Below are 144,179 nucleotides of genomic sequence, written 5' to 3' on the forward strand. Positions count from 1 at the left end.
GGAGCAGCAGAAGCCCCCTGTGACGGCTGCCACGGTTATTCTCCGCTGCTTGTCTTTTGAGGGGTGCTTCTTTTCCTCAGGTGTTCTTGCCATAGCTGTTTGTGCCTTCTCTCCAGGTGCCTTCGTAAAGCACTTGTCCCTACGTGACAGTTGGCCTTTCCACGGCTCAATTTTTGCTGGCAGAGACAACAGATGGCTTTGCTCCGATCTGAGACACACATGTGAAAAAATTGCCAAACCGCTGAGCCCCCCTGGGCTGATGGCGCTACGGTGGCATCAGCAGCTGACGTTGAAGGGCATGTTGGCTGTCTGGCCATAGCTGGCGATACATGGCGCCGGACACTGCCCCCAGCTGATTCTGAGGACGAGCTCCCTCTTGTATTGCGTTCCGGAGTTGGAGCCTGAGAAACGGCTACCACTACACATCCAAAGAGGGCAGCAGGTAGGCATGCACGCCCGCCCCGAGGTAGTGACCAAAAATAACAATACAGGACTCAGGAGGACCTTTTGCGGCCCTAATTGAAATGAATTAACTTTAAATCCTTTAACGGGAATCCGTTATGGAGGGCAAGTCTGCCATTGTGACCGCGGGGAATGCAGGTTGGATTGCGGCCCGAAGTGGGAGCCTGCTGAGACCCATGCTGTAGCTGCCCTGACCGTGCTTTGCAGACCAGGCATCTGTGGTCAGATGGACCCTTGAGCCAGCGGAAGACAAACCAAGTCGAAAGCATTTGCCAAGAATGTTTTACGGAGGGCAAGTTTTTTTGCCCTTTTTTTAAATTTTTTGAAAATGATAGATGGTTATATTTTTAAATTGTTTGAATGTTTAGATGGTTGTATTTTTAAATTGTTTGAAAGTGTATCCATTCAAGTGCAAGTTATGCACTGACTGCCAGGTATAATGTGCAGTCACAGATGCAGTGAAAGGTATGCAGTGACTGCAAACAGCCGTTTGTGTAGTGACGGCCGTGCTGGACTGGTGCGCACCGTGACGAGAGTGCAGGTGATGGTGGCTTTTCAGCCCATATGCTTGCCCGGCTGATGTAGCTGAATGACAGAACAGTGACTTTCCAGCTGATCAAATTTGGTCTGACCACAATGGAGCAACGACCTTAATATCTTTTGTGTGCCACCCCCACCCGAGACACTCAAATAGCCGGCGGTCATTGCTTCATTGTGATGCGCAAGCCCCTTCACCGCGGCAAGGTAATGATCACGAAGGGGGATGGGTACATGTACACGCACCAGAAAAATTAGTGTAGCGGCCGCTGCTAGCAGCGGCCTTAAAAATTCAGGAATCCGCCTAGAGTCCTGGACCCTGTTGGTAGTGGCGGAGAAGGCAGTCAAGCGGCCTGCAGGCAGAGATGCTGTGTGTGGGGAGTGGACTGACTTAGTCTTCGGTCGTGCAGTAGCCCTCCGTGATCCATTCCTCATTCATTTTGATAAAGGTCAGGTACTGAACACTGTCGTGACTTAGGCGACTTCTCTTCTCAGTAATTATGCCTCCAGCTGCACTGAAGGTCCTTTCTGACAGGACGCTTGCGGCAGGGCAAGAGAGAAGTTGTATGGCAAATTGGGACAGCTCTGGCCACAGGTCAAGCCTGCGCAACCAGTAGTCCAAGGGTTCATCGTCGCTTTTCGCAGAGTCTACATCCACACTCAAGGCCAGGTAGTTGGCTACCTGCCGGTCCAGGCGTTGGTGGAGGGTGGATCCGGAAGGACTATGCCGAGGAGTTGGACTAAAGAACGTCCGCATGTCCGACATCACCCTGAGATCGCTGGAGCGTCCTGTTCTTGCCTGCGTGGACTTGGGAGGAGGAGGGTTACTGCCAGTGGTACCTTGATTGCGTTGTGCAGCCACATCACCCTTAAACGCATTGTAAAGCATCATCGACAGCTTGTTCTGCAAGTGCTGCATCCTTTCCGCCTTTTGTTGAGTTGGTAAGAGGTCCGCCACTTTGTGCCTGTACCGAGGGTCTAGTAGCGTGGCCACCCAGTACAGGTCATTCCCCTTGAGTTTTTTGATACGGGGGTCCCTCAACAGGCTGGACAACATGAAAGAGGACATCTGCACAAAGCTGGATGCAGAGGTACTCTCCATCTCCTCTTGCTCTTCCTCAGTGACGGGACGCAACTCCTCTTCCTCCCCCCAGCCACGAACAATACCACGGGAACGTGGAGCAGCACAAGCCCCCTGTGATGGCTGCCGCGGTTGTTCTCCTTCCGCCGCCTCTTCCTCCTCCACAGAAACACCTTCCTCATCATCACCATCATCAGAGTCTGACTCCTCTCCTTCCCCACACGACTCCTCTACTTCCTCCTCCTCCCCCCTCTGTGCTGCCGCCGGTGTTGTGGAAACATCGGGTTCGTGTGTAAATGGCTCCAATGAATCCTGCTGCCCTAACTCTTCTTGTTCACGCTCCTCCACAGCTGTATCCACCACTCTACGCACTGCACGCTCCAGGAAGTAGGCGTAGGGGATCAAGTCGCTGATGGTGCCCTCATCGCGACTCACCAGTTTGGTCACCTCCTCAAAGGGCTCCATGACCCTGCATGCATTTCGCATCAGTGTCCAGTTGTTGGGCCACAACATCCCCATCCTCCCAGATTGTGTCCTTGTACTGTAATGATACAGGTACTGGGTGACGGCTTTCTCCTGGTCTAGCAGGCGAGAGAACATCAGCAGGGTGGAATTCCAGCGAGTCGGGCTATCGCAAATCAGGCGTCTCACCGGCAAGTTGTTTCTACGCTGAATCTCTGCAAAGCGTGCCATGGCCTTGTAAGAGCGCCTGAAATGCCCACACAACTTCCTGGCCTGCTTCAGGACGTCCTCTAAGCCTGGGTACTTGGACACAAATCTTTGCACGACCAGATTAAGCACATGTGCCATGCAGGGTATGTGTGTCAGCTTTCCCAAATTCAACGCAGCAATGAGATTGCTGCCGTTGTCACACACCACGTTGCCGATCTCAAGCTTGTGCGGGGTCAGCCATTGCTCCACCTGTTTGTTAAGAGCAGCCAGGAGAGCTGCTCCAGTGTGACTCTCCGCTTTCAGAGAAGACATGTCTAACACTGCATGACACCGTCGCACCTGGCATGCAGCATAGGCCCTGGGGTGCTGGGGCTGTGTAGCTGGGGAGGAGATGGCGGCACCAGCCAAGGAGGAGGAGGAGGATGACGACAGCGAAGCGGTGATAGCAGGTGGAGAGGAGGTGGCTGGCGGCCTGCCTGCAAGCCGTGGAGGTGTGACAAGTCGGTCCTGTGCGCAGCCACGTACTCCCTGCTTGCTGCCATCGGTCACCAGGTTGACCCAATGGGCTGTGTATGTAATGTAGTGGCCCTGCCCGTGCTTGGCAGACCAGGCATCCGTGGTCAGGTGGACCCTTGACCCAACGCTGTGTGCCAGAGATGACACCACTTGCCTCTCAACTGCACGGTACAGTTTGGGTATGGCCTTTTGAGAAAAATAATTGCGGCCTGGTATCTTCCACTGCGGTGTACCAATGGCCACAAACTTACGGAAAGCTTCCGACTCCACCAGCTTGTATGGTAATAGCTGGCGAGCTAATAGTTCCGCCACGCCAGCTGTCAGACGCCGGGCAAGAGGGTGACTGGCAGACATTTGCTTCTTCCGCTCAAATACTTCCTTCACGGACAGCTGGGTACTGCTGTGGGCAGAGGAGAAGGAACCGCTGAAGGGAAGAGGCGGTGTGGAGGAGGGTGGCTGTGAAGGTGCAAGGGAGAAAGTGGATGAAGACGATGCACCTGAAGGAGGAAGAGGAGAAGGAGTTTGGCTTGTCTTTTGAGGAGTGCTGCTTTTACTCAGGTGTTCTTGCCATAGCTGTTTGTGCCTTCTCTCCAGGTGCCTTCGTAAGGCACTTGTCCCTACGTGAGAGTTGGCCTTTCCACGGCTCAATTTTTGCTGGCAGAGACAACAGATGGCTTTGCTCCGATCTGAGACACACACGTTAAAAAATTTCCAAACCGCTGAGCCCCCCTGGGGTGATGGCGCTACGGTGGCATCAGCAGCAGCTGACATTGAAGGGCATGTGTGCTCCCTGGCCATAGCTGGCGATACATGGCACCGGACACTGCCCCCAGCTGTTTCTGAGGACGAGCTACCTCTGCTTCTATCATGGAGTCGTCTCCTCCTACTCCTCTCTGACTCCTCCTCTGAACTGTCCCCCTGGTCATCTCCTCTACCGGGAACATATGTGGTATCCGTATAATCGTCATCATAATCCTCCTGGCTAGCTGCGCTTTCCTCAGACACCTCCTCAAGTGCACCAACTTCAGGTGGTCCACCATCATCCCCATCCACACACGTTACGTCCATACTATCGCCACCTAACTCAGACGTATGAGGTGGTGTACCTGCGCCTTCTTGTTGTTGTTGCAGTAGTGGCTGGGAATCAGTGATTTCACCACCACCACCAAATAACTCCTGCGAAGTGTCAAATGCAGCGGATGTGGTGCTTGTTGTAGCGCTGGTGGCTGCGGGAGATGAGGTGTTCTGTGTTAAATACTCAATCACCTCCTCACGATTTTGGGAAGTGATGGCACGTGCCTTCTTCTGAGCACTGTATTTTGGGGCAGGTCCGCATGAAATCACAGCAACACCACCTCGCACAGCCACAGACCTGCCGGTGCCTGGTGGCCTTCCTCTGGGTCTGCCTCTACCTCTTCCTCTACCTGGTTTGTCCATTTTGTCCATCTCGGGGGTATGCTAGCTATATGCAGTGAGGTGGGTTCTCACTCAACACAACAGGTAGTTAGATGCAGTGAGGTGGCCAGGTGGGTTCACACTCAACACAACAGGTAGTTAGATGCAGTGAGCTGGGTTCACTCAACAGTAAAGGTACTTAAGATGCAGTGAGGTGGGTTCTCACTCAACACAACAGGTAGTTAGATGCAGTGAGGTGGCCAGGTGGGTTCACACTCAACACAACAGGTAGTTAGATGCAGTGAGCTGGGTTCACTCAACAGTAAAGGTACTTAAGATGCAGTGAGGTGGGTTCTCACTCAACACAACAGGTAGTTAGATGCAGTGAGGTGGCCAGGTGGGTTCACACTCAACACAACAGGTAGTTAGATGCAGTGAGCTGGGTTCACTCAACAGTAAAGGTACTTAAGATGCAGTGAGGTGGGTTCTCACTCAACACAACAGGTAGTTAGATGCAGTGAGGTGGCCAGGTGGGTTCACACTCAACACAACAGGTAATTAGATGCAGTGAGCTGGGTTCACTCAACACAAGGCTAGGTATATGCAGTGATGAGGTGGGTTAAGTAAACACAACAGGTACTGGGTAGTTAGATGCAGTGAGCTGGGTTCACTCAACAGTAAAGGTACTTAAGATGCAGTGAGGTGGGTTCTCACTCAACACAACAGGTAGTTAGATGCAGTGAGGTGGCCAGGTGGGTTCACACTCAACACAACAGGTAATTAGATGCAGTGAGCTGGGTTCACTCAACACAGGCTAGGTATATGCAGTGATGAGGTGGGTTAAGTAAACACAACAGGTACTGGGTAGTTAGATGCAGTGAGCTGGGTTCACTCAACAGTAAAGGTACTTAAGATGCAGTGAGGTGGGTTCTCACTCAACACAACAGGTAGTTAGATGCAGTGAGGTGGCCAGGTGGGTTCACACTCAACACAACAGGTAATTAGATGCAGTGAGCTGGGTTCACTCAACACAGGCTAGGTATATGCAGTGATGAGGTGGGTTAAGTAAACACAACAGGTACTGGGTAGTTAGATGCAGTGAGCTGGGTTCACTCAACAGTAAAGGTACTTAAGATGCAGTGAGGTGGGTTCTCACTCAACACAACAGGTAGTTAGATGCAGTGAGGTGGCCAGGTGGGTTCACACTCAACACAACAGGTAATTAGATGCAGTGAGCTGGGTTCACTCAACACAGGCTAGGTATATGCAGTGATGAGGTGGGTTAAGTAAACACAACAGGTACTGGGTAGTTAGATGCAGTGAGCTGGGTTCACTCAACAGTAAAGGTACTTAAGATGCAGTGAGGTGGGTTCTCACTCAACACAACAGGTAGTTAGATGCAGTGAGGTGGCCAGGTGGGTTCACACTCAACACAACAGGTAATTAGATGCAGTGAGCTGGGTTCACTCAACACAGGCTAGGTATATGCAGTGATGAGGTGGGTTAAGTAAACACAACAGGTACTGGGTAGTTAGATGCAGTGAGCTGGGTTCACTCAACAGTAAAGGTACTTAAGATGCAGTGAGGTGGGTTCTCACTCAACACAACAGGTAGTTAGATGCAGTGAGGTGGCCAGGTGGGTTCACACTCAACACAACAGGTAATTAGATGCAGTGAGCTGGGTTCACTCAACACAAGGCTAGCTATATGCAGTGATGAGGTGGGTTAAGTAAACACAACAGGTACTGGGTAGTTAGATGCAGTGAGCTGGGTTCACTCAACAGTAAAGGTACTTAAGATGCAGTGAGGTGGGTTCTCACTCAACACAACAGGTAGTTAGATGCAGTGAGGTGGCCAGGTGGGTTCACACTCAACACAACAGGTAATTAGATGCAGTGAGCTGGGTTCACTCAACACAAGGCTAGCTATATGCAGTGATGAGGTGGGTTAAGTAAACACAACAGGTACTGGGTAGTTAGATGCAGTGAGCTGGGTTCACTCAACAGTAAAGGTACTTAAGATGCAGTGAGGTGGGTTCTCACTCAACACAACAGGTAGTTAGATGCAGTGAGCTGGGTTCACTCAACAGTAAAGGTACTTAAGATGCAGTGAGGTGGGTTCTCACTCAACACAACAGGTAGTTAGATGCAGTGAGGTGGCCAGGTGGGTTCACACTCAACACAACAGGTAATTAGATGCAGTGAGCTGGGTTCACTCAACACAGGCTAGGTATATGCAGTGATGAGGTGGGTTAAGTAAACACAACAGGTACTGGGTAGTTAGATGCAGTGAGCTGGGTTCACTCAACAGTAAAGGTACTTAAGATGCAGTGAGGTGGGTTCTCACTCAACACAACAGGTAGTTAGATGCAGTGAGGTGGCCAGGTGGGTTCACACTCAACACAACAGGTAATTAGATGCAGTGAGCTGGGTTCACTCAACACAGGCTAGGTATATGCAGTGATGAGGTGGGTTAAGTAAACACAACAGGTACTGGGTAGTTAGATACAGTGAGCTGGGTTCACTCAACAGTAAAGGTACTTAATATGCAGTGAGGTGGGTTCTCACTCAACACAACAGGTAGTTAGATGCAGTGAGGTGGCCAGGTGGGTTCACACTCAACACAACAGGTAGTTAGATGCAGTGAGCTGGGTTCACTCAACACAACGCTAGGTATATGCAGTGATGAGGTGGGTTAAGTAAACACAACAGGTACTGGGTAGTTAGATGCAGTGAGCTGGGTTCACTGAACAGTATACAGTAAAGGTACTTAAGATGCAGTGAGGTGGGTTCTCACTCAACACAACAGGTAGTTAGACTTAGATGCAGTGAGCTGGGTTCACTCAACACAACGCTAGGTATATGCAGTGATGAGGTGGGTTAAGTAAACACAACAGGTACTGGGTAGTTAGATGCAGTGAGCTGGGTTCACTCAACACAAAGCTAGGTATATGCAGTGATGAGGTGGGTTAAGTAAACACAACAGGTACTGGGGTATATGCAGTACTGGGTAGTACAATGTGCAGCTCCCTGTCACACACACAGGCAGTCAGTCACTGAATGTGCTGGGCTGCTGGCAGTGGCACACACACTATCAATTAGCAAGGCTGTGCATGCAACAAAAGTGTCAGAAAAAAAAATGTACAGGTTGAGCTCTGAAAAGAGCTGTTGCTGGGTGCTTTAAAAGCAATATTAATCAGTCAGGAACAAGCAAAGCAGCCTAGAACCTAACTAATCTGTCCCTAAGAGAAAAAGTCTGCAGCAGCTGTCCCTTTCCTCTCTCTAGCAGGCACACGAGTGACTGTAATGGCCGCCGGAGGCTGCCTTATATAAGGGGGGGTGGGGCTCCAGGGCTTACTGTAGCCTGAATGGCTACAATGTGCCTGCTGACTGTGATGCAGAGGGTCAAAGTTGACCCTCATAGTGCATTATGGGGCGAATCGAACTTCCGGAAAAGTTCGCCTGGCGCAGGCGAACGCGAACCCCCAATGTTCGCCTGGAACCGTTCGCCGGCGAACCGTTCGGTACACCTCTAACGCCAACACCGACTCAGCGATGACTGGGCGCTCACGTTGTTGAAACACTACAACTGAAGGACTTCCCTGAGCTGCGCACTCCAGGCCTCGGCGTTAGTCTTTGTGCAGCCTAATTCATTCAACAACTAAAAATGCTATTCTATTTGGAAAGAAAACACCACACCTGTGCAACCTACTACATTAAATAAGCTCCAGTTTTATTTTTATTTTTTTGACAGATGTTTATTCCAGCTGAAAATGGTACAACATTCATTCTCATATATCTGTAATGCGACACACTAAGGAGGAGGAAGGTAAATTAGTCTGCGCTAAGGACAATATATAACAATTCAAACAACGTGGTGCGCTTTAACTAATGTCCAAAAGAAAGGTTAATAAGCGCTCATAGGCTAGGATAAGGTTCAGTCTTAATATCACCAATCCAGTAATCTTCAATCCACTGTTTAGTAGACCCTCAAAAGTCCAGGAAACGAGACCAATTCCTCAATATCCAGCCAACACGTCATAAAAATAAGAGAAAAAATAAAGGACATAGCGTAATCCAATATTTCAATAGGTGCCCATCACCTCTAAAGTGCAGCTAGTCCAGCACCTAGTGCAGTAACACACTCCCCCTGAGTGTCCGCACTCACCCAGATAGCCTCCAAACAATCCGGAGGTATGGATATGAAGGCAATTCAGGGATCAATAGACCAGTCATGTCGCACAATCTAAAACTCAAAAGAGGCTCCAATAGTGTAAAATCATTTAATACCAAAAGATTAAAATTCAAGGATAAACTCACAAGAGTCGATAGGTCATGCGCATGTAACAAATGGCTTTTAGCGGTCCCGGATAGCCGCTGCTGCGTATGCCGCCTCGTCTCCTCGCATCTCCTCACAACTGCCGGTCACGTGATGCGTAGCTCCGCCCTACGCGTTTCATCATAAGTATGACTCATCAGGGGCTGACACATCACTCCTATGCCGGCCTCTATAAGGCACTACCTCCGGATTGTTTGGAGGCTATCTGGGTGAGTGCGGACACTCAGGGGGAGTGTGTTACTGCACTAGGTGCTGGACTAGTTGCACTTTAGAGGTGATGGGCACCTATTGAAATATTGGATTACGCTATGTCCTTTATTTTTTCTCTTTTTATATGACGTGTTGGCTGGATATTGTGGAATTGGTCTCGTTTCCTGGACTTTTGAGGGTCTACTAAACAGTGGATTGAAGACTACTGGATTGGTGATATTAAGACTGAACCTTATCCTAGCCTATATGAGTGCTTATTAACCTTTCTTTTGGACACTAAGGAGGAGGTGGGTGGGGGCAGGTGATAGCTCTATGTTCGCAGGGAAAGACTAGTCCACTTTGGACTGTCCATAGGCTGCATTTAGGTAAGCAGCATCCCTCTTTGGCACAGGACCGTCTTCCTGGCAAAGCTGGCCAGCCAAGTGATAAATTATGAATAATAGAAATAAAAGAGTACTTTCTGTGCAGTGCATTGTAACTTGTGTAATCTTCCATACAGCATGCATAACAAAAGGTCTAAACTTGGGCGTTGCGTGTCTTGAATATCAGCTTTAACATAATGTGTGATCACAGAAGCTCCTCGCCTTTTATTGTTAGTTTCCGTTCCCGTAAAATGAAAACACATAAGGAGGTGATGCTTATTCACAAGTGTGAAGCAGAAGCTATCGGACGTCCTGAAATACGAAGATTGCAGAGCTCACAATCTCGTCTGCCATTCAGTCAAGAAGGAGGACGAGATGGAGATGGAGACAGGTAACCTGTACATGTGGCTGTTTATCCATATTGCTGGAGGCGGGAACCTGTCACTGTAATATGAACCATAACTCCCAGCATTACCTGGGCTCATACTAGAGATTATCGGGCTTTCTGTAGCTATTACTCTGAGCACATTGAGCAGCAGAGCGATGTATCACCATGTCAGCCATGGAGGAGAGGTGAGTGTGGTAATTATGCCAGTTATGCCATCTCATCTCAGCAGATAGGAGGGCTGAGGTTAGAGCACAGCTGCTGGCTGGGAGGGTATATAACTTGGGCAGGCTGCAGTGGGAGTGGAGGATGTCAGGCTTGAATTTTACTAAGTTCATCAGAACACACGGGCTATCCTTCATAAAAGTGTGTTCGGTAAAAAAATCTGGTGCGGGAAAATACCGCATTCGGTACTTTAGACTTCTGTGCGCTCATTCATAAAAAACACAGCCTGGGGTATTCTGGAAAGCCTTGTTTGTTCTGCTCTCACCGCTGCTTCCTGGGAGGTCTGTCTCCATTAACTTTGCTCTTATCCGCACCCTTATCACCTCTTCAAAGCAAGCGGTATTCTCCATCCCAATACCACCTGCTCTAATCTTTATGAATGGACATTTAGTGACATGTGTTGAGATAATCAGCGCATTAGGCAGTAATTTACCTCACTGCTCGGTAATGTTAGCTTTTCATGCAACATCTTTTATGAAATGACATTTTGCTAAGTGGTCGGTAAAGTCAGCTGTTTTCAGCATTACCGCATGTGGGAATGCTTTAAGAATGATAGCCATTGTAGCCAATAAGGAATGTGGAATTAGTAAGTGTTACAAAAAATAAAAATAACAAAATATTTTTTAAACCATTAGAGGGATTATAAAGCTTTTTGAATCTGCAGTGAAACACGCAGCTACAGTTTGGGATGACTTTCAGGAAAGGGACCTTAATGATTCTTTCATAGGGCAGCACGGTGGTGTAGTGGTTAGCAATCTCGCCTTGCAGCACTGCGTACCTGGTTCAAATCCCAGGGCACTATCTGCATGGAGTGTGTATGTTCTCCCCATGTCTGGATGGGTTTCCTCCCACATCCCAAAAACATACAGGTAAGTTAAAGGGACTCTGAGCAGTGCAGAAACTATGGAAAGCTGCATATCATTTTAAAGCTCTCTTTCTCCTCTTTCCAATGATATATAAACCACCACCCTAGAAAGAAAAAGAGCTTCAAAATGATATCCATCTTTCCATAGTTACATTGTATTACACAGGACGACTTTTTCTCAAAGTCAGCAGCTCCATTCAGCAGAAAAAGTCACCCTGTGAAATACAATATAACTATGGAAAGATGGATATCATTTTAAAGCTCTCTTTCTCCTCTTTCTGGCGACACCTAAACCGCCGCCTTACGCCTTTTAGTTTTCTCTATTTTCACGATCGAAATCGCGGCCGCTGCAATTTCAATCGCGAAAATAGTGAAAACTAAAAGGCGTAGGGCGGCGTTTTATATATCATTGGAAAGAGGAGAAAGAGAGCTTTAAAATGATATGCATCTTTCCATAGTTTCTGCACTGCTCGGTGTCCCTTTAATTGGCTTCCCCCTAAGAAATTGGTCCTAACCAACGATACTTACACTACGCGATACATACATAGACATGTGACTATTGCAGGGACTAGACTGCAGTTGTCTTCTTCCAGTTAAGTTTTGTTGTTATTTTGCAAGTTAAGACTAGCATTGATCATAATTTCAGTTTCCCGAAATGTTCTTAGTTTTCACAGTAACAATTCTGATCATCATTTCAATATTGTGGATAATCTCGATTCCATGTAATCCTGCGTAATTCTAGCCCAAATACATTTACGTTTCTGAGGCATAAGAAAACAAACGTTCACATATGACAAAACACCTTTTTGCATAAATGTATTGAAGTCTTGGGGGCCTGAGGACGTCTTATTTTCATAAAAAAAATGTGTGAATGCAAAATTCCAGATCATAATTATGTTTATATGTAAAATTAATTTCCAATAATCTGAACATTTGCATTAGGATTTCACATTTTAATTCTGAATTTTGCTACTATGTGAAACTTAAAGTCATCACTAGTCAAAGCATTTCTTAAACATATAAATAACAAGCAAAGGGCAGATATACAGCAGATAACTCAGCTAATACTTCAAGTATCAAAACAGAAGAAAACTAAAGATGGTAATAATAACCTAAAATACAATACAAACCTCAGCAAAGCTTTAACATAGCATGTGATCTCCCATCAACGGGTATAAGATATAGAACAAAATATACAGTATATCACTGCTTAACGCTTTTAACCACTTGAGGACCCACCCTTTACCCCCCCTTAAGGACCAGCGCTGTTTTAGGTGATCTGTGCTGGGTGGGCTCTGCAGCCCCCAGCACAGATCAGCGTGCAGGCAGAGCGATCAGATCGCCCCCCTTTTTTCCCCACTAGGGGGATGATGTGCTGGGGGGGTCTGATCTCTCCTCCTGGCTGGCATTTTGCGGGGGGGGGGGCACCTCAAAGCCCCCCTCCGCTGCGAAATTCCCCCCCTCCCTCTCCTACCTGCCACCCCCGGGAGATCTGGGCTGCACAGGACGCTATCCGTCCTGTGCAGCCAGTGACAGGACGTCCCCTGTCACATGGCGGCGATCCCCGGCCGCTGATTGGCCGGGGATCGCCGATCTGCCTTACGGCGCTGCTGCGCAGCAGCGCCGTACAAATGTAAACAAAGCGGATTATTTCCGCTTGTGTTTACATTTAGCCTGCGAGCCGCCATCGGTGGCCCGCAGGCTATTCACGGAGCCCCCCGCCGTGAATTGACAGGAAGCAGCCGCTCGTACGAGCGGCTGCTTCCTGATTAATTAGGCTGCAGCTGGCGACGCAATACTGCGTCGCTGGTCCTGCAGCTGCCACTTTGCCGACGCACGGTATAAGCGTGCGGTCGGCAAGTGGTTAAAATCTTATTATTTCATCCAGTTTCCTGAAAATGACTGTATTTTGGGTCCTCAGTCATGTTATTAGGATATATACCATGACGCCACCATGGACCCCTTCAGGGTGTTGGCGGCCCCCACCTCCTCCTGGGGCACCGGAGGTGAGGAAGAGTCCCTTGTCCATGGATTGGACAAGGGCTCTAGGGGAGAGGGGAAGGCTTTACCAACCCTCTCCCCAGAGGCCCCCCCCCCCCCCCCCATACCATGGACCATGCGGGCTGGTAGAACTCAGGGTGTGATGCCCCACACATCCAGGGCTCCACATTATGGCTATCCCAGTCTGCATAGGTGACAAGGGGATAAAGAGGGTCAGTAGTTGGGACCCCATGTCATTTTTTTTTGGGGGGGGGGGATTTCCCATACTCTGAACATATTAAAAAAATTACATTTACGTGCATCTTCATACATTATCTGTCATTTTGTCACATTTAAATATAGACTTTTATGCTCTTACTTTAAAATACATTTTCTCAGAAACTAAAAACTTGTTTTGTTTTTTCCACTTGTTCCCACTGTCTTTCTTAACATACCCTGCACGTTTGATGTTTCTATCGTGTACAGGGGCACAGCTTTGCTATAAACTGCAACATCGGCAGCTGATGACGATAATGTTGAGTGCAAACACAAACTTTTGACAAAAAAGTTTGCATTAAATGCGAATGGGCGTGCGGCAGAAGTTTTCCGGGAACTGTTTTCCTGGTTCGGCCATTACTACCTCTGACTTGTATCTGACTTGTCTCCCGGGCACTGTGTATGGCTGGAGGTTCATTGTGAGCTGTTTGTGTCTCTTTAGGTAATTTCGGGCAGAGCAGCGCTTATTCCAGTCAGGCCAATCTCCACCACACAGACAAGAAGAAGGGTGACTCAACAGACGCAGGTAAAATAACATAACCTCTTGCTTAATATTCTTAAAGTGAACTCAGCATCTGGAATTATGTGTTTTTTAAATGAACCTCTCCATATAGGAGGTTTGCAATAGCGTGCCACTGGGGGAAGGGGGGGGGGGGTATTAATAACCTACAGGGGGCCGTTTCTGTGGCTGCTTGTTCACATGGAAGTTGCCATCCCCTCCATGGAGAGCTGGGAACAATGCCACATATTATTTTCTCAGCATAGATGTGCATGCGTGCCACCCTCCATATGCATGCCTGGAGATGTGAGTACAGAGATGTATCGCTTAGGGGGAGATTCCGGGGTAAACTCAGGATTTTCAGCCATGTACAATACAATAATATGGTAGGACATTAGATTATGACTATGGTAGGATTAGAGTGTGAGCTCCTCTGAGGACAGTCAGTGACATGACTATGTACTCTGTAATGTGCTGCAGAAGATGTCAGTGCTATATAAATACATAATAATAATATGGTAGGACATTAGACTATGATTATGGTAGGATTAGAGTGTGAGCTCCGCTGAGGACAGTCAGTGACATGATTATGTACTCTGTAATGTGCTGCAGGAGATGTCAGTGCTATATAAATACATAATAATAATATGGTAGGACATTAGACTATGACTATGGTAGGATTAGAGTGTGAGCTCCTCTAGGGACAGTCAGTGACATGACTATGTACTCTGTAATGTGCTACAGGAGATGTCAGTGCTATATAAATACATAATAATAATATGGTAGGACATTATACTATGACTATGGTAGGATTAGAGTGTGAGCTCCTCTGAGGACAGTCACTGACATGACTGTGTACTCTGTAATGTGCTGCAGAAGATGTCAGTGCTATATAAATACATAATAATAATAATATGGTAGGACATTATACTATGACTATGGTAGGATTAGAGTGTGAGCTCCTCTGAGGACAGTCAGTGACATGACTATGTACTCTGTAATGTGCTGCAGGAGATGTCAGTGCTATATAAATACATAATAATAATATGGTAGGACATTAGACTATGACTATGGTAGGATTAGAGTGTGAGCTCCTCTGAGGACAGTCAGTGACATGACTATGTACTCTGTAAAGTGCTGCAGACGATGTCAGTGCTATATAAATACATAATAATAATATGGTAGAACATTATACTATGACTATGGTAGGATTAGAGTGTCAGCTCCTCTGAGGACAAGTTGTTTAGGCTCATTAAGTGTAACAGATTCTCATAGAACTGTCATGTATGAAATAGAAAACATGTGAAAACAGAAAACATAAGGCTTTGTTATATGACAGTTATCAGGAAGGGGAGAATGGGAGCACTGAAGTCAGGCAGTAAAATAGGTAACTTCTGTTGGGCCCCCCATCCAGCCCAGAGGAATAATGTTTAGAACAAAGAGAATAGAGAAGTAACAGGACAAGCAGCAGTTACATGCAGTACAATGTTACTGATAGTTTTAGAATGGAAGATCATCTCATTACAAATGCTGCTTCTCCTGATCTGTGTAAAGCATTTCTGTAAACTTGAAATTCTGTGTCTCCATGTCTGTCGTTATTCCAGCTAACAAGACACGAGATCGAGTCATGCCGATCCTGATGGTTGTCCTGATCGGGATGTTCCTTGCTTTGGTTATCTTCACAAGTTTCCTGTTTGTTTTCTGTGAGTATCCGTCCTACAATCTCTCATCTTCATTCTCTTAGGCAAAAGACAAGAGAGAGAAGTGATTATGGTGTCTGGATTCTGGGGAGCTGTGAAATCTGACGTGAAGGGGGATATGGTGGCTGCCATGTTTATTTCCTGTTAAATAATACCACTTGCCTGGCTGTCCTGCTGATCACTATCACACACCTGAAACAAACATGCAGCAAACCCAGTTACACTTCAGTCAGAAACACCTGATCTGCTGCATGCTTGTTCAGGGTTTGGGGTTACACATATATAGAGACAGAGGATCAGCAGGACTGCCAGGCAACAGCATTTGTAAGCATTTTGCTTTAACAACTTCGCCGCCTGTGCACAGTATATCTACGCCCCTTTTAACTTCATTTCCCCGCCCGGGGCATATATATACGAACCCCCGACGCTACCGCCGTTGTCCGCGCTCCTGCCCACACGTGCGCTCGCTCCCGCACTCGTGCACGCTGCCGCCCATTCGCTGGTAGATCAATGAACGGGAACACAGTACCCGTTCTTGATCTAAGTCTTCAGCAGTGATTGGCTGCTTCCAGGAGAAGCTGCGCGATCATTGTGAAAAAAAAAAACCCTACACTTCCTGTAAGCGTACTTACTATGCTTACAGGACCATTCACAAAAAAATAGGAAAACTACAGTCAAAAACGTTTTAATATACAAATACATATATTATTACATTTTAAATTAACTTATTACCTCCCACACTCCCCAATTGTTACCAATGGTTTTTTTTTTGTAAAAAAAATAAAATAAAAAATTTACAATAAAAAAAAGTTAGCTTAGGGACTGAACACATTAAATATTTATGTCAAGAGGGTATAACACTGTTACTTTATAAATTATGGGCCTGAAATTAGTGATGGACGCAAAACTGAAAAATGCACCTTTATTTGCAAATAAAATATTGGCGCCAAATATCGTGATAGGGACATAATTTAAATGGTGTAATAACCAGGACAAATGGGCAAATAAATTACATGGATTTTAATTATGGTAGCAGGCATTATTTATAAACTATAATGGCCGAAAACTGAAAAATAATGTTTTTTTTTTCCAAATGTTGTCCTATTTTCCCATTAAAACACATTTAGAATAAATACATTTTTTGCTAATGTCCCACCTAAAGAAGGCCTAATTGGTGGTGAAAAAAACAAGATACAGTTCATTTCATTGTGATAAGTAATGATAAAGTTATAGGCGAATGAATGGAAGGAGAGCTGAAAGGTAAATTGCTCGGATGCTGAAGGGGTAAAACCCCTCAGTTGTGAAGTGGTTAAATATTATTTTATTTTTTTGCCAAACATGTTTGATTTTCTCAGCAAGAAGCTAATGAGCCTGGCTTGGGTGAAAATATAATGCAAATTGTATGCAGCTTGGAAGAGAACCAATAAACATTGACAGGCTGTGCAATGATTGGCCCAGTTCCAATCTGCATATAGTTTGCATTAAATGTGCACACAGGATGGAATTATAACTATTTCATGGACAATTTCTGTGACTCATGTGCCCTAGTTTGTAGAGCAGTCATTGTGGAAGAGGATGTGTCACCAATGTCTCTCCCCCCAGATAAGAACCTTCGGGAGGAAGTGTCACACATGAAGATCAGCGGTAAGTGGCTGCATTTCCTGCTTGTCACAGGAAGAGGCGGAGAATGAAAACCTCTCTGTTGCTCTGCACGTGTCAAATATCACAAGTACATGTACAAAGCAGGGGCGATCGTACCACAGAGCGCAGAGGGGCGTGGTGCACTGGGTTACTGATAGTGAGGAGGGTGTTGCCACGACCCCCCACAGTGAAAGCAGGAGGGGAAGCAGCACTAGAAGGAGGGGCAGCGGGGACAGCAGTGAAGAGGGGGGTTCCTTCACCTGGGTCCCCTCCTTCTGCCTAGTGTTGGGCGAACAGTGTTCGCCACTGTTCGGGTTCTGCAGAACATCACCCTGTTCGGGTGATGTTCGAGTTCGGCCGAACACCTGACGGTGCTCGGCCAAACCGTTCGGCCACATGGCCGAACTAAGAGCGCATGGCCGAACGTTCCCCGAACGTTCGGCTAGCGCTGTGATTGGCCGAACGGGTCACGTGGTTCGGACCCCGAACGCGCTCTGATTGGCCGAACGGGTCACGTGGTTCGGCCCGAACGCTCTCTGATTGGCCGAACGGTCACGTGGTTCGGGTAAATAAATACCAGAACCACGTCATATCTCCGCCATTTGTCTGTGGGTTTAGCTTTGGGTAGGGAGGCAGGGTAGTTCGCTCTCCAGCCACGCTAGGCAGGGTCCCCCCCAGTCATTGTGTGTCGCTTCTGGGAACAGTAGTACACCGCTCGCTCAGCCACACTATATATATAGCATTGTTTACTGCCACTGTGTACCTCGCTCAGCCACGCTATATATAGCATTGTGTTTTCTGACACTCTGTGTACACGGCTTAGCCAGACTATATAGCATTGTGTGTACTGCCACTGTGTACCTCGCTCAGCCACGCGATATATAGCATTGTTTACTGACACTCTGTGTACACCGCTCAGCCAGACTATATAGCATTGTGTGTACTGCCACTGTGCACCTCGCTCAGCCACGCTATATATAGCATTGTGTTTACTGCCACTCTGTGTACACCGCTCAGCCAGACTATATACCATTGTGTGTACTGCCACTCTGTGTACACGGCTCAGCCAGACTATATATCATTGTGTGTACTGCCACTCTGTGTACACCGCTCAGCCAGACTATATATCATTGTGTGTACTGCCACTCTGTGTACACCGCTCAGCCAGACTATATATCATTGTGTGTACTGCCACTCTGTGTACACCGCTCAGCCAGACTATATAGCATTGTGTGTACTGCCACTGTGTACCTCGCTCAGCCACGCGATATATAGCATTGTTTACTGACACTCTGTGTACACCGCTCAGCCAGACTATATAGCATTGTGTGTACTGCCACTGTGCACCTCGCTCAGCCACGCTATATATAGCATTGTGTTTACTGCCACTCTGTGTACACCGCTCAGCCAGACTATATACCATTTTGTGTACTGCCACTCTGTGTACACGGCTCAGCCAGACTATATATCATTGTGTGTACTGCCACTCTGTGTACACCGCTCAGCCAGACTATATATCATTGTGTGTACTGCCACTCTGTGTACACCGCTCAGCCAGACTATATATTATTGTGTGTATTGCCACTCTGTGTACACCGCTCAGCCAGACTATATAGCATTGTGTGTACTGCCACTGTGTACCTCGCTCAGCCACGCTATATATAGCATTGTTTACTGACACTCTGTGTACACGGCTCAGCCAGACTATATAGCATTGTGTGTACTGCCACTGTGCACCTCGCTCAGCCACGCTATATATAGCATTGTGTTTACTGCCACTCTGTGTACACCGCTCAGCCAGACTATATACCATTGTGTGTACTGCCACTCTGTGTACACGGCTCAGCCAGACTATATATCATTGTGTGTACTGCCACTCTGTGTACACCGCTCAGCCAGACTATATATCATTTTGTGTACTGCCACTCTGTGTACACCGCTCAGCCAGACTATATATCATTGTGTGTACTGCCACTCTGTGTACACCGTTCAGCCAGACTATATAGCATTGTGTGTACTGCCACTGTGTACCTCGCTCAGCCACGCTATATATAGCATTGTTTACTGACACTCTGTGTACACGGCTCAGCCAGACTATATAGCATTGTGTGTACTGCCACTGTGCACCTCGCTCAGCCACGCTATATATAGCATTGTGTTTACTGACACTCTGTGTACACCGCTCAGCCAGACTATATACCATTGTTTACTGACACTCTGTGTACACCGCTCAGCCAGACTATATATCATTGTGTGTACTGCCACTCTGTGTACACCGCTCAGCCAGACTATATAGCATTGTGTATATTGCCACTCTGTGTACACCGCTCAGCCAGACTATATAGCATTGTGTGTACTGCCACTCTGTGTACACGGCTCAGCCAGACTATATATCATTGTGTGTACTGCCACTCTGTGTACACCGCTCAGCCAGACTATATATCATTGTGTGTACTGCCACTCTGTGTACACCGCTCAGCCAGACTATATATCATTGTGTGTACTGCCACTCTGTGTACACCGCTCAGCCAGACTATATAGCATTGTGTGTACTGCCACTGTGTACCTCGCTCAGCCACGCTATATATAGCATTGTTTACTGACACTCTGTGTACACGGCTCAGCCAGACTATATAGCATTGTGTGTACTGCCACTGTGCACCTCGCTCAGCCACGCTATATATAGCATTGTGTTTACTGCCACTCTGTGTACACCGCTCAGCCAGACTATATACCATTGTTTACTGACACTCTGTGTACACCGCTCAGCCAGACTATATATCATTGTGTGTACTGCCACTCTGTGTACACCGCTCAGCCAGACTATATAGCATTGTGTGTACTGCCACTCTGTGTACACCGCTCAGCCAGACTATATAGCATTGTGTGTACTGCCACTCTGTGTACACCGCTCAGCCAGACTATATAGCATTGTGTGTACTGCCACTCTGTGTACACCGCTCAGCCAGACTATATAGCATTGTGTGTACTGCCACTCTGTGTACACCGCTCAGCCAGACTATATAGCATTGTGTGTACTGCCACTCTGTGTACACCGCTCAGCCAGACTATATAGCATTGTGTGTACTGCCACTCTGTGTACACCGCTCAGCCAGACTATATAGCATTGTGTGTACTGCCACTCTGTGTACACCGCTCAGCCAGACTATATAGCATTGTGTGTACTGCCACTCTGTGTACACCGCTCAGCCAGACTATATACCATTGTTTACTGACACTCTGTGTACACCGCTCAGCCAGACTATATACCATTGTTTACTGAAACTGTGTGTACACCGCTCAGCCAGACTATATAGCATTGTGTGTACTGCCACTGTGTACCTCGCTCAGCCACGCTATATATAGCATTGTTTACTGACACTCTGTGTACACGGCTCAGCCAGACTATATAGCATTGTGTTTACTTCCACTCTGTGTCTGCTGGGCCTGAGAACAGTAGTACACCGCTCACCTGCCACTGTATAGCATTGTGCTCTGTGTCACTGCTGGGAATAGTGGTACACCGCTCACCCGCCACTGTATAGCATTGTGCTCTGTGTTGCTGCTGGGAATAGTGGTACTGTATAGCATTTCTGTACTGCCACTGTACTGCTGCCAGTCAGCGTGTACTGTAAGGATAAGTGAAATGAGGAAGAAATCCGGTGAAAGAGGAAGGGGCAAGGGAAGAGGTGTTTCCCCTGACGGTTCACGTACAGGCCACAGGGGAGCACCCAAGAAAACCCACTCAATACCGCCCATGTTGTCCAGGACAACAACCCTCACAGATCCAAAAGAACAGGACCAGATAATTACTTGGATGACCTCTCAAGCGTCCAGCAGTGGGTTAAGCAGCACCAGCACATCACGCACGAGGTCCGAGTCCTCAGCCAGTTACAAGGAGCCAGTGGGCACAAAGCTGACACAACCGGCAGCGACACCACGCACACAACTGCCAGATAACCAGTCCGATGAATTACCTCAGGACACAATGGGGTATTCGCAGGAGCTATTCCCAGGCCAACAAACTTCCACCTTTCAAAGGTCAATGGAGGAACAGCCAGAAATGTTGTGCCCGGATTCACAACCATTAACTGTGGGAAATGCACCGCGCACTGAAATACAAGGCGAGTCCGAGGAGGACTCGGAAACCCAAATCCCAGAGCAAGTTGGGCAGGAGGGGTTGCAATTGCAGGAGGTCGGCCGACAAGATCTGGAAGACGACGTTGGAGTGAGCTGCGCAGAGGTTGTTCTGGGGAGCTCTACTCCACGGCGGCGGCCCCCCACAATGACATATGACGAGTTTGAGGAGATGGAAGAGGAGGGTATGGACAATGTGGACATAGACCCAGATTTTGTTTGTGAACGAGAACATCGCCGTCGTAGCAGCAGCACAGATAAGTCTGTTGAAGAACCCACTGCTGCACGAGTTCGCCTTGTGCCACAAGGTAGGCGGCACGCAATTTCAGGCACCACAAGCGTGGAAGTTCAAGTGAGAGGCAAAAGAGGAGCAAACAGAAATCGCCAGCAAGGAGGCAGGTGCTCCAAAGTCTGGGCTTTCTTTGAAGACTGCACTGAGGATGTTACCATGGCGATTTGCAAGGTGTGCAAGACCCGCCTGAGCAGGGGGAAAAGTATTAACAACCTCTCCACCACCAGCATGAGCCGCCACATGCTATCCAAACATCCCACTCTGTGGGCAAATGCGGCAGGACAGGGTACCAGCAACACTGCCTCCCTTGGGTTCACCAGACTCACCACCAGACCCGCCTCAGCAGCAGCAGTAGCCCAGCCATTGCGTGGTTCACAACATTCACAAACATCAGACGACGCTGACACTGTCACTTTCCGGAGTAGTGCTCTTGAGGTCTCCCAGTGTTCATCAAACACAACAACCAACAGCCCTTCCGTGTGCAGCGCTACGGTTCAGTTGTCTGTGTCGGAGATGTTTGAGCGCAAGAGGAAATTGCCAGCAAATGACCCCCGGGCCGTAGCAGTAACAGCCAGCATAGCCAAGCTTCTGGCCTGCGAAATGCTGCCATATCGAGTGGTGGAGACAAACAGCTTCAAGGGCATGATGTCAGTGGCCATCCCACGTTACGTGGGTCCCAGCCGCTACCACTTTGCGCGCTCTGCAGTGCCTGAGTTGCATGAGCACGTGGTCAGCAAAATAACCCGAAGCTTGAAGAATGCCGTTGCCTGCAAGGTTCACCTCACCACTGACACTTGGACGAGTGCGTTCGGACAGGGTCGATACATCTCCCTTACCGCGCACTGGGTGAACCTTGTGGAGCCTGGCAGCGATTCCTCACCTGCTACGGCGCGGGTGTTGCCCACGCCGCAAACAGCTGCACCGCCGTCCCTCCCACTGGATAACAACAGCAGCACCTACCTCTCTGACTCCTTCTCCTCCAACGCATCTCAAAGCTGTACCTCATCCGGAAACGCTAACCCAGTAGCAGTAGGATCGTGGAAGCAGTGCAGCACAGCTGTTGGCATGCGTCAGCAAGCGTTGCTGAAGCTGATCTGCCTTGGGGATAAGCAGCACACAGGGGAGGAAATTTGGAAGGGAATAAAGGAACAGACGGATTTGTGGCTGGCACCGCTGGACCTGAAACCGGGCATGGTTGTGTGTGATAATGGGAGTAATCTCATTCGCGCTTTAAGGTTGGCTAAGCTGACACACATCCCTTGCCTGGCGCACGTGATGAACCTAGTAGTTCAGCGGTTCCTGAGGACATACCCAGGCGTGGCCGATCTTCTGTTGAAGGTGCGTCGAGTGGCCAAACATTGTAGAAATTCCAGTACTGCTTCGGGGGCACTCGCCAAGATGCAGGAGCGCTTCAATCTCCCCCACCATCGCTTGCTGTGTGATGTCCCTACGCGCTGGAATTCTACGCTGCACATGCTAGCACGCTTTTGTGAGCAGAAGAGTGCAGTGGTCCAGTACATGACGGCGCAGTACCGAGGCGCATCCGGACAGCTGCCAAGCTTCTGTGGATCCGATTGGGCCAACATGTTGGACCTCTGCCAAGTCCTCCAAAATTTTGAGCAATCCACGTTGCTTGTGAGCAGTGACAACTCTTCAGTCAGCATTACCATACCACTGCTGTGTTTACTGAAGAGGTCAATGTTGAAAATCAAGGAAACAGCTGTCATGATGCAACTGGGGGAATCTGAAGGAGAAAACGATCAGCGTGATGGTACCAACATCAGGCCATCCGCCTCAGGGAACGCTGGCCCCAGCAGCTATGACGAAGAAGAGGAGGAGGAACAGCTGGAGTTGGAGCAGGAATTTCCTGCCACCACTGACGAGGGCCAGAGCGGTGCACGTTGGACTTCCACAATTCAGCGCGAATGGTCAGCAGAAGCAGACCAGGAGGAAGGTGACGACTATGATGCATCACAACAACTATCACAACGCTCACAAGAGGATGATGAGGATTCTGGTAGGACTCTGGCACACATGGCTCAATTCATGCTAGACTGCATTGAACGCGACCCACGCATTGTGCGCATTCTGGACAACACCAATTACTGGGTTTATACCCTTCTGGATCCACGGTACAAACACAATGTTCCAAAACTGCTTGAAGAAAGAGTCAGACAGGTCAAAATGGAAGAATACCAGCAGGCCCTTGTGGAGACTTTAGAGAGGAGATTGACATCCTCCCCCTCCTCTAGCCAGTTGTACGCCGACAGACTGACTTCCGCAAACCCAGGACGACCAGGAGAGCAGCAAACAACGCAAGCCGCAGCTAGTGCCCAAAAGGGAATGGTATCGGCAGTGTCCTTGGAGTGGGAAAATTTTCTGACACCCATGCAGCAGCAGCCCACTGAACAGCAAGCGTGCAGATCCACCTCCAACACCGATCGCCTGGAGAAGATGGTCAAGGACTACATGTCAGATGACGTAGCTGTGTCGAACAATCCATCCGCACCCTTCAACTATTGGGTATCGAAGCTAGACACCTGGCACGAACTGGCAATGTACGCAATAGAGGTGCTGGCTTGCCCGGCAGCCAGCGTTATGTCGGAACGCTGTTTCAGTGCTGCCGGAGGCATCGTCACAGATCGGCGTATCCGCCTCTCCACAGAAAATGCAGACCGTCTGACTCAAATTAAAATGAATCAATCCTGGATTGGAAATGACTACGCAACACTCCAGGACCCCAACCAAGTAACATGACCAATGAACATCTGGGATGGTGTAGCGTTTCCGGTCCCTGTTTATTGAACCTCTCATCTGTATTACATTTATGACTGCATGGCGGCAAAAAGCATTGCTGCTATATCCGCACGCTTTTTGTCCTCATGCAAGGCCTGGGTTGTTGTGTCTCAAAAAGCATGGCCTTCTCCTCCTGCGCCTGCTCCTGTTCCATCACGTGTGCTGCTGCTGCTGCTGGGTTAGCGTTGCCGGTCCCTGTTTATGGAACCTCTTATCTTTATTACATTTATGACTGCATGGCGGTACAAAGCATGCTATCCGCGCGCTTCTTGTCCTCATGCAAGGCCTGGGTTGTTGTGTCTCACAAAGCGTGGCCTTCTCCTCCTGCGCCTCCTCCTGTTCCATCACGTCTGCTGCTGCTGGGTTAGCGTTGCCGCGTGGTCCCTGTTTATTGAACCACTTATCTTTATTACATTTATGACTGCATGGCGGTACAAAGCATGCTATCCGCACGCATCTTGTCCTCATGCAAGGCCTGGGTTGTTGTGTCTCACAAAGCGTGGCCTTCTCCTCCTGCGCCTCCTCCTGTTCCATCACGTCTGCTGCTGCTGGGTTAGCGTTGCCGCGTGGTCCCTGTTTATTGAACCACTTATCTTTATTACATTTATGACTGCATGGCGGTACAAAGCATGCTATCCGCACGCTTCTTGTCCTCATGCAAGGCCTGGGTTGTTGTGTCTCACAAAGCGTGGCCTTCTCCTCCTGCGCCACCCTCCTCCTGTTCCATCACGTGTGCTGCTGCTGGGTTAGCGTTACCGGTCCCTTTTCCTGGAACCTCTTATATGTATTACATTTATGACTGCATGCCGACAAAAAGCATGTTACCTGTGCAAAGAAAACAGACATTTCCCGCATTTAAAAGACAGTTTTCCCTTTGAAACTTTAAAATCGATTTTCTCAAAAACTATAAGCTCTTTTTGCTAATTTTTTTTTTCCTCTTGTACCCACTCCCAAGGTGCACATACCCTGTAAATTTGGGGTATGTAGCATGTAAGGAGGCTTTACAAAGCACAAAAGTTCGGGTCCCCATTGACTTACATTATGTTCGGAGTTCGGGTCGAACACCCGAACATCGCGGCCATGTTCGGCCTGTTCGGCCCGAACCCGAACATCTAGATGTTCGCCCAACACTACTTCTGCCTCTCTTCTTCTCCATATACAGTGGGTTGCAAAAGTATTCGGCCCCCTTGAAGTTTTCCACATTTTGTCATATTACTGCCACAAACATGAATCAATTTTATTGGAATTCCACATGAAAGACTAATACAAAGTGGTGTACACATGAGAAGTGGAACGAAAATCATACATGATTCCAAATATTTTTTACAAATTAATAACTGCAAAGTGGTGTGTGCATAATTATTTGGCTACTTTGATCTGAGTGCAGTCAGTTGCCTATAGACATTGCCTGATGAGTGCTAATGACTAAATAGAGTGCACCTGTGTGTAATCTAATGTCAGTACAAATACAGCTGCTCTGTGAGGGCCTCAGAGGTTGTCTAAGAGAATATAGGGAGCAACAACACCGTGAAGTCCAAAGAACACACAAGACAGGTCCAAGACAGGTCAGGGATCAAGTTATTGAGAAATTTAAAGCAGGCTTAGGTTACAAAAAGATTTCCAAAGCCTTGAACATCCCAAGGAGCACTGTTCAAGCGATCATTCAGAAATGGAAGGAGTATGGCACAACTGTAAACCTACAAAGACAAGACCATCCACCTAAACTCACAGGCCGAACAAGGAGAGCGCTGATCAGAAATGCAGTCAAGAGGCCAATAGTGACTCTGGACGAGCTGCTGAGATCTACAGCTCAGGTGGGGGAATCTGTCCATAGGACAACTATTAGTCATGCACTGTACAAAGTTGGCCTTTATGGAAGAATGGCAAGAAGAAAGGCATTGTTAACAGAAAGCATAAGAAGTCCCATTTTCAGTTTGCCACAAGCCATGTGGGGGACACAGCAACCATGTGGAAGAAGGTGCTCTGGTCAGATGAGACCAAAATGGAACTTTTTGGCCAAAATGTAAAACGCTATGTGTGGCAGAAAACTAACACTGCACATCACTCTGAACACACCATCCCCACTGTCAAATATGGTGGTGGCAGCATCATGCTCTGGGGGTGCTTCTCTTCAGCAGGGACAGGGAAGCTGGTCAGAGTTGATGGGAAGATGGATGGAGCCAAATACAGGGAAAACTTGGAAGAAAACCTCTTGGAGACTGCAAAAGACTTGAGACTGGGGCGGAGGTTCACCTTTCAGCAGGACAATGACCCTAAACATAAAGCCAGGGCAACAATGGAATGGTTTAAAACAAAACATATCTATGTGTTAGAATGGCCCAGTCAAAGTCCAGATCTAAATCCAATCGAGAATCTGTGGCAAGATCTGAAAACTGCTGTTCACAAACGCTGTCCATCTAATCTGACTGAGCTGGAGCTGTTTTGCAAAGAAGAATGGGCAAGGATTTCAGTCTCTAGATGTGCAAAGCTGGTAGAGACATACCCTAAAAGACTGGCAGCTGTAATTGCAGCAAAAGGTGGTTCTACAAAGTATTGACTCAGGGGGCCGAATAATTACGCACACCCCACTTTGCAGTTATACATTTGTAAAAAAATGTTTGGAATGATGTATGATTTTCGATCCACTTCTCACATGTACACCACTTTGTATTGGTCTTTCATGTGGAATTCCAATAAAATTGATGCATGTTTGTGGCAGTAATGTGACAAAATGGGGAAAACTTCAAGGGGGCCGAATACTTTTGCAACCCACTGTAGTAACAGCAAGCAGGCAGCGTGCGGATAATTACTCATCTGACTTGTGCAGCGTCAGTCGTCACAACTCTCTGCCTTCAATGCCGATAACTGTGCTTCCTGATTAGTGGAAGCACAGTGGGCGGTATTGAAGTTGGAGAGTTGTGACAATGTGACGCTGCACTCCAGTGCTTGAAACATGGCAGGAGTCAGGTGAGTAATTATCTGCCCGCCGCTTGCCCCGCCTGCTTGCCGTTACTATATGGATGGAGAGAGAGGCAGAAGGAGGGGACCCAGGTGAGGGAGGGGGTCCTGCCCCCCTCACCACTGCTGTCCCCACTGCACCTCCTTCGAGCGCTGCTTTCCCCTCGTTGGGCAAAGAAACTACCTACACTGGGGGCAACTATACTACCTACACTGGGGGCAACTGTACTACCTACACTGGGGGCAACTAAACTACCTACACTGGGGGCAACTAAACTACCTACACTGGGGGCAACTAAACTACCTACACTGGGGGCAACTGTACTACATACACTAGGGGGGCAACTGTACTACATACACTAGGGGGGCAACTATACTACCTACACTAGAGGGAACTAAACTACCTACACTGGGGGCAACTATACTACCTACACTGGGGGCAACTATACTACCTACACTGGGGGCAACTATACTACCTACACTGGGGGCAACTGTACTAGCTACACTGGGGTAACTATACTACCTAGACTGGGGGCAACTGTACTACCTTCACTGGGTGCAACTATACTACCTACACTGGGGGCAACTGTACTAGCTACACTGGGGCAACTATACTAGCTATACTGGGGGCAGCCATACTACCTACACTGAGGGCAACTATTGTAGCTATACTGGGGGCAACTACTATACTAGCTATACTGGGGGCAACTATACTAGCTATACTGGGGGCAACTATACTACCTACACTGGGGGCAACTATGCTACCTTTACTGGGGCAACTATATTACCTATACTGGTGGCACCCATACCTAGTATGCCGTATTCGCTCCTTTTTTTTGGGGGGGGGGGGGGGGGGGTCTTATAATTCGCAGCACCAGGTGTCAAATGCCCTGAACTGAAGAAAGAAATTTCCCTGTAAAAAGCACCACTGTCATATCATTATTCCTTGATTAGAAGAACAAAGAACCGATTCCATGCAATTATATTCAAAAAGTTACAAAAGTTTATTTGATAGCCAAAAAAAGGTGTCATTCAACTTTAAAAACAATTAAAATAATATCAAAGACTGAATGGCCCATGTCATTCAACCACAGGGGATAATACAGGTACAGCAAGGACAAGACCTCTCCAGCAGGGCCTGCAATAGTCCATGCAGGAGTATGACCCGGGTCATACAGGAAACATACAGCATGCAATAATTATAGTGTACACAAGAGTGCTAGATGAGAGCAACAACCATCAGTTATTAAATAATAAATAGTAGTAAAGTGCAATAATAGTCATATAATAGGAATACAAGTGAATGAGCCCCAATGCAATGGCAGTGCAATTACTAGGATAGGATATACCTGCTGGATGACCATACAAACCCATAAGAGAAAATGAGTGCTGGAGAGGAGTCCATGCAATGATAGTTCCTTAAAGGATACCCGAGGTGACATGTGACATGATGAGATAGACATGGGTATGTACAGTGCCTAGCATACAAATAGCTATGCTGTGTTCCTTTTTTTTCTTTCTCTGCCTGAAAGAGTTAAATATCAGGTATGTAAGTGGCTGACTCAGTCCTGACTCAGACAGGAAGTGACTGCAGTGTGACCCTCACTATAAGAAATTCCAACTAAAAAACACTTTCCTAGCAGAAAATGGCTTCCGAGAGCAAGAAAGAAATAAAAAGGGGATTTTCTTATCAGTGAGGGTCACACTGTAGTCACTTCCTGTCTGAGTCAGGACTGAGCCAGCCACTTACATACCTGATATTTAACTTTCAGACAGAGGAAGAAAAAAAGGAACACAGCATAGTTATTTGTGTGCTAGGCACTGTACATACCCATGGCTATCTCATCATGTCACATGTCAGTTCGGGTATCCTTTAATGCATAGCGTGTCTAGAACAGCCACTTCATCAGAAGGATCTGTGTGAATGACTTTTCACCGGGTGTCAAATGCCCTAGGTACTCCACTGGTGCAAAGCACTGACCTTCATTACATACACTTATCATCATTACTTCCTGAAGTGGCAAAAATACTTGTCATGGCAGAACTAGTGTTGGGCGAACACCTAGATGTTCGGGTTCGCGAACGTTCGCCGAACATCGCCGCAATGTTCGGGTGTTCGCGCCGAACTCCGAACATAATGGAAGTCAATGGGGACCCGAACTTTCGTGCTTTGTAAAGCTTCCTTACATGCTACATAGCCCAAATTAGCAGGGTATGTGCACCTTGGGAGTGGGTACAAGAGGAAAAAAAAATATTTGAAAAAGAGCTTATAGTTTTTGAGAAAATTGATTGTAAAGTTTCAAAGGAAAAACTGTCTTTTAAATGCGGAAAATGTCATGTTTCTTTGCACAGGTAACATGCTTTTTGTCGCCATGCAGTCATAAATGTAATACAGATGAGAGGTTAAATAAACAGGGACCGGCAACGCTAACCCAGCAGCAGCACACGTGATGGAACAGGAGGAGGCGCAGGAGGAGAAGGCCACGCTTTTTGAGACACAACAACCCAGGCCTTGCATGAGGACAAGAAGCGTGCGGATAGCATGCTTTGTACCGCCATGCAGTCATAAATGTAATAAAGATAAGAGGTTCAATAAACAGGGACCACGCGGCAACGCTAACCCAGCAGCAGCAGACGTGATGGAACAGGAGGAGGCGCAGGAGGAGAAGGCCACGCTTTTTGAGACACAACAACCCAGGCCTTGCATGAGGACAAGAAGCGTGCGGATAGCATGCTTTTTACCGCCATGCAATCATAAATGTAATAAAGATGAGAGGTTCCATAAACAGGGACCGGCAACGCTAACCAAGCAGCAGCAGCAGCACACGTGATGGAACAGGAGGAGGCGCAGGAGGAGAAGGCCACGCTTTTTGAGACACAGCAACCCAGGCCTTGCATGAGGACAAAAAGCGTGCGGATATAGCAATGCTTTTTGCCGCCATGCAGTCATAAGTGTAATACAGATGAGAGGTTCAATAAACAGGGACCGGCAACGCTAACCCAGCAGCAGCAGCAGCACACGTGATGGAACAGGAGGAGGCGCAGGAGGAGAAGGCCACGCTTTTTGAGACACAACAACCCAGGCCTTGCATGAGGACAAGAAGCGTGCGGATAGCATGCTTTTTACCGCCATGCAGTCATAAATGTAATAAAGATGAGGAGAGGTTCCATAAACAGGGACCGGCAACGCTAACCCAGCAGCAGCAGCAGCACACGTGATGGAACAGGAGGAGGCGCAGGAGGAGAAGGCCACGCTTTTTGAGACACAACAACCCAGGCTTTGCATGAGGACAAAAAGCGTGCGGATATAGCAATGCTTTTTGCCGCCATGCAGTCATAAGTGTAATACAGATGAGAGGTTCAATAAACAGGGACCGGCAACGCTAACCCAGCAGCAGCAGCAGCACACGTGATGGAACAGGAGGAGGCGCAGGAGGAGAAGGCCACGCTTTTTGAGACACAACAACCCAGGCCTTGCATGAGGACAAGAAGCGTGCGGATAGCATGCTTTTTACCGCCATGCAGTCATAAATGTAATAAAGATGAGGAGAGGTTCCATAAACAGGGACTGGCAACGCTAACCCAGCAGCAGCAGCAGCACACGTGATGGAACAGGAGGAGGCGCAGGAGGAGAAGGCCACGCTTTTTGAGACACAACAACCCAGGCCTTGCATGAGGACAAAAAGCGTGTGGATATAGCAATGCTTTTTGCCGCCATGCAGTCATAAGTGTAATACAGATGAGAGGTTCAATAAACAGGGACCGGCAACGCTAACCCAGCAGCAGCAGCAGCACACGTGATGGAACAGGAGGAGGCGCAGGAGGAGAAGGCCACGCTTTTTGAGACACAACAACCCAGGCCTTGCATGAGGACAAGAAGCGTGCGGATAGCATGCTTTTTACCGCCATGCAGTCATAAATGTAATAAAGATGAGGAGAGGTTTCATAAACAGGGACCGGCAACGCTAACCCAGCAGCAGCAGCACACGTGATGGAACAGGAGCAGGCGCAGGAGGAGAAGGCCATGCTTTTTGAGACACAACAACACAGGCCTTGCATGAGGACAAAAAGCGTGCGGATATAGCAGCAATGCTTTTTGCCGCCATGCAGTCATAAATGTAATACAGATGAGAGGTTCAATAAACAGGGACCGGAAACGCTAAACCATCCCAGATGTTCATTGGTCATGTTACTTGGTTGAGGTCCTGGAGTGTTGCGTAGTCGTTTCCAATCCAGGATTGATTCATTTTAATTCGAGTCAGACGGTCTGCATTTTCTGTGGAGAGGCGGATACGCCGATCTGTGACGATGCCTCCGGCAGCACTGAAACAGCGTTCCGACATAACGCTGGCTGCCGGGCAAGCCAGCACCTCTATTGCGTACATTGCCAGTTCGTGCCAGGTGTCTAGCTTCGATACCCAATACTTGAAGGGTGCAGATGGATTGTTAGACACAGCTACGCCATCTGACATGTAGTCCTTGACCATCTTCTCCAGGCGATCGGTGTTGGAGGTGGATCTGCACGCTTGCTGTTCAGTGGGCTGCTGCTGCATGGGTGTCAGAAAATGTTCCCACTCCAAGGACACTGCCGATACCATTCCCTTTTGGGCACTAGCTGCGGCTTGTGTTGTTTGCTGCCCTCCTGGTCGTCCTGGGTTTGCGGAAGTCAGTCTGTTGGCGTACAACTGGCTAGAGGAGGGGGAGGATGTCAATCTCCTCTCTAAAGTCTCCACAAGGGCCTGCTGGTATTCTTCCATTTTGACCTGTCTGACTCTTTCTTCAAGCAGTTTTGGAACATTGGGCTTGATTCACAAAGCGGTGCTAACCTACTTAGCACGTCTAAAGTCTTTAGACGCGCTAACCAGGGTGCTAAGTAGGTTAGCACCGGATTTCTCAATCAGATCATGCGCTAACTTTGCGCGCACAAAGTTTTACGCACGCAAAGTTTTACGCGCGCTAAGTCCCATAGGCTTTAATGGGCACTTCGCGCGGAGCGCCCTGCGCTCTGTGCAGTACGCGCGCAAAGTTTTACGCGCATAAAGTTTTGCGCGCGTAAAGTTTTATGCGCGAAAAGCTTGTTTAGACGTGCTAAGGGGGTTTTCACAGGCGTGCTAACAGTTAGCACCGCTTTGTGAATCTAGCCCATTGTGTTTGTACCGTGGATCCAGAAGGGTATAAACCCAGTAATTGGTGTTGTCCAGAATGCGCACAATGTGTGGGTCGCGTTCAATGCAGTCTAGCATGAATTGAGCCATGTGTGCCAGAGTCCTACCAGAATCCTCATCATCCTCTTGTGAGCGTTGTGATAGTTGTTGTGATGCATCATAGTCGTCACCTTCTTCCTGGTCTGCTTCTGCTGACCATTCGCGCTGAATTGTGGAAGTCCAACGTGCACCGCTCTGGCCCTCGTCAGTGGTGGCAGGAAATTCCTGCTCCAACTCCAGCTGTTCCTCCTCCTCTTCTTCGTCATAGCTGCTGGGGCCAGCGTTTCCTGATGCGGATGGCCTGATGTTGGTACCATCACGCTGATCGTTTTCTCCTTCAGATTCCCCCAGTTGCATCATGACAGCTGTTTCCTTGATTTTCAACATTGACCTCTTCGGTAAACACAGCAGTGGTATGGTAATGCTGACTGAAGAGTTGTCACTGCTCACAAGCAACGTGGATTGCTCAAAATTTTGGAGGACTTGGCAGAGGTCCAACATGTTGGCCCAATCGGATCCACAGAAGCTTGGCAGCTGTCCGGATGCGCCTCGGTACTGCGCCGTCATGTACTGGACCACTGCACTCTTCTGCTCGCAAAAGCGGGCTAGCATGTGCAGCGTAGAATTCCAGCGCGTAGGGACATCACACAGCAAGCGATGGTGGGGGAGATTGAAGCACTCCTGCATCTTGGCGAGTGCCCCCGAAGCAGTACTGGAATTTCTACAATGTTTGGCCACTCGACGCACCTTCAACAGAAGATCGGCCACGCCTGGGTATGTCCTCAGGAACCGCTGAACTACTAGGTTCATCACGTGCGCCAGGCAAGGGATGTGTGTCAGCTTAGCCAACCTTAAAGCGCGAATGAGATTACTCCCATTATCACACACAACCATGCCCGGTTTCAGGTCCAGCGGTGCCAGCCACAAATCCGTCTGTTCCTTTATTCCCCTCCAAATTTCCTCCCCTGTGTGCTGCTTATCCCCAAGGCAGATCAGCTTCAGCAACGCTTGCTGACGCATGCCAACAGCTGTGCTGCACTGCTTCCACGATCCTACTGCTGCTGGTGCTGGGTTAGCGTTTCCGGATGAGGTACAGCTTTGAGATGCGTTGGAGGAGAAGGAGTCAGAGAGGTAGGTGCTGCTGTTGTTATCCAGTGGGAGGGACGGCGGTGCAGCTGTTTGCGGCGTGGGCAACACCCGCGCCGTAGCAGGTGAGGAATCGCTGCCAGGCTCCACAAGGTTCACCCAGTGCGCGGTAAGGGAGATGTATCGACCCTGGCCGAACGCACTCGTCCAGGTGTCAGTGGTGAGGTGAACCTTGCAGGCAACGGCATTCTTCAAGCTTCGGGTTATTTTGCTGACCACGTGCTCATGCAACTCAGGCACTGCAGAGCGCACAAAGTGGTAGCGGCTGGGAACCACGTAACGTGGGATGGCCACTGACATCATGCCCTTGAAGCTGTTTGTCTCCACCACTCGATATGGCAGCATTTCGCAGGCCAGAAGCTTGGTTATGCTGGCTGTTACTGCCACGGCCCGGGGGTCATTTGCTGGCAATTTCCTCTTGCGCTCAAACATCTCTGAGACAGACAACTGAACCGTAGGGCTGCACACTGAAGGGCTGTTGGTTGTTGTGTTTGATGAACACTGGGAGACCTCAAGAGCACTAGTCCGGAAAGTGACAGTGTCAGCGTCGTCTGATGTTTGTGAATGTTGTGAACCACGCAATGGCTGGGCTGCTGCTGCTGCTGAGGCGGGTCTGGTGGTGAGTCTGGTGAACCCAAGGGAGGCAGTGTTGCTGGTACCCTGTCCTGCCGCGTTTGCCCACAGAGTGGGATGTTTGGATAGCATGTGGCGGCTCATGCTGGTGGTGGAGAGGTTGTTAATACTTTTCCCCCTGCTCAGGCGGGTCTTGCACACCTTGCAAATCGCCATGGTACCATCCTCAGTGCAGTCTTCAAAGAAAGCCCAGACTTTGGAGCACCTGCCTTGCTGGCAATTTCTGTTTGCGCCTCTTTTGCCTCTCACTTGAACTTCCACGCTTGTGGTGCCTGAAATTGCGCGCCGCCTACCTTGTGGCACAAGGCGAACTCATGCAGCAGTGGGTTCTTCAACAGACTCATCTGTGCTGCTGCTACGACGGCGATGTTCTCGTTCACAAACAAAATCTGGGTCTATGTCCACATTGTCCATACCCTCCTCTTCCATCTCCTCAAACTCGTCATATGTCATTGTGGGGTGCCGCCGCCGTGGAGTAGAGCTCCCCAGAACAACCTCTGCGCAGCTCACTCCAACGTCGTCTTCCAGAGCTTCTCGGCCGACCTCCTGCAATTGCAACCCCTCCTGCCCAACTTGCTCTGGAATTTGGGTTTCAAAGTCCTCGGACTCGCCTTGTATTTCAGTGCCCGGTGCATTTCCCACAGTTAATGGTTGTGAATCCGGGCACAACATTTCTGGCTGTTCCTCCATTGACCTTTCAAAGGTGGAAGTTTGTTGGCCTGGGAATAGCTCCTGCGAATACCCCATTGTGTCCCGAGGTGATTCATCGGACTGGTTATCTGGCAGTTGTGTGCGTTGTGTCGCTGCCGGTTGTGTCAGCTTTGTGCCCACTGGCTCCTTGTAACTGGCTGAGGACTCGGACCTCGTGCGTGATGTGCTGGTGCTGCTTAACCCACTGCTGGACGCTTGAGAGGTCGTCCAAGTAATTATCTGGTCCTGTTCTTTTGGATCTGTGAGGGTTGTTGTCCTGGACAACATGGGCGGTATTGAGTGGGTTTTCTTGGGTGCTCCCCTGTGGCCTGTACGTGAACCGTCAGGGGAAACACCTCTTCCCTTGCCCCTCCCTCTTTCACCGGATTTCTTCCTCATTTCACTTATCCTTAAAGTACACGCTGACTGGCAGAAGTACAGTGGCAGTACAGAAATGCTATACAGTGGTGGGTGAGCGGTGTACCACTATTGCCAGCAGCGACACAGAGCACAATGCTATACAGTGGCGGGTGAGCGGTGTACTACTGTTCCCAGCAGACACAGAGTGGCAGTAAACACAATGCTATATAGTGTGGCTGAGCGAGCGGTGTACTACTGTTCCCAGCAGACACAGAGTGGCAGTAAACACAATGCTATATAGTGTGGCTGAGCCGTGTACGCAGAGTGGCAGTAAACAATGCTATATAGTCTGGCTGAGCCGTGTACACAGAGTGGCAGTAAACACAATGCTATATAGTCTGGCTGAGCCGTGTACACAGAGTGGCAGTAAACACAATGCTATATAGTGTGGCTGAGCCGTGTACACAGAGTGGCAGTAAACAATGCTATATAGTGTGGCTGAGCCGTGTACACAGAGTGGCAGTAAACACAATGCTTTATAGTCTGGCTGAGCGGTGTACACAGAGTGGCAGTAAACACAATGCTATATAGTGTGGCTGAGCCGTGTACACAGAGTGGCAGTAAACACAATGCTATATAGTCTGGCTGAACGGTGTACACAGAGTGGCAGTAAACACAATGCTATATAGTGTGGCTGAGCCGTGTACACAGAGTGGCAGTAAACAATGCTATATAGTCTGGCTGAGCGGTGTACACAGAGTGGCAGTAAACACAATGCTATATAGTGTGGCTGAGCCGTGTACACAGAGTGGCAGTAAACACAATGCTATATAGTCTGGCTGAGCGGTGTACACAGAGTGGCAGTAAACACAATGCTATATAGTGTGGCTGAGCCGTGTACACAGAGTGGCAGTAAACAATGCTATATAGTCTGGCTGAGCCGTGTACACAGAGTGGCAGTAAACACAATACTATATAGTCTGGCTGAGCCGTGTACACAGAGTGGCAGTAAACACAATGCTATATAGTGTGGCTGAGCGAGCGGTGTACTACTGTTCCCAGCAGACACAGAGTGGCAGTAAACACAATGCTATATAGTGTGCTGGGTGAGCGGTGTACACAGAGTGGCAGTAAACACAATGCTATATAGTGTGGCTGAGCGAGCGGTGTACTACTGTTCCCAGCAGCGACACACAATGACTGGGGGGACCCTGGCTAGCCTGGCTGGAGAGAGAACTACCCTGCCTGCCTACCCAAAGCTAAACCCACAGACAAATGGCGGAGATATGACGTGGTTCGGGTATTTATTTACCCGAACCACGTGACCGTTCGGCCAATCAGAGCGCGTTCGGGCCCGAACCACGTGAACTGTTCGGCCAATCAGAGCGCGTTCGGGACCGAACCACGTGACCCGTTCGGCCAATCACAGCGCTAGCCGAACGTTCGGGGAACGTTTGGCCATGGGCTCTTAGTTCGGCCATGTGGCCGAACGGTTTGGCCGAACACCATCAGGTGTTCGGCCGAACTCGAACATCACCCGAACAGGGTGATGTTCTGCAGAACCCGAACAGTGGCGAACACTGTTCGCCCAACACTAGGCAGAACCAAGAGTCACTCGCATATCGACTCTTGATTTTAATCCAAAGTCGTATTCCTTATGTCATACATTAGGAATTCATCAGCAATTTATTGATCCATCTGAAACGTCTATCAATAAATTGCTAGCATTAAGCCAGATCTGTGCATTAGTGATGATCCTAATGAACTCATTACAATTTCGCCAAATTTCATGTACATTTCATAATTACAGTTACGATCGTAATGAAAAAAATCATAATCTCAAAAAATGACGTGAAATTTCAAATAATTCCAGCCATACATATTTTTTCCATAATTCCATTCATTTTGTGATGAAAGTCATGCAATTACTAAAGTTTTAATTTTATTACTTTTCGGGACGAATTTTCGTGTAAAACACAAAATTACAATGTCTTGTTTTCCATAATTTTGTGCAGTTTTCATGTTTTACAAGAACTTATACATAAAATTACAAGTAACACAAACAAAAACACAAAATTACAATTTAACGCAAAATTATGACATGAAAATTATGAATTACGAAGTTACAAATTTTCTGATAATTACGAATTATAATCTTGTGTCATAGTTGCAAATTTTATGTTGTAATTATGAAAACGTGAAATGTGATCTCATTACTACTGTGCATATCACTTCTGTCTAAGTACCTCCAGGAAAACCCTGGTTATGAAATGTTATGGTAATACTTCAAGCTAGGAAAATGCTGTTTGAACTCAGATTGACCAGAAAAGATTAAAGCATGAATTAATTGTCATATTACCTGTACCATGGACCATTGCATCATACACAAGGCCCCTCCCCCACTCACCATGCACTAGGCCCTTCCCCACTCACCATACACTAGACCTCTCCTTCACTCACCATACACTAGGTCCCTTCCCCACTCACCATACACAAGGTCCCTCCCCCATTCCCCATACACAAGGCTCCTCCCCACTCATCATACACAAGGTCCCTTCTCCACTCACCATACACAAGGCCCCTCCTCCACCCACCATACACAAGGCCCATTCCCACTCATCATACACAAGGTCCCACCCCTACTTATTATACACAAGGCTCCTCCCCACTCATCATACACAAGGTCCCTTCTCCACTCACCATACACAAGGCCCCTCCTCCACCCACCATACACACGGCCCCTCCCCACTCATCATACACAAGGTCCCACCCCTACTTACCATACACTAGGCCCCTCCCCACGCAACATACACAAGCCCCCCCCCCACACACACACACAATACACAAGGCTCCTTCCCTACTCACCATACACAAGGCCCCTCCCCCACACTCCATACACAAGTTCCCTCCCCCACACACCATACACAAAGCCACACTCATCATCCAAAAGGCTCCTCTTCCTTCACACCATATAAAAAACTTACACTTTTGTGCAGCAAAACAGTCACCAGATAAATGTGGTTATGTGAGTTTGATCCTGGCTACAGCCTGTACCTATTCAGTAAGGAGTCATTGGTCAAGACCCCCCTAACACAGCAGCAAGGCCTCATGAGCATACCTTTAGTGGGCACATTATGATTACATAAAGTAACACCTTCTTACATCATTTCCTGTTTTCTCCTCAGATAAAAACATCCCAGTGGTAGCATCACCTTTGAAGAGCAAAGGTATGTAAGCGTGCCAGCGCCCGTGTGCAATTCTGAATTTCTTTTCTAGATCATATTTTCACCTTATTAATAACATGCCTTTTAAAGCCACCAGCAAACGTGGAAACGCCAAGAATAATTTTGACAGGACTTTTTCACCAAGTTTTTTTCATATTTTTTTTTTATTGGAACGATCGTATGGGTGTTAGTAAGGAGAGATCTTGTGGGTAATAGTATAGATGGATCATGTAGATGATAGTGTGGTGGGATCTTATGGGTTAAAGTAAGGAAGGATCTGAAGGACCTTTTAATGTGGTGGCCAAGATGTCTGTCCCCATCCAGGCAAATCTGTAATTGGTAGCATGAATGGAGGGAGCGGGATGTGAACCACTCCTGGGCTACATGGCCCCTTCCCTGTGATTGTTTTTTTCCAAAAGAACTTATCTAGCTCCATCTTTAGAAGCTACCATTTTTGATTTGTAACTTGAATAGGGGTGGAGTTATAAAAAAGGTGTTCAAAGAAATAGTCTACTATAGCCTAGCATCCATTACTGGAACCCAGTGCTGTGGCCAAACAATGCTCATCCAAACCACTGCATCCAATGCCACAGCTTTCCATAGCCAAACTCCAGTGCCTCCAGGGCCCAAAGTACTCTGTAAGTGCCACTAATTGCACTAGGGACTATGGGGGCACCCGATTTATCAAATGCGCCTCATACCCAATTTGTTGTCTGATCTGGTTCTGGGGGGTTGCAGTAGTTCTGATGTGAACATATAGATTCATATATAAAGTAGCACCTTCTTTCATCATTTTCTGCTTTCTCCCTAAATAATAATACATACTGATTATGTCAAACTGGCATCCAGCCACAAATTATAAATTGAAAATATAGTTAATCTTTTATTGCTTACATAATTTGAAATTGAAATTCAACACGTTTCCTAATCACTATCAATCTAAAAATATGGTGCAAAAAAATGTTATTCACAACCTCATCAAATGGACCCCAAAATCGATGTCCATCGGCCTAATCTGCCTGATGAGGTCACACCTGACCTCACAATGGACCATGTCAGGCTTCTTACATGACAGAGGCGCTAAACACGTTTACTGACACATAGGGCCTGATTCACAAAGCGGTGATAACTCAGTTATCACACCTAAAAGACTTTAGGCGTGATAACCTTTGCACCACACTGGTGAAAAGCCAGTTTAGGCGTGATAAGTTAAGGTGTGATAAGTTTAGGTGTGATAAGTTTAGGCATGCTAAGTTTAGATAAGTGTAGATAGCGTGCAAAGTCCCGCACGCAAAGCAGCGCCATTAAACTCTATGCGAAGTGCACCAGACTTTGCTAGCGCAAAACTTTTGATCAGCTGTGCACTGCGGTGCTAACGCAGTTGGTGCTTAAACTTATCATGCCTAAACTTATCACACCTAAACTTATCATGCCTAAACTTATCACACCTAAACTTATCATGCCTAAACTGAGTTTAGGCGTGATAAAGGGCTTTTCACCAGGGTGCTAACTGTTAGCACCGCTTTCTGAATCAGGCCCCTTGTGTTATTGCAAGGTAATGTGCCTGGAGTTTCTGGTGTAGCTAATGCACTTCTGATACTTCTGTGTCCTTATTGGGGCGCTAAGTCATCCTACACCCCCCATTTTAGAAGTTTTAAAGTATTTTATTCTTTTTGGCCCCTCTGTTATCTTCTTGATTTTTATATCCACTTGTTGGATGGGTATGATCACCTTTTTCTAACTACGGAGAGCGACATCTTAGCCTGAGTGGGGACAGGTCTAATATCCCCGCGAGTGCTGTTAGTGGCTGCCTACATCTGGCAACCCATATTTGTGAGTATAACCTTATAAATTTTAAAATTAACGACTAATAATAATAAAAATAATAATAATAGTAATACACTATTGGGGCTCTCAATTTCTTCTTTTTTCTTCTTCTTACATGACACAATTATCTCGTATGTTGTTTTCTCTCCCCAGATAAGGACATTGCGGATGAAATGAAACTGTTGCAGAGCAGTGGTTAGTGTCTCTAAATGATCCTGCAAACTTCCTCTTATCAGCCCATAATCCTGTAGGCCAGGCCAACTAAAAAGCTGAGATTCACATAGTTTCAAAGTGGAGCTAACACTTCATATATTTTCTTCTCTCTGATTCTCTTGCAGTCCTCAACTTGACTTCACAGCTAGCGAAGCTCAAACAGGAAGCAGGAAGTAAGTCACAAATGTTTGGAGGAGTGAAGGAAATGGAATGAAGTGAAAACCCCAGGGGACTGATGTAGTACATTAGATAGTAGAATTTACTTACCACCAAAAGTATGACACCTTTTCACCTCGAAGAAGATGGCTGCAACCCACAAGATGCATTGCGAATAAATGTTTCCTTTGTTTTCCATTTCCCATCCATGGGTTATCCTCCAGGACATGAACAAATTCTACCTAATATCTTTGGTAACCTTTGCACGATTTTATGCCCCTGGAGTCCCTCCTGTATTTCTCCCTCTCCTATTAGTTACCCTGTCAAGGGTTTTAGCATGGCATCATCCACACATTCCTCCAGGAGCGTGTGTGGAGGTTTGGGGAACCTACCTGTGAATGCAACCATATGTTGTCCACACAGAGGAGGGGGTGAGCTTCTACATCTCTAGCCCCGGACACCATGTCAGTGGTTGCTGATACTAACCATTAACAGTACCCACTTTCTACTCAGTATTACTCTTATGTTTTCGGGGCAAGACACTCCTCCTCCCACCGCTGCATTAAAAAAAAATGATTGTAGAACAAATCCTGAAGTCTTGTTGGAAGGCAGCTGATGCTTTATGTTTAGCTATGTGCGGCCGGCAAACACAAACTGCAACCATATCACCAATAGTGATGATGAGCACACATTTTGCATAATCATAATTTTGCATCGTAAATTGCAATTTCGATGGAAAATCTTAATGTAACATTTCAGGGAAAATCATAATTAATTTTGTTTGTGAACATAATCAGGAACCATAGTTTCGCAATTGTGTGTCATTTTGTGCGGTTAATAGCAAAGCTCTCATACATGCCAAGGTCACCAAAATTGCTAGGTGTGAAGAGTGGGAACAAGTAAAAAAAAAAAAATATCAAAAAGACCTTAACGTTTTGAGAACACTGATTGTAAAAATACAAAGGAAAATGGATTTTAAACTCAGAGAAATTACATTTTAAAAAACATTTTCCTTTGCATTTTTAATATCATTTTTTTCTCAAAAACTTCCAAGTATTTTTGAACAATTCTTTGACTTGTTTCCACTCTTCTCCATAACATACTTAGCAGTTGTGGTGACAATAGCTTGTATGGGATATGCTTTTAACTGCTAAAGGCGGCACAGAATTATGCAAAAATTACGTGAAATTATGAATGGGTGGCCATAAATGTGAAATTTTGCAGAATTAGCAGATTTTGATCATCACTAATCGCCAACTACAACGCTAACTGCAACTTCCTCTCCCAGATATCCCCAAACGGAATGATCTATCTAGCCCTAACCTAAGCTTTACACTCCCCAAACTTATGTTTGCGGCACATCTAATCCAGGTCGTTGGAATTGCATTTGACTTGCAATGTATTTCTTGGATCCTTCATAGTTTTCATGATTATTTAAAATGAATAAAATATGTCATATAAGACCTCCTCAGACAGACAGCAAAACTGATGTCAGCCCCCCTAACGGCCTGATAACCTTACACCTGACCTCACACTGGACCACGTCAGGCTTTTTACATCATGACACAATCATCTCGTATGTTGTTTTCTCTCTCTCCCACCAGATAAGACTATTACAGATGAAATCAAACAACTGAAGGGCAGTGGTGAGTAAGTGAACCCGCACGTCTCCCGTTATCAATCCATACATCCCCAGCCAATTATTTTATGTAAAAGCTGTCTTTCACAGTGGAGCCAACGCATCATATATTTTCTTCTCTCCCATCGCTTCACATCTCATTCAAGTCACTGGGATCACATTTGACTTGCTTTGTGATTATTTTTAATCTATTTTTTTCTAATTTGTGCAGCAGTCTGCAATTTTTTTTGCGTGGGTCGTGAACAGATAATTTGCAGCGAGACCCGTTGACTTTAATGGCAGGGCAAATTTCTGAAATCTTCAGGGCATCTCTGCAGCAACAATTTCTTTGAAGCACATCCGAGATGAAAAACTAACTATAGCAAGTATCGTATTTTTCAGACTATAAGACTCAGACTATTTCGCCTCCAAAAGTGGGGGGGAAAGTAAGTGCGTCTTATAGTCCGAATACTACATATTCGGACCTGCGCCTCAATCCCTGTGTCTGCCAGTGAGTTAGCCCTGCATCTCATCCCTGTGTTACCCATGTCCTCTGTGTCCCCTATCTCTCCTTTCCCTATTATCCTCGATGTCCTCTTCCTCCATCCTGTGTCCGCCAGTGTGATACATACTTGTAGCTGGGCTGTGTTCCCATGTCCTCCATCATTTATTCCCCAATTGTGATGTCCTTCTCCTCTATCCCCGTGTCCTCCATCATTTATTCCCCCGATCACGATGTCCTTCTCCTCCTACATACCCATGTCCGCCACCGTTTTAGACACAAACTTTCAGCCACACAGCTCCCTCCATTAAGGAGTCGCCGCTCAGCTTTGCCAATCTATGAGCCAATCAGGCGGGGGGTCGCTGCCCCAGACCGCCAATCACATTGCTTAAAGTTTCCTGGTCCAATCAAACCAGGGATGGTCGTAGTCAGCCAACTTCACTACGCTGGAACTACACGTATTTTTGCGCAATTACGCTTTGCCAAACTACGGCTTCAAAATCAAATATTCGCTTTGTATGCATTTCGTACACTACGTGTTAATATACGCAATTACGCAAAGTGCGAAGCGTAGTGTATGCGGATGCTTATGTCATTATGCCGAAAAATTTACTCATGAATTCCTCAATAATTGCTTATACCGGGAACTCTTCTATGCGTACATTCCCCTTTCCAATGTGTAAATTTGTAAGCATACAATCGTACTCGGAAAATTAGACGCGAGTAATGCATTCGTAGTTCGCTACGCAATAAACATATTAACTACGCATAGTGGGTGTAAGCTACGCGTAGCGGTACTTCGCTATGCGTAAATTCGTAAGCGTAGAATTGAAACTTCACCTACGAACTACGATGCGTAGATGCAAACTACGATGCGTAAATTCACATTGGCGTAGTTTCTGCTTATCCCTGAATCAAATAGCACCCGATAGTCCCGAGGGACGGGAGCACAGCCCATCACTGGGGCCAATCACTGCACTCCCTCAGTAGCAGGGAGTGCACCGATTGGCTCCACAGATGGAGCTGTTGTCCCGCCTATAGATCGGCAAAGCTGTGCTCTGACTTTTTAATGGAGTGAGCTGCGTGGCTGAAAGTTTGTATCTTAAAACGCTGGCGGACACGTGGGACGGCGGAGGACATCACCCAGCTATAGAAAGAATAGATCAAAGGAAATAAGAGATGTGGAACACGAAGGACATGGAACAGCTACAAGTATGCATCACATGCACTGGCTGACACGGGGACAGAGGAGGAGGATATTGGCAATAGAAAGCAAATAAGGGATGGGGGACACAGAGGACACGGGAAGAAAGGGATTAAGATGCCCAGCAGATGAGTGACAATAAACATGGTGGACACCAGGGAATACAAGGATTGAGATGCCCTGTTAAAAGTACTGGTGGACATGGGAATGGAGGAGGGGAAGGGACATGAGGGGTAGAGGACACACAAATAGAGATGCAAGGCTGCAAGTATTAACACACTAGAGGACCTGGGAGGGTAGAAGGGACATGAGGGGAAGAGGAGGACACAGAGGTAGAAGACACAGAGAAAAAGAGGAAGGAGGAAAGAGAACACAGAGACACCAGGGGACACAGTAGAATAGAGGACACAGGAGGTTCAAGGAAGACACATAAGACGCCCCTGCACCATAGACGCACCAGGTTTAGTAAATTATTTTTTCCCTGTCCTCTAAACCTTGGTGTGTCTTATAGTCCGGAGCGTCTTATAGTCCAAAAAATATGGCAACTTGTCTATATATCTTATCTAAAGTTTAGATGGTTTACACAGCAAATCTAGCTGCAAACAGCTTCAACAGTTTATGATTTATATTTCTTCCTATGATACAATGAGAGCAGACATGTTCTGCTTGACATCATTACACAGGCAAGCTGATCTGCATCTCCAGCCCTCAGCCTGTGAAAACTCCACTCCCCTCTCCTCCTTCCTCCTCCCCTCTCCGCCACCTTCTGAAATCTCATGCATGCTTCAGCAAAAGCCTCCTCCTCCCCAGGCGAAGCTTTCATGAGCACTTGCAGAATGGAACTCAGAATGCCTAGGCGCTGGAGGAGCTGGGGGCGTGGATACATTCATTTACATGTAGTGTGGTAATAAATAAAATAATAATAATAATAATTAACTGTATGTAATTGGCAGAAAAATGAAAGAAGCAAAATTTTGTCTCGGTTCCACTGTAAACAAGGGAAATAATTAGAGAGAGATGTTTGTAGAACACTGTGGCTTCATCCGCAGTTGGAAGGAGGCATTGAGACTCATAGTTCATGTTAACTCTGAACATGGGGGAGACTCAGACTATCTACAGTTCTTTGTTATCAATTGGGTTGTACATTCTAGTAGAGGGGAGAATCTCCATCTGAAACTATCACAATTGGAAAGCAGATGGATCCTGAGATTAGAAGCTAAAGGCTATGATATTTCTGTGAAAGGTCCGAGGAACGGTGATGTACCTGACTGGCAGTTAGCTTGGATATGTACACATGGGTTAATAGGGGGAGGTTTGTTGATCCATGTGGGTGGCCAGCTGGTTTCCGGCCAGGCGTACTCTTTGGTGAGGACTAGTGTTGGGCGAACAGTGTTCGCCACTGTTCGGGTTCTGCAGAACATCACCCTGTTCGGTTGATGTTCGAGTTCGGCCACATGGCCGAACTAAGAGCGCATGGCCGAACGTTCCCCGAACGTCTGGCTAGCGCTGTGATTGGCGAACGGGTCACGTGGTTTGGACCCGAACGCGCTCTGATTGGCCGAACGGTTCACGTGGTTCGGGCCCAAACGCGCTCTGATTGGCTGAACGGTCACGTGGTTCGGGTAAATAAATACCCGAACCACGTCATATCTCCGCCATTTGTCTGTGGGTTTAGCTTTGGGTAGGCAGGCAGGGTAGTTCTCTCTCCAGCCAGGCTAGCCAGGGTCCCCCCAGTCATTGTGTGTCGCTGCTGGGAACAGTAGTACACCACTCGCTCAGCCACACTATATAGCATTGTGTTTACTGCCACTCTGTGTACACCGCTCACCCAGCACACTATATAGCATTGTGTTTACTGCCTCTGTGTCTGCTGGGAACAGTAGTACACCGCTTGCTCAGCCACACTATATAGCATTGTGTTTACTGCCACTCTGTGTACACCGCTCAGCCACACTATATAGCATTGTGTTTACTGCCACTCTGTGTACACGGCTCAGCCAGACTATATAGCATTGTGTTTACTGCCACTCTGTGTACACGGCTCAGCCAGACTATATAGCATTGTTTACTGCCACTCTGTGTACACGGCTCAGCCACACTATATAGCATTGTGTTTACTGCCACTGTGTGTACACCGCTCAGCCAGACTATATAGCATTGTTTACTGCCACTCTGTGTACACGGCTCAGCCACACTATATAGCATTGTGTTTACTGCCACTCTGTGTACACCGCTCAGCCAGACTATATAGCATTGTTTACTGCCACTCTGTGTACACGGCTCAGCCACACTATATAGCATTGTGTTTACTGCCACTCTGTGTACACCGCTCAGCCAGACTATATAGCATTGTGTTTACTGCCACTCTGTGTACACGGCTCAGCCAGACTATATAGAATTGTTTACTGCCACTCTGTGTACACGGCTCAGCCACACTATATAGCATTGTGTTTACTGCCACTCTGTGTACACCGCTCAGCCAGACTATATAGCATTGTTTACTGCCACTCTGTGTACACGGCTCAGCCACACTATATCGCATTGTGTTTACTGCCACTCTGTGTACACCGCTCAGCCAGACTATATAGCATTGTTTACTGCCACTCTGTGTACACGGCTCAGCCACACTATATAGCATTGTGTTTACTGCCACTCTGTGTACACCGCTCAGCCAGACTATATAGCATTGTGTTTACTGCCACTCTGTGTACACGGCTCAGCCACACTATATAGCATTGTGTTTACTGCCACTCTGTGTACATCGCTCAGCCAGACTATATAGCATTGTGTTTACTGCCACTCTGTGTACACGGCTCAGCCAGACTATATAGCATTGTTTACTGCCACTCTGTGTACACGGCTCAGCCACACTATATAGCATTGTGTTTACTGCCACTCTGTGTCTGCTGGGAACAGTAGTACACCGCTCGCTCAGCCACACTATATAGCATTGTGTTTACTGCCACTCTGTGTACACCGCTCAGCCACACTATATAGCATTGTGTTTACTGCCACTCTGTGTCTGCTGGGAACAGTAGTACACCGCTCGCTCAGCCACACTATATAGCATTGTGTTTACTGCCAATCTGTGTACACCGCTCAGCCACACTATATAGCATTGTGTTTACTGCCACTCTGTGTACACCGCTCAGCCAGACTATATAGCATTGTTTACTGCCACTCTGTGTACACGGCTCAGCCACACTATATAGCATTCTGTTTACTGCCATTCTGTGTACACCGCTCAGCCACACTATATAGCATTGTGTTTACTGCCACTCTGTGTACACGGCTCAGCCACACTATATAGCATTGTGTTTACTGCCACTCTGTGTACACCGCTCAGCCAGACTATATAGCATTGTTTACTGCCACTCTGTGTACACGGCTCAGCCACACTATATCGCATTGTGTTTACTGCCACTCTGTGTACACCGCTCAGCCAGACTATATAGCATTGTTTACTGCCACTCTGTGTACACGGCTCAGCCACACTATATAGCATTGTGTTTACTGCCACTCTGTGTACACCGCTCAGCCAGACTATATAGCATTGTGTTTACTGCCACTCTGTGTACACGGCTCAGCCACACTATATAGCATTGTGTTTACTGCCACTCTGTGTACATCGCTCAGCCAGACTATATAGCATTGTGTTTACTGCCACTCTGTGTACACGGCTCAGCCAGACTATATAGCATTGTTTACTGCCACTCTGTGTACACGGCTCAGCCACACTATATAGCATTGTGTTTACTGCCACTCTGTGTCTGCTGGGAACAGTAGTACACCGCTCGCTCAGCCACACTATATAGCATTGTGTTTACTGCCACTCTGTGTACACCGCTCAGCCACACTATATAGCATTGTGTTTACTGCCACTCTGTGTCTGCTGGGAACAGTAGTACACCGCTCGCTCAGCCACACTATATAGCATTGTGTTTACTGCCAATCTGTGTACACCGCTCAGCCACACTATATAGCATTGTGTTTACTGCCACTCTGTGTACACCGCTCAGCCAGACTATATAGCATTGTTTACTGCCACTCTGTGTACACGGCTCAGCCACACTATATAGCATTCTGTTTACTGCCACTCTGTGTACACCGCTCAGCCACACTATATAGCATTGTGTTTACTGCCACTCTGTGTACACCGCTCAGCCAGACTATATAGCATTGTGTTTACTGCCACTCTGTGTACACAGCTCAGCCAGACTATATAGCATTGTTTACTGCCACTCTGTGTACACGGCTCAGCCACACTATATAGCATTGTGTTTACTGCCACTCTGTGTACACGGCTCAGCCAGACTATATAGCATTGTTTACTGCCACTCTGTGTACATGGCTCAGCCACACTATATAGCATTGTGTTTACTGCCACTCTGTGTACACCGCTCAGCCAGACTATATAGCATTGTTTACTGCCACTCTGTGTACACGGCTCAGCCACACTATATAGCATTGTGTTTACTGCCACTCTGTGTACACCGCTCAGCCAGACTATATAGCATTGTTTACTGCCACTCTGTGTACACGGCTCAGCCACACTATATAGCATTGTGTTTACTGCCACTCTGTATACACCGCTCAGCCAGACTATATAGCATTGTGTTTACTGCCACTCTGTGTACACGGCTCAGCCAGACTATATAGAATTGTTTACTGCCACTCTGTGTACACGGCTCAGCCACACTATATAGCATTGTGTTTACTGCCACTCTGTGTACACCGCTCAGCCAGACTATATAGCATTGTTTACTGCCACTCTGTGTACACGGCTCAGCCACACTATATCGCATTGTGTTTACTGCCACTCTGTGTACACCGCTCAGCCAGACTATATAGCATTGTTTACTGCCACTCTGTGTACACGGCTCAACCACACTATATAGCATTGTGTTTACTGCCACTCTGTGTACACCGCTCAGCCAGACTATATAGCATTGTGTTTACTGCCACTCTGTGTACACGGCTCAGCCACACTATATAGCATTGTGTTTACTGCCACTCTGTGTACACCGCTCAGCCAGACTATATAGCATTGTGTTTACTGCCACTCTGTGTACACGGCTCAGCCAGACTATATAGCATTGTTTACTGCCACTCTGTGTACACGGCTCAGCCACACTATATAGCATTGTGTTTACTGCCACTCTGTGTCTGCTGGGAACAGTAGTACACCGCTCGCTCAGCCACACTATATAGCATTGTGTTTACTGCCACTCTGTGTACACTGCTCAGCCACACTATATAGCATTGTGTTTACTGCCACTCTGTGGGCCTGATTCACAAAGCGGTGCTAACAGTTAGCACCCTGGTGAAAAGCCCTTTATCACGCCTAAACTCAGTTTAGGCATGATAAGAAGAAACTCGCGCGAATTTTCCGCGCGCAAAGTTTTGCGCGCGCGCACCCGGCGCTTCGCGCGAAGCTCCCATTAAGCCCTATGGGACTTTGCGCGCGCACTTACGTGCGTACGCGCGTACGCACGGTAGCTTCGCGCGAGTTAGAGCACAAAGCAGTGATAACTTTGCTAGTGCAAAGGTTATCACGCCTAAAGTCTTTTAGGCGTGATAACTGAGTTATCACCGCTTTGTGAATCGAGCCCTGTGTCTGCTGGGAACAGTAGTACACCGCTCGCTCAGCCACACTATATAGCATTGTGTTTACTGCCAATCTGTGTACACCGCTCAGCCACACTATATAGCATTGTGTTTACTGCCACTCTGTGTACACCGCTCAGCCAGACTATATAGCATTGTTTACTGCCACTCTGTGTACACGGCTCAGCCACACTATATAGCATTGTGTTTACTGCCACTCTGTGTACACCGCTCAGCCAGACTATATAGCATTGTGTTTACTGCCACTCTGTGTACACCGCTCAGCCAGACTATATAGCATTGTGTTTACTGCCACTCTGTGTACACGGCTCAGCCAGACTATATAGCATTGTTTACTGCCACTCTGTGTACACGGCTCAGCCACACTATATAGCATTGTGTTTACTGCCACTCTGTGTCTGCTGGGAACAGTAGTACACCGCTCGCTCAGCCACACTATATAGCATTGTGTTTACTGCCACTCTGTGTCTGCTGGGAACAGTAGTACACCGCTCGCTCAGCCACACTATATAGCATTGTGTTTACTGCCACTCTGTGTCTGCTGGGAACAGTAGTACACCGCTCGCTCAGCCACACTATATAGCATTGTGTTTACTGCCACTCTGTGTCTGCTGGGAACAGTAGTACACCGCTCACCCGCCACTGTATAGCATTGTGCTCTGTGTCGCTGCTGGCAATAGTGGTACACCGCTCACCCTCCACTGTATAGCATTTCTGTACTGCTGCCAGTCAGCGTGTACTTTAAGGATAAGTGAAATGATGAAGAAAGAGGGAGGGGCAAGGGAAGAGGTTTTTCCCCTGACGGTTCACGTACAGGCCACAGGGGAGCACCCAAGAAAACCCACTCAATACCGCCCATGTTGTCCAGGACAACAACCCTCACAGATCCAAACGAACAGGACCAGATAATTACTTGGATGACCTCTCAAGCATCCAGCAGTGGGTTAAGCAGCACCAGCACATCACGCACGAGGTCCGAGTCCTCAGCCAGTTACAAGGAGCCAGTGGGCACAAAGCTGACACAACCGGCAGCGACACTACGCACACAACTGCCAGATAACCAGTCCGATTAATTACCTCAGGACACAATGGGGTATTCGCAGGAGCTATTCCCAGGCCAACAAACTTCCACCTTTGAAAGGTCAATGGAGGAACAGCCAGAAATGTTGTGCCCGGATTCACAACCATTAACTGTGGGAGATGCACCGGGCACTGAAATACAAGGCGAGACCGAGGACTTTGAAACCCAAATTCCAGAGCAAGTTGGGCAGGAGGGGTTGCAATTGCAGGAGGTCGTCCGAGAAGCTCTGGAAGACGACGTTGGAGTGAGCTGCACAGAGGTTGTTCTGGGGAGCTCTACTCCACGGCGGCGGCACCCCACAATGACATATGACGAGTTTGAGGAGATGGAAGAGGAGGATATGGACAATGTGGACATAGACCCAGATTTTGTTTGTGAACGAGAACATCGCCGTCGTAGCAGCAGCACAGATGAGTCTGTTGAAGAACCCACTGCTGCACGAGTTCGCCTTGTGCCACAAGGTAGGCGGCGCGCAATTTCAGGCACCACAAGCGTGGAAGTTCAAGTGAGAGGCAAAAGAGGCGCAAACAGAAATCGCCAGCAAGGCAGGTGCTCCAAAGTCTGGGCTTTCTTTGAAGACTGCACTGAGGATGGTACCATGGCGATTTGCAAGGTGTGCAAGACCCGCCTGAGCAGGGGGAAAAGTTTTAGCAACCTCTCCACCACCAGCATGAGCCGCCACATGCTATCCAAACATCCCACTCTGTGGGCAAACGCGGCAGGACAGGGTACCAGCAACACTGCCTCCCTTGGGTTCACCAGACTCACCACCAGACCTGCCTCAGCAGCAGCAGTAGCCCAGCCATTGCGTGGTTCACAACATTCACAAACATCAGACGACGCTGACACTGTCACTTTCCGGACTAGTGCTCTTGAGGTCTCCCAGTGTTCATCAAACACAACAACCAACAGCCCTTCAGTGTGCAGCCCTACGGTTCAGTTGTCTGTCTCGGAGATGTTTGAGCGCAAGAGGAAATTGCCAGCAAATGACCCCCGGGCCGTGGCAGTAACAGCCAGCATAGCCAAGCTTCTGGCCTGCGAAATGCTGCCATATCGAGTGGTGGAGACAAACAGCTTCAAGGGCATGATGTCAGTGGCCATCCCACGTTACGTGGTTCCCAGCCGCTACCACTTTGCGCGCTCTGCAGTGCCTGAGTTGCATGAGCACGTGGTCAGCAAAATAACCCGAAGCTTGAAGAGTGCCGTTGCCTGCAAGGTTCACCTCACCACTGACACCTGGACGAGTGCGTTCGGCCAGGGTCGATACATCTCCCTTACCGCGCACTGGGTGAACCTTGTGGAGCCTGGCAGCGATTCCTCACCTGCTACGGCGCGGGTGTTGCCCACGCCGCAAACAGCTGCACCGCCGTCCCTCCCACTGGATAACAACAGCAGCACCTACCTCTCTGACTCCTTCTTCTCCAACGCATCTCAAAGCTGTACCTCATCCGGAAACGCTAACCCAGCACCAGCAGCAGTAGGATCGTGGAAGCAGTGCAGCACAGCTGTTGGCATGCGTCAGCAAGCGTTGCTGAAGCTGATCTGCCTTGGGGATAAGCAGCACACAGGGGAGGAAATTTGGAGGGGAATAAAGGAACAGACGGATTTGTGGCTGGCACCGCTGGACCTGAAACCGGGCATGGTTGTGTGTGATAATGGGAGTAATCTCATTCGCGCTTTAAGGTTGGCTAAGCTGACACACATCCCTTGCCTGGCGCACGTGATGAACCTAGTAGTTCAGCGGTTCCTGAGGACATACCCAGGCGTGGCCGATCTTCTGTTGAAGGTGCGTCGAGTGGCCAAACATTGTAGAAATTCCAGTACTGCTTCGGGGGCACTCGCCAAGATGCAGGAGCGCTTCAATCTCCCCCACCATCGCTTGCTGTGTGATGTCCCTACGCGCTGGAATTCTACGCTGCACATGCTAGCCCGCTTTTGCGAGCAGAAGAGTGCAGTGGTCCAGTACATGACGGCGCAGTACCGAGGCGCATCCGGCCAGCTGCCAAGCTTCTGTGGATCCGATTGGGCCAACATGTTGGACCTCTGCCAAGTCCTCCAAAATTTTGAGCAATCCACGTTGCTTGTGAGCAGTGACAACTCTTCAGTCAGCATTACCATACCACTGCTGTGTTTACTGAAGAGGTCAATGTTGAAAATCAAGGAAACAGCTGTCATGATGCAACTGGGGGAATCTGAAGGAGAAAACGATCAGCGTGATGGTACCAACATCAGGCCATCCGCCTCAGGAAACGCTGGCCCCAGCAGCTATGACGAAGAAGAGGAGGAGGAACAGCTGGAGTTGGAGCAGGAATTTCCTGCCACCACTGACGAGGGCCAGAGCGGTGCACGTTGGACTTCCACAATTCAGCGCGAATGGTCAGCAGAGCAGACCAGGAAGAAGGTGACGACTATGATGCATCACAACAACTATCACAACGCTCACAAGAGGATGATGAGGATTCTGGTAGGACTCTGGCACACATGGCTCAATTCATGCTAGACTGCATTGAACGCGACCCACGCATTGTGCGCATTCTGGACAACACCAATTACTGGGTTTATACCCTTCTGGATCCACGGTACAAACACAATGTTCCAAAACTGCTTGAAGAAAGAGTCAGGCAGGTCAAAATGGAAGAATACCAGCAGGCCCTTGTGGAGACTTTAGAGAGGAGATTGGCATCCTCCCCCTCCTCTAGCCAGTTGTACGCCGACAGACTGACTTCCGCAAACCCAGGACGACCAGGAGGGCAGCAAACAACACAAGCCGCAGCTAGTGCCCAAAAGGGAATGGTATCGGCAGTGTCCTTGGAGTGGGAACATTTTCTGACACCCATGCAGCAGCAGCCCACTGAACAGCAAGCGTGCAGATCCACCTCCAACACCGATCGCCTGGAGAAGATGGTCAAGGACTACATGTCAGATGGCGTAGCTGTGTCTAACAATCCATCTGCACCCTTCAACTATTGGGTATCGAAGCTAGACACCTGGCACGAACTGGCAATGTACGCAATAGAGGTGCTGGCTTGCCCGGCAGCCAGCGTTATGTCGGAACGCTGTTTCAGTGCTGCCGGAGGCATCGTCACAGATCGGCGTATCCACCTCTCCACAGAAAATGCAGACCGTCTGACTCAAATTAAAATGAATCAATCCTGGATTGGAAACTACTACGCAACACTCCTGGACCCCAACCAAGTAACATGACCAATGAACATCTGGGATGGTTTAGCGTTTCCGGTCCCTGTTTATTGAACCTCTCATCTGTGTTACATTTATGACTGCATGGCGGCAAAAAGCATTGCTGCTATATCCGCACGCTTTTTGTCCTCATGCAAGGCCTGTGTTGTTGTGTCTCAAAAAGCTTGGACTTCTCCTCCTGCGCCTGCTCCTGTTCCATCACGTGTACTGCTGCTGCTGGGTTAGCGTTGCCGGTCCCTGTTTATGGAACCTCTCATCTTTATTACATTTATGACTGCATGGCGGTAAAAAGAATGCTATCCGCTCGCTTCTTGTCCTCATGCAAGGCCTGGGTTGTTGTGTCTCAAAAAGCGTGGCCTTCTCCACCTGCGCCTCCTCCTGTTCCATCACGTGTGCTGCTGCTGCTGCTGGGTTAGCGTTGCCGCTCCCTGTTTATTGAACCTCTCATCTTTATTACATTTATGACTGCATGGCGGTAAAAAGCATGCTATCCGCACGCTTCTTGTCCTCATGCAAGGCCTGGGTTGTTGTGTCTCAAAAAGCGTGGCTTTCTCCTCCTGCGCCTCCTCCTGTTCCATCACGTGTGCTGCTGCTGCTGCTGGGTTAGCGTTGCCGGTCCCTGTTTATTGAACCTCTCATCTGTATTACACTTATGACTGCATGGCGGCAAAAAGCATTGCTATATCCGCACGCTTTTTGTCCTCATGCAAGGCCTGGGTTGTTGTGTCTCAAAAAGCGTGGCCTTCTCCTCCTGCGCCTGCTCCTGTTCCATCACGTGTGCTGCTGCTGCTGGGTTAGCGTTGCCGGTCCCTGTTTATGGAACCTCTCATCTTTATTACATTTATGACTGCATGGCGGTAAAAAGCATGCTATCCGCACGCTTCTTGTCCTCATGCAAGGCCTGGGTTGTTGTGTCTCAAAAAGCTTGGCCTTCTCCTCCTCCGCCTCCTCCTGTTCCATCACGTGTGCTGCTGCTGCTGCTGCTGGGTTAGCGTTGCCGGTCCCTGTTTATGGAACCTCTCATCTTTATTACATTTATGACTGCATGGCGGTAAAAAGCATGCTATCCGCATGCTTCTTGTCCTCATGCAAGGCCTGGGTTGTTGTGTCTCAAAAAGCGTGGCCTTCTCCTCCTGCGCCTCCTCCTGTTCCATCACGTGTGCTGCTGCTGCTGCTGGGTTAGCGTTGCCGGTCCCTGTTTATTGAACCTCTCATCTGTATTACACTTATGACTGCATGGCGGCAAAAAGCATTGCTATATCCGCACGCTTTTTGTCCTCATGCAAGGCCTGGGTTGTTGTGTCTCAAAAAGCGTGGCCTTCTCCTCCTGCGCCTGCTCCTGTTCCATCACGTGTGCTGCTGCTGCTGGGTTAGCGTTGCCGGTCCCTGTTTATGGAACCTCTCATCTTTATTACATTTATGACTGCATGGCGGTAAAAAGCATGCTATCCGCACGCTTCTTGTCCTCATGCAAGGCCTGGGTTGTTGTGTCTCAAAAAGCTTGGCCTTCTCCTCCTCCGCCTCCTCCTGTTCCATCACGTGTGCTGCTGCTGCTGCTGCTGGGTTAGCGTTGCCGGTCCCTGTTTATGGAACCTCTCATCTTTATTACATTTATGACTGCATGGCGGTAAAAAGCATGCTATCCGCATGCTTCTTGTCCTCATGCAAGGCCTGGGTTGTTGTGTCTCAAAAAGCGTGGCCTTCTCCTCCTGCGCCTCCTCCTGTTCCATCACGTGTGCTGCTGCTGCTGCTGGGTTAGCGTTGCCGGTCCCTGTTTATTGAACCTCTCATCTGTATTACACTTATGACTGCATGGCGGCAAAAAGCATTGCTATATCCGCACGCTTTTTGTCCTCATGCAAGGCCTGGGTTGTTGTGTCTCAAAAAGCGTGGCCTTCTCCTCCTGCGCCTGCTCCTGTTCCATCACGTGTGCTGCTGCTGCTGGGTTAGCGTTGCCGGTCCCTGTTTATGGAACCTCTCATCTTTATTACATTTATGACTGCATGGCGGTAAAAAGCATGCTATCCGCACGCTTCTTGTCCTCATGCAAGGCCTGGGTTGTTGTGTCTCAAAAAGCTTGGCCTTCTCCTCCTCCGCCTCCTCCTGTTCCATCACGTGTGCTGCTGCTGCTGCTGCTGGGTTAGCGTTGCCGGTCCCTGTTTATGGAACCTCTCATCTTTATTACATTTATGACTGCATGGCGGTAAAAAGCATGCTATCCGCATGCTTCTTGTCCTCATGCAAGGCCTGGGTTGTTGTGTCTCAAAAAGCGTGGCCTTCTCCTCCTGCGCCTCCTCCTGTTCCATCACGTGTGCTGGTGCTGGGTTAGCGTTACCGGTCCCTTTTCCTGGAACCTCTTCTCTGTATTACACTTATGACTGCATGGCGACAGAAAGCATGTTACCTGTGCAAAGAAACATGACATTTTCCACATTTAAAAGACAGTTTTTCCTTTGAAACTTTACAATCAATTTTCTCAAAAACTATAAGCTCTTTTTCAAATATTTTTTTTCCTCTTGTACCCACTCCCAAGGTGCACATACCCTGCTAATTTGGGGTATGTAGCATGTAAGGAAGCTTTACAAAGCACGAAAGTTCGGGTCCCCATTGACTTCCATTATGTTCGGAGTTCGGCGCGAACACCCGAACATCGCGGCGATGTTCGGCGAACGTTCGCGAACCCGAACATCTAGGTGTTCGCCCAACACTAGTGAGGACTGGGGGGGAGGTATGCTGCTGGGGTGATTGGTTTGATTATGTTTAATATGGTTAGTAGTGTGCTGGACCAATGAATCAAGCTGGATGCCCTCTTTTGTATACACTGGAGAGGTGGTATTTGAAGTCCAATGAGGAGATCTGTGAGTGTGGATTTTGGGATTTATCTTGCCTCTGCTGTCCTTTTTCTCCCTTTTCTTCCTCCTAGCCTGTCATATGTTTTCCTCCTATGTGTATATTACATACTCACAATTGTAGAATGATGATATATTCCTGCTCTCAGATCTATTGATTCTCACAGTATTTCCGGAAGTTCGGTTCACCCCCATAGTGCATCATTAGGCTCAACTTTGACCATCTACATCACAGTCAGCAGGCACATTGTAGCCAATCAGGCTACACTCCCTCCTGGAGCCCCACCCCCCTTATAAAAGGCAGGCAGCTTCAGGCATTGGACTCACTCGTGTGCCTGCAGTAATTAAAGAAGGGACAGCTGCTGCATAGAGGGCTATAGGGAAAGCTTAGTTAGGCTCTTGTAGGCTTGTTAGCTTGCTCCTTGCTGATTCTTATTGCTAAAAAAGCACCCCTCAACAGCTCTTTTGAGAGCTAATGTTGTTCTTGTGATTTTTTTTTTTTGTGTGGCCCACTTGCATTATATACAGCCCTGTCAGTCAGTCGCAGCTGGCCTTTGGCCCCTTGGTGGTAATTACTACTGTGCCAGGTGTACATTATAATACCCATCACTGCATATACCTACCTGTTGTTCACTTCAGTGCACCCACCTACCTACGTGAGCGCACACAGTGTCACTGTGTCACTGTGCCTGTCCGGTACTTGTGTGTGTGTGTGACAGGTGCACATTTGTAATTGCATAATTGTTCACAGTACCTGTGTGACCGCACGCTGTGTAATATACCACTCCAAGCATACCTGTTCGCATACCTGTTAACTGCACCTGTGTGACAGCTGCACATTGTATTGTAATACTAGTCACTGCATACCTTTCACTGCATCTGTGACTGCACATTGTATTATACCTGGCAGTCAGTGCATACCTTTCACTTGAATGGATGACAGACTTGCCCTCCATAACAGATTCTCGTTAAAGGTAGTAAAGTCAATTAGTGTCATATACAGCAGGGCCTCGAAAGTCCTCCTGTATTGTTATTTTTTGTCACTCTCTCTGGACTTGAATGCCATGCCTGCTGCCTTTTTTGGATGTGTGTTCTCAGGCTCCAACTCCGGACCGGAATCGAACCTTGACTCCCCGGCCATACGCTTTCTTTAACAATGGTAGAGAAAGAACCATCGACAGTATGAGCAGCGATGAACCCTTGAACTACTGGGTGTGCAGGCTTGACCTGTGGCCAGAGCTGTCCCAATTTGCCATCCAACTTCTGTCTTGCCCTGCCGCAAGCGTCCTGTCAGAAAGGACCTTCAGTGCAGCTGGAGGCATTGTCAGTGAGAAGAGAAGTCGCCTAAGTAGTGACAGTGTTCAGTACCTCACCTTTATCAAAATGAATGAGGCATGGATCCAGGAGGGCTACTGCCCGCCCAAAGACTAAGTCAGTCCCCACACACAGCATCTCAGTCTGCATGCCATGTGACTGCCTGCCCCAAGACTAAGTCGATCCCCACACAGCATCTCTGCCTGCAGGCAGCTTGACTGACTTCTCTGCCACCACCAACAGACTCCAGGACTCCAGGCGGGTTCCTGAATTTTTAAGGCCGCTAATTTTTCTAGTGCGTGTACATGCCTGCCTAATTTTTCTGGCATTGCAGCTGCAACAACAAAACAAAAGGCATGTACATGTGCCAATTTCCCATTCCCCTTCATGATTGTTACCTTGCCATGGTAAAGGGGCTTGCGTATCACAATAAAGCAATGACTGCCAGCTATATGAGTGTGTCGGGGGGAAGGGGCACACCCAAGATAATAAGGTTGTTGCTTCATTGAGGACAGACTAAATTTGATCAGCTGGACAGTCACTGTTGTTCTGTCATTGAGCTACCTTAGCCCGGCGATCATATGGGCCATGGCCTGCACTCTCGCCATGGTGCGCACCAGTCCAGCACGGCCGTCACTACACAAACAGCTGTTTGCGGTGCGTTACACAGTGAGTTTGGTGTGTCAGTGTGAAGCAGAACTCTAATTACACTACCTGATTGATGTATACACATGTAAGATGTTTTAAAGCACTTTAGGCCTCCAATTTAGCTTGCAATGTGATTTCAGCCCTTAAAACGCTGCTTTGCGTCAAATCCAGATTTTCCCCCGGGACTTTTGGCATCTATCCCACTCATCCATGCAAAAACTCAGATGTTAGACCCCTTGAAACATCTTTTCCATCACTTTTGTGGCCAGCATAAATGTTTCTAGTTTTCAAAGTTCGCCTCCCAATTGAAGTCTATTGCGGTTCGCAAAAGTTCGCAAGTTTGCAAACGTTAGCGGAGGTTCGCGAACCTGGTTCGCAAACTTAAAATTGGGGGTTCGGGACATCTCTATGGATGACTAGTTAACACCAATAATAATAGGCGTACATGGCTTCTCTATAAAGCAGACAGTTTATACAGTACAATTAATAAATATATTGTCCTGAGTGGCTCTTCTCCTATAGAATATTAAAGTAGATAGCTGAGTGAGTGACCTCCTGGTGGGAGCTGGGTGAGTGAACTCCTGGTGGTAGCTGAGTGAGTGACCTCCTGGTGGGAACTGGGTGAGTGAACTCCTGGTGGGAGCTGAGTAAGTGAACTCCTGGTGGTAGCTGAGTGAGTGACCTCCTGGGGGGAGCTGAGTGAGTGAACTCCTGGTGTGAGCTGAGTGAGTGACCTCCTGGTGTGAGCTGAGTGAGTGACCTCCTGGTGGAAGCTGAGTGAGTGAACTCCTGGTATGAGCTGAATGATTGACCTCCTGGTAGGAGCTGAGTGAGTGAACTCCTGGTGTGAGCTGAATGAGTGACCTCCTGGTGTGAGCTGAGTGAGTGACCTGGTGGTAGGTGAGTGAGTGAACTCCTGGTGGTAGCTAAGTGAGTGAATTCCTGGTGGTATCCGAGTGAGTGACCTCCTGGTGTGAGCTGAGTGAGTGAACTCCTGGTGGGAGCTGAGTGAGTGAACTCCTGGTGGGAGCTGAGTGAGTGACCTCCTGGTGTGAGCTGAGTGAGTGGACTCCTGGTGGGAGCTGAGTGAGTGAATTCCTGGTGGGAACTGAGTGAGTGAACTCCTGGTGGTATCTGAGTGAGTGACCTCCTGGTGTGAACTGAGTGAGTGAACTCCTGGTGGGAGCTGAGTGAGTGAACTCCTGGTGGTAGCTGAGTGAGTGAACTCCTGGTGGGAGCTGAGTGAGTGAACTCCTGGTGGGAACTGAGTGAGTGACCTCCTGGTGGGAGCTGGGTGAGTGAACTCCTGGTGGTAGCTGAGTAAGTGACCTCCTGGTGGGAACTGGGTGAGTGAACTCCTGGTGGGAGCTGAGTGAGTGAACTCCTGGTGGGAGCTGAGTGAGTGAACTCCTGGGGGGAGCTGAGTGAGTGAACTCCTGGTGTGAGCTGAGTGAGTGACCTCCTGGTTTGAGCTGAGAGAGTGACCTCCTGGTGGAAGCTGAGTGAGTGAACTCCTGGTATGAGCTGAATGATTGACCTCCTGGTAGGAGCTGAGTGAGTGAACTCCTGGTGTGAGCTGAATGAGTGACCTCCTGGTGTGAGCTGAGTGAGTGACCTGGTGGTAGGTGAGTGAGTGAACTCCTGGTGGTAGCTAAGTGAGTGAATTCCTGGTGGGAACTGAGTGAGAGAACTCCTGGTGGTATCCGAGTGAGTGACCTCCTGGTGTGAGCTGAGTGAGTGAACTCCTGGTGGGAGCTGAGTGAGTGAACTCCTGGTGGGAGCTGAGTGAGTGACCTCCTGGTGGGAGCTGAGTGAGTGGACTCCTGGTGGGAGCTGAGTAAGTGAATTCCTGGCGGGAACTGAGTGAGTGAACTCCTGGTGGTATCTGAGTGAGTGACCTCCTGGTGTGAGCTGAGTGAGTGAACTCCTGGTGGGAGCTGAGTGAGTGAACTCCTGGTGGTAGCTGAGTGAGTGAACTCCTGGTGGGAGCTGAGTGAGTGAACTCCTGGTGGGAGCTGAGTGAGTGACCTCCTGGGGGGAGCTGAGTGAGTGAACTCCTGGTGTGAGCTGAGTGAGTGACCTCCTGGTTGGAGCTGAGTGAGTGACCTCCTGGTGGAAGCTGAGTGAGTGAACTCCTGGTATGAGCTGAATGATTGACCTCCTGGTAGGAGCTGAGTGAGTGAACTCCTGGTGTGAGCTGAATGAGTGACCTCCTGGTGTGAGCTGAGTGAGTGACCTGGTGGTAGGTGAGTGAGTGAACTCCTGGTGGTAGCTAAGTGAGTGAATTCCTGGTGGGAACTGAGTGAGAGAACTCCTGGTGGTATCCGAGTGAGTGACCTCCTGGTGTGAGCTGAGTGAGTGAACTCCTGGTGGGAGCTGAGTGAGTGAACTCCTGGTGGGAGCTGAGTGAGTGACCTCCTGGTGGGAGCTGAGTGAGTGGACTCCTGGTGGGAGCTGAGTGAGTGAATTCCTGGTGGGAACTGAGTGAGTGAACTCCTGGTGGTATCTGAGTGAGTGACCTCCTGGTGTGAGCTGAGTGAGTGAACTCCTGGTGGGAGCTGAGTGAGTGAACTCCTGGTGGTAGCTGAGTGAGTGAACTCCTGGTGGGAGCTGAGTGAGTGAACTCCTGGTGGTAGCTGAGTGAGTGGACTCCTGGTGGGAGCTGAGTGAGTGAACTCCTGGTTGGAGCTGAGTGAGTGAACTCCTGGTGGTATCGAAGTGAGTGAACTCCTGGTGGGAGCTGAGTGAGTGAACTCCTGGTGGGAGCTGAGTGAGTGACATCCTGGTGGGAGCTGAGTGAGTGAACTCCTGGTGGGAGCTGAGTGAGTGAACTCCTGGTGGGAGCTGGGTGAGTGAACTCCTGGTGGGAGCTGAGTGAGTGAACTCCTGGTGGGAGCTGAGTGAGTGAACTCCTGGTGGTAGCTGAGTGAGTGACCTCCTGGTGGTATCTGAGTAAGTGAACTCCTGGTGGGAGCTGGGTGAGTGAACTCCTGGTGGGAGCTGAGTGAGTGGACTCCTGGTGGTATCTGAGTGAGTGAACTCCTGGTGGGAGCTGGGTGAGTGAACTCCTGGTGGGAGCTGAGTGAGTTAACTCCTGGTGGTAGCTGAGTGAGTGAACTCCTGGTGGGAGCTGGGTGAGTGAACTCCTGGTGGGAGCTGAGTGAGTGGACTCCTGGTGGGAGCTGAGTGAGTGGACTCCTGGTGGGAGCTGAGTGAGTGAAATCCTGGAGGGAGCTGAGTGAGTGAACTCCTGGTGGGAGTTGAGTGAGTGACCTCCTGGTGGGAGCTGAGTGAGTGAACTCCTGGTGGGAGCTGAGTGAGTGAACTCCTGGTGGGAGCTGAGTGAGTGGACTCCTGGTGGGAGCTGAGTGAGTGAACTCCTGGTGGGAGCTGAGTGAGTGATTTCCTGGTGGTAGCTGAGTGAGTAACCTCCTGGTGGTATCTGAGTGAGTGAACTCCTGGTGGGAGCTGGGTGAGTGAACTCCTGGTGGGAGCTGAGTGAGTGGGCTCCTGGTGGGAGCTGAGTGAGTGAACTCCTGGTGGGAGCTGGGTGAGTGAACTCCTGGTGGGAGCTGCGTGAGTGAACTCCTGGTGGGAGCTGAGTGAGTGAACTCCTGGTGGTAGCTGAGTGAGTGACCTCCTGGTGGTATCTGAGTGAGTGAACTCCTGGTGGGAGCTGAGTGAGTGGACTCCTGGTGGTATCTGAGTGAGTGAACTCCTGGTGGGAGCTGGGTGAGTGAACTCCTGGTGGGAGCAGAGTGAGTGAACTCCTGGTGGCAGCTGAGTGAGTGAACTCCTGGTGGGAGCTGGGTGAGTGAACTCCTGGTGGGAGCTGAGTGAGTGGACTCCTGGTGGGAGCTGAGTGAGTGGACTCCTGGTGGGAGCTGAGTGAGTGAACTCCTGGAGGGAGCTGAGTGAGTGAACTCCTGGTGGGAGTTGAGTGAGTGACCTCCTGGTGGGAGCTGAGTGAGTGAACTCCTGGTGGGAGCTGAGTGAGTGAACTCCTGGTGGGAGCTGAGTGAGTGAACTCCTGGTGGGAGCTGAGTGAGTGGACTCCTGGTGGGAGCTGAGTGAGTGAACTCCTGGTGGGAGCTGAGTGAGTGAACACCTGGTGGTAGCTGAGTGAGTAACCTCCTGGTGGTATCTGAGTGAGTGAACTCCTGGTGGGAGCTGGGTGAGTGAACTCCTGGTGGGAGCTGAGTGAGTGGGCTCCTGGTGGGAGCTGAGTGAGTGAACTCCTGGTGGGAGCTGAGTGAGTGGGCTCCTGGTGGGAGCTGAGTGAGTGAACTCCTGGTGGGAGCTGAGTGAGTGAACTCCTGGTGGGAGCTGAGTGAGTGGACTCCTGGTGGGAGCTGAGTGAGTGAACTCCTGGTGGGAGCTGAGTGAGTGAACACCTGGTGGTAGCTGAGTGAGTAACCTCCTGGTGGTATCTGAGTGAGTGAACTCCTGGTGGGAGCTGGGTGAGTGAACTCCTGGTGGGAGCTGAGTGAGTGGGCTCCTGGTGGGAGCTGAGTGAGTGAACTCCTGGTGGGAGCTGAGTGAGTGGACTCCTGGTGGGAATTGAGTGAGTGACCTCCTGGTGGGAGCTCAATGAGTGAACTCCTGGTGGGAGCTGAGTGAGTGACCTCCTGGTGGGAGCTCAATGAGTGAACTCCTGGTGGGAGCTGAGTGAGTGACCTCCTGGTGGGAGCTGAGTGAGTTAACTCCTGGTGGAAGCTGAGTGAGTGAAATCCTGGTGGGAGCTGAGTAAGTGAACTCCTGGTGGTATCGAAGTGAGTGGACTCCTGGTGGGAGCTGAGTGAGTGACCTCCTGGTGGGAGCTGAATGAGTGAACTCCTGGTGGGAGCTGAGTGAGTGAACTCCTGGTGGGAGCTCAATGAGTGAACTCCTGGTGGGAGCTGAGTGAGTGAACTCCTGGTGGGAGCTGAGTGAGTGAACTCCTGATGGGAGCTGAGTGAGTGAACTCCTGGTGGGAGCTGAGTGAGTGAACTCCTGGTGGGAGCTGTGTGAGTGAACTCCTGGTGGGAGCTGAGTGAGTGACCTGGTGTGAGCTGAGTGAGTGATCTCCTGGTGGGAGCTGAGTGAGTGAACTCCTGGTGGGAGCTGAGTGAGTGAACTCCTGGTGGGAGTTGTGTGAGTGAACTCCTGGTGGGAGCTGAGTGAGTGAACTCCTGGTGGGAGTTGTGTGAGTGAACTCCTGGTGGGAGCTGAGTGAGTGAACTCCTGGTGGGAGCTGAGTGAGTGGACTCCTGGTGGGAGCTGAGTGAGTGAACTCCTGTTGGGAGCTGAGTGAGTGACCTCCTGGTGGGAGCTGAGTGAGCGAACTCCTGGTGGTAGCTGAGTGAGTGAACTCCTGGTGGTAGCTGAGTGAGTAACCTCCTGGTGGTATCTGAGTAAGTGAACTCCTGGTGGGAGCTGGGTGAGTGAACTCCTGGTGGGAGCTGAGTGAGTGGGCTCCTGGTGGGAGCTGAGTGAGTGAACTCCTGGTGGGAGCTGAGTGAGTGGACTCCTGGTGGGAATTGAGTGAGTGACCTCCTGGTGGGAGCTCAATGAGTGAACTCCTGGTGGGAGCTGAGTGAGTGACCTCCTGGTGGGAGTTTAATGAGTGAACTCCTGGTGGGAGCTGAGTGAGTGACCTCCTGGTGGGAGCTGAGTGAGTTAACTCCTGGTGGAAGCTGAGTGAGTGAAATCCTGGTGGGAGCTGAGTAAGTGAACTCCTGGTGGTATCGAAGTGAGTGGACTCCTGGTGGGAGCTGAGTGAGTGACCTCCTGGTGGGAGCTGAATGAGTGAACTCCTGGTGGGAGCTGAGTGAGTGAACTCCTGGTGGGAGCTCAATGAGTGAACTCCTGGTGGGAGCTGAGTGAGTGAACTCCTGGTGGGAGCTGAGTGAGTGGACTCCTGGTGGGAATTGAGTGAGTGACCTCCTGGTGGGAGCTCAATGAGTGAACTCCTGGTGGGAGCTGAGTGAGTGACCTCCTGGTGGGAGCTCAATGAGTGAACTCCTGGTGGGAGCTGAGTGAGTGACCTCCTGGTGGGAGCTGAGTGAGTTAACTCCTGGTGGAAGCTGAGTGAGTGAAATCCTGGTGGGAGCTGAGTAAGTGAACTCCTGGTGGTATCGAAGTGAGTGGACTCCTGGTGGGAGCTGAGTGAGTGACCTCCTGGTGGGAGCTGAATGAGTGAACTCCTGGTGGGAGCTGAGTGAGTGAACTCCTGGTGGGAGCTCAATGAGTGAACTCCTGGTGGGAGCTGAGTGAGTGAACTCCTGGTGGGAGCTGAGTGAGTGAACTCCTGATGGGAGCTGAGTGAGTGAACTCCTGGTGGGAGCTGAGTGAGTGAACTCCTGGTGGGAGCTGTGTGAGTGAACTCCTGGTGGGAGCTGAGTGAGTTACCTGGTGTGAGCTGAGTGAGTGAACTCCTGGTGGGAGCTGAGTGAGTGAACTCCTGGTGGAAGCTGAGTGAGTGAACTCCTGGTGGGAGCTGAGTGAGTGAACTCCTGGTGGGAGTTGTGTGAGTGAACTCCTGGTGGGAGCTGAGTGAGTGAACTCCTGGTGGGAGTTGTGTGAGTGAACTCCTGGTGGGAGCTGAGTGAGTGAACTCCTGGTGGGAGCTGAGTGAGTGGACTCCTGGTGGGAGCTGAGTGAGTGAACTCCTGGTGGGAGCTGAGTGAGTGACCTCCTGGTGGGAGCTGAGTGAGCGAACTCCTGGTGGTAGCTGAGTGAGTGAACTTCTGGTGGTAGCTGAGTGAGTAACCTCCTGGTGGTATCTGAGTAAGTGAACTCCTGGTGGGAGCTGGGTGAGTGAACTCCTGGTGGGAGCTGAGTGAGTGGGCTCCTGGTGGGAGCTGAGTGAGTGAACTCCTGGTGGGAGCTGAGTGAGTGGACTCTTGGTGGGAATTGAGTGAGTGACCTCCTGGTGGGAGCTCAATGAGTGAACTCCTGGTGGGAGCTGAGTGAGTGACCTCCTGGTGGGAGCTCAATGAGTGAACTCCTGGTGGGAGCTGAGTGAGTGACCTCCTGGTGGGAGCTGAGTGAGTTAACTCCTGGTGGAAGCTGAGTGAGTGAAATCCTGGTGGGAGCTGAGTAAGTGAACTCCTGGTGGTATCGAAGTGAGTGGACTCCTGGTGGGAGCTGAGTGAGTGACCTCCTGGTGGGAGCTGAATGAGTGAACTCCTGGTGGGAGCTGAGTGAGTGAACTCCTGGTGGGAGCTCAATGAGTGAACTCCTGGTGGGAGCTGAGTGAGTGAACTCCTGGTGGGAGCTGAGTGAGTGAACTCCTGATGGGAGCTGAGTGAGTGAACTCCTGGTGGGAGCTGAGTGAGTGAACTCCTGGTGGGAGCTGTGTGAGTGAACTCCTGGTGGGAGCTGAATGAGTGACCTGGTGTGAGCTGAGTGAGTGAACTCCTGGTGGGAGCTGAGTGAGTGAACTCCTGGTGGGAGCTGAGTGAGTGAACTCCTGGTGGGAGCTGAGTGAGTGAACTCCTGGTGGGAGTTGTGTGAGTGAACTCCTGGTGGGAGCTGAGTGAGTGAACTCCTGGTGGGAGTTGTGTGAGTGAACTCCTGGTGGGAGCTGAGTGAGTGAACTCCTGGTGGGAGCTGAGTGAGTGGACTCCTGGTGGGAGCTGAGTGAGTGAACTCCTGGTGGGAGCTGAGTGAGTGACCTCCTGGTGGGAGCTGAGTGAGCGAACTCCTGGTGGTAGCTGAGTGAGTGAACTCCTGGTGGTAGCTGAGTGAGTAACCTCCTGGTGGTATCTGAGTAAGTGAACTCCTGGTGGGAGCTGGGTGAGTGAACTCCTGGTGGGAGCTGAGTGAGTGGGCTCCTGGTGGGAGCTGAGTGAGTGAACTCCTGGTGGGAGCTGAGTGAGTGGACTCCTGGTGGGAATTGAGTGAGTGACCTCCTGGTGGGAGCTCAATGAGTGAACTCCTGGTGGGAGCTGAGTGAGTGACCTCCTGGTGGGAGCTCAATGAGTGAACTCCTGGTGGGAGCTGAGTGAGTGACCTCCTGGTGGGAGCTGAGTGAGTTAACTCCTGGTGGGAGCTGAGTGAGTGAAATCCTGGTGGGAGCTGAGTAAGTGAACTCCTGGTGGTATCGAAGTGAGTGGACTCCTGGTGGGAGCTGAGTTAGTGACCTCCTGGTGGGAGCTGAATGAGTGAACTCCTGGTGGGAGCTGAGTGAGTGAACTCCTGGTGGGAGCTCAATGAGTGAACTCCTGGTGGGAGCTGAGTGAGTGAACTCCTGGTGGGAGCTGAGTGAGTGAACTCCTGATGGGAGCTGAGTGAGTGAACTCCTGGTGGGAGCTGAGTGAGTGAACTCCTGGTGGGAGCTTTGTGAGTGAACTCCTGGTGGGAGCTGAGTGAGTGACCTGGTGTGAGCTGAGTGAGTGAACTCCTGGTGGGAGCTGAGTGACTGAACTCCTGGTGGGAGCTGAGTGAGTGAACTCCTGGTGGGAGCTGAGTGAGTGAACTCCTGGTGGGAGTTGTGTGAGTGAACTCCTGGTGGGAGCTGAGTGAGTGAACTCCTGGTGGGAGTTGTGTGAGTGAACTCCTGGTGGGAGCTGAGTGAGTGAACTCCTGGTGGGAGCTGAGTGAGTGGACTCCTGGTGGGAGCTGAGTGAGTGAACTCCTGGTGGGAGCTGAGTGAGCGAACTCCTGGTGGTATCAAAGTGAGTGAACTCCTGGTGGGAAATGTTGGTAGAGTGGTAGAGGAAACATTATGGGCCATATGCAATTCACTTTTTCACCTGAGTTTTCTCCTAGGTGATATTTTTAAATGTGTCAATAAAATGCCTTTTAAGCCTCCAGCAAGCAGGAAAATACTCAAAATAATTTTGGCAGTACTTTTTACCTTGCTTTTTGGTACTTTTTTAGTTGAAAAGTGCTGGAAAGTTATTTTAAATTGAAGATGAAAACTTATCTCCTAGGAGAAAATTCAGGTGAAAAGTGAATTGCATATGGGCCAATGTCTTGTATTTAGCTTCTAGTGACTGTGGATTTGACAAGTGCAGGGACGGATTACCAACCAGGCAACAAAAGCAGTCGCTTGGGGCCCCATTCAGAGTCAAAGGGGCCCCATCAGCACATAAACCAGCCCTCGCCATCCTGTCAGCGGTGGCTGGATGGTATAATGGTTAAAGGGACTCTGAGCAGTGCAGTAACTATGGAAAGATGCATATCATTTTAACCTCTTGACGACCAGCTAACGCCGATTGGCGTAAACTGGTCGTCTGCGGGTTACCATGGAAACCTTTCCATGTCAGTTCACGGAGGGTGTCTCCGTGAACAGCCGGAGAGCCGCCGATTGCAGCTCGCCGGCAAAATGTAAACAGCTGTTTACATCATACGGCGCTGCTGCGCAGCAGCGCCGTAAGGCAGATCGGCGATCCCCGGCTTCTGATTGGCCGGGGATTGCCGGCATATGATAGGCTGAAGCCTATCCTTCAATGCGCAGGACCGAAATCCATCCTGCGCAGCTCACAGGGGGAGGGAGAGGGAGGGAGCGGTCGAGACGGCAGAGAACGCTGCAGAGGGGGGCTTTGAAGAGCCCCCCCCGCTACGCAAATGCAGCCGGCGGCGATCAGACCCCCCCCAGCAGGACATTCCCCTAGTGGGGAAAAAAGGGGGGTAGTCTGCTGCACTCCTGATCGGTGCTGCGGGCTGTAGAGCCCACGCAGCACCGATCACTGCAAAATACCCTGGTCGGCAAGAGGTTAAAGCTCTATTTCTCCTCTTTCCAATGATATATAAACAGCTGCCCTATGCCTTTTAGTTTTCGCTATTTTTGCGATCGAAATCGCGGCCACAGGACGACTTTTCTCCAAAGTCGGCAGCTCGATTCAGCACGATGCAATGAAATATAAGGAACCCAGGGGGATATAATTACAAATATCATGCTGGTAGGTGTGAGGATGTAATTAATTAGTTGTGGGTATGCTTAAAGGCATACCCACAGGCACTGCTCGGAGTCCCTTTAAGGGCTCTGCCTCTGACACAGGAGACCAGGGTTCGATCTTGGCTCTGCATGTTCAGTAAGCCAGCACCTATTCAGTAGGAGACCTTAGGCAAGTCTCTCTAACACTGCTACTGCCTATAGGGCGCGTCCTAGTGGCTGCAACTCTGGCGCTTTGAGTCCGCCAGGAGAAAAGCGCGATATAAATGTTATTTGTCTTGTCAAATGATGCCGTGCGCTGCTGATTGTCTTCAGAGCCAGGCTCTCCTCCTAGGACCTCCTCCTGCTACTGTGCGCTCTGCCGCTGCCCACTCCTCCCTCCCTTCCCACAGAGAACCACAGCTGCAAGAAGGATGATAGCAGCAGATGGCAAACGCTCACTCACCTATCCATGATCCAAGCGATAGAGATCCCGTCATCTGAAACCCATCTGTCTCTTCTACAGTGCAGCCACATCGTTCTGAACTTCCTGATTCTCAGATCAGACAGGAAGTAGGAAGTAGTGATAGTAGTAGTAACAGAGCGGCAGCACTCTAGAGGAGACAGATGGGCTCCGGATGACGGGACCTCTATTGCTTGGATCGCAATAGGTGAATGTGAGTCATCTGGTGCTGTTATTCTCCCCCGCTGCGGCTGCCTTCTCTGCTGGACTATCGTATTCACTGGGATGGAGGCTGCATGGTGGCTGTATAGTTTGGGAGGAAATCGGTTGTTCGGTGGTGGGGGTGGTTATGTAATTCTGTCTGGGGAATCAGCACTCTAGAGGAGACAGATGGGCTCCGGATGACGGGACCTCTATTGCTTGGATTGCAATAGGTGAATGTGAGTCATCTGGTGCTGTCATTCTCCCCCGCTGCGGCTGCCTTCTCTGCTGGACTATTGTATTCACTGGGAGGGAGGCTGCATGGTGACTGTCTAGTTTGGGAGGAAATTGGTTGTTCGGTGGTGGGGGTGGTTGTGTAATTCTGTCTGGGGAACGGCTTCCGGTTTGGCGGTGTCCAGAGCTTTCTGCTATTGCCAGGCTGGAGATGCAGGGGGAAAGTGCTGCTGCTGTGATATCTGGCGCCCTCTTCACAGGGGTGCCCCAGCCCCTGAGTGCAAATGTCCCAGCCATTCATCTCTCACTCTGCATTTTGCCGCTGCTATTCCCTGCATTGTGCACCCACAGAGGAAAGCGGGCTGTTGCCCATAGCAACCAGTAGCTCGGCTGCCCCGGTGTTTGCGGCATGTTGCTGTGCAGCTGCATCTTCTGATTCTATTACGACATGATGGGGGGCCGAAATCAGTTACTTTGCTTAGGGCCCCATTTAGCCTTAATCTGGCTCTGGACAAGTGGTTTGCCTTCATATAACCTGATGGCTGGAATAGCTTATTGCAGACTGGTGGGGCCACACTATGTCCACCAGATGAGATGTTCTGGCTCTTTGCCTAATTTTTTTCTCTATAAATAACATTTTGTAAACATTTGTATTTCTTTTTTATCTCTTGTAGTCAACGGCCTCACCTCACAACTCGCAAACCTCAGACAAGAGACAGGAAGTAAGTCACTCATACTGTACGTACCTAATCATGTGACCACATCATGAGATGAGGAAACATATAATTCTGGCATGGGGTTTTCATAAACAAAGGATCATCTGACACAGAAATACAGCTACTCCTATGATTATCTCTGGAAGAGACAGGTCCTTTGCAGAAACCACTCCATGGCCTGGATTTACTAAGCTCCTCTGGCCTGGAGGCCACCAGAGAACATAGCTGATCAGGGCTCTGAGACAGGAACAAAGAATTCTCAAGCTAAAGTTCATCCAAAATGCCACAAAACCTCATGGCATGCAATGAAGGGAAATTGGGGGTTTAAAAAGTGTTTGTTTTCTCTTAAAAATTATTTTATCTTCTTTTCATCTTCTGTGTTTTTCTGTCTCCTCCTCAGAGAAGAGCAACATGGATGCGGTGTCCAGTCTAAAGAATAATGGTAGGAATAAGTCTTTATAAATATTATGGTGCATTTGCTGGGGTATTCTCAGTACATGAGTCCAGAGAGGAAGGAGGTGGACTTTATTTCAAGCTGTTGTCTACCTGAGGGTGGCTCTACTCTGGCAGTTCCTGGCATGAACATGGGATATGGTAGAAAAAAAGAAAAAAAAAGTAGCAGGAAAGCTGTCTCTGGTCTCTCCTTCTCGGAGTGACTGGCAATGTGTGAGGAGATGGAGCAGATGGTCCATTCTGTGTATTCAGAGTCACCTCTTTGGCATCTCATCGCAATCACCACAAATGAATTGTAAGTGCCTCCTTTTTTCAGTTGAATGGAGACGCGTAGTTTTACCCAATTACGCTTCGCCAAACCAGATTATAAACACAAGTACATGAAGGATTGGGAAAATGACCTTGCGGTTACTATGGACGACAAAACCTGGTGTGCACTCAATGATTCCATATATTTTTATATATGGAATCATTGAGTGTACAACATCTATTTCTCTACACTTGAAACTTGAATCAAAGTGTTATACGGAACTAGGGATGGTCGTAGTCAGCCAACTTCTCTACGCTGGAACTACGCGTAGTTTTACGCAATTACGCTTCGCCAAACTACGGCTTCAAAATCAAATATTCGCTTTGTATGCATTTTGTGCACTACGTGTTAAAATATGCAATTATGCGTAGTGCGAAGCGTAGTGTGTGCAGATGCTTATGCCCTTATGCGGAAAAAATTCTGCATTAATTCCTCTTTAATTGCTTTCACCGGGAACTCTTCTATGCGTAAATTCCCCTTTCCAATGCGTAATTTTGTAAGCATACAATTGTACGTGGAAAAATATACGCAAGCATCGCATTTGTAGTTTAATTCGCAATACACGTTACCTACTTGTAGCGGGCATAAACTATGCGTAGCGTTATTTCGCTACGTGTAAATTCGTAAGCGTAGTTTTGAAACTTTGCCTACGAACTACGATGCGCAGATGCGAACTACGATGCGTAGATCAGGCTGATTCAGCATGCCTGTCACTTCTCTTCTGCGGCCGTGCGTACCTTCTTAGAGCCTGGGGGCATGAGGAGAGAAACTGCACATAAAAAAAAAGTAAGAATGATTTTAAACTTTTCAATTGCCTGATTAACATCCTTTTTTACTAATATATCAGCCTGCAATGTAGAACTAAGTGTGTATTTTATTGCTAACAGTTACTCTTTAAGGGTATGAGTCATAGAAGGGAGGCAGGATTTAGGAAGGTATCTAGTGTAGCACCAGAGTACACCTGGCCAAGTAAAGGGTGTGATGACGGATTCTTCCAACTGTAACCAAAGTGGACAAGTGACTCCTCCTTCTGTTAATGGAATTTGTGCAAATTGAGCAGCAATATAATAACAATATAATATTTTTTTTTTAGGTCAGGTACAGAAAGTCCTCCGTCTCTTTTTGATAAAAGCATAATTTTATGAGAAATTCTTGTTTTTTTACCATCCCAAATGAAAGTGCTTAATTATTTTTGTAACTTTAGTATATCATAATTTTGTAGATGGATAAGGAGAGAGCGGAAGAGGTGGAGAAGTTAGGGTAGTTGCATCAGTTTAAATGAATTGATCCGACCCGTCCGGGATATACTCATACTTTTCCATTTTTGGAGGTCTTCCTTAAAGGGAACCTGAACTGAGTAAAATTATTTAAAATAAACACATGACGTAGCTGCAAATTAATATTACATACTTACCTCACCATCAGTTCCTCACAGAAGCTCACCATTTTCTTCTTAAGGGGCCCATACACTCAGCCGATTTTCTGGCCGACCGATCGATCCCGATCGATCGATCGATTGATCGTTTGCAAATCGGTTGGCCAATCGACCGATCGATGGCCGATTTCGATCGATTTCGATGGATTTTCATCGAACTGGCAGGGTGGAAAATTTAGGTCGATCTGATGAGATTGCTTATCAGTTTGCATTGGCCTTAATGGAAATCTGATGGCAAAAAAATGCCATCAGATCGAATTTCAATAGATTTCAAACTGAAATCTATTGGAATTCTATCCTGGTAAAAAATGTTCTAAAAACGCATCAGATAGATCATCAGATGCATTTCTTATCTATCTGCTGCCAATCTGACGAGTGTATGGGCACCTTTACAGTATGATCCCTTCCAGTTCTGACAATATTTTGTCAGAACTGAAATATACCAGTTGCTGTCAGTTATATATCAGCTGCTGTCAGTTACAACTGAATGTGCAAGGTAATATCTATGTTTCCTTATGGCTCATGTGGGCGATATTACAGTTTAACAGTGTGCTGACCAGGAAGCTGTTATGGGGCAATGGCCATTTTCAAAATGGAGGACAGATAATTCCATTGATCACAGTGGACAAACGGGACGCAGGAGAGGAGAAAGAGATTGAGGAGTAGACTACACAGGAGGTAAGTAACCTGTGTATGGTTATTTTGACTTTTCATTCTCAGTTCGGGTTCTCTTTAAGTTTTTTTTTTAAGTAATGGGGTATAGTTATGTTTATATAATAAATCTCTGTTATTACCATAGTTATATTGATACCCAGATATTTAATATAAGAAGTAGGGATTTGAAGCCAAAGTGTTTAATTAGAGAGTTTTGTATGGATGGTGGTGTATTGCAGAAAATAGTTTCAGATTTTTTGCTAAGTTAACTGTTAGGCCAGAAATTTCTTGGAATGTGTTTAGAATATTGGTCAGCATGGGTAAAGTAGTGTGAGGTGAAGTGAGGGTTAATAAGATGTCATCTGCAAAAAGATTGCATTTACATTCATAATCACCCAATAATATTCCCTTAATGTCCTGAGATTTTCCAATGGACTCAGCTAGGGGCTCCAATACCACAGCAAAAATTGCCGGGGACAATGGGCATCCCTATATGGCACCCTATTAATATACATTTTGTCATGTGAGTTAGTTGGGAGTTTTAGGTATGCTGTGGGATTTGAATATATAGCTTTTAATATATTTATAAAATTGCCCAAAAACCATCTATGTTCAAGAGTTTTAAACATACAGTATATTCCCATTCTATTGTATCAAAAGCTTTTTGTATGTCAAGAGCTGGAAGCTGTAATGTTGTTGATTTGGAGTTTGCATAATCTACAATGTCCAATACCTTCCTGATTGTCAGCTGCCTGTCTTCCAGGAATGAATCCTACTTGGTCCTTTTGTATGATGTGGGGTAGAATATCATTAAGTTTCAAGTTTCAAATCTATACTTAGTAGTGAAATGGGTCTGTAGTTCTTAATTTGAGTGTTATCTTTATATACTTTAGGTATAATGGCAATCTGGGCCTCCAGAAATCAGGATAGGCTAATTTGTTTTGGGATTTCTTTCCAATCACTTTATAATCTTGTATTTTTTCCTCTTGCAGTCGCTGATCTGACTTCACAGCTCGCAAAACTCAAACAGGAAACCATCGCTGATCTGACTTCCCAGCTCGCAAAACTCAAACAGGAAACAGACAGTAAGTCAATAACGTGTCAATATGAGGATTATGTGACCAAAGTTGGAGGGGAAATCTCAAGAGCTGGGCTTGTGCAAACAGTGTGCAAATTTGCATGCATGAAAAAAGGGCGCCGTGAAAAAAGGGCCGGGGTTATTAACAAATTTGGCGCCAGGTATTAATGAAGTTTGCTAACGAGAATCATCAATGTCAAGCTTTATTAACGATAATTACTGTTCCAAAAAACAAACTAGAAATAATAACGAATAAATATTAACGTTAAATATGGTAACGTTTTTCGTCAATACTACATAACCCAACCCTACCCTCACACAGAACCCTCCCCTGGTGGTGCCTAAAACTAACCACTCCCCTAGTGGTGCTTAACCCTAACCACTTCCCCGGTGGTGCCTAACCCTAACCATCCCCCTGGTGGTGCCTAACCCTGACCATTCCCCTGGTGGTGCCTAACCCTAACCACCCCCCCCCCCCCCCAATGTTGCCTAAAACTAACCACCGCCTAGGTGGTGCCTAACCCTAACCACTCCCCTTGGTGTTGTCTAACACTAACCACTCCCTCTGCACAAACACGCTTTTAGATATATTAACGATAATAACTTTGAAAACAGAAAATCTGTGCTTATTAACAAAATAATATGACAAAAACTATACCGCTATAAACTTCTCAAACTACCGCTATAACTACATCAAAAAAATATAATGGTATAGTGTTATTAACAAAAATTTTTTGCTGCACCCTTTTTATCATGCTTTTTCCGCCGTACTAACGATAATTGCATTAAAGTCTATGGCGGCGCCCTTTTTGTCCACCCTCAGCTGGCGCCCTTATTTCCTGCTCCCACAAATTCACTTGGTGCAGAATTTACAATTTTTCTCAAACATTTGCTTTCCTCTGCACTTCCTGTTGCTGATTGCTGACAGATATGAACTGAACAGGGATGAGCAGAAACTACGCCAGTGCGAATTTACGCATCGTAGTTTGCATCTACGCATCCTAGTTCGTAGGTGAAGTTGCAGAACTACGCTTACGAATTTACGCGTAGCGAAGTACCGTTACGCGTAGCTTACGCTTACTATGCATAGTTACTATGCGTAGTTAACATGTGTATTGCGTAGTGAACTACGTATGCATTACTCGCGTCTATTTTTCCGCGTACGATTGTATGCTTACAATTTTACGCATTGGAAAGGGGATTGTACACATAGAAGAGTTCCCGGTATAAGCATCTAAAGAGGAATTAATGCGTTAAATTTTCTGCATACAGGCATAAGCATCCGCATACACTTTCCTTCGCACTACGCGTAATTGCGTATTTTAACGCGTATTCTACGAAATGCATACAAAGCGAATATTTGATTTCGAAGCCGTTGTTTGGCGAAGCGTAATTGCATAAAACTACGCGTAGTTCCAGCGTAGCGAAGTTGGCTGACTACGACCATTCCTGGAACTGAACCGATGTGAACCACAACAACTGGGAGGGAGAAGGCGCCCCAAAAAATAGGTGGTGGTGGATGAACAGTATATCTATATTATGTGACTAAAAATAACAAAAAATATACAATATAATATAATTAATAAAAATGGCTTACCTCAAAGGAAGAGGCAAAGCCAATTTCAAACAAAATGTTTATTATTCAGACACTATCAATGATAATGCGTTTCGCAGAACACAGTCCGCTTCCTCAGATCAAATACAAAGCAGTGTCTTTATACTGTAGACAGTATGTTCAGAGCACCTATTGGCTAGCAGATGGAATGTGTTTAGCCGTACTATGCCTATGTCCATGCCGATGTGTGTGGGTAGAAATGGAGCCCTGCAATAGATCCTCGGGATAGTTTATATCAAGGGGTGGAGGGAGGGTTTGCTTACACCTAATGAGGGGCTTGGTTTTAGGGGCCCTAGACAAAAGTAAACATGAAGTCCCCTACATGATACTTGGTGGCAGCAGTAGGTGGGATCCCTGGTAGAAGTATTAGGTGACTTTTTTTATATTAGGTTGTCTTTGCCCCCCCCCCTCCCCCAACAATGCAGAGCAAGTAAAGAGAAGTGTAATACTTTGTTGTCTTGCACCAGGCATCCTCCTTATCCCTTTCTCACAGCTCTCCAGCCTCCTATACCTCCCTGCTGGTGCCTCTCCTGTTCTCCCTGCAGGCATGCACACACTGAGGAAGCATGTCGGAGAGTCACCGCAGCAGAGACAGAGCTCTCCAGCCTCCTGTACCTCCCTGCTGGTGCCTCTCCTGTGCTCCCTGCAGGCATGCACACACTGAGGAAGCATGTCGGAGAGTCACCGCAGCAGAGACAGAGCTCTCCAGCCTCCTGTACCTCCCTGCTGGTGCCTCTCCTGTGCTCCCTGCAGGCAGGCACACACTGATGAAGCATGGTGGAAGGTCACCGCAGCAGAGACAGAGCTCTCCAGCCTCCTGTACCTCCCTGCTTGTGCCTCTCCTGTGCTCCATGCAGGCAGGCACACACTGATGAAGCATGGCAGAGGGTCACCGCTGCAGAGACAGAGTTCTCCAGCCTCCTGTACCTCCCTTCTGGTGCCTCGCCTGTGCTCCCTGCAGGCAGGCACACACTGATGAAGCATGGTGGAGGATCACTGCAGCAGAGACAGAGCTCTCCAGCCTCCTGTACCTCCCTGCTGGTGCCTCGCCTGTGCTCCCTGCAGGCAGGCACACACTGATGAAGCATGGTGGAGCATCACTGCAGCAGAGACAGAGCTCTCCAGCCTCCTGTACCTCCCTGCTGGTGCCTCTCCTGTGCTCCCTGCAGGCATGCACACACTGATGAAGCATGGCGGAGGATCACCACAGCAGAGACTCAGCTCTCCTGCCTCTTGTACCTCCCTGCTGGTGCCTCTCCTCTATACTCTTCAGGCAGGCACACACTGATGAAGCATGGCGGAGGGTCACCACAGCAGAAACAGAGCTCTCCAGCCTCCTGTACCCCCCTGTTGGTGCCTCTCCTGTGCTCCCTGCAGGCAGGCACACACTGATGAAGCATGGCGGAGGGTCACTGCAGCAGAGACAGAGCTCTCCAGCCTCCTGTACCCCCTATTGGTGCCTGTCCTGTGCTCCCTGCAGGCAGGCACACACTGATGAAGCATGGCGGAGGATCACCGCCGCAGAGACAGAGCTCTCCAGCCTCCTATACCTCCCTGCTGGTGCCTCTCCTATGCTCCCTGCAGGCAGGCACACACTGATGAAGCATGGCGGAGGATCACCGCGCAGCATAGACAGAGCTCTCCAGCCTCCTGTACCTCCCTGCTGGTGCTTCTCCTGTGTTGCCTGCAGGCAGGCACACACTGACGAAGCATGGTGGAGGATCACTGCAGCAGAGACAGAGCTCTCCAGCCTCCTGTACCTCCCTGCTGGTGCCTCTCCTGTGCTCCCTGCAGGCAGGCACACACTGATGAAGCATGGTGGAGGGTCACTGCAGCAGAGACAGAGCTCTCCAGCCCCCTGTACCTCCCTGCTGGTGCCTCTCCTGTGCTCCCTGCAGGCAGGCACAGACTGACGAAGCATGCCAGAGGATCACTGCAGCAGAGACAGAGCTGTGGGCAGCCATGGAGACCAGAGGACAATGTAATCAAGGAAGGTGGGGGGCCATGCTGGCTGGAGAGATGAGACATTAAGCTATGGTGACCATACGTCCCGCATTGCCCGGGACGCGTCCTGCCTTCGGGGCCTGCTGTCCCATGCTGCATGAGGTCCTGGGAAATGTCCCGCTTTTAGCCACAGGACGTCCCGGCCTCGGGACGCTGGCCACCGCTCGATCGCATGAACTGGCTGCAGCGTCTGATAGACGCTGCGCCAATTCATAGCCCGCAGCCACGCTCCAGCCTGCATATTCTCCGGCTGGTGAGCAGGGCTAAGGGAAGATGGCTGCCGAAGCCCTGTACTGGAGACTATTTGTGTCTCCAGTACAGGGCTTCGGGCACCATCTTGCCGTAGCCCTGCTCTGCCTGTCAGCGAGGGAGACTGTCCAGGCAGCAGGAGCAAGATGGTCCCGGGAGCAGAAGACTTCTGTCAGGTGAGTAAATGCTTTTTTTTCAAGGTGAAATGCTGCCCAAATTACTTTTATTTTGTGCTGACATGTTGCCCGCATTGCGTTTATTTTGTGCTGACATGTTGCCCACATTGCGCTTATTTTGTGCTGATATGTTGCCCATTGTATTTATTTTCTGCTGACATGTTGCCCACATTGCGTTTATTTTGTGCTGACATGTTGCCCACATTGCGTTTATTTTGTGCTGCCATGTTGCCCATTGCGTTTATTTTCTGCTGACATGTTGCCCACATTGCGTTTATTTGGTGCTGACATGTTGCCCACATTGCGTTTATTTTGTGCTGAAATGTTGCTCACATTGTGTTTATTTTGTGCTGACATGTTGCCCACATTGCGTTTATTTTGTGCTGACATGTTGCCCATTGCATTTATTTTCACGCGTAAAGTTTTATGCGTGAAAAGCTTGTTTAGACGTGCTAAGGGGGTTTTCACAGGCGTGCTAACAGTTAGCACCGCTTTGTGAATCAAGCCCATTGTGTTTATTTTGTGCTGAAATGTTGCTCACATTGCGTTTATTTTGGGCTGACATGTTGCCCACATTGCGTTTTTTTCTGGTGTCGGGGTAACTGTTGCTGCATTTATTATTTAATGGTCATAGTTGGCTATGTTTGCTGCTTTGGGGTTACGGTATACTATTAAATAGCATCACACAGTTTCTGCATTCTGCACACCCATGATGTGAATTCTCGTTTGACCACATCATGGCGTAAACACTGCTTTCTTATGCCTCGCTGTTACATCATTATGTTAGCTCCGCCCATACAATGTCATAGCCATGTCCATTTGTCGGCGCGGCGCGCACATCGTGCCTCGGCCCCCACCCCCATTTTCCGCCGAGGCGCACTGCGAGCGCCACAGCCCCCCCTATTTTTTGCCATGGCGTGCTGCGCGCGCGCCCCCCCCCCCATCCCAGGTTGGACCCACAAAAATCTGGTCACTCTAATTAAGCTCCAATGTGATTACTCGGCATTTACCCCTGGGTGTCACCCCTCCTGTCATAGTGACAACCACAAGTGCTGCACCCCTCCCTGCACCCCCATAATGAAGTCACTGAAAGGGGGAGACTTGAGGCAGCGTTTGAAACCCTGGTTTGCCCTATCAGAAGCAGAAGCATACAATCCTGGACCAAGATCATTAACCACTTTACCCCCACACGTACGGATTTCTCCGTCCCTTTTTCCATCCTTTCACCACCAGGGATGGAGAAATCCGTACTTTCCGCGCTCCCGCCGCTGCCCGCGCTCCCGCTCGCTCTAGTGCGCACTCCCGCTCATAAACACGCTGCCGGCCACTCGCCCGGAGATCAATGAACGGGAAAATCCATTCCTGTTCATTGATCTAAGCCCCGCAATGATCCGCTGCTTCTCCGATAAGCAGCGCAATCATTGTGAAAAAAAACAAACTTTCCCAGCCTCCTAGTACTTCCTGCAAGCATCCGGAAGGACACTTGCAGGTCGCATTAAACAAAAAGTTACTGTTGCCATCTTGTGGCCAAATAGTAAAACTACACCCTAAAGCATTTTTCACATACAAATAAATTAGTTTTACACAAAAAATTAACTCCTTACCTCCCACACTCCCCATTTTTTTCTTTTTTGTAATTAAAAAAAAAAAAATAAATAAAAAAAAATACATAAATTGTTACCTTAGGGACTGAACTTTTTAAATATTTATGTCCAGAGGGTATAACACTGTTACTTTATAAACTATGGGCTTGTAATTAGGGATGGACGCAAAACTGAAAAAAATGCACCTTTATTTCCAATTAAAATATTGGCGCCAAACATTGTGATAGGGACATAATTTAAACGGTTTTATAACCGGGACAAATGGGCAAATACATTTCATGGGTTTTAATTACAGTAGCATGCATTATTTAAAAACTATAAAGGCCGAAAACTGAAAAATAATAAATTTTTTCCCACATTTTTTCCTATTTTCCCATTAAAACACATTTAGAATAAAATAATTCTTGGCATAATGTCCCACCTAAAGAAAGCCTAATTGGTGGCAAAAAAAACAAGATATAGTTCATTTCATTGTGATAAGTAATAATAAAGTTATAGACGAATGAATGGAAGGAGCGCTGAAAGATGAAAATTGCTCTGGTGGTCAAGGGGTAAAACCCCTCAGTTGGGAAGTGGTTAAAGTCATTCATACAGCAACAGATTTTACACCTCTTGACTCTCTGGCATATTTTCTCTGGCATAGCAACACATGACCAGTGAGGAAATATAAAAGCTCAGTCATTTCACCTGCTCAACCACTGCCAGGACTACTTGTTCACGCAAGCCCCACCGGTGCGACAAAGTAAGGATACTCTCTTGGTGGGTGTATGTATATATTTATTTATATATGTATGTATGTATGTATGTATATATATATGTATATATATATATATATATATATATATATATATATATATATATATTATATATATTACTTTGTTATTGATACTCTATCTGTATGGGAATGAAAATTGAATAAACAGTAATAAGAAAAACACACACAAAAAAACTTAGCACTGGCTTTATTACAAAGCTCAATAAAAATGTGTGTTGAGCCAGTTGTGTTTCTCCTTCAGCTCTTTCCTATTGAAGCTTCCTTCAGCCTTCCCCTGAGTTAGTGTGTTTGCAGTTGTATCACTGTAGTTCTGTTCACACAGTCACGGTGAGAGATTTTTTTAATTAATTCTTACCATATTTTCTGTCTCCTCTGCAGAGAAGAGCTCCTCGGTGGAAGTGTCACAGCTCAGGAATACTGGTGAGTAGAAATATGTGTTACCTTCTAAAAAACTTTAGCAAAAGTTTTCTAAGATCTGGTTCACACTAGGTCCGGAAACGTATCTGTGGCTCCGTTTTTCAGCCCCTAAAAACGGAGCCACGGACAGCAATTTTAAAAATAGCAGCTGTCTTCACCTAATCAAAAAACGGATCCGTCTGCGTTTGCGGGGACCCGTTTTCAAAACCTGAACGTAAGGTCCGGATCTGATGCATTTTCACGCAACGGATCTGGACCCGGATACACAACGGGAGCCATTTCAGAGCAGGGCCTGGGAGAAGAGCCAGAAGGACGCTGAGGGACCTCCTGACCTTCGGTGGGCTGGAGAAAACCCCAGGTAAGTTCAGATTTAGATTTTATTCACTGCTCAGAGTCCTGTAATGAAACGCGGAAAAGCCGCGGCCTCGCAAGGTGAGGCGGCTGTTTCCGCGTCTAGCAGGACGCCACAACGCGGAAAAAACACTGCATGCCGCTCAGGCAGAGCGGCGGAATCCGCACTGGAAACGGCGGAATCCGCATTGGGAACGGCGGAATCCGCATTGGAGGCGGCTCCCGCACTTGGTTCACTAGATACATTGCAAGACAGTACTGGTGTGGCTGGGACTGATAGTCCACCAAAATTCAGACTTACACGCGCGCGAGCACAGAGGCAGAGTTTAAATAGCAGTTAGAAGGGAGTCGGCTGACCAGCTGGGTCAGCTGACAAATTCCACTGCTCTCATTGGACCAGCAATTAGGGAGGTCCTGGAAAGGTCCTAGAGTATATATACTGCTGGTTGTTCACTTGCTCTTTGTCTGGCGTTGCGATCACATATGTGGGAGCACCCAGATCCGTAGTCAGATCCATAAGTGTGCCGGGACCAGCTGGAGCTGTAATCCTACACTTAGCTAGATTTTGATAGCTAAAGTACTAGTTTGATTGTGATTATCTGTTATGACTTTTGCCTGCCTCGACTATTCTCCTGAACTCTGACCTTGTACCTCGTTATTTCTGATACTCTGCTGCCGAACCTCGGCTCGTACCTTGACTCCGCTTCTGCCTCCTGATTCTGTACCCCGATATATCTGATACCCCGTTGCTGAACCCTGCCTGTACTTTGACTCCGCCTCTGCCTCCTGATTTTGTACCCCGATATATCTGATACCCCGTTGCTGAACCCTGCCTGTACTTAGACTCCGCCTTTGCCTACTGAATTTGTACTTTATCTGTCCGTCTGTATACGACCTGGCTTGTCCGACCTCGAGAACCGACCTCACGTTTGGAGGCGGTTCCCCGTCCTGTTAGTGACACTTCCTCCTGAGTGTCACTCTCGGACTTCCCTTCCTACTGTCAGTCTGACTCCTCCCATCTTGGAGAGCTCAGATCTGCGGAAGGAACCTGTGCAGTACTCCTTGCCGCACAAGAGGCTTGTCCTCTGAGTTACTGTCGCACCAATCACTACACTCTACTCCGGTGAACAGAGGTTAGTTTGTATATCGGATTATCGGTGAGACTGCAGATCACTTATAATCTGGTATATATCTGTATTTCCGGTGATACTGCAGATCACCGGTAATCAGATACTCTCTGCGCCCACCGATCGTTACAGAACGCCAGACCAAAAATGCAAATGGACGCACACACTGACCGTCTGGGCGCACTTGCCACTTCGGTGGAAAACATCAACCAAGTGCTGGGTAGCCACAAGACTATGATTGATGTCCTATCAGGCTCTGTGCGAACCCTCCAGACGTCAGTTGATTCAGTGCGATCCCCTCCTAGTGATGACATACGTATGCCCGTACCAGACAAATTTTCTGGCCACAAGTCTGACTTCCGGAATTTTAAGAGTAGAGTGTTATCTTATTTCGAGTTGAGACCCCGATCCTCGGGGACTGAGACCCAACGGGTCATCTTTATTAAAACTTTGTTAACTGGCGACTCCCAGTCCTGGGCGTACAACCTACCCCCCACAGATAGAGCTCTGACCTCGGTAGGGGAATTCTTTAAGGCCATGGCGGTAATTTACGACGACCCTGACCTTGCTGCGACCTCTGAGCGGAAGCTTAAGCTTTTACGGCAAGGCAGGGGTGCAGTCGAAGATTACGCGGCCGAATTTCGTAGGTGGTCAGTTACGGCCAGGTTTGACACCTATGCCCTCTTAGATTACTTCCTATCTGGGTTGTCGGATGAGGTCTCCGACCTAATGTTAAGTCAACCCGAGCCCAGAACAGTCGATGAGGCCATCTCAGCGGCCATTCGAATCGACCGCAGGTTGCGCTATCAAAGACAAACCAGGGGTAGTCACCATGTCAGAATGGTGTCTTGCGCCACAACCCCAGTGACCCCACCTTCTCCCGAGTCAATGCAGATTGGTCGGTCGGAGCTGTCACTAGAGGATAAACGGTTGCTCCTCCCGTGTACGATTACATGGGAAGGTAAGACCGAGCTCACAGAAGCTTTTGTTGATTCTGGCGCTGCAGCTAATTTTATGGACTTTGAGTTTGCTAAAAGGTTGGGTATTCCACTCACCCCAGTAAAACCACCCGTCCAGGTTACAGCAGTGGATGATTCCCCTCTGCAGAGGAATCATCCGTTATCACAGACATCAGAAGTGGGAGTCACTATAGGGGTACTGCACAAAGAGAAACTACAGTTCATTGTATTACATATGTCTACCTCCACAATCATCCTAGGCATGCCGTGGTTACAAATCCATTCACCACAGATAGATTGGGCCACGGGGCAGTTAACAGCATGGTCACCTCGTTGTCTCCAGCAGTGTTTAGGGAGGCTGACGATAGGTCAAACCAGGGTACAAGTGGAAGGAGTACCTGAACAGTACTCGGATTATGCTGACGTGTTCTGTCCTAAGGCTGCGGATAAATTGCCCCCGCATCGCCCTTTCGACTGCCCCATTGACCTCCGTTCTGGTTGTATGCCCCCTCGAGGCCATTTGTATAATCTGTCTGGACCTGAAAAACTAGCCATGCAGGAGTATATCAGTGAAAACTTGGCCAAGGGCTTCATTCGCCCGTCCCGGTCGCCGGCCGGGGCAGGCTTCTTTTTTGTTAAGAAAAAAGACGGGGGTTTGCGACCATGTATCGATTACCGGGGCCTAAATAAAATCACAGTGAAGAATCGCTACCCGTTGCCGTTAATAGACGATTTGTTCACACAGGTCACTGATGCGAGGATTTTTTCGAAACTGGATTTACGGGGTGCATACAATCTGGTGCGCATAAGAAAGGGCGATGAATGGAAAACGGCCTTCAATACACCTAGCGGGCACTACGAGTACCTAGTGATGCCCTTCGGGTTATGTAATGCCCCGGCCGTTTTCCAGGAACTCATTAATGAGGTATTTAGGGAGGTGTTGGGAAAGTTTGTGTTAATCTACCTGGATGACATTCTTATCTTTTCTAACAATCTCCCTGATCACAGATCCCATGTCAGATTTGTACTGGACAAGCTGAGGCAGAATTTGTTGTACGCAAAACTTGAGAAGTGTATTTTCGAGGTTACGTCTGTCGCCTTTCTGGGATATATAATCTCCACCTCGGGCCTGTCTATGGACCCTGCCAAAGTCTCCGCGGTACTGGAGTGGCCGCAGCCGGTGGGGTTGAAGTCTTTGCAACGGTTCTTGGGGTTTGCAAACTATTATAGGAGGTTCATAAAGGGGTACTCCACAGTAGTCGCACCCCTCACCAGTCTTACAAAGAAAGGGGCAGACACCACTCACTGGCCTCCTGAGGCTTTACAGGCATTCTCTACGTTAAAAGAACTGTTCTGCTCAGCACCCATACTGAGACACGTGGACACTTCTTTTCCTTTCGTTGTTGAGGTAGACGCCTCAGAGGTTGGAGTGGGAGCTGTGCTGTCTCAGCGTTCAGGCTTACAGGGTAGATTACACCCGTGTGCCTATTTTTCTCTGAGGTTTTCTCCTGCGGAGAGAAACTACGATATAGGCAACAGGGAGCTTCTAGCCATTAAGTTAGCCTTCGAGGAATGGCGTCATTGGCTAGAAGGAGCAGAGCACACGATCACGGTTTATACCGACCACAAGAATCTGGAATACATCGAGGGGGCTAAGAGATTAAGCCCTCGGCAGGCCCGATGGTCTCTGTTTTTCTCGAGGTTCACATTCCTGATTACGTATACTCCAGGTAGTAAGAATACCAAGGCGGATGCCCTCTCCAGGTGTTTTGAACCAGAGACAGCACAGTCCCCCGCTCCTGAGTCCATCATCCCACAGAAACTAGTATTAGCTGCCACGGAAACCTGGGAGGATTGGACAGAGGTGTTGGGTCCCTTTCAGCAGGATGTTCCTGAGGGAAAACCTGAAGGGGTCATGTTTATCCCTCTACCATTTCGCTTACAAATCCTGCAACTCTTTCATGACCATAAGAATGCTGGTCATCCTGGAGCTGCCAGAACGCAGGATCTGATTGCCAGGTACGCTTGGTGGCCTTCTTTGGCAACAGATTGCAAGGAGTATGTCAGGGAGTGTGCGGTATGTGCCAAGAGTAAACCCTCCCAGCTTGCATCTGTAGGAAGGTTGCAGCCTTTGCCCACCCCGAGTGAGCCATGGACCCACCTGTCCATGGATTTTGTGGGGGAATTGCCCAGGTCTGAAGGCATGTCGGTCATCTGGGTGGTAGTCGACCGTTTTAGCAAAATGGCCCATTTTGTGCCTCTGAAAGGACTCCCCTCGGCCCAAGAACTGGCCGAATTGTTCATCATTCACGTCTTCCGGCTGCATGGCATTCCGGAAGACATCGTGTCAGATAGGGGAGTCCAATTCGTGTCTGGATTCTGGAGGGCATTTTGCAACCAGATGGGCATGAAATTGTCTTTTTCGTCAGGCTACCACCCACAGACAAACGGGCAGACTGAACGAATTAATCAGTCTTTGGAGCAATTCCTGAGATGTTACGTTGCGGAAGCTCAGAGTGACTGGGTAAAATTTTTACCCTTTGCGGAATTCGCACAAAATAATTTAAAGAATTCTTCGTCTGGTTTCTCTCCATTCCAGATTGTGACAGGGAGGTCACCCAAATTCTCCCCTTTTCCAATTGTCTCTTCTCCTTTTCCAGCACTGGAGGATTGGCAGAGGTCACTGAGGGACAATTGGGGAATCGTTAAGGGGAACTTGCAGAAGGCATTCCAGAATCAGAAGGGTCAAGCGGACAAGAGACGGTCTGTGGAATGGAAATTTCAGCCAGGGGATTTAGTCTGGGTGTCCACACGTCACTTGACCTTGAAGCAGCCTTCTGCCAAACTGGGCCCCAGGTTTGTGGGTCCATTTTCCGTGACTAGGAGAATTAACAACGTCACTTACGTTATTGATCTTCCTGCCAGCATGCGGGGCGTAAGGTCGTTTCACGTGTCTCTGCTCAAACCCGCAGTCCATGTGGGCCCTACTCCGCCTCCTCCGGTTCTGGTGGACAGCCAACCCGAGTTCGAAATAGAGAAAATTTTGGACTCACGCATTGTCCAGAACTCGGTACAGTACCTGGTACACTGGAAGGGGTATGGCATTGAGGAGAGGCAATGGGTCCCAGGGACTCGCATGCATGCGGATGAGTTGAGGGAAGAATTTCATACCTTACACCCCGAGAAGCCTGGTAGGAGTTGTCCGGAGTCCACTCCTCGGGGGGGGGGGGGGGGGGTACTGTAATGAAACGCGGAAAAGCCGCGGCCTCGCAAGGTGAGGCGGCTGTTTCCGCGTCTAGCAGGATGCCACAACGCGGAAAAAAACGCTGCATGCCGCTCAGGCAGAGCGGCGGAATCCGCACTGGAAACGGCGGAATCCGCATTGGGAACGGCGGAATCCGCATTGGAGGCGGCTCCCGCACTTGGTTCACTAGATACATTGCAAGACAGTACTGGTGTGGCTGGGACTGATAGCCCACCAAGATTCAGACTTACACGCGCGCGAGCACAGAGGCAGAGTTTAAATAGCAGTTAGAAGGGAGTCGGCTGACCAGCTGGGTCAGCTGACAAATTCCACTGCTCTCATTGGACCAGCAATTAGGGAGGTCCTGGAAAGGTCCTAGAGTATATATACTGCTGGTTGTTCACTTGCTCTTTGTCTGGCGTTGCAATCACATATTAGCACCCAGATCTGTAGTCAGATCCATAAGTGTGCCGGGACCAGCTGGAGCTGTAATCCTACACTTAGCTAGATTTTGATAGCTAAAGTACTAGTTTGATTGTGATTATCTGTTATGACTTTTGCCTGCCTCGACTATTCTCCTGAACTCTGACCTTGTACCTCGTTATTTCTGATACTCTGCTGCCGAACCTCGGCTCGTACTTTGACTCCGCTTCTGCCTCCTGATTCTGTACCCCGATATATCTGATACCCTGTTGCTGAACCCTGCCTGTACTTTGACTCCGCCTCTGCCTCCTGATTTTGTACCCCGATATATCTGATACCCCGTTGCTGAACCCTGCCTGTACTTAGACTCCGCCTTTGCCTACTGAATTTGTACTTTATCTGTCCGTCTGTATACGACCTGGCTTGTCCGACCTCGAGAACCGACCTCACGTTTGGAGGCGGTTCCCCGTCCTGTTAGTGACACTTCCTCCTGAGTGTCACTCTCGGACTTCCCTTCCTACTGTCAGTCTGACTCCTCCCGTCTTGGAGAGCTCAGATCTGCGGAAGGAACCTGTGCAGTACTCCTTGCCGCACAAGAGGCTTGTCCTCTGAGTTACTGTCGCACCAATCACTACACTCTACTCCGGTGAACAGAGGTTAGTTTGTATATCGGATTATCGGTGAGACTGCAGATCACTTATAATCTGGTATATATCTGTATTTCCGGTGATACTGCAGATCACTGGTAATCAGATACTCACTGCGCCCACCGATCGTTACAAGTCCCTTTAATAGCAAAGCCCTCATACATGCTAGAATGATAAAATCACAATTTTTTTTAGGGTATGTTAAGATGAATAGTGGGGACAAGGTCCAAAAAGACCCTGTAGTTTTTGTGAAAATTGATTTGAATGATCCCCAAATGCATCAGGGGGCTGACAAGTCTGATATTGATGATAAAATGCATTTGAGGAGCTAAACAGAGTGTGGCTTGCAAGCCTGTAAAGGTGGATACCAGCAGGAAGGCACACAGGTGGTTCATAGACTGCACAGGAGGATCAGATGGTGGGCAGATGCGGGACACTGCAGAAGCCGAAGCCTGATGATCAAACAAAACTCTGATATACTAAACCACAGAGTGCTGAAGCAGGTCCTTGCAGGATATTGTTTTGACACCTGAGGAGCTGTGCTGGTACAGTGGAACACACAGTGTATTGTGGTGCTGTTGTGATACCGCTGCAACGAGAAAGGGAATAGGAGTGCAGCTAAGGCTAGACAGGTACTGGTTGGGGATTCATTTATTAGGCACACAGATAGGGTAATCTGTCGAAGAAACCATGAATGGCGTACAGTCTGTTGTCTCCCGGGTGCTCGGGTTCGGCATGTAGCGGCAGGAATGGTCGTAGTCAGCCAACTTTGCTACGTTGGAACTACGCGTAGTTTTACGCAATTACGCTTCGCCAAACTACGGCTTAGAAATCAAATATTTGCTTTGTATGCATTTCATAGAATACGCGTTAAAATACGCAATTACGCATAGTTAAATTTTTGCGTACATTCCTCTTTTCAATGCGTAAATTTGTAAGCATACAATCGCACGCGGAAAATTAGACACGAGTAACGCATTCGTAGTTCACTACGTAATACACATGTTAACTACGCATAGTGGGCGTGAATTCGTAAGCGTAGTTTTGAAACTTCACATACGAACTACGATGCGTAGAGGTGAACTACAATACGGCTGTCATGGTACACATTGGTACCAATGACAAAGTTAGTGGGAGATGGAAGGTCCTCAAAAATGATTTTCAGGTACTTGGAGATAAACTTAAAGCAAGGACCTCCAAGGTGGTGTTCTCTGAAATACTGCCAGTGCTACGTGCTACATCTGAGGGACAGAGGGAGCTTAGGGAGTTAAATAAGTGCTGAGAAATTGGTGTAGGAAGGAAGGGTTTGGGTTCCTGGAGAACTGGGCAGACTTTGCAGTCGGCTACAGGTTCTACAGCAGGGATGGGCTGCACCTTAATGGGGAGGGTGCAGCTGCATTGGGGGAGAAGATGGCTAAATGGTTGGAGGAGATTTTAAACTAGGAACTGGGGGGAGGCGGGAGGATAAAGTCTCAATACGTGGACAAGATAAGGTAAAAAGACAGTGGGAGCCTAACATTATGGGGGGTAGAGAGGGGGGAGGGGGCAGTGTAAAGAGTAAAGAGGTTGGTACAACTTCAAGTAGCCCATTTCATGTAAGCAAAATTGGAAAATGTGGTGGTAAAAATGTAAAGTGCATGGTAACCAATGCACGGAGCCTTGCAAATAAAATAGACGCCCTAGAGTTCATTCTGAATGACAAAGGCTATGACATTGTGGGAATAACCGAGACATGGATGGATGAAAGCCATGACTGGATAGCTAATTTAAAAGGATACAATGTGTTTAGGAAGGTTAGAACAGAGAAAAAAGGTGGAGGGGTTTGTCTCTTTGTTAAGAATTCTTTTACAGCTGTCCTCAACGATGAGATGGAAGAAGATTGCAAAGATGTGGAGTCCGTTTGGGTAAATATTCATGGTGGAAATAAAAGTTGCCAATTGCTAATTGCTACAGACCACCTCATATTAATGAAGCTGCAGAACTGCGATTACAACAGCAAATTGAAAAAGCTGCAAGTAAAAATGAGGTCATAGTTATGGGCGACTTCAACTTTCCAGACATTGACTGGGGTATTGAGGCTACCCATTCTGGTAAAAGCAGCAGATTTCTGGCAGCACTACAGGACAATTACCTGACTCACATGGTAATGGAACCAACTAGGGGGTATGTGTTACTTGATTGATTCACAAAAGAGTGCTAACTGATAGCACAGGCGTTTTCGCGTGAATTTTCGCGTTGCGAATTTGCACGCAAAACGATAAAGGTTTCGCACGAAAACGCAAATTTTTCACTTGAAAAATGTTTGTTTGCACGCAGAAACGGTATCGTTTTGCGTGAAAATTTGCGATCACGTGAAATGCAAAAATTCACATGGAAACGTGCTATCAGTTAGCACCCTTTTGTGAATCAAGTCCTTAATTTGATCATTTCAAATGGACCAGATAATGTAACAAAACTGCAGGTTCTAGAACATCTAGGAAATAGTGATCACAACATGATAACGTTTGATCTGGTGACTGATAGGCCACGGGGCAGCAGGACCACTAAAACTATGAATTTTAGAAAAGCAAAGTTCAATCAACTCAGGCAGACACTAATGGCCCATACTCACGGGCTACAATTGTCGCCGCAACACGCGGCGCGCACGTGTTGCGTCGACAGGTCGCCCGTGAGTATGCGGCGTTGCACGGGCGCGCACCCCGAACTGTCGCTCGTCGCTGATGTCGCCAGGCGATTGAACCTGCTCAATCGCCTGGCGACAGTCGCCGCCGCAACTTGACGCTAGTCCGCGTGAGTACGCGGACTAGCGACAGCAACAAGATAGTAATACATTGGGCTTCCGGCGGGGGGAGGAGCAACAGCGACAGCTTCCGCCGCATCAGTTGCCAGGTCCCTCCGCTGTGTGTATGCGGAGGGACCTGGCGACGAGCTGTCGCCGGCCTGTCGCGCACATGCTCACGTGTGCTGGCGACAGGCCAAAAAGTTGCCCGTGAGTATGGGCCATAAGTCTGGTGAACTGGGATAATGTACTACAAGGGGAGAACACTGAAGGGAAATGGCAAACGTTTAAAATAATTCTCAATCAATATTGTAATAAATATATCCCATATGGAAACAAAATATCTAGGAATAAAAAAAGGCCTCTATGGATGAATAGAAAGGTTAGAGATAAAATGAAGAGGAAAAAGAATGCCTATAAGGTCCTAAAACAGGAGGGGACCAAGGCTGCACTAAGCAATTATAAGGAGTGCAATAAAAATTGTAAAAAAGAAATTAGGCTGGCAAAGATCGAAGCTGAAAATCAAATCGCTAGGGATATCAAATCTAACCCAAAGAAGTTTTACAAGTACATCAACTCTAAAAAAAGAAAGGTTGACTGTATTGGATTCCTAAAGGATGAGGGTGGGAACTCAATGTATATATATATTGCTGTCCTCAATATTTTATATTTGTTCCCTTTGCAGCCAGAGACCTCACTGCACAGCTAGAGAAGAACAAACAGGATGCAAGTAAGTCAATGATTTCTTTACGTGAAGAGAACTGAGCTTCAACAACTTCATATTTAAAAAACCCAGCCTAGAACAAATTAGCTCATCTGATGCAGATCTCCAGAATAAACTCCAACAAAAGTCTGTACAAGTTTCAGCTCCAGGTGACTTTTACTGAGTTCCCCCATTGCATGTTCTCCCTCAGTCTTTCCATGATGCCCAGTTTTCAGACATGACCTCCATACAGGAGCAGAGAGGTCACCATCTTCTGAGAACACAGGAGATGGACTCTTCTCAGTGCTGGTCGCAGCTAAGATGTGATGTGAGGAGACCCACCAGGTCAGGTTTTTCTCACCACTCTTCTCCCCTAAACCATTGCCAAACGGTGATCCATATTCCTGGTATAGACATCAGAGGAGAGAACTCAAGCCTTTGCGTTTACTGTAAACAACTTAAAGGAGAATTCCACAAAGTTTCATTGGACGAGTAATAAGTGGGAATAGCAACTGTCATTTATAGCAGTTACACATGTTTTGTTCTTTAGTCTGGTTTCACACATGCAGTTTGCGCAAAAAAATTTGCGTTAGCGTGCGCAAAACATTATGCGCGTTATACTGAGTGCTAAACACTAGCGCGACCGTGATATCAGTTATCCTGGGTTAGTGAATCCAGCCCATGATGTGTGGCAATTGTACTGTGGCAGAGGAGGGCGGGGCAGGACAATCACACTGCCCCATTTCATGCTTAAATCACCCTGCAGCAGAGTGAGCAGCCAGGGTGATTTGCATAGCTCTTGCCCCAGTTCAGTGACATGACCCCTGCTGGACAGGAAGTGCATCACTGAACACCACTAGAGCAACAATCTAGATATTTGCACTGCGATTGGCTCCAATGCAATTGCATCACGAGCGGAACCACTCGACTACATACTGCAGAGTCAGCATCGCCTCTGCGTCATTAGAAGTATTTCCATTGCATCACGTCACACTGCGAGTAGTGTGGCCAGTCTTATCGAGACCAGGGATGCTCGGATAGTATTTTTAAAATCCGAATTGATCCGGATCCGGATACCTAGATATACCTATTCGGATATCTGGATAGAAAAAACAAAGTGCTTTTTAAATAGCTTTAAAAGGCGTTTTTAGGGTAAGTGAGGCATGTATCATCATTATTTTGCAAAGGGGAACATTAATTGATGATGTGGGGACTTCAAATCCCCCCCCCCCCCAAAAAAAAAATAGCTGTCAATTAACATTAGGACTAGGTTCCAGACAGTCGTGCAGCCCACATTGTGTCCAAAGTCCAACCGCACAACTGGGACATGGCAGTTTTTAGCCAAGACACCTCCAAAAATTATGCAGCAATTGTGTTTTGGGTTAAATATAGGTGGTATCAGTGGCCTGTGGCACCCTGGCGGTGGGAGCTGCACAGGCAGCAGGAGCAAAGCAATGCAGCAGCAGCAGGTGTAACGTGTGCCAGGAGCAAGCCGGACGTGGCACATGGCACTTGCCAAGTGTCTCGTGACACGTGACAAGTGCCGAGTGACAGTCAGACAGCAGAGGAGAAGACACTAGTGCACACTAACACATTCATGAATTAACAATAGTGTAGTGATAGTGAAGGGGTTAATCACTGAGCTTATCACTGTATACATCCCTTGGCCCAGCAGCACTGCAGCTGTGCAGCACACACTCTAAAGGTAGCCATGCACTGGTCTATTTGCCATTAGATTCGACCAACAGACAGATCCCTATCTGATTGAATCTGATCAGAGAGGGATCGTATGGCTGCCTTTACTGCAAACAGATTGTGAATCGATTTCAGCCTGAAACCGATCACAATCTGTGGTGGTGGTGCTGACGCCGCTCCCCCCCCCCCTGCATACATTACCTGCTCCGGCCAGCGCAACTCCCCCCTGGTCTCCGCTGTCTTCTTCTCCGCTCTGGTCTGGTCTCCGGGTCCGGCAGGATTCACTTCCCCCTGTCTGGGGGAAGTTTAAACAGTAGAGCGCCCTCTACTGTGTAAACTTCCTGCCGGGACAGGAAGAAGTAAAGCCTGCTGGATCCGGAGCCCAGCGCGGAGACGAAGCAGCGGTGACTGGGGAGATACGCGCCGGCGGATCAGGTAATGCAGCTGTATTGCCTCAGTCATCGGCACTCGAATGCCGCTAGCGACGCGCTCCCTACCCACGGGCGATCGATGGTAATTTCCCGCACGGAGCGATCGGCGGGACCGATCTATTTTGGGACGAAATAGATCGAAATTTAGCATTAATGTTAACGATTTGACAGCAGATTTGATCCCAGTGATCGAATCTACAGTCGATCGGCTGGGAATCGGCCTAGTGTATGGCCAGCTTAACTGTCACACTATGAGACAACAATCAAGCTAATTAACGATTACTATAGAGCAGTGAAGGGGTTAATCAATGAACAGCTTTAGGTTTATAACTGTGTACAGGCAGCCCTTTGTAGGGCACCAGCACTGGAGCATGTCTCTCAGTGTGCATTCAACAAGCTAGGACGATCTGTCTCATCATGGCAGCCCTCCTTACTATACAGGGGGGTTGGCCAGTGTTCATTTCTGTGATTGGGTGCCAGGGCTTAGGCTGGGAGGCCTGTGATTGGCTCAATGAGGTCAGATGGGGCTGGCCAGGGTTCCCCTCTGTGATTGGTTGCTAGGGCTTCTGCTGGGAGCCCTCTGATTGGCTCCAGGAGGTCATCACCTTAGTTACTGTATTTTGGATCCGGATATCCGCGGATATCCGGGTCATGCATCAAACTATCCGCAGATAGCTATCCGGATTTGGGCCCAACTATCTGGAATCCCAATCCGGCCGGATAGCGTAAAAAATGGTCGGATATCCGGGTTACCCGGATATCCGGAATCTGGATGAGCATCCCTGATCGAGACTAATGGCCACTGTGACATGGGATTGGCTGGAGAGAATACCGCAATGCGCGCCATTAGTGTGAAAGGGGCCTTAAAGATTTATGACTTGTTGGTCGTAGGGAACTAACTCTGATTACTCATGCAAAGATATACGCTTGGAGTCCTGGTACCTGGTGGCATTTTCTGACAGATAACAAAGATGGCAGCTATTGTACATGTGTGTATTCGTTCTGCAGTCTGCAGCAATTTCAAAATATTTCCCATTGTTTTTCTTCTTTCACCTTTACCATAATATTTACTGCACATGGCTACTAATCTGTGTAATACACATGTTTATAATTAGACAAATTAATAAACAATTACCATGGAGATGCCCAGTACCCGAGACTGCCTGGAAGTTGGGGATACATCCTCTGTAGTGATCCTCCCCCAGAATCTGAGAATCAGACGCTAGGAGCTCTAGCATTTGATTTATTTTCAGACACTAGGGGGACAAGCCTGGAAAAGAAGATGTCTGCAGAATCTGGAGACCAAGCGGACGGAGGTGAGTACTGCCACCCACTGCCTGACTCTGGCTGAAGGACATCCAGGGCACCATAGAATAGATCCGGGGCATGTGCCACTGATCTTTGGGGCTAGCAACACCCCTGGTGACATTTGTGAGCTCACAGATTGTATCCTCTGTTGTGCAGATTCTCTATCCAGCGATGTTCAGAAGATTCAGGAAGCTGTGAAGACCCTGGAAACATTCATGCTTGATGGAAAGAGTAAGTTTGTCTCACCTCAGGACAGTGACATTTACCTACAGATTGAGACTCACCAACAGCCCAGAGACACAATTCTACCAAACTACACCTTCAAATCTGACTAAAGGGACCTGATTCACCAACCTATTAATACTCTGTAGGTGTTAATAAATGTGTGAAAACTAGCCAATATGTTTCTGTTGGACCCTGTACTGGTCACATTAACCCATTGAGGACCAAAGGTCCCTATTAGGACCAGAGCCTTTTCTAATTTTTTTCTTCACCAAAATGGATGAACCGCATGGGGATCTCCAAGGTCGTCACAGGCCTCCAGGTCGGGTTGTGCTGCTGGCGCCCATTTGTGGGTCGGTTGCTGCAGATGGTTCCAGGCAGGGGGAAGGGGTGTCAGCTGTCTGTGTGTCACAGTTCACATGCAACAGTAGATGCAGTCAGTGGCAGAAGTTGGCTACGGCATAGTCCAGCATGAGGTGGATAGAGATCCGGCAGGGTGGGAGGTGAGCAGTCTGAGACCACTGGTCTGTGCTGACCGAAGAGCCATGCAGAGCCAGTAGCTATACAATACAATACAATAACATTTCTATAGCGCTTTTCTCCCGTAGGACTCAAAGCGCTTAGGCTCTCTCAGATTCAGGAGTTAGTAGGATGAAGTATTCATCCTACTAGCTGGACAGGTACATCGGCACAGGCCTTTTAGGACTGGACTGGACGCATGGCTTGCTCTGGTTTCTGCTGCATGCTTGTTTTGAAGCTGGTCCACTTAGCTGATCTAGCCTCTGTGGGAGGCTGGTATCAGGACCTTGTGCAGGCAGAGAAGCAGCTACTGTGGGAGGCTGGAGTCCAGGCTATGGTGCAGGGTGCAGACCTCTCTGGCAGTAGATGCGTGGCTGTGGCAGGCTGGCTGGCTCACTTGAGCGGTGGTGCGATGGTTATCTGGTTGCTGTGCTGGAGTCTGTCTTGATATGACAATGGGCCTCGCCATGTGGGCTCCCTTGGGTGGATGTGCAGGGCCCGAGCTGAGTGGTAAAAAGGTGCTGTGCTAACCTAACATAAAATATGACGTGTCTCTGCTATGCTATACTACAGCATTCTATACTAAATCTAGTACATAGTAAACACGTCACACTAACTATGGCTCAGGATAAACATCACAAAAACATAAAAAAGATTGAAGGTACGAAGATGTGTGCAGTGCTGCTCGGATACCACTTTTCACTATCTGGAACTAATTCGGATCCGGATACCCAGATATCCGATCTGGGTCGGATATCCAAGTTCAAAATTTTCAATCCGAATCCGAATCGGATATCCAACCTCAGTATCCGGGGTATCTGGCCGGATTCGGATATCTGGATAGAAAAAACAGAACTGCCCTTTAAATTGCTAAGGGTTTTTATGGTAAATGAGGCATGTACCATCATTATTTTGTAAAGGGGAACACTAATTGATGATGTGGGGACTTCAAATCCCTCCCCCACATAAAAAAAATGGCTGTCAATTAACATCAGGCCTAGGTTCCAGACAGCGGTCCTGCAGCCCACATTGTATCCAAAGTCCAACCGCACAACTGGGACATGGCAGTTTTCAGCCAATACCCCTCCAAAAAATTACACAGCAATTGTGTTTTGGATTAAATATAGGTAGTATCAGTGGCCTGTGGCACCCTGGCCTGGCGATGGGAGCTGCACAGGCAGCAGGAGCAGGGCAATGCAGCAGCAGGGCAATGCAGCAGCAGGTGTAATGTGTGCCAAGAGCATGCCAGACATGGCACGTGGCAATTAGCATGTGTCACGTGGCACTTGGCATGTGGCACTTGCCAAGTGTCACTTGCCAAGTGTCTCACGTGGCACTTGCCAAGTGTCTCACGTGGCACTTGGCACGTGTCACGTGGCACTTGCCAAGTGTTACTTTGAACTTGGCAAGTGCCACGTGACACTTGGCAAGTGCCATGTGACACGTGGCAACTGACACGTGTCAAGTGCCACATTACATGTGCCACTTGGCAAGTGCTGAAAGGAGTGGTTGCTATTTAAGTACATGTCACGGCCTTGTCAGATATCAGATGCTTTAGACTACTTAATTTCCTGGCGCCAGGACATTAAATGGTTAACAGAACACACACAGACACAGAAGATGTGAGCACACAATATGCTAGTTCTTTACTTCACTACCTTCCTTATATCCTACTGAATACAGGGTTTTGCTCATGCGCAGTATATCATCATATGTCACCATAATTACAAAAAGTCATGTGATTTACAAGAAATAGCACAGTTCAATGATCACGGGGAAATATGTTATTTATGACCTTCCAGGTGTCCCCATTTGGGGCACTTAGGGGTTTTGCCCAGCAAGAAGAATTTGACTATTCTCTACTTCATGCAGCCAGCTCTTCCTGCACAGATGTGTGTGGGTGGCTGATTCTTCTATAGACACATTAATATCACATTGATCAGATACATGTATGCTTGTATATGAAATTGATCTATATACTAATATATATATACATATATATACATATATACCTACATATCCTTTCAAGTGCCACGTGACACGTGCCAAGTGCCGAGTGACAGTCAGACAGCAGAGGAGAAGACACTAGTGCACACTAACTGTCACACTGGCTCTGCTCACAGCACAGCAGTTCTGTAGTAATCTAACACAGTGGTACTACCACTCTAACAACTACTAGCACTGACTGCTGTACTACAGTACTAAGTACACAATAACACAGTAATCCTCCTATCCCCTAATAATCCCTAACCTAACCTATACCTAAGGATAATAGCTGGCCAGCAGGCAGCAGCTGGTCTGTGCACAGCACACACACAGACACATAGCAGCTGCATGCAGCACACACTGACTGTCACACAAATGACATCAAGCTAATTAACGATTTAACAATAGTGTAGTGATAGTGAAGGGGTTAATCAGCAGTTGGCTGATGGTGTAATGGTTAAGGGCTCTGCCTCTGACACAGGAGACCAGGGTTCGAATCTCAGCTCTGCCTGTTCAGTAAGCCAGCACTAATTCAGTAGGAGACCTTTGGCAAGTCTCCCTTACACTGCTACTGCCAATAGAGCGCGCCCTAGTGGCTGCTGCTCTGCTCTGGCGCTTTGAGTCCGCAAGGAGAAAAGCGCAATATAAATGTTATTTGTCTTGTCTAATCACTGAACAGCTTTCGGTTTATCACTGTGTACAGCCCTTTCTAGGCTAGCAGCACTGGAGCACACAATCTAACTGTCACACTATGACATCAATCAAGCTAATTAACGATTTAACGATAGTGTAGTGATAGTGAAGGGGTTAATCACTGAACAGCTTATCACTGTGTACAGTCCTTGGCCCAGCAGCACTGAAGCACACACTCTAACTGTCACACTATGAGACATCAATCAAGCTAATTAACGATTTTAACAATAGTGCAGTGATAGTAGTGAAGGGGTTAATCACTGAATAGCTAGTTTTTAACTGTGTACAGCCCCCTTGCTAGGCCACCACCAGCACTGCAGCATATCTCTCAGTGAGCATTCAGCAAGCTAGGACGATCTGTCTCATCATGGCAGCCCTCCTCATTATACAGGGGAGATGGCCAGGGTTCCTTTCTGTGATTGGGTGCCAGGACTTAGGCTGGGAGCCCAGTGATTGGCTCAATGAGGTCATGTGGGGCTGGCCAGGGTTCCTCTCTGTGATTGGTTGCTAGGGCTTCTGCTGGGAGCCCTCTGATTGGCTCCAGGACGTCAGCTCCTTAGTTACAGTATTTCGGATCCGGATATCCGCAGATATCCGTGGATATCTGGGTTATGCGGCCAAATATCTGCAGATAGCTATCCGGATTTGGGCCCAGGTATCTGGAATCCAAATCCGGTCGGATAGCTGAAAAAAGTTCGGATATCCGGGTTACCCCTGGATGTGTGTACTGTGGCTGCTCTCTAAGGCACCATCTTACCTGGAGGGCAAGCACAGACATAGCAAGATGATAACTATTATTATGATTTCTATTCCTTGAACTGTGTTATCTCTGCTGTGCATTTGCTGGTTCTGCCCGGTGTGTTCATCACAGACTGGCTATAAGCTGGACTGAATAAATTATCATTTTTTTCGACCACTGATCAGAACAAAATGATGGACAGGTATAGTGAATGAAGGATCTTCTTAGAAACTGAAAACTGCTCTAACCACCCATTTTTCTACAGAGCTCAGAGCATGCAGTATCTTCCTCTAAATGTAGAGTGCCGGTATCTGGAGAAACTTAACTAGGCTGAGATGTAATGGTGACCTCCAGCACTGTTTTCTGTGTATTGAGATGTTAGAAGCTGATTACTCTACAGAAGACAATTCACACCCCCTCTCTTTCTCCCTCTCTCTCTTCATCTCCAGAAGAAAACAGTTTATTGTGCACTTCCGGCTGGACCAGCTTTGGACTCAGCTGCTACTATCTGTCTTCATACAAGAAATCCTGGAATGATGCAAAGAGAGACTGCGAGGCAAAGGCAGCTCATCTGGTGGTCATCAACAGCCAGGCAGAGATGGTGAGAAGAAGAAGTTACATCACATATAACATAGTTCTGTCACCTCTCTTTTTTTCAGCAGGATATTAAAGCGGATCCGAGATGAAAAACGAACTATAGCAAGTAACTTGTCTATATATCTTATCTAAAGTTTACACAGCAAATCTAGCTGCAAACAGCTTTAATGGAATATGATTATTTCTTCCTGTGATATGCCAGCAGCCATTTTGTTTGTAAACATTACACAGAGGCAGGCTTATCTGTATCTTGAGCACTCAGACAAAAGTGTGAAAAAAAACCTAATCCCCCCTCCTCCCTCCTCCCCTCTGCCTCTGAAATCAATGGCTAGTAACACCTCCTCCTGCTGCCCAGACTGAGCTCCCATGAGCCCTTGCTACTGCCAAGGCTCTCTGAAAACCTGTGGCCGTGACTTATTTAGTTTATAGGGAATTAGAGTATTAAAACAAAAACAAAAAAGTATTTGGCTTGAGGAATGCCCTATAAACAATAGGAAAGGAACACAACTATGCAATGAGTAAAAAGTTCACCTCGGATCCACTTTAAGTTGGCCATTGGCCATACCATCATGACCATGTTCAATTTTAACACTTCCATGCGGGGTGACATCTCACCTAAGCTTTATTACAGAAGTGGATTCTCGTGTTCATAGGAGCAGCAATAAACAGCTGCTTCAGCAGGGATACATGTCATCTCCAGCAGCATCCATCTGAAAATGGCGCCTGCGAATAATGGCGCACGGTGTTGCTGCTAATCCGTTTGCCGCTTATCGCTATTTAACGTTAAAGCCTTATTGTTATTTAACGTTAAAGCCTTATTGTTATTTACTGTTAACACACAGAACCCTCTCTGTACCTATCCCTAACCCTAACCACCCCCTGGTGGTGACTAACCCTAACCACCCCCTGGTGGTGCCTAACCCTAAGACCCCCCCTGGTGGTGCCTAACCCTAAGACCCCCCTGGTGGTGCCTAACCCTATTACCCCCCTGGTGGTGCCTAACCCTATTACCCCCATGGTGGTGCCTAACCCTAAGACCCCCCTGGTGGTGCCTAACCCTAAGACCCCCTGGTGGTGCCTAACCCTAAGACCCCCCTGGTGGTGCCTAACCCTAAGACCCCCCTGGTGGTGCCTAACCCTAAGACCCCCCTGGTGGTGCCTAACCCTAAGACCCCCCAGTGGTGCCCAACCCTAACCTTGACAGTGTTGCATTAAATCCATTCCCCGTTTTGCAGTTAAATAACGTCTGCAGTTTGGCTTATGTAGGGCGCTATTGATAAATAACGTTAGTGTGTGCCACTATTGATAAATAACGTTAGTGTGTGCCACTATTGATAAATAACGTTAGTGTGTGCCGTTTTTCTTCTTTTTTCCCTGTGCGCCATTATTATGCAGTACTAACGATAAATAGCGATAAGCGTATCTTTTTAATGCGGCGCCATTTTTATGCATAGGTGCTGTGTGCCATTATTCACTGATCCCCTCCAGCAACACATCACATCCAGTGCTAGAGAAAGGTGTTGCAGCACAGGAAGTACCCAACAGTTATCAGACTGACTGTTGCCATATTACTCCACCTGAAATAACAGCAGCCTTCTATTGGAGCTCAAGAAATCAATCATAAAGCTGCACTTCCTTGAAAAGTATCTTTAATAGTGTTTCTCGTTATCCAAATGATGAGTACAACTTGCAGGCAGCAGGAGGGGGTGGGGGAGGGTAACATACCCATGTTGCTTCCTGTAGCTGATGCGGTTCACTCACGTTCCATGTCACTCTGGACTGGTGCCTACTCCTTCTGAATTGAAGGAGAAAGCACGGGAGTAACGTGGCACATGTGTAAACTGCACGGCTATGGGTAGGTTAACTCCCCCCCCCCACCCCTCCTCGTGCCCAGCAAACTAATCTTTCATTCTGAGAAAGCAACCAAACTGCCAATGTCTCAGAATCACCCCTATGGCATCCATTCAGGGGGAGGTCACCTCAATGCACTCACTTCAAAATTACCCGCGGGTGCGGGCGTGCGCATGCGCAGCGGCGGCGGTAGAAAAAAGACCTAGAGCCCGTTTTTAAACAGGCTTGGGTCTACTAGTTTCTTATAATGTAATTCAATGCACAATACAGTTCTATGCATTGTTTCAAGCAAATCTTTAACAAAAAACACACACTAAAACAATTTAATGTAAACAACCTTCGGCACCATCTCAGTCTAATCATCACTAATGAAACTGTTCAGATCTACATCAATAGTAAGACCTTTTGGCTCTAACGTGTCGATTTTATACATCCCTACAAGATATTTCCCTCACTTCACTAGAACACTTTTTTTTCTTTTTTTTTTATGCAGAATGAGAGTTTCTAAGTATTAGTTCAAGGACGCATCATCAAAGATGCCAGAAAATCTTAACGGAAATCATCCATATCAATAGTCCTTATGCTTCAAAAAGGGGCGACGAACCATCACCAGGACACCCCTCTGGGACTCTTTTTTTTGGTATAGGCATAATTTTTATGTGCAAATAAGGAGTTGTGCTATGGGTGCAGGATTTGCACCATCATTGGCAAATTTGTTTATGAGGAGGTGGGAGGAGCAATGTGCAGCAGGAACTGTTATACAGCATGGGCAAGTAGTGGTGCTCATCACTGCTCAAGCAGTTTTTTGCGATCACGAGGTCGCAATCGGCATTAGTCATCGGCTCTCCATCACGAATGCCAATCACAACTGCATTCGTTACCCGGCTCGTGATCACTAGTCAGTATTCGTGATTAAAAACCCCGCCGACTTTAGTGGTTAATAGCAAAGCCCCCTTACTGCCAGATATGTTAAGAAGAACAGTGGGATTAAAAGGAAAAAAAACAAAAACATATAGTTTTTGAGAAAATCGATGTTAAAGTTTCAAAGGAAAAAAGTATACATTTCATTGCGGTAAATGATAGTTATGCATTTACCGCATTTAAATGTATACTTTTTTCCTTTGAAACTTTAAAATGGATTTTCTCAAAAACAATAAGATCTTTTTGAAAAAAAATTTGTGTTCTTCTTGTTCCCACTGTTCTTAACATATCTGGCAAGGGGGCTTTGCTATTAACCGTTGGCGGGTTTTTAATCACAAATCACGACTCATGATTCATGATTACATGCAGTTATTAGACTCAAAACTGCATTCGAGTTGGATATCACTTTCTATTCCTGATCACGAGTCAATTCGTAAGTGGGCGGAGTCAAATTTGTGATCACTCTAATTCGTGATTGGAGGTATCTGAGCATCACTGTGGGCAGGGTTCACTACCTGCTTGTTGGGCCACCCCAGCCCTCCTTCTGCCCGAGGTCCGGGCCTTTGTAGGCTTTGCTTAAATTTGGCTCTGGTATTCCTCATCAGGGAACTTTTCTTCAGCTTAGCAGAGTATAACAGCCATAGACAATACAGTGATTATAAATTATTTCTATGTCACAATGTATGTAATCATCCTGTTTTTTTCTTTTCAAAGGATTTTATGCATCAGTATACAAAAGGGAAAGCTATATGGATTGGCCTGACGGATCAGGATGGAGCTTGGAAGTGGGTGGATGGGACCTCTTATGACTCCTCCCCAAAGTAAGGCACCGCCCCCCAAATGTCATCTTACCCCACATAACATGTCCCCACATATACTATTCTGTATTCTCTTTCTATATTGTATCCTAAATATGAGAGCTGGTGTCTGGTCTGCACCCAGAGGGAAGAATTGTGTATATTCACCTCCTCCCAGATCCCTCAGTGTCCCTGCCGGACCCTGCTGGTATCTCCCATGTAGAGATCACACAATGCAGGCTTCTGTTCTGGGGCCATATTCACTGAATATTGGTAAAGTTACCTTGTGCTGGGACTGCACTGCAATTTAAACATTACTTACGCTGTCTATGTAGTTTGTATTACCCCAGTAATGCATATGTTACCTAGGTAACGCAGTTTGCCCTAATTACGCAACTCGTGCTATACACTCTGCGCACCTGATGGTAAAGATGCTGTGTTCTCCCTGTGCTATGTAGCTTTACGGAAATTTAGTGAATCTGGCTCATGGAGAGCAGAGCTGTGACCAGAGACTGCAGCATGATATCCACATGGGGTTGGGGGAGGTTTGTGGCTTATGGTTGGTAGGAAAGCATCTAATTACTCTTCCAACCTCCAGTGCCAACCTCCTGTTAAAGTAGGTGTTTTGGACACTTGTTATGGGCGGGGCATCATGGTGAAAAATTTTGTACAGGACCCCTCAGCAGCTGGGCACTCAGCTGGGATTGAAGGGGGGGGGGCTACATTGAACTGAACATTGAAGCGGCCAATCAAAGCTTTGATGGGAGGCCCTAGGAGTAGCAGTTGCACCACTGCAGGGAGGAGGTGAGTATACACTGCTGGGAGGCGTGTCACTTACAGACACATTGTTTTCTGGGTATGTAATTACAGATTTGTAAATGTCAGTAATGGTTCTTTCACACGGCTCCAGCTCAGATATGTCTCAGTGGCTATAGAATCTCTGCAGCTAACTGAAGGGGAAATAACTGGCCTTTATAATATGGGTGCCATAAGTGGTTTGGGTGCAAGATTGTAGTTGTTATGTTAGTTATATCTCTCGGCTCTCTCATTCTATTGTCTTCTATCTCCTTACACTATTACACTACCCCCCCCCCCCCCCTCTCCACATCTATCCTCCCCCCTCTCCACTCATAACACTATGCTCCCCCCTCTCCACTCATAACACTATGCTCCCCCCTCTCCACTCATAACACTATGCTCCCCCCTCTCCACATCTTACACTAACCTCCCACACCATCCACATGTTAACACTAATCTTCCTTCCCCTGTCCACATCTAACACAACCCTCCCTCCTCTCCACTCCTAACACTATCCTCCTCCCTCCACTCCTAACACTATCCTCCCCCCTCTCCACTCCTAGCACTATCCTCCCCCCTCTCCACTCCTAACACTATCCCCCCCCCTCCACTCCTAGCACTATCCTCCCCCCTTCCACATCTAACACTACTCCTCCTCCTCTCCACATCTAACAATATCCTCCCCCTCTCTACATCTAACGCTATCCTCCCCCTCCACTCCTAACACTATCCTCCCCCCTCTCCACTCCTAGCACTATCCTCCCCCCTCTCCACTCCTAGCACTATCCTCCCCCCTCTCCACTCCTAGCACTATCCTCCCCCCTCTCCACTCCTAGCACTATCCTCCCCCCTCTCCACTCCTAGCACTATCCTCCCCCCTCTCCACTCCTAACACTATCCTCCCCCCTCTCCACTCCTAACACTATCCTCCCCCCTCTCCACTCCTAGCACTATCCTCCCCCCTCTCCACTCCTAACACTATCCCCCCCTCCAATCCTAGCACTATCCTCCCCCCTCTCCACTCCTAGCACTATCCTCCCCCCTCTCCACTCCTAGCACTATCCTCCCCCCTCTCCACTCCTAGCACTATCCTCCCCCCTCTCCACTCCTAGCACTATCTGTGACGAATATTACGAAAGTCGTGCGCGTAAGCGCCATCGATTTTCGCAATAGTCGTGCGCAGTCCCTGTCAGTCTTGGGTAAATGCACAATAAATGTCAATTTCCCTCTCTCTTACTGAGTACAGTAACCTCCCCCACATCCTGTGTCAGGAAAGAATTTCACAAGTAGCCAGACCACCTGGGGAGCAGCATTTGGTACATAGCTCATCTTTCCCCAAAAGGAAAACCAGCTCAAACTGGTTGAGATTCAAAATTTCCCTCCAAGCGTATAGCTTCACACAAAGGGAACGTTAACTTATTAATAATTCAAAATAGGTTTGTCACAGCAAGACCAAAATTACATTTCCTGATACCTAGGAAACAGGTCTATAATTCACATGAATTATCCTTCTCTAGCTATCAGGAATCAATTGAGAAACCGCTTTATCCGGCATGCGTAGAGCAAATTCGTTAGACTAGGCGTGTATAGTCTCATTTAATACAGAGTCGCATGCTGCTTATGAATATGGTCTCGGATCTGCGATGCACCCATCTGGGGCGGAATTACACAAATTATTAATAATTGGTACATTCCTTGCTCCAAGTCTGTGGGTGGTAACCTGACTTGCCAGGAGGTAACCCTGCCTCCAACACACCTACTTTCCAGGTAGTGACCGCCCCAAAACTCTGGTCAGTAAAAAGCGTTTGCAAGGAACTCCACCCAGTTCTTCAATTTACATCGACTAGGGAAGTCCAGACATGTGCTCACGGAAGAACCGGGCGCATGTTGTGTACAAAGGACTTTTAAGCTGAATGCCTACGTTTAAACTGGACTATTTTCTTCATGATTCAAATGGACTGCTCAGCTAACTAAGTAAGAACTTTCTGTTTTATTCCTTTTATTTTTAAGCTCTGTGTTTTATATGTTAATAGGTGTATATAACTGTATGTAATGCATTTGTGTTATTAAACGTTTAAAAATCGTTTAGCGGTTATGACCTGTTGCTGAACATACACAATCGTACCTATTCTCCTGAACTCGCTACCCTGTGTTTAATAGAAGTATACATTTATAACCCGTATGCGAGAACCCGGCCCAGACATAACGATCTGGCCCAGATTCTTGCATACTGCTAGGGGTTACTAAAGTGTTCTCGAAGTCCTAGTAAAATTACAGTAGCGGGCTGTGTAACTCGCTTGGTGGCAGATCTTTGAATTGTATATGTGTGTGGAGTGATTCGGTTGGTATCAGAACGCTCCCTTCGCGAGTCAGTTCATCAAATTGCGAATGCGGGTTACCCTTCGTGATGAACAAATGACCGTGTAAGAGGATTTCTGACGCTGATCGATTTACCCCATCCGCAGACCGGCCTAGCGGTCTGTGACATTTGTTTGGCAGCTTTTTGGGATTTGTGTATGTTCAGAACATCAACGGCAACGTTATTTGATTAACCTGCCAGAACAGATCAAAAATCTGTGGTTGATAACCGGTGCATTACCATTTATATAGACTAAACGTGTAGCACAGAGTTCCCCCCCAATCTCTTTTCCTATCCTATCTTTTATTTGGCAAAAATGGCTGCAGCAAGATACAAGAAAATGGCAGTGGCAGACCTAGTGAACTTGTGTGAAGAAAAAGGCATTGTGACTTATAGAAAAAAGAAAGCGCAATTGATTGAGGACTTGTTGCGACTGAATACCCAGCCGGAGCAGATGCTGGGAGAGCACACTCCTGGTTCAGACGGTGCTGTAACTGGGGCAGAGGAAAGTGAGCGGTTGGAGCAAAGCAACCCACTTCCAGACCCAGAGGAAAACGGGACCGCGTCTGAACCGGTCGCTGTAACTGCTGAGGAGCATGGTGGCCGGCAGGAGCCCGCCCATGCCAACCTGTTCTGTGTTCCTGATGCTGGAATGCAACCTGGATTACAAAGGCTGTTGGAGACAAATCCTGAGCTGTACATGCAGATTGTCAGAGAAAATGCTGACCGCGCAGAACGCCAGGCTGAACGGGAATCTTCAGAACGCCGGTGGCGGGCTGAGCAAGTAGCGGAAAGAGAGGAGAGAGAAGCCGCACGCAGACATGACCTTGAAATGGCCAAACTGCGAGCGCAAGGCCAAAATCCCTCGCAAAGTGCTCTGGAACCCCGGCCCACAGCAGGCCCATTTGGGACTCCCAAATTTAAGTTCCCAGAAATGGAGAAGGGAACTGACCCGGACACTTATTTACACTCATTTGAAAAGACTTGTCGTCAGCATCATCTGCCCCAGGAGCAGTGGGCGAGATATCTGACACCCAACTTGCGGGACAAAGCGCTTGAGGCGTTTGTGGACTTACCCGCTGACAAGGACAATGACTATGAGGCGATAAAAGCTGCAATTATCGCCAAATACCAGCTGACCCCAGAGGTCTATCGCAAAAAGTTTCGCTCCCTGCAGAAAGGCCACACCGACTCTTACACCGACCTGGAGAGTCGCCTGCTGACCGTGTTCCGGCAGTGGTCGCGGGGCCTCAAAAAAGACTCTCACCAAGGTCTGGAGGACCTCATCGTACAGGAGCAGTTGCTGAACTGCTGCACTCCAGATGTCCGGCAGTTTGTCTTGGAGCGGAAGCCGGACTCCGCCAAAACTGCCGCAGAACTTGCAGACACTTTTGTGGCCACCCGTGTGCCGGACAGCCGCAAACCTCCAGCCCAGAGCTGGAAAGGGGGGAGACCTATGCAACCCAGCTCTCCTCCCCCTGCTAACCGTGGGAATCGGGTCCCACAGCCACAGAGGCCGGATGCTGCCCCTGCTACTCACCCGCCTGATGCCACATATGTTCCGAAGTGTTACCACTGTGGACAGCGAGGACACCTCAAGTCTGCCTGCCCCGAGGTGAGGACGCCGTCTCCAGAGCCTAGCGCAGAAGTGGCTAGCGCATCCTCTACTGCACACGCCTACCTCGTCATGGGAGCAGCAAATCCTCGACTTTCCGGAAATCATCAAGTCGTGGAAGTTAACGACCAGATCGCTGTTGGTTTCCGCGACACAGGCGCAGAGCTTACCTTGGTTCGCTCTCATCTTGTAGCCAGGGAGAATTTCCTGCCTAATGAGCGTGTCACACTTTTGGGAGTTGGTGGCACACACGCACGCATCGCCAAAGCTCGTGTTGTTCTCGATTGGGGAAGGGGCCGCCAGTCAAAAGTTGTGGGGGTGACAGATGACATCCCAGTGCCTGTGCTGTTGGGCACCGATCTTGGCACCCTACGATCCTTTTATGAACCTGTGATCAACACCCCAGATTGCCAGTCTGGACCCACTCAGGTACTGTACAAGCTTGGGGTGGGACAGAGGGAGGCAGCAAGGGTAATGGTACCTAGCCCTCCTAGGGAAGGAGGCAAGGAAGCGGTACCTGTTTCTAATGGACAGCTGGCTAATCACGGTTTGTCTGATTCTAAACCTGTCACTGTTGTTCCAGATACCTGTGTACATGATGTGAAAAATGAACGTAACTGTGATGTTAATGTTGTACCAGATGTTGCTAATAGCTTTCATGCTGAATCTCACAGTGCTAAAAATGATGTATGTTTAAATGTGACAGTCTCTAATCTAAGAGGTAACAGTCTTGTTTTGCCTGGGTCATATCCGTCCAGGGCAGTGGAAGCAGGCCAGGTGTCAGAGCAGGCAGCTGGGGGCCTAGACCTCCCCTCCTGCTATGACAGCCAGAGTGCTCCACCATTGTCTGCTGTTAACAAACAGCTGGTGGAGACAGGCCGTTCCTTCCCTGTCTCACCCTTGCAGGTCTTCCCCTTGCAGAAGCAACCCAGTGCAAAACTGCCCACAGGTCCACCCTCTATCCTTCCTGGAGAAGGGGCAAGCCTCGCCACCCAGGTAAAGGCTAATTCGTTTTTTAAAATGTACTCTAATGTCCACCTAGGTTGTGCTGACCAAAATGTTGTGCCAAGGTGTAGTCAGTTAGAGCAGGGGTATGCCACGCTGCTTCCAGATTCGCAGGCTGACACCCGAGAGTCAGGAAGTGACCCGGATGTCAGCCAGCGACTCTCTCCCTGACAGGAAGCGCTACGCAAACCCAGCCAGGCCTTTAGCGGTAAGCCTGTTGGTGTGCATCGCACCGTCTGCAAAGCGGACACTGGGACACACCGGACCATGAGGCCTTATGCTTCTGGTGAGTTGTCTAACGGGCAGTCAGATAAGAAGTCGAGAACCCGTTCAGTAGCTAAGCGCCGCGTAGAGCGGGTCATGCAGACCCACTCTGTGCGTCCGTCTGGTAGGGGAGAGATGTGACGAATATTACGAAAGTCGTGCGCGTAAGCGCCATCGATTTTCGCAATAGTCGTGCGCAGTCCCTGTCAGTCTTGGGTAAATGCACAATAAATGTCAATTTCCCTCTCTCTTACTGAGTACAGTAACCTCCCCCACATCCTGTGTCAGGAAAGAATTTCACAAGTAGCCAGACCACCTGGGGAGCAGCATTTGGTACATAGCTCATCTTTCCCCAAAAGGAAAACCAGCTCAAACTGGTTGAGATTCAAAATTTCCCTCCAAGCGTATAGCTTCACACAAAGGGAACGTTAACTTATTAATAATTCAAAATAGGTTTGTCACAGCAAGACCAAAATTACATTTCCTGATACCTAGGAAACAGGTCTATAATTCACATGAATTATCCTTCTCTAGCTATCAGGAATCAATTGAGAAACCGCTTTATCCGGCATGCGTAGAGCAAATTCGTTAGACTAGGCGTGTATAGTCTCATTTAATACAGAGTCGCATGCTGCTTATGAATATGGTCTCGGATCTGCGATGCACCCATCTGGGGCGGAATTACACAAATTATTAATAATTGGTACATTCCTTGCTCCAAGTCTGTGGGTGGTAACCTGACTTGCCAGGAGGTAACCCTGCCTCCAACACACCTACTTTCCAGGTAGTGACCGCCCCAAAACTCTGGTCAGTAAAAAGCGTTTGCAAGGAACTCCACCCAGTTCTTCAATTTACATCGACTAGGGAAGTCCAGACATGTGCTCACGGAAGAACCGGGCGCATGTTGTGTACAAAGGACTTTTAAGCTGAATGCCTACGTTTAAACTGGACTATTTTCTTCATGATTCAAATGGACTGCTCAGCTAACTAAGTAAGAACTTTCTGTTTTATTCCTTTTATTTTTAAGCTCTGTGTTTTATATGTTAATAGGTGTATATAACTGTATGTAATGCATTTGTGTTATTAAACGTTTAAAAATCGTTTAGCGGTTATGACCTGTTGCTGAACATACACAATCGTACCTATTCTCCTGAACTCGCTACCCTGTGTTTAATAGAAGTATACATTTATAACCCGTATGCGAGAACCCGGCCCAGACATAACGATCTGGCCCAGATTCTTGCATACTGCTAGGGGTTACTAAAGTGTTCTCGAAGTCCTAGTAAAATTACAGTAGCGGGCTGTGTAACTCGCTTGGTGGCAGATCTTTGAATTGTATATGTGTGTGGAGTGATTCGGTTGGTATCAGAACGCTCCCTTCGCGAGTCAGTTCATCAAATTGCGAATGCGGGTTACCCTTCGTGATGAACAAATGACCGTGTAAGAGGATTTCTGACGCTGATCGATTTACCCCATCCGCAGACCGGCCTAGCGGTCTGTGACACTATCCTCCTCCCTCTCCACTCCTAACACTATCCTCCCCCCTCTCCACTCCTAGCACTATCCTCCCCCCTTTCCACTCCTAACACTATCCCCCCCCTCCACTCCTAGCACTATCCTCCCCCCTTCCACATCTAACACTACTCCTCCTCCTCTCCACATCTAACATTATCCTCCCCCTCTCTACATCTAACGCTATCCTCCCCCTCCACTCCTAACACTATCCTCCCCCCTCTCCACTCCTAGCACTATCCTCCCCCCTCTCCACTCCTAGCACTATCCTCCCCCCTCTCCACTCCTAGCACTATCCTCCCCCCTCTCCACTCCTAGCACTATCCTCCCCCCTCTCCACTCCTAGCACTATCCTCCCCCCTTCCACATCTAACACTATCCCCCTCCTTACCCCCTCCCCCCTCACACCACCCCCATCTCCACATCTAACACTAATCTCCTCCCTCTCCATCTCTAACACTATCCTCCACATCTTCATGCTTTGCAATCATATTTTCTTTGCTTGGTGTTGTTATAATTGAACCCTGCTCCTATCTCCTCACACTAACCTTTTAGTCCCAAGACTAAAGAGTCCAGAAACAGTTTAGCTGATATCATTACTCTGCTGTGTGCTCAGCTATATTATGGCCAACCACCCACACTCAAAGTAGCCCCCGGTACAACATAGCTGCAAGTTTGCAATGCGATCTACAGTGGCACCAAGTTGCAACAGCTGCTGATCACATCCAAATGACCTGCTTTATTACAATAGCTGTTCTAGATCCCTATTGTCATCTATTTACTGAAGAATACTCCAGGGCTCTTTTTCTTGGCCCCACCCCAAAGTACCAGCAGATGTCCCACCCTCAGAAACTGCTGATAAAGTACCACTATTGATAAATTGTACACATTAATGTTCTCGGTCCAGTGATTAATGCTGCTTCATTCTCGTAGGTTCTGGAGGCCTGGTCAGCCTGATAACTGGAAAGACCATGGTCTCGGAGGAGGAGAAGACTGTGCTGAGATGAGGAGTGGGACTGGTTGGAATGATCTTCACTGTTCTGAGAGTCAGCAGTATGTCTGTGAGAAGAGATTATATTAGTCTGCAGGAGGCAAACCTCAGATAACAGCTCAGCCCGCTATTCGCTAATCTTCCTCGCCCGCTGTGCTTATACAGAGCAAGTCTATCCTGCAGGAGAAGCTGGGGCCTTCATCAACTCAGCAATGCCAACATCTCAAGTCTTGTCTGCAGCCTCTACCCAAGCCATGACCCAAACTCTGACTGATAGCTAACACTGGTCATCCTGCTATAAGAGGGGGTGCACATGTATGGGGGAGGGGGCACTGCTCATAAATGTGGGAGGAGCCAAACCTCAGATAACAGCTCAGCCTGCTATTTGCTAATCTTCCTCGCCCGCTGTGCTTATACAGAGCAAGTCCATCCTGCAGGAGAATCTGGGGCCTTCAGCAACTCAACAATGCCAACATCTCAAGTCTTGTCTGCAGCCTCTACCCAAGCTATGACCCAAACTCTGACTGATAGCTACCACTGGGGAGGGGGCACTGCTCATAAACGTGGGAGGAGCCAAACCTCAGATAACAGCTCAGCTTGCTATTCGCTAATCTTCCTCGCCTGCTGTGCTTATACAGAGCAAGTCCATCCTGCAGGAGAAGATGGGACCTTCAGCAACTCAGCAATGCCAACATCTCAAGTCTTGTAAAAAAAAAAAAAAAAAAAAGGGAAGACCGAGAGCCTCTGAGGGTGTAGTTTGTTAGATTTTCACAACAATCTTAAATAGTAAGACTTTTTACTCACAAACATGGGTTGCCACCAAGGCAACCACTGTAGTCACAGGTAGAGAGATTAGGCCCAACCCCACTCGGGCTAAAAAGCCACTCTCTGTAGACTGGAAAGAAGATGGGGTGTCCCCGTCCACCAAAGGGTGGACTTTGAATGCAATGTAAAACAAACAATACAACAAAGGCAACAATCGTAGAGTAAAATGTTTAAAAACTATGTAAAAGGTGTGGCAGTGCCGGACTTACCTCCCATAGTAAACTCACACAAGTCAGTTTAATCAGCAAATTGTATTTTATTCACAGCAAACTTATTGCAAGTGTTTTTCTCTGGTCTATGATCACTAATCAGGCTATACAGGGAGCAAATGCTCTTACCTATGGAACCCCTGGGCCAGTATATAAAACACAGAACCCATTAGAAAAGTGGAAGATGGATGGGGACGCAGTGATCATTGATAAGTTACTTTTGTCTGTCTGTATTGTGTGGAAACAAATACAACATGCCTGATGTAGATATTAATAGGTAGCAAACCCAATCTATATATATAAAATCGTATGTGTGTATGTATGTATGTATGTATGTGTGTGTGTATGTATGTATGTATGTGTGTATGTATGTATGTATGTATGTGTGTATGTATGTATGTATGTATGTGTGTATGTATGTATGTATGTATGTATGTATGTATGTATGTATGTATGTGTGTATGTATGTATGTATGTATGTGTGTATGTATGTATGTATGTATGTGTGTATGTATGTGTGTATGTGTGTGTGTATGTATGTGTGTATGTGTGTATGTATGTATGTATGTATGTATGTATGTATGTATGTGTGTATGTATGTATGTATGTATGTGTGTATGTATGTATGTATGTATGTGTGTATGTATGTATGTATGTATGTGTGTATGTATGTATGTATGTATGTGTGTATGTATGTATGTATGTGTGTATGTATGTATGTATGTGTGTATGTATGTATGTATGTATGTGTGTATGTATGTATGTATGTATGTGTGTATGTATGTATGTATGTATGTGTGTATGTATGTATGTATGTATGTGTGTATGTATGTATGTATGTATGTGTGTATGTATGTATGTATGTATGTGTGTATGTATGTATGTATGTATGTGTGTATGTATGTATGTATGTGTGTATGTATGTATGTATGTATGTATGTATGTATGTATGTATGTATGTATGTATGTGTGTATGTATGTATGTATGTATGTGTGTATGTATGTATGTATGTATGTGTGTATGTATGTATGTATGTATGTGTGTATGTATGTATGTATGTGTGTATGTATGTATGTATGTATGTATGTATGTATGTATGTATGTATGTATGTATGTATGTGTGTATGTGTGTGTATGTGCCGCGATCACTCAAAAACGGCTTGACTGATTTGAATGAAACTTGCTATACAGATCCCTTACTACCTGGGATGATATGTTCTGGGGGTCTTGTGCCCCCCCCCCCTTGCACAACTGGGTGGAGCTACAAACAGCAAATCAGATTTCACCCATTCATGTCAATGGAAATAATGTAAAAGGCTGCCATTCTCACAGTAATCAAGCCAGAGTCCCCACACTTGGCACAGATGGTCACTTGGTGACCGAGGTTACAAATCCAGGAAAAGTGGGTGGAGCATCAAACAGCCAATCACATTTCTGCCATTCATTTTAAATGGGAAAATGTAAACTGCAGCCATTCTTACACTGTTACTGGCAGGGCTTTCAAATTTGCCACACTTGGTCACTTGGTGAATGAGATGAAGATTCAGTGGGTGGAGCCTACAGCAGCCAATCAAACTTCACTTATTGATTTTCAAGGGGAATATTTAAACTGCTACCATTCTTACACTCTTAATGGCAGAGGCCTCAAAACTGATACAGTCAGTCATTGGGTGACTGGAGTCCAAATTCACTAAAGGGGTTGGGGCCTATACCAGCCAATCAGATTTAATAGATTGATTTCAGCCATTCTGTTATTGGCAGGGTTCTCAAACTTGATGTTCCACTATTGCACAAAATGGGAAACTGTGGAGAAAAAAAGAGTCAAATAATACAGTTCATACACCTAATTAATGAACCTAAAACATGTTTCAAGTATGCACCATGCCAACGAGGTTAAATACGAAAAATTACAAGGAATGAGAATTGGCTCCTGGGTGCATACTAAAACTTCTATTTATTAATCTAAAAACCACACACATATACAACATTTTTTGGGGGGAAAAACACTAGATAAAGACTATACAGATACAAACATAAATTTAAAAATGTGTGATCCAACACCATTTATGACCTGGTGGAGGCTGCGGTCCTCCAAAAACACAAAGTCACTAATATTAATGTCCACATAGACTGGTTAATTGAAAAGAGCAAAAGAGCATAATAGCAGCAGATTATATTGCACGTCTCCCCAGAGCCGAAATGAGCAGTTAGCAGCAATAAAGCAGAGCGTAGAGAAATCCACACGTCTTAGTGGCAGCTGACATGCTTAGCAATAGTTGATGTATTAGTAAAGCCCAGCATGATATCAAGGATCGAAGAATGATTCCAGATCTCCAGCAGATCAAAAGCAGTATTATCATCCAAAGCAAGTTGTCTCAAAGTTCCTCTATATAGTCTCCAAAATCCCACTCGCAGCCAAGGACAACTTGTCCTTGGCGCTATCACCTGAAGAGGCTGACAGAGTGGCCAGCGAAACATGTCGTGAATTTTGGCGCCTGTGTCATCTATTTATCACCTTATTTTATGATCTGCACCGCAAAGGACTGGTAACTATAGCTGATTGGACTGTTTGTTCACTTTATCCCAGCGCTAAGAACTACATGCGGAGCCTATGGGACCTATGTGGAGATGAATGTTTGTGAACATACTACTCAGCATGCTTCTATTGATATAACCTTTCCAAAGGACTGCTCTGGGTCTTGTGTAACCTAGTGTCATTAGCTGCTTGTCCTCAATTTCCAATCTGCGAGTGGGATTTTGGAGACTATATAGAGGAACTTTGAGACAGCTTGCTTTGGATGATAATACTGCTTTTGATCTGCTGGAGATCTGGAATCATTCTTTGATCCTTGATATCATGCTGGGCTTTACTAATACATCAACTATTGCTAAGCATGTCAGCTGCCACTAACACGTGTGGATTTCTCTACGCTCTGCTTTATTGCTGCTAACTGCTCATTTCAGCTCTGGGGAGACGTGCAATATAATCTGCTGCTATTATGCTCTTTTGCTCTTTTCAATTAACCAGTCTATGTGGACATTAATATTAGTGACTTTGTGTTTTTGGAGGACTGCAGCCTCCGCAAGGTCATAAATGGTGTTGGATGACACATTTTTAAATTTATGTTTGTATCTGTATAGTCTTTATCTAGTGTTTTTCCCCCAAAAATTTTTGTATATGTGTGTGGTTTTTTGATTAATAAATAGAAGTTTTAGTATGCACCCAGGAGCCAATTCTCATTCCTTGTAATTTTTCGTTCTCAAACTTGACACAGTTGGTCACTGGATGATTGAGATTAATATTCAAGAAAGTGGGTGGAGCCTACAACAGCCAATAAAAATGTACCTATTGATTTTCAGTGGGGATATTTACATTGCTGCCATTCTTACTTTCTTAATGGCAGAGGCCTCAAATCTGGTACAGTCAGTCACTGGGAGACTGGGGTTTGAATTCTGAAAAGGGGGTGGGCCACAAACAGCCAATCAGATTTGTTTAATTTCAATTGGAAAATGCAACTTATTAATGCCAAAGACCCCACAGCTCATAAACTTGGTCATTGAGTGACTGTATGTCAAGGTTAGAAATAGTGGACGGAGCCAAAAACAACTAACTTTTTACATGGGAAAATATAAACTGCAGCCATTCTTACACTGTTAATGGCAGGGTTCTCAAACTTTGCACAGTTGGTCACTGGTGACTGGGATTAATATTCAGAAAAGAGGTGGTGCCCACAATAGCCAATCAAAATGTACCTATTGATTTTCAAGGGGAATATTGAACCTGATGCTATTCTTACACTGTTAATGGCAGAGGCTTCAAACCTGCTACAGTCAGTCATTATGTGACTGGGGTTCAAATTCAGTAAAGAGACAGAGCCACAAGCAACCAATCAGATTTATTTGCTGGATAAACTGCTTCCATTCACACAATGTTGATGCCAGGAACCCAAAAGCTCACAAACTTGGTCATTGAGTGAATATGTGTCAAAGTTACAAAAAGTGGGTGGAGTCAAAAACAAACATTCCTGTGAAAATGTAAACTGCAGCTGCTTCACTGTTAAAGGAATACTTAAGGCAAAAAAAAAATGACATTTACTCACCTGGGGCATCCCTCAGCCCCCCGAAGCTGGATGGTGCCCTCGCAGCCCCGCTCCGATCGACCTGTCCCTGCCGGCGGCTACTTCCGGTTCGGCGACAGCCGCCGACAGGCTGGGAACGCGGCTGATTTTCCGCGTTCCCAGCCGCTGCTATCACTCTCTATGCTGCTATAGCACAGTCACTCAATTACCAAGTTTATGAGCTGCGGGGTCCTTGCCATCAATAATTTGTATTTTCCCAGTGAAATGAAACAAATCTGATTGGCTGTTTGTGGCTTCACCCCTTTTCTGAATTTGAACCTCAGTGACCCAATGACCAACTGTACCAGGTGTGAGGCTTGTGCCATTAACAGTTTCAGAATGGCAGCAATTTAAATATTCCCCTTCAAAAATCAACAGACGGATTTTGATTGGCTTTTTTAGGCTCCACACACTTTTCTGATTATTAATCCCAGTCACCCAGTAACCAACTGTGCAAAGTTTGAGAACCCTGCCATTAAAGGAATACTTAAGGCAAGAAAAAAAAATGACATTTACTCATCTGGGGCATCCCTCAGCCCCCCGAAGCTGGATGGTGCCCTCGCAGCCCCGCTCCGATCGTCCTGTCCCCGCCGGTGGCTACTTCCGGTTCGGCGACAGCCACCGACAGGCTGGGAACGCGGCTGATTTTCCGCGTTCCCAGCCGCTACTATCACTCTCTTTGCTGCTATAGCGTATATATATATAGCTATCACTCTCTATGCTGCTATAGCGTATATAGCCGGCGGGGACAGGACGATCGGAGCGGGTATAATGACGCGGAGGTCCACGCCGCTACAGAGCAGGGCAAAGGCAACAACAAGTGGGACGTCCATGGACATCCCGCAATGATGTGAAGGGGCGGTGCATGCGCAGTATAACAGAGGCTGTGACCGCCATGTTTGGGAAAGGCAGGGGTGGAGAGCCGCTATAGAGGAGCGGCAGATGCGTAGTCTGCCGAGGAGGCTCAGCTGTCCATAATACAGCCGGGCTACTGACACTGATTGTAGCCAATCTGATGTAACTCACATCAGCTGATGTCTCGGGTGGCCCGCAAGGCAAATGTTAGGACTATCCTTATATCAGGTGACATTGTAGGAAACAAAAATTATAAAAAATAAAATAAGGTAAAATAGAATAAATGGAAAGCACTCTGTACATAAATATCAAACAGAAGCAAATATAGAGAGTCCCAGTTGTTTGCAAGCGTTCAGGTTTATATGTTAAACTAGAAATGATGAACTGTTGCCATCTTGTGGTAAAAAAGAAGGGTGTTCTAGGGTTGTAACCTCTAGACAGTGATGTGTGAGTGTGTATGGTGGATAGGTGCTGCTTCCTGTGTGACACAGTACATCTATGAAAAGACATAAGAGCAGTAGAGTGCACACTGTGACATGTGTATAAAGGTTGGGCTAGCCCTATGTGGAAAGATCTCGCCTATTAGGTGGTGCTTGGGGACCCACACGGGCTGCCAGTGATTGCACTAGTGTCCCACTTGTGCTGGGAACCAGGCTTGCGTAAGTGTGTCCTGAAGGGATAAATGACGGAAAGGATAGCTTATGTACCAGGGCTGACGTCAGGGCTGACGTCAGGAGCCAGGCTTACGGCAGCATACTGGATGAAGAGCCAGAAAGTGTGGCAGGCCTCATTTTTTCAAGCATTGTTTTGAATTCTATTCAATGACAACTTGATTACCTGTGGCTCTCCTGTGATGTCACTGCCCTTTATACCAACATCCCCCGTCAGTTTGACCTAGAAGCCATACAATTTTTATTTTTGCTTTAGACGATATGATGCTACAGAAACAGAAAACCGTTCTAATCCAATGCACAGAATTAATTCTACTGCACAATGTTTTTACATTCAATGACTACAACTACAACCAAACATCTGGAACAGCTATGGGCAGCAGTTTTGCCCCTAGCTATGCTAAACTGGCTATGGGTTACCTAGAATTTACTAAATTCAACCATAATAACCAATTTTCATAACACACTGTATTATATAAAATATATATCAATGATTGTATTTTTATTTGCAAGGGGAGTGCAGAGCTCATTCCAGATTTTATACATTTTTGAACACCAACAAACCAGGACTTTAACTCACTTCACAACACAGTATAACTACTTTAGATTTTCTAGATCTTATTTGTGCTCTGTTCATTGACCACAATAAAATGAAAACTAGGACATTCTTTAAACCAGTAGACGCCAGTAACTACATCCATTTTCATAGTTCTCACCTCAAACCATGAACCCATAACACTCCATACAGCCAATTAAATAAAAAACACGATCTCATATTTTGACACATAAGTTAATTGAAAGAAAATACCTGTTTTAGAGCCCAAAATCCTTTGACCTAAGCAGGCATTATTAATACACAGTCAGATAATACATCCCTTCACGACCACAACATTCCAAGATTCATTACTAGATATAGGAATAAATAAACATACGGCCATCGAAAAGATTCTTCAAAATAGATGGGAAATTCTCCAACTAGACCCCACTTTCCGTGTCATTCTACCTAATAGACCTAATAGTGGCTAGGCACTTACAAGAGAGCACTAAATTTGTGTAATTTACTTGCACCTATTTGCCTGAAATTGACCTCCAATATTATACCAAGATCATGCACAACACTGGGCTCCTTTCCTTGTCAGAGCCCGAAGTGCCTAGCTTGCCCATTCATATCCCTAACCGACCATTTTATGTCCATTACTACAAAAATACGATATTCCATCATTCAACATATAAGTTGCCAATGCCATACTACACATGTTGTTTATGTATTATCCTGCCCTTGTCACTCGCAATATGTTGGCCGTCCCATACAACCCCTAAGAAGTTGGGTTGGTCAACATAAGCGCAATATAGTTAAAGGGTACCCCTTTTTTACAGTGTCAGGTCACTTTAAGATTGCTCACAATCAAGATCCGACAGAACTTCTTGGCCTCAATTCACTATGCTTTATCGAACACTTTATCGAACGTCTGATAATTTACCTCATGAATAAAATCTAATTTTGTACTCACTAACGTGTTATATATTTATCAAATGTTTTATCGATAAAACGTTCAATAAATCTATAACACCTTAGTGAATTCAAAATTAGATTTTACTCATGAGGTAAATTATCAATCGTTCGATAAAGTGTTTGATAAAGCTTAGTGAATTGAGGCCATAGTCACTCCCATAGAAACTTTTCAACACATACGTGAGAATGCTCTTGAAGTATTAAAGAAAAGAGAGATGTATTGGATACAGATGATTAGAACATTACATCCTGATAGCCTAAACAAGGTCCTAGAAAAAAAAATCTATTAAATGGTTATTACATTAATAACTAACAATAATAATAATTGTTAATTTATCTAATATTTATTTTATTCCCAAAGCATAATATACCAGTCACTCTTTTTTATTATGGCTTGTTTTTGTAATTGTTTTATTGTATCATAGCACTTTCAGGTTATATATATATATATATATATATATATATATATATATATATATATATATATATATATATACTAGCTGGTCGCCCGGCGTTGCCCGGGTATGTAATTGGCTAGTGTTAGCTCTGTCCACTTTTTCTAATCCTCCTAACACACAATTACCTAGTTTGTGAGCTTTGCGGTCTTTGGCATCAATAATTGGCTGTGGCTCCACTACTTTGAAAATCAATAGGTGAATTTTGATTAGCTTTTGTAGGCTCCACCTACTTTTCTGAATATTAATCCCAGTCACCCACTGTGCAAAGTTTAAGAACCCTGCCATTGACAGACAGTGTAAGAATGGCTGCAGTTTACATTCTGGCAGTTAAATTTTTATTTTTCTCCACCCACTGATGTCCTGATGTTTCCCGGGTATGTATTTGGCTGCTGTTGGCTGTGGCCACTTTTTCTAACCCTAACACACAATTGTCAACAGTCAATGACCAAGTTTGTGAGATTTGTGGTCTTTGGCATGAATAATTTTCATTGAAATGAAACACATCTGATTCGCTGTTTGTAGCCCCACCCCTTGTCTAAAAATTTAACCCCAGTCACCCAATGATCAACTGTACCAGGTTTGAGGCTTGTGCCATTAACAGTGCAAAAATGGCAGCAATTAAATATTTGCCTTCAAAATCAATAGGTGAATTGTGATTGGTTTTTGTAGGCTCCACCCACTTTTCTGAATATTAATCCCAGTCACCCAGTGACCAACTGTGCAAAGTTTTAGAACCCCACAATTAATAGTGTAAGAATGGCTGCAGTTTACATTTCCCAGTGAAATTTGTGTTTGTCTCTGCCCACTGAAGACTCGGCATTGCCCAGGTATGTATTTGGCTGGTGCTAGCTCCGCCCACTTTTTCTAACCCAAACACAAAATTACTTAATGACCAAGTTTGTGAGCTTTGAGGTCTTTGGCATCAATTATTTGCATTGAAATAAAATAAATCTGATTGGCTGTGGCTCCACCCCTTTTCTGAATTTGAACCCCAATCACCCAATGGCCAACTGTACCAGGTACAGGTGATTAACAGTGCAAGAATGGCATCAATTAAATATTCCCCTTAAAGATTAATAGGTGGATTTTGATTGGCTTTTGTAGGCTCCACCCTCTTTTCTGAATATTAATCTCAGTCACCCAGTGACCAATTGTGCAAAGTTTGAGAACCCTACCATTAATAGTGTAAGAATTGCTGCAGTTTACATTTTCTCAGTGAAATTTGTATTTGTCTCCGCCTACTGAAGACCCAGCATTGCCCGCTTATGTATTTGGCTGGTGTTGGCTGTGCCCACTTTCCTAACCCTAACACACAATTAATCAATTACTCAATTACCAAGTTTGTGAGCTTTGCGGTGTTTGGCAACAATAATTTGCATTGGAATGAAACAAATCTGATTGGCTATTTGTGGCTCCACCTCCTTTCTGAAATTGAACCCCAGTCACCCAATGATCAACTATACCAGGTTTGAGGCTTGTGCCATTAACAGTGCAAGAATGGCAGAAATGTAAATATTCCCCTTGAAAATCATTAGGTGAATTTTGATTGGCTTTTATAGGCTCCAACCACTATTCTGAATAATAACCCTAGTCACCCAACGACCAACTGTGCAAAGTTTGAGAACCCTACCATTAACAGTGTAAGAAAAACAAAAGTTTGCTTTCTTAAAACAGAAAGAATTTGTGATAATTCAGGTTGGAGTGAGCTTTAGATGTCTCCCAGAGCATCACTGCTGAAAATATGCTAATTAACCATTGTTACCCTTAGAAGCTAAACACACCTCCAGAACCGCTGGAATGCAATGACGTGTCAGCTTGTTAAATTGTACAGAGTCATAATAATCCAACACGCATACAGACTGTTTTGGATTGTTTGATCCTTATCAGTGCATGGCATAGATTAATTTGGCTCTATGCCGTAGGGCTTGTAACACCGAGAGGGACATGCTACCCAGCAAGCTCATGGTGACCCAGAACTCATTGGAGTGTGTAAGGGACTACAATGGTCCTAAAAGCCCCCTTACTAAGATGTTAAGAAAAACAAACGTTTGCTTTCCTAAAACAGAAAGAATTTGCGATAATTCAGGTTGGAGTGAGCTTGAGATGTCTCCCAGAGCAACACTGCTGAATATATGCAAATTAACCATTCTACCCTTAGAAGCTAAACACACCTCCAGTGTAACAGGGTAAGAATGGCTGCAGTTTACATTTTCCAGTGAAATTTGTATTTGTCTCTTTTTGGTTATGGGAATAAAAAGTATCCTATACTTTATTCCAGGTAATGTATTATGTGTGTGCCAAATTTCATTCAAATCCGTTCAGCCGTTTTTGCGTGATCGAGTAACAAACATCCAAACATCCAAACATCCGAACTTTCCCATTTATTATATTAGTAGGATATATATATATATATATATATATATATATATATATATATATATATATATATATATATATATATATATATATATATATATATATATATATATGATTTTATGTTAGGATGCCATCTCTACTTTTACCACAGGATGGCGACAGTTCATCATTTCCAGTTTAACACATAGGGCTTGATTCACAAAGCGGTGCTAACAGTTAGCACGCTGGTGAAAAGCCCTTTATCATGCCTAAACTCAGTTTAGGCATGATAAGTTTAGGTGTGATAAGTTTAGGTGTGATAAGTTTAGGCATGATAAGTTTAGGTGTGATAAGTTTAGGCATGCTAAGTTTAAGCGCCAACTGCGTTAGCACCGCAGTGCACAGCTGATCAAAAGCTTTACGCTAGCAAAGACTGGTGCACTTTGTATAAAGTTTAATGGCGCTGCTTTGCGTGCGGGACTTTGCAAGCGATCTAAACTTATCTAAACTTAGCATGCCTAAACTTATCACACCTAAACTTATCACACCTAAACTTATCACGCCTAAACTGGCTTTTCACCAGCATGGTGCAATGGTTATCATGCCTAAAGTCTTTTAGGCATGCTAACTGGGTTAGCACCGCTTTGTGAATCGAGCCCATGGACTTGATTGTTTCCAAAAAAAACTGGGACTCACTATATTTGCTTCTGATTGATCTTTATGTACAGAGTGCATTCTATTTATTCTAATTTACCTTATTTTATTTTTCAGATGACATTTTATTGATCAGGTGACACACCTGATTCAATGATAGATCACCTGGGACATCAGCTGACATGAGTTACGTCAGATTGGCTACACTGGTGTCCATATACCGCAGCCCTGCTGTATTATGGCCTCAGTAGACTACGCTCCTTGCAAAATGACGCAATATGGTGGAGCAGAGGAACAACAGAGACTCTATTCCGCCACCAATCTGTGTTAAAGAGAACCCGAGGTGTGTTTAAAGAATGTTATCTGCATACAGAGGCTGGATCTGCCTATACAGCCCAGCCTCTGTTGCTATCCCAAACCCCACTAAGGTCCCCCTGCACTCTGCAATCCCTCATAAATCACAGCCATGCTGTGAGGCTGTGTTTACATCTGTAGTGTCAGTCTCAGCTGCTCCCCCGCCCCCTGCATCGCTCCAGTCCCTGCCCCCCTCCCTTCCCTCCAATCAGCAGGGAGGGAAGGGATGCAGGCGGGGACTGGAGTTCTGCAGGAGGCGGGGAGAGCAGCAGACTGACACTATAGAGATAAACACAGCCAGCTCTGACAAGCTGTTTGTCAGCAGCGTGGCTGTGATTTATGAGGGATTGCAGAGTGCAGGGGGACCTTAGTGGGGTTTGGGATAGCAACAGAGGCTGGGCTGTATAGGCAGATCTAGCCTCTGTATGCAGATAATATTCTTCAAACCCACCTCGGGTTCTCTTTAAGTGGTCAGCAAGAGGTTAAATAGTTTTTAAACTTTTTACTCTACAATTGTTGCCTCTGTTGTATTGTTTTACATAACATCTAAAGTCTTGTCTGTAATCTCTTCCCAAGCCATGACTCAAACTCTGACTAATAACTAATGCTGGTTGTCCTAATACAAGGGGGGATACACATGGATGGGGGAAGGGGGCACTGCTCATGGGAGGGGTTTAACATAAAAAAGGAGGGGCTAACAAAAGGCCATAGTGATGGTCATAGAGATGTAAATGTATGCTGCTTGAAAATTGACAAATTGAATCCTACTGCAGCTTAATTCAACTGGCCTATTCACAAACTGCATACATTTGCATACAATGGTAACAGAGAAAGACAGAAGCATCCGACACTTGCTATGGTCACAGATTTATTGAATCATCAAAACTTTATTCATTAGAAGTATTGCTAGAATGTGACATACCAGAGTGGGTGGATCCAGGGCTGGCTGCTGGGTGCTGGGTACAGACAGACTTATGCCAGAATGTGACATACCAGTGTGGGTGGATCTGGGGCTGGGTGCTGGGTACAGACAGACTTATGCCAGAATGTGACATGCCAGAGTGGGTAGATCCAGGGCTGGCTGCTGGGTACAGACAGACTTATGCCAGAATGTGACATACCAGTGTGGGTGGAGCAAGTGCTGGGTGCTGGGTACAGATAGACTTATGCCAGAATGGGACATACCACAGTGGGTAGATCCAGGGCTGGCTGCTGGGTACAGATAGACTTATGCCAGAATGTTACATACCACAGTGGGTAGATCCAGGGCTGGCTGCTGGGCCCAGGTAAACTGAAGCCAGAATGTGACATACCAGTGTGGGTGGATCAAGTGCTGGGTGCTGGGTACAGATAGACTTATGCCAGAATGTGACATACCAGAGTGGGTGGATCCAGTTCTTATATCTGTGTGGGTCTCGGGTGCTCCCTTCACAATGGAGAGGGTTATCCTTGACCCATAGAAAAGGTGAGACTGGGAGCCCTTATGGTGCAGGATTGTTAGCATAAATTGGAGATGTAAATTTGCAAATAAGGTATACTCACAAAGGTGGGTTGCAGTCCTGCAACCACCGTAAATGCCTGCGGAAAGATAACCATCTCCGCTCGGTATCCCAGACCCTCTGGATCTGGGTGGTCACTCTCCTCCTCTAGTCCTATTTCCCAGTAGATAGTATCGCCCAGGGATAGGAGTAACACCTCAAAGAGGTGTTGAGTATACAAGTGAAGCAAGTCGGTGGAGGCGCCCAAAAGTATATTGTGGCAACAACTAGAAAATTTTACTCATAAAAATAAAATATAAAATAAAATAAAAAATATATGGTATAATAAGGAGGTCTCTTACCTCCAAAGAAGACTCACATAGATAGAAAAAGGAGTCTTTATTAAAATAACGGTCATACTGTAGACAATGTGTTTCACGGGACTCAGCCCGCTTCCTCAGGTCAATAAAACAGATAACCTAAAATAAAGTATTTGTTTACAACAATTTGCTCATAAAACTCTTAAAACATAACTCACACGGCTAGGTTATCTACAGCTTTTTCTACTAATTCATATTGCTGTGCTGCCAATGAAATACTACATTACACTGTATTTTTTATATAGTGTAATTAGGCCCGGCCCTAGACTTGTTAGCCGCCTGAGGCAAACTTTAAAGAAATCGCCGCCTTCCCCCCAAGCCTTGGGTGTAAGGGGCCGCCGAGCTGGAGGGGATAGCGGGCAGGAATGGGGTTTGGGCCTAGCGGCGGAGAGGAGAGTCGAACCCCGCCCTCCCTCGCCTGGGTCCCCCATCCCCTCCAGCTTTAAGAAGTTAAGTTGCTGCAGCTATTGTAAGAGGCACGGGCGGGGATCACTCACCTTTTCCGCGTTCCAACGTGCGCTCCACTGATGCCCCTTCCTGTAACGCCGTCCACTTACAATACAGTGGGCGGTGTAGCAGGAAGTGACGTCAGTGGAGCGCACGCTGGAACCCGGAAGAGGTGAGTGATCCCCGCCCGTGCCTCTTACAATAGCTGCAGCAACTTAACTTTTTAAAGCTGGAGGGGAGCGGAGGACGGGGGACCCAGGTGAGGGAGGGGGGGTCCGACCCCCCTCCCCCGCCGCTAGGCCCAATACCCCATTCCTGCCCACTATCCCCTCCAGCTCGGGCGGCCCCCCACACCCACGGACGGGCGTGTGTCGCCCCCCCCCCAGAAGTACCGCCTGAGGCTAAAGTTTCACCCCGCCTTATGGGCGGACCGGCCCTGAGTGTAATGCGGTATTTCATTGTCAGCACAGCAATATGAATTAGTAGAAAAAGGTGTAGATAACCTAGCCGTGTGAGTTATGTTTTAAGAGTTTTATGAGCAAATTGTTGCTCAGCCCGAGTCCCGTGAAACGTGTTGTCTACAGTATAACCGTTATTTTAATAAAGACTCCTTTTTCTATCTATGTGAGTCTTCTTTGGATGTAAGAGACCTCCTTATTATACCATATGTTTTTGTATTTTTTTATTTCATTTTTATGAGTAAAATTACCTAGTTGTTGCCACAACATACTCTTGGGCGCCTCCACCGACTTGCTTCATTTGGATCCAGTTCTGGCTGCTGGGTACAGATAGACTTATGCCAGAATGTGACATACCAGTGTGGGTGGGGCAAGTGCTGGGTGCTGGGTACAGATAGACTTATGCCAGAATGTAACATGCCAGTGTGGGTGGAGCAAGTGCTGGCTGCTGAGTGCTGGGTACAGATAGACTTATGCCAGAAGGTAACATACCAGTGTGGGTGAAGCAAGTGCTGGCTGCTGGGTGCTGGATACAGATAGACTTATGCCAGAAGGTAACATACCCGTGTGGGTGGAGCAAGTGCTGGCTGCTGGGTGCTGGATACAGATAGACTTATGCCAGAAGGTAACATACCAGTGTGGTTGGAGCAAGTGCTGGCTGCTGGGTGCTGGATACAGATAGACTTATGCCAGAAGGAAACATACCCGTGTGGGTGGAGCAAGTGCTGGCTGCTGGGTGCTGGATACAGATAGACTTATGCCAGAATGTGACATACCAGTGTGGGTGGAGCAAGTGCTGGGTGCTGGGTACAGATAGACTTATGCCAGAATGTGACATACCAGTGTGGGTGGAGCAAGTGCTGGCTGCTGGGTGCTGGGTACAGATAGACTTATGCCAGAATGTGACATACCAGTGTGGGTGGAGCAAGTGCTGGCTGCTGGGTGCTGGGTACAGATAGACTTATGCCAGAATGTGACATACCAGTGTGGGTGGAGCAAGTGCTGGCTTCTGGGTGCTGGGTACAGATAGACTTATGCCAGAAGGTAACATACCAGTGTGGGTGGAGCAAGTGCTGGGTGCTGGCTGCTGGATACAGATAGACTTATGCCAGAAGGTAACATACCCGTGTGGGTGGAGCAAGTGCTGGCTGCTGGGTGCTGGATACAGATAGACTTATGCCAGAAGGTAACATACCAGTGTGGTTGGAGCAAGTGCTGGCTGCTGGGTACAGACAGACTTATGCCAGAATGTGACATACCAGTGCGGGTGGATCTGGGGCTGGGTGTTGGGTGCTGGGTACAGACAGACTTATGTCAGAATGTGACATACCAGAGTGGGCGGAGCAAGTGCTGGGTGCTGGATACAGATAGACTTATGCCAGAATGTGACATACCAGTGTGGGTGGAGCAAGTGCTGGCTGCTGGGTGCTGGGTACAGATAGACTTATGCCAGAATGTGACATACCAGTGCGGGTGGATCTGGGGCTGGCTGCTGGGTGCTGGGTACAGATAGACTTATGCCAGAATGTGACATACCAGTGTGGGCGGAGCAAGTGCTGGCTGCTGGGTACAGACAGACTTATGCCAGAATGTGACATACCAGTGCGGGTGGATCTGGGGCTGGGTGTTGGGTGCTGGGTACAGACAGACTTATGTCAGAATGTGACATACCAGAGTGGGCGGAGCAAGTGCTGGGTGCTGGATACAGATAGACTTATGCCAGAATGTGACATACCAGTGTGGGTGGAGCAAGTGCTGGCTGCTGGGTGCTGGGTACAGATAGACTTATGCCAGAATGTGACATACCAGTGCGGGTGGATCTGGGGCTGGCTGCTGGGTGCTGGGTACAGATAGACTTATGCCAGAATGTGACATACCAGTGTGGGCGGAGCAAGTGCTGGGTGCTGGGTACAGACAGACTTATGCCAGAATGTGACATTCCAGTATAGGTGGAGCAAGTGCTGGGTGCTGGATACAGACAGACTTATGCCAGAATGTGACATACCAGTGTGGGTGGAGCAAGTGCTGGCTGCTGGGTGCTGGGTACAGATAGACTTATGCCAGAATGTGACATACCAGTGCGGGTGGATCTGGGGCTGGCTGCTGGGTGCTGGGTACAGATAGACTTATGCCAGAATGTGACATACCCGTGTGGGTGGATCTGGGGCTGGCTGCTGGGTGCTGGGTACAGACCGACTTTTGGTAATTCAGCTCCTTTGAAGGCTACACCAAAGAGATGACATGCAGAAACAGCAGGTGATTATAATGTAATTGTAGTGTGATTATGTTGCAAGCTCTGCAGTGCCGGCATTTTATTTTTTCAGTTTAGAAACATAAGTGCATTATTTTCACAAGATTATGCCTACAGGTTGTGTGTGCTTATGGGAATGATATCCTGTAGTGCAATCTTTCTGTCACAATAAACTGCAAAATAAACTGTATTGTTGTGCATCAACTCAAATGATTATTGATTTATTCATTGAGAAATAAAAATAAATACACTTGTTGTGGCCTTTATCCAAGGAAAATCCTGTGCTGACTTGCGTAGTAACACCACACACAGAAGAAAAGAACAGAACCCGCAGAAAGAAAAGTGCCATTAAAAATACAAAAATAACAACTTACATTTAAATGTGGTTACATTTGCCTGCCATCTAGTGGGGGGATAAAATAATGCATCTTACATGAGAATCTCTACATATAGAAGGAAATAATGTGGAATTGAATACGTATGGGCAAAAGATAAAGCAACAGCAACAAATAGCAATAACTCATCAATACATATATGTCTAGAGGTTATAAAATAGATATAGAGATAGTAGATACTAGTACACATTGATAAATCACAATCTAAAAACCAATATAAAAATGGCCTGTATACAAATATATAGAGATTCTTATGAAATCCACATAAACTATTTATGTGAGCAATCAGAGAGAATAAAGATATACAACGATTAAAAAAGAGCGATATAACATATATAGGACTATAGTTATCTGATGGAAGGCTGCATGCTTATAATCAATACATTAAGTCTTTAATATATTGTCTCTAGTATGCCATTTAGTCCTTCCATGACCAGAGTTTTTAATGTTTGAATCCAGTACATCTCTCTTTTTTAAATGTCAAAAGTATCTCTTACAGTGAGTGAAATGTTCTCAGTGGGCGTGACCCCCGAGCCCAGGAGGGTCCTGACCGTGATGTGTTTTGAAGTGTTGTGACGCACTGTGTAGAGGATAACATTTTAGAATATTATGTTTATGCTGCCCCTGTGATGCTTGAGCACTAGACACTCAGCAATACAGAACTCGATGAGTCGGGGATAGCCAATGGTCATACACGCATCAGAAACTGAGGTACCAGGGGTCAGACAAAATCAAGGTCATTAAGCAGGCCAAGGTCAAAACCGAGTAGCAGATGACTGTAGTACAGAAAGGATGAGACTAATCAAAGTGAAGGGCACGCCGGGTCATATACAGAATAACAATCAGGAGAATATACAAAATACAATATATATCCTACTAATATAATAAATGGGAAAGTTCGGATATTTGGATGTTTGGATGTTTGTTACTCGATCACGCAAAAATGGCTGAACGGATTTGAATGAAATTTGGCACACACATAGTACATTACCTGGAATAAAGTATAGGATACTTTGTATTCCCATAACCAAAAAGGGGGCGGAGACAAATACAAATTTCACTGGAAATGTAAACTGCAGCCATTCTTACACTGTTAATGGTAGGGTTCTCAAACTTTGCACAGTTGGTCGTTGGGTGACTGGGATTAATATTCAGAAAGGTGGGAGGAGCCTACAAAAGGCAATCATAATTCACCTATTGATTTTCAAGGGGAATATTTACATTGCTGCCATTCTTGCACTGTTAATGGCACAAGCCTCAAACCTGGTACAGTTGATCATTGGGTGACTGGGGTTCAGTTTGAGAAAGGGGACTGGAGCCACAAACAGCCAATTAGATTTGTTTCATTCCAATACAAACTATTGATGCCAAACACCGCAAAGCTCACAAACTTGGTAATTGAGTAATTGATTAATTATGTGTGAGCGTTAGAAAAGTGGACACAGCCAACACCAGCCAAATACATAAGCGGGCAATGCGGGGTCATAAGTGGGCGGAGACAAATACAAATTTTACTGGGAAAATGAAAACTGCAGCCATTCTTACACTATTAATTGTAGGGTTCTCAAACTTTGCACAGTTGGTTACTGGGTGACTGGGATTAATATTCAGAAAAGTGGGTGGAGCCTACATAAGCCAATCAAAAATTACCTATTGATTTTTAAGGGGAATATTTCATTGCTGCTATTCTTGCACTGTTAATGGCACAAGCCTCAAACCTGCTACAGTTGATGATTGGGTGACTGGGGTTTAAATTGAAAAAAGGGGGTGGAGCCACAAACAGACAATCTTATTTGTTTCATTTTAATGCAGGTTATGGATGCCAAAAACCGCAAAACTCACAAACTTGGTCATTGAGTAATTGTGTGTTAAGGTTAGGAAAAGTGGGCGCAGCCAACACCAGCTAAATACATAATCGGGCAATACCGGGTCATCAGTGGGCGGAGACAAATACACATTTCACTGGAAAATGTAAACTGCAGCCATTCATAACACTGTTAATGGTAGGGTTCTAAAACTTTGCACAGTTGGTTACTGGGTGACTGGGATTAATATTCAGAAAAGTGGGTGGAGCCTACAAAAGACAATCATAATTCACCTATTGATTTTCAAGGGGAATATTTTCATTGCTGCCAATTTTGCACTGTTAATGGCACAAGCCTTAAACCTGGTACAGTTGATCCTTGGGTGACTGGGGTTCAAATTTAGACAAAGGGGTGGAGCCACAAACAGCCAATCAGATTTGTTTAATCTCAATGCAAATTATTAAAGCCAAAGACCGCAAAGCTCACAAACTTGGTAATTGAGTAATTGTGTGTGAGGGTTAGAAAAGTGGGCACAGCCAACACCAGCCAAATACATAAGCGGGCAACACGGGGTCATGAGTGGGCGGAGACAAATACAAATTTTACAGGGTAAATGTAAACTGCAGCCATTCTTACACTATTAATGGTAGGGTTCTCAAACTTTGCACAGTTGGTTACTGGGTGACTGGGATTAATATTCAGAAAAGTGGGTGGAGCCTACAAAAGGCAATCAAAAATTACCTATTGATTTTGCAGTGGAATGTTTCATTGCTGCCATTCTTGCACTGTTAATGGCACAAGCCTCAAACCTGGTACAGTTGATCATTGGGTGACTGGGGTTTAAATTGATAAAAGGGGGTGGAGCCACAAACAGACAATCTTATTTGTTTCATTTTAATGCAGATTATGGATGCTAAAAAACACAAAGCTCACAAACTTGGTCATTGAGTAATTGTGTGTTAAGGTTGGGAAAAGTGGGCGCAGCCAACACCAGCTAAATACATAATCGGGCAATACCGGGTCATCAGTGGGCGGAGACAAATACACATTTCACTGAGAAAATGTAAACTGCAGCCATTCTTACACTGTTAATGGCAGGGTTCTCAAACTTTGCACAGTTGGTTACTGGGTGACTGGGATTAATATTCAGAAAAGTGGGTGGAGTCTATAAAAGCCAATCATAATTCACCTATTGATTTTCAAGGGGAATATTTACATTGCTGCCATTCTTGCACTGTTAATGGCACAAGCCTCAAACCTGGTACAGTTGATCATTGGGTGACTGGGGTTCAATTTGAGAAAGGGGACTGGAGCCACAAACAGCCAATTAGATTTGTTTCATTCCAATGCAAATTATTGATGCCAAACACCGCAAAGCTCACAAACTTGGTAATTGAGTAATTGATTAATTGTGCGTTAGGGTTAGACGAGTGGGCACAGCCAACACCAGCCAAATACATAAGCGGGTAACGCCAGGTCATTAGTGGGCGGAGACAAATACTAATTTTACTGGGAAAATGTAAACAGCAGACATTCTTACACTGTTAATGGTAGGGTTCTCAAACTTTGCACAGTTGGTTACTGGGTGACTGGGATTAATATAGTTGCCGGGCAGAAGGGGAGTGGGCGGCATGACGCCGCCTCCTCCTCCTCTACGTGGTGCGGCAGGTTCCCCATGTGGTCCGCCGGGGGCGTGGCCTATGGGCACGGACTTCCGCGCAGCAGCCCGGCAACGTGAAGCAGTTCTGCTCCTACAGAGATAGGCGTTATGCTGGAGGGGAGGGATACCATTTCAAACGTCCCTATCAGGTAGGCAGCAACATAGTTCCCTATCAGGTCCACTAGGTAGGACCTGTTCCTATTGGTTGTTGTTTGTATGTGCAAACCAGATTGGCTGCCTTGAACACATGTTGTGAATATATAAAGCTGATGATACACTGTTTATTTTGTCATGCACAGTCTAGCTTGAGAAAGAGGCTACGTGCCTTGAAACGTCGCATTTTGGCTGTTAGCATGTTTTTTATTTATTAAAAGAGCATTAATACTACCGATGGTGCCGGCTTCATCCTTCTATCTACTGTTCAGATTCTGGAGTGTTGCCAGAAACGCCGTGGCACATCAAGCCTGATCTCTTAGAGGAGTGCTCCACCACCCACTAACACTTTATTGAACAAGCAGGAAATGAGCAGACATATTAATGCAAAAAATATGCAAATACATACACAAGTGTGTTAATAGGGAGGGAGGGCAAGGTCCTCGACCTGTTAGATAACTATACTATATATAGAAAAGAAAAAAGGGCACCTCCCTAGGTACAACAAGGTAATAAAACCTGAGCAAAGAAACCGGTGCCTGAAGCCAAGAGTAAATGCAAAAATTCACTTTATTGATGCCGATATCAAAACAATAAAAACAATTAAAAACAAGGCAATGCCGTGCCCAGCCCAAAAAGCCCCTAATGTCATTGTAATGATCGCTGCTGCAGCAGGTGTTGCTGGAAGTAGTAGTGCTGCAGCTCAGGCAGTTCTGATCTCTTTCCATGCAAGCTGCATAGCTTTGTCTGTCTTTCCCTGCTGTCAGCTTGTGACTGATTATCATTCACCTGTGTGGGAATCTGCATGTCTGCTCCCATTGGATGACCTCAGTATAAAGATCTGCTTCCTGCAGGGTTTCCTTGGGTTTTCATAGCTTCAGCTTAAGCCTGCCTTGCTGTCGCTTTAGCCCCCGATCGTGTTTCTTGTTATAAAGATACTTTGCTGGTCTTTGCATCATATATTGGTTCATTGCCCATATATATGCATACCAGCACGTTTATTATTTTCCTTGTATTTGTGTTACGTTGATACATCAGTGTCGCTGATGTATACGTACACAAACTGTTTATATCCTGTGTGCAGTTAGTCAGCTTTCCAGCACGTTTTGGTAGGTTGCGCGTACCGTGACCACCCGTGCTGAGGTAGTTACCCTGCTCCTGGTTCTGCTTGTGGATTGCGTTCATCTCTGCGAAGAGATAACGAATCCTTCTGAATCCTGTCCTGTTACTGTTTGTGGATTGCGTTCATCTCTGCGAAGAGATAACGAATCCTTCTGAATCCTGTTCTGTTACCGTTTGTGGATTGCGTTCATCTCTGCGAAGAGATAACGAATCCTTCTGAATCCTGTCCTGTTACCGTTTGTGGATTGCGTTCATCTCTGCGAAGAGATAGCGAATCCTTCTGAGTCCTGTTCCTTGTATTGCTCCAGTGCTAGTCAGTGTTCCTGCTTATGTCATATATCGGTTCATTGCCGATATATACATATGTTAGTCAGACGTTACAAGTAGTTTCATTGATAGCTGTAATTGTAATACGCTAGGAAAACATACTTATTGTATATTTATCTGTGTTACGTTCATCTATCTTAATCCTGCTATTTTCTGACTATCCTGTCCTGTCTTTGTGAAGCACGCCATCGCCGCATCGCATTGGCTGCCTCATTCCAGTCTGTCTGGTTTTGGACGCTTGCTGTCGCTAAGTAGCCGCTAGCTAGCAAGCGTTCATTCTGTCTACCTGTCCTGATCGCCTCAGTTCTGGTTTATGCGCTCAGCGCTACTTTGCGCTGAGACGTTATAACGAAAGCATTGTTTGTGGCTGTCAGATCTGCACCGGCTCTGTGCGCCACAATCTCCTATTGGAGTCAGTCCTCCCCTCCACTATACTAGGGATAGCCTGTTTCCTGGTGCTGGTGTGTGTACCTCCTCCACGCCAGCTCATGCGTTGCATGCTGACTGTGGAGAATACACCACCAAGCCTAACAGTCATATAATAATAATTATCATAAGCCCGCCTGAATGATGATCTACTGCACAATATAATGTTAATACAAAGGAGTGTCAAATTTTGCGTATGCCTATTGTGAGTCAGCAAAATCGGTATAACAGAATCTGATAAATTAGTGTTCAATTTAACAAAAATGAATGCTGTAACACCACACAGGTAGACGCAATTGTGGATTAACAGTGCAGTTATAACAATAAGTCTCCTGTCCTATGCATACATAATGAGTGCAGTCAATTGACTATTCAATAAAACAATAAGACCTCATAGAGGATAAAAATAGGTGTTTGATACACACAATGTGATTGAAAAGCAGGTGCTGTAAAGAATCAATCATAACAATAGTGATGAAGTGAAGAAGTGAGACATAACGAGGAGAGGCAAAGAGCAGGAGAAGAGCGGCAAGGCTTACCAAGTGGGAGAGTAAAGAGGGGACTGGGGACGGCTGCAAGGGCACTTTAATCAGATTTGTTTAATCTCAATGCAAATTATTGATGCCAAAGACTGCAAAGCGCACAAACTTGGTTATTGAGTTGGTTATTGAGTAATTGTGTGTTAAGGTTAGAAATAGTAGGCGGAGCCAACACCAGCCAAATACATAGCTGAACAATGTCAGGAAATCAGTGGGTGGAGAAAAATACAAATTTAGTTGCGCAAATGTAAACTGCAGCCATTCTTACACTGTTAATGGTAGGGTTCTCAAACTTTGCACAGTTGGTCACTGGGTGACTGGGATTAATATTCAGAAAAGTGGGTGGAGCCTATAAATGCCAATCAAAATCCACCTATTGATTTTTAAGGGGAATATTTAATGGCACAAGCCTCTTGCACTGTTAATCACCTGTACCTGGTACAGTTGGCCATTGGGTGATTGGGGTTCAAATTCAGAAAAGGGGTGGAGCCACGTCCAATCAGATTTATTTTATTTAATTGCAAATTATTGATGCCAAAGACCGCAAAGCTCACATACTTGGTCATTAAGTAATTGTGTGTTAGGGTTAGAAAAAGTGGGCAGAGCCAACTCTAGCCAAATACATAAACGGGCAATGCCGGGCGTCCAGCTAGTATATATACAGTATATATATAAAAAACTGGTCTAACTAGAGTACATATATATTGCCAGTGTCTGTGTATGTCTGTATATGTATGTATGTATATATATATATATATATATATATATATATATATATATATATATATATATATATAGTCCAGTGGGAGGTCAGCAGCTTCCACAACTTCACTCCAAGTTGGAGGGGGTGCACACAACCAGGGGTGCTCATATCCCAGAAAGCATGAACAAAAACTCCAAGGGGTTGCAGCACACAAGCTCTAATTTATTGAGCTCAAAGGAAAGTTCACAGCAAATGTTTCGGTTGATCCACAACCTTTGTCAATGCATGGCATTGACAAAGGTTGTGGATCAACCGAAACGTTTGCTGTGAACTTTTCCCTCCCACTGCACCCAAATTGACTACCTGCAATAGATGTGCAGAGCTCCACAATTGTGGAATAAAACTAGCAGACTAGGCACAACAGCAAGACAAGGTCCAGTGCTCAGCGAACTTAAATACTGGATTGAGGTAGCAAACCCCGCCCCCTGGAAATTCCAGCCAATCAGCAGTGCTCCTGTGGGAGCCAGTGTCAGCTGATTCTACGTCAGCTGACACACCTCACACTCGTCTCCTCAGCCTATAAAGGCTGCTCCGAAATCGTGCGCGCCCGCCTGGGGACATGGCCAGGATCGCCGCACCAATTCACGTCCACAGGGGAGCCGGGAATGCCAGCAGAGGAAGAGCAAGCAAGCGTCTTCCACCGCTGCCTGGATTTACTGGCAGAGCCTCCAGCATCAAGGTCAGCTGCATGTGTAACAGGCCCATCCTACAGCGTAATTGCTAAATAGTGCGGCCAACATATTGAAAAGCACATGGGCAAGAGATGACACAAATCACATACCAAGTGTCACAAGTGGACAGATTAGTGATAGGGAACGTAGAGACAGTAGTGTAGGAAGTGATGTGGTTGTCAATGTGAAGAATGGACAGGTTTTTTTGTGACCTTGGGTTGAGCCTGGGCTAGGAATGGTTGTGGAGAAAATCATCGAGGTTGATTTTAATTGGCTAGGAGCCAATACGTTAAGTAAGGATCGGCTTATCTGGTAGTAGGCCGCTCAGATGGGCGAGCGATTGTAGAATTTCCAGACTATTTTGTAGTATTTTTTATGTCAGTGTGTTAGTTGCTGTAATGCGTAATGAACCTGGGTGTTGAGAGAGAGTCAGTTGTGTTGAGTTGAGTGAGAATTGTTCTCTCTAGTAGTGCTGGTAGCATTCTTAGGCCTTAAATTGGGCATGTTTTATACAGTTTTGTAGATGTTTCCTTTCCAGGAATTTTTGAGATAGTGGTTTTGATTGTGATAATAATCTGTAATATGGGTACAGTTTCTGTAGATGTGACATTATTATCCTGCAAGGAGTGTTATGGGTACATGGTTTGGGATGTGAAATGTAAATATGAATATAATTGTTAGCATCTGCTTTATTGAAATGGGTTTTAGTTTTTATTTTATTTTGGTCTATGAATAAAGTTAAATCAAGAAAGTCTAGAGAGGAGATATTGAATTGTGAAGTGAATTGTGGGCCAGCTGAATTCTTATGCAAGCATGATAAAAAGTCTAGAATGAGTTTAGTTTTGCCCCTCCACATAAAGATAAGATCATCTATAGCAGGAGACATTGACAGCGCTTCCAAACAGAGGCTGCACCCGAATTGACTACCTGCAATAGATGTGCAGAGCTCCACAATTGTGGAATAAAATACACAACATGCATTCAAAACAGGTACAACAAAGGAGGACGTTAGCTTCAGTATCCTACTAATCCTACTAATATAATAAATGGGAAAGTTCGGATGTTTGGATGTTTGGATGTTTGTTACTCGATCAAGCAAAAATGGCTGAACAGATTTGAATCAAGTTTGGCACACACATAGTACATTACCTGGAATAAAGTATAGGATACTTTTTATTCCCATAGCCAAAAAGGGGGCGGAGACAAATACAAATTTCACTGGAAAATGTAAACTGCAGCCATTCTTACACTGTTAATGGCGGGGTTCTCAAACTTTGCACAGTTGGTCGTTGGGTGACTGGAATTAATATTCAGAAAGGTGGGAGGAGCCTACAAAAGCCAATCATAATTCACCTATTGATTTTCAAGGGGAATATTTCATTGCTGCCATTCTTGCACTGTTAATGGCACAAGCCTCAAGCCTGGTACAGTTGATCATTGGGTGACTGGGGTTCAATTTGAGAAAGAGGGGTGGAGCCACAAACAGCCAATTAGATTTGTTTCATTCCAATGCAAATTATTGATGCCAAACACCACAAAGCTCACAAGCTTGGTAATTGAGTAATTGATTAATTGTGTGTGAGGGTTAAAAAAGTGGGCACAGCCAACACCAGTAGGGATGCTCATTTGGATTGCGCAGAAATGCAATTTCCGAAATTCCGATCGGAAATTGCATTTCCGCATCGAAATGTGGAAATTGGTGATGCAAGTGCGTTGGGGGGATTTCCCCCGGAAATCGCGGAAATTCCGCCCGACTTTAACATTGATTTTCTCAAAAACTATAAGGTCTTTTTGAAAGATTTTTTTTGCATCTTGTTCAGGAGATTCTGTTTAATAGTTTCTAGGACTTACGGGGGCTTTGCTATTAACCGCTAAAGTCGGCAGATTTTTACTGTTATGTAAAATGCAGAAAATCTGCATCTGCCTATTTTCTGCTTTTACATTACAGTAAAAATCCGCCGATTTTAGCGGTTAATAGCAAAGCCCCCGTAAGTCCTAGAAACACCAAATTTTCAGGGTTTGTTAAACTGAATGTAAGGAAACGCGGAAAGGCCGCCGTCTCTCGAGGTGAGGCGGCTGTTTCCGCGTCCAGCATGGCGTCACAACGCGGAAAAAACGCTGCATGCCGCATAGGCAGTGCGGCGGAATCCGCATTGGTAACGGCGGAATCCGCATTGGTAACGGCGGAATCCGCATCAGAGGCGGCCCCCGCACTAGATACATTGCATGACAGTACTGGTGTGGCTGGGATTGATAGTCCACCAAGATTCAGACTTACACGCGCGCGAGCACAGAGGCAGAGTTTAAATAGCAGTTAGAAGGGTGTCGGCTGACCAGCTGGGTCAGCTGACAAATTCCACTGCTCCCATTGGACCAGCAATTAGGGAGGTCCTGGTAAGGTCCTAGAGTATATATACTGCTGGTTGTTCACTTGCTCTTTGTCTGGCGTGCGATCACATATGTGGGAGCACCCAGATCCGTAGTCAGATCCGCAAGTGTGCCGGGACCAGCTGGAGCTGTAATCCTACACTTAGCTAGATTCTGTTGATAGCTAAAGTACTAGTTTGATTGTGATTATCTGTTATGACTTTTGCCTGCCTTGACTACCCTTTTGAACTCTGATCTTGTACCTCGATATTTCTGATACTCTGTTGCCGAACCCCGGCTCGTTCCTTGACTCTGCTTCTGCCTCCTGATTTTGTACCCCGAGATATCTGATACCCCGTTGCTGAACCCTGCCTGTACTTTGACTCCGCCTTTGCCTCCTGATCTTGTACTTTGTCTGTCCGTGTGTGTACGACCTGGCTTGTCCGACCTCGAGAACCGACCTTACTGTTAGAGGCGGTTCCTCGCTCTGTTAGTGATCCTTCCTCCTGAAGGTTACTTTCAGTCTGTCCTCCCTACTGTCAGTCTGACTCCTCCCGTCTTGGAGAGCTCAGGTCTGCGGAAGGAATCTGTGCAGTACTCCTTGCTGCACTGAGGCCTAGTCCTCTAAGTGTTATTGTTGCACCTAACACTACACTCTACTCAGGTGAACAGAGGTTAGCTAGTATATCGGATTATCAGTGATACTGCAGATCACGTATAATCTGGTATACATCTGTATTCCCAGTGATTCTGCAGATCACTGGTAATCAGATCCTCTCTGTGCTTCACCGATCGTTACACTCCTGAACAAGATGCAAAAAAAGTTTTCAAAAAGACTTTATAGTTTTTGAGAAAATCGATGTTAAAGTCGGGCAGAATTTCCGCTATTTCCGGCAGAAATTCCGTATCAGAATGCGGAAATTGGTAGCGGAAAGCGGAATCGGTATTTGGCAATGGCGGAATGCGGATTTACCGTGGAATCGGAAATTGGCATTTCCGACCATCTGGAAAATGTAAACTGCAGCAATTCTTACACTATTAATGGTAGGGTTCTCAAACTTTGCACAGTTGGTTACTGGGTGACTGGGATTAATATTCAGAAAAGTGGGTGGAGCCTACGAAAGCCAATCAAAAATTACCTATTGATTTTTCAGTGGAATATTTCATTGCTGCCATTCTTGCACTGTTAATGCCACAAGCCTTAAACGGTTCAGCACCGCAGTGCCGAAAATCTCATGCATCCAAGCAACGTTCACCTCCCATTCATTCGCCTATAACTTTATTGCTACTTATCACAATGAATTGATCTATATCTTGTTTTTTCCGCCACTAATTAGGCTTTCTTTGGGGGGTACATTTTGCTAAGAATTATTTTTTTCTAAATCTATTTTAACAGGAAGATTAAGAAAGAAATGAAAAAAATTCATTATTTCTCAGTTTTTGGCCATTATAGTTTGAAATTAATATATGCTACCGTAATTAAAACGCATGTATTTTATGTGCCGATCTGTCCCGGTTATTACACCATTTAAACGATGACCCTATCACAATTTATGGTGCCGATATTTCATTTAGAAATAAAGGTGCATTTTTTCAATTTGTGTCCATCACTAATTATAGGCTTATAATTTTAAATAATATAATAACATATTTTCTTGGCATGCATATTTAAAAAGTTCAGACCCTTGGGTAACTATTTATGTTGTTTTTGTTTTTTTTTATTGTATTTTAATAAAAAAAAAATGTATGTGGGTAATTTTTGGTGTGGGAGGGAAACTGCTAATTTTAAATGTAAAATAATATTATTTTTTTTATTAAAAATGTATGTGGGTGCAGTTTACTATTTGGCCACAAGATGGCCACAGTGAAAAAAGTCCTGGATGCGAACGATCTCGCATCCAGGAACTAAAATGCTGGGGAGAAGTTTCCTGGGGGCAGAAATACCGCGCTCTCAGGATAGAAAGCGTCAGGATTCCTGCGGGGAAGTTAGATCGGTGAATGGGAATTATATTCCCATTCACTGATCGGGGGGCTAGCAGCGGGCGGAGGGAGCGATCGCGCGCACCTGCCGGCGGCAGCAGCAGTGCCTATCTGGACGAGGAAGCTCATCCAGATAGGCCGAACTGGTTAAACCTGGTACAGCTGATCATTGGGTGACTGGGGTTTAAATTGATAAAAGGGGGTGGAGCCACAAACAGACAATCTCATTGTTTCATTTTAATGCAGGTTATGGATGCTAAAAACCGCAAAGCTCACAAACTTGGTCATTGAGTAAGTAAGTAATTGTGTGTTAAGGTTAGGAAAAGTGGGCGCAGCCAACACCAGCCAAATACATAATCGGGCAATACCGGGTCATCAGTGGGCGGATACAAATACACATTTCACTGAGAAAATGTAAATTGCAGCCATTATTACACTGTTAATGGCAGGGTTCTCAAACTTTGCACAATTGATCACTGGGTGACTGGGATTAATATTCAGAAAAGTGGGTGGAGCCTACAAAAGACAATCAAAATTCACCTATTGATTTTCAAGGGGAATATGTAATTGCTGCCATTCTTGCACTGTTAATGGCACAAGCCTTAAACCTGGTACAGTTGGTCATTGGGTGACTGGGGTTCAAATTTAGACAAAGGGGTGGAGCCACAAACAGCCGATCAGATTTGTTTAATCTCAATGCAAATTATTAATGCCAAAGACCGCAAAGCGCACAAACTTGGTTATTGAGTAATTGTGTGTTAGGGTTAGAAAAAGTAGGCGGAGCCAACACCAGCCAAATACATACCTGAACAATGTCAGGAAATCAGTGGGTGGAGAAAAATACAAATTTCACTGAGAAAATGTAAACTGCAGCCATTCTTACACTGTTAATGGCAGGGTTCTCAAACTTTGCACAGGTGGTCACTGGGTGACTGGCATTAATATTCAGAAAGGTGGGTGGAGTGTACAAAAGCCAATCAAAATCTACCTATTGATTTTTAAGGGGAATATTTAATTGCTGCCATTCTTGCACACTGGTTAATGGCACAAGCCTCTTGCACTGTTAATCACCTGTACCTGGTACACTTGGCCATTGGGTGATTTGGGTTCAAATTCAGAAAAGGGGTGGAGCCACAGCCAATCAGATTTATTTTATTGCAATGCAAATTATTGATGCCAAAGACCGCAAAGCTCACAATCTTGGTCATTAAGTAATTGAGTAATTGTGTTTTAGGGTTAGGAAAAGGGGCAGGGCCAACACCAGCCAAATAAATACCCAGGCAACGCCGGCGTCCAGCTAGTAAATAATATGTGCACAAATTATTTCCTACTAGACTTCCCCACGGCGGTGACGGGTCCTCTCGGGGAAGACCTACCGCTAGTCTAACGATAAAATCACAATTTTTTCTAGTGCTGCTAGTCATAAAATGGTATACACATTTCTCTCAAACAGACATCAAACAAATGACAGCGCTCATAGGCTGCAACTGAATTGTAGACCAACAGAGGCATGCAGAGCCCCACAGAGCTAAATACATGCCTAGAATGCAAATCAGATGCAAATCATGTACTAGTCCTAATCTATAATTTGAATGCAAATTGATGCACATGGATGCAGCTAGCCATAAGTAAACTTACATGAGTTTTGTACAGCAGGAGACATTGGCAGCGCTTCCATACAGAGGCTGCACCCGAATTGACTACCTGCAATAGATGTGCAGAGCTCCACAATTGTGGACTAAAATACACAACATGCATTCAAAACAGGTACAACAAAGGAGGACGTTAGCTTCAGTATCCTACTAATATAATAAATGGGAAAGTTCGAATGTTTGGATGTTTGTTACTGGATCACGCAAAACTTGCTGAACGGATTTGAATGAAATTTGGCACACACATAGTACATTACCTGGAATAAAGTATAGGATACTTTTTATTCCCATAACCAAAAAGGGGGCGGAGACAAATACACATTTCACTGGAAAATGTAAACTGCAGCCATTCTTACACTGTTTTAATTGCAGGGTTCTCACACTTTGCACAGTTGGTCGTTGGGTGACTGGGATTAATATTCGGAAAGGTAGGAGGAGCCTACAAAAGCCAATCATAATTCACCTATTGATTTTCAAGGGGAATATTTACATTGCTGCCATTCTTGCACTGTTAATGGCACAAGCCTCAAACCTGGTACAGTTGATCATTGGGTGACTGGGGTTCAATTTGAGAAAGGGGGGTGGAGCCACAAACAGCCAATTAGATGTGTTTCATTCCAATGCAAGTTATTGTTGCCAAACACCGCAAAGCTCACAAACTTGGTAATTGAGTAATTGATTAATTGTGTGTGAGGGTTAGAAAAGTGGGCACAGCCAACACCAGCCAAATACATAAGCGGGCAACACGGGGTCATAAGTGGGCGGAGACAAATACAAATTTTACTGGGAAAATGTAAACTGCAGCAATTCTTACACTATTAATTGTAGGGTTCTCAAACTTTGCACAGTTGGTTACTGGGTGACTGGGGTTAATTTTCAGAAAAGTGGGTGGAGCCTACAAAAGGCAATCACAAATTACCTATTGATTTTTCAGGGGAATATTTACATTGCTGCCATTCTTGCACTGTTATTGGCACAAGCCTTAAACCTGGTACAGTTGATCATTGGGTGACTGGGGTTGAAATTGATAAAAGGGGGTGGAGCCACAAACAGACAATCTTATTTGTTTCATTTTAATGCAGGTTATTGATGCTAAAAAACGCAAAGCTCCCAAATTTGGTCATTGAGTGATTGAGTAATTGTGTGTTAAGGTTAGGAAAAGTGGGCGCAGCCAACACCAGCCAAATACATAACCGGGCAATACCGGGACATCAGTGGGCGGAGACAAATACACATTTCACTGAGAATCTGTAAACTGCAGCCATTCTTACACAATTAATGGTAGAGTTCTCAAACTTTGCACGATTGGCCACTGGGTGACTGGGATTAATATTCAGAAAAGTGGGTGGAGCCTACAAAAGCCAATCAAAATTCACCTTCTGATTTTTCAGGGGAATATGTAATTGCTCACAAACACTGGTTCGCACGACAGCCGCGGCCCCAGCCTCTCTCACTTGCTGGGGCCCCCAAACCACCATGCGATACCCAGAGGGAAAAGTGGGTGAGCCCTGGCTCTCTCACCTCTAGGGTCTACACCCCCATCACCTCTAAACTGAATGCAAACTGCAACACACACAATTGCTCACTACTAGTTCAGGCATTTTCCTACCTCTATCTGGCCAGCAGGCGCCAGTCAGCCAATCGGGTGCACGGTCATACACTCTTTGTCTGCCATACCAATCTAGCAG

At 46.9% G+C, this 144,179-nt stretch overlaps 1 protein-coding gene across 1 annotated transcript; it reads left to right on the forward strand.

Annotated features, from left to right (window-relative positions):
* The first annotated feature begins 9,824 nt into the window (after nucleotides 1–9,824).
* LOC137561142 (C-type lectin domain family 10 member A-like) lies at nucleotides 9,825–111,928 on the forward strand. Its single transcript, XM_068272404.1, has 18 exons — nucleotides 9,825–9,964; nucleotides 10,085–10,146; nucleotides 13,747–13,830; nucleotides 15,408–15,506; nucleotides 17,052–17,147; nucleotides 38,546–38,587; nucleotides 40,565–40,606; nucleotides 40,750–40,797; nucleotides 42,385–42,426; nucleotides 70,257–70,304; nucleotides 74,143–74,235; nucleotides 81,030–81,071; nucleotides 91,284–91,328; nucleotides 94,681–94,743; nucleotides 94,892–94,966; nucleotides 99,344–99,495; nucleotides 102,978–103,084; nucleotides 111,547–111,928. The coding sequence occupies exons 1-18, from the start codon at nucleotides 9,825–9,827 to the stop codon at nucleotides 111,692–111,694; spliced, it is 1,428 nt and encodes a 475-aa protein (XP_068128505.1). The 3' UTR covers nucleotides 111,695–111,928.
* Nucleotides 111,929–144,179: the final 32,251 nt, after the last annotated feature.

Source organism: Hyperolius riggenbachi, chromosome 3, assembly GCF_040937935.1.
Source record: "Hyperolius riggenbachi isolate aHypRig1 chromosome 3, aHypRig1.pri, whole genome shotgun sequence".
NCBI classification, from domain to species: domain Eukaryota; kingdom Metazoa; phylum Chordata; class Amphibia; order Anura; family Hyperoliidae; genus Hyperolius; species Hyperolius riggenbachi.

Excerpts from the sequence above, each read along its gene's own strand:
- LOC137561142 (XM_068272404.1), top strand. The coding sequence starts at position 9,825 with ATGAAAACACATAAGGAGGTGATGCTTATTCACAAGTGTGAAGCAGAA. Across the intron at positions 15,507-17,051 it reads AAGTTTCCTGTTTGTTTTCT|TTTGTAGAGCAGTCATTGTG; the intron begins GTGAGTATCCGT and ends CATGTGCCCTAG. Across the intron at positions 40,798-42,384 it reads GCTCAAACAGGAAGCAGGAA|ATAAGACTATTACAGATGAA; the intron begins GTAAGTCACAAA and ends CTCTCCCACCAG.